Raw genomic sequence first — 133,955 nt, 5'->3', positions numbered from 1 at the left:
CACCCGATACATGCAAAGCACACATGATTATTATTATTATGATTGATTAATATATGTTATTGTTCTTAGTATACTACCTTTCTTTAAAAATCAAAGTGATTTACAGTCTAAAAGACATAAAATCATAAAATTCATTAGACACAAACTAAAAAATACATTCAATAACATCAAATAACTAAAATCATTTAGTATCAATCACAGATATCAATAGTAAATCATATATTAATAAAATTATATTAAAAGAATATATATGTAATCCTAAAAATAAAGTCAATGCATATATTTCATTACTAATCGCTGGTCAGTCAATGTATTTTCCTGCCATGCTCCTGATAAGATCCAGATCTGATCCCTCTTGGTTTCAAGGAAGGAGTAGTATTTCTTGACAGGAATCCATGGGTCCAGCACTGAGGATGACCTTTTCACTAAGATGCTGGGAAATTTCTTTTGACCTGTTTAATCTGGTACATACTGCAGGATCCCACAATCCCTCATTCTATTCAGGGTAAAAAATGTAAAGAAGCATGCTATATTGGTGAGAAAGGTCAGACCTTAAGTGCAAAAATTAGCTCACACAGACACAAAACCAAACACTACAGAGATGACCAAAACAACACGCTGTGGGTGAGCATTTTTTTTTTTTTAAATAAGGCCTCTGCAACAATGAACATAAGATATGCTATACTGAGTCAGACCAAAGATCCATCAAGCTTAATAACCTGTCCCTGACATTGATAATCCAGGTCCCAAGTACCCAGCAAGATCCCAAAGAATAGATCCAATCCTTGCTCATAACCGGGATAAGCAGTGGTTCCCCAAATCTACAAGGTTTATAGTGTGTTATGAACTTTTCCTCCAGGAATTTGTCCAAACCCAGCTATGGTAACTGCTTTCATCACATCCTCTGGCAACAAATTCTACAGTTTAATTGTATGCTGAATGAAAAATATTTTCTCTGATTTGTTTTAACTATGCTACCCATTAGCTTAATCAAGTGTCCCTTAGTCTTAGTGTTACTGGAAAGGGTAAATAATCATTCCCTATTTACCTATTCCACACCACTCATGATTTTTATAGACTTGTACCATATCTCCTCTCAGCCGCCTCTTCTCCAGGCTTAAGAGCACTAACCTTTTTAGCCTTTCCTCATAGGGGAGCTGTTCGATCCCCTTTATCATTTTAGTTACCCTTCTGTGCACTTTTACAAGTTCCACTATATCATTTTTTAGATGACCGGCCAGAACTGCACACAATACTCAAGGTGCTTTCACACCATGGATCAATATAGAGGCATTATGATATCTTCCATTTTGTTTTCCATTCTTTTCCTAATAATGCCTATCATTCTGGCCCTTTGGATGATTTGAAATGTCGGGAAAGGAAAAGGCATGATTCCCGCTGAAACGATGCAGCAGTCATGGGACAGCACAGGGGCATGGCCGATTCACCTCAGGATGCTGTGAAACTTGTAAACAGCAAGGATGCCTCCATTGTGCCAACAACGCATTCCTCCTGCAGGCTTCCCTAGGTGCATGTGTGCACATGACACACTGCCATTTAAAGGCTCCGAGGCAGGAAACAGGCCTGTCCGTGTGCTCTGATGATGTCACGCAGCTGGGTGTATAAGTTCCAGCCGCGCTCCTAAGTCTTACTTCAGTAACAGGTCCTCCTGCTTATCTACAGTGTGTGTTGCTCCAGCATGCTTGATCTTGCCTCGCCTCCTGACTCTTGGTCCTGCCTCATCCAGCCTTCCCTGCCTCTCCCAGCCTGCCCTGCCTCATTCAGCCTTCCCTGCTTGGTCCTGTCCGACCTGCCCTGACTTACTTTCAGACTTGCCTTGTCCAGGTCCCTCACCTGTCTGCCTGTCCTTGACCTCTGCTGTGGGCCTCGTCTACTCTTTGCTTGCTGCCTATCCTGACTGTAGGCTTGTTCCTGGTAATTGTCTGCTGCCAACCCTGACCTTAGCCCAGCTGCTGGACTCTCTTCCCTTGTACGCCCTATGGAACTTGCGCCTAAGTCTTCCAGCCCCTGGAACCCAATGGCTCAACCCATGGGGAACAAAGCTGGTATAGGTGGAGCTCCATCAAGGGTGTGTTCACAGTCAAAGGTGCATTCGCCAGCTGTCGGGGTGGGCCTAGTGGGTTCACCTACTGGGCTGTGTCAACCTCACCACAGCACAAGGGTCCACTTTTCTTACAAGTTGCTGAGCCCATGGACCCGGAGGACCTGACCACACTCTAGGCCATACCTGGTCTAGCCCAGCATATCCAGCAACAACAGGACATGTTGAATCAGGTAACGGGGACTACTTGAAGGACTGGCAGTATAGATGGACATGATGCAGGTCCAGCTACCAATGCTGGCTCTGGTGCCAGCTCCCATGGTCACCAACCAGGCCTGTTCAACTCCCAGGATCCCTGCCACAGCTTCCACCATCTCCCAGATACCTTGGAGACCCCAAGGAGTGTAGGGGCTTTATAAATCAAAGTAAAATGCATTTTGAACTCCAGTTAGGTCTCTTTCATTCATGCTGTTCTCATTGGGTGGCTCTGCTCTGGCTTGGGCCTCTCTAGAGTGAGAAATACCAGAGTGAGAAATATCAGAGAGGAGAAGAAAGGGCTATGGCCTTTGGCAAGAGCCCCAGCCTTGTGGTAAAGATAAAAGTGTGGTGACTAAATGCTATTTGCACACAGGTTCTCATGTCACAACAATCTCTGCAAGTCACCATTACAGGGATTTTGGAGAAGCTAGAATGGAAGATGCTCACTGGACTAGGATAACTACAGTCAATGGCATGGAATTGACCATAATAGGCTGTATAGAAGCTGAAATGTAATGTTCTGAGTGGAGATTGAAGTTGAGAAGCATTTTCATTGGGAGAGATAACATTCAAGCTGACCCAAAGGGCAAGAGAGAGGTTCAAGGCACTTTGAGCATGAATGTCTTCCAGGGTTTAGAGGTACTATATTAAAATTGGTCCTCTTAATTTAATTATTGTTTTCAATGGTTAATAAGCTTCTAGGACTCCTGAAATTACCTTTGTCAAATCAAGAGCTTAACTCTCAGGGATTTGCTACGTTTTGTGTAATGAAGATAAACAGTCTTTTACAGACTGTAGAACAAGGATGTGCATTTGTTTCTTCTGTTTCGGTGGGTACATGCTTACCTAGCCAACTTTATAGTACATGCGTGTATTTTTTATAATGAGTTATGTGCATTCCTACGTAGAATAACAATGGGCGAAGTTACTTCCATGGTTGCAGTTGTTTGGGACAAGTTTCAGTTTGGGTCAAACTTGATAGAGTTGAAGACATTCTTTGTCCTTCAGATCCTTGCCCTATCTGGGTTGCATATGCATTAAAAGATGTGTTTCTTGTTCCACTGAAAAAAATTGATTTGACCTGTCTTTGTCAGAAAGTCTTGTCCCTGTTGCCCTGATAAGGGCCATTGTAAAGCCCATCATCAGACCGATTCTGTAAAGTGTGCTCGGCTGATCGTACTGTTTAACATGCAGTTGGTCGTGTGTTTTCAACGCACGTCTATTACCCCTTATACTGTAAGGGATTTAGCGCATCAAAAACAAGTGGCCAAAGCCCCTGGAAACTAATAACACTCATCACATGCAAATGCATGTTGTTGAGGCTATTAGTCACTCGGGATACCGAAAGCAAAATGTGTGGCCAATCCGCACATTTTATGATCAGAAATTAACACCTGCCCTAGAGCAGGTGTTAATTTATAAGCAACCCAAAAAGTGTACAAAAAAGCAGAAACCCTCCAACTTAATATCCTAGTGATTGTAAGTCAGAGGAACTAAAAATGATTTAAAAAAAAAAATTTGTAAATGTGCCAGCCAGTCCAGTTAGGACAACGGACAAGCTCAATTTTAACAGCATCCATTTTCCTAACTGATGGCTGTCAGAAAGTTCGGAAAACTGACGCTCGTAAAATTGAGCGTCGGTTTCCTGAACCCTCTTACAGAGCCACTTCTCCTGGGCCAAGGAGGTGCTAGGGGCGTGTAATCAGCTCTAGTGCTTCCTTTTAGTGAGACCCCTCATTTAAATACAGGATCACGCGCCCAAGAGAGGTGGCTGGGTGCGCGTTGGGATAGCGGCGCTCAACACAGAGCGCCGCTTCTCCCGGGCTTCTTACTGAATCGGCCTGCATGAAAAGAGATAATTTGCCTGCTGACTCCTCCTTTGGCTATAGACCAGTCTCCAATCTTTCCTCATTAGGGAAACTATTGGACAAAGCAGTATTTGTTCAGCTCAATTAATTTCTTTTGAATCATTGTGTGTTAAATCCACATTAGACTTTGTCTTTTGGTTTCTGTTCTGTTGCATAATTTTGTTTTGAATGCTTTTTACTGTAAGTTGCTTAGGAACTTGGATAGCACAGCCTATAAATTAAAAAAATAAATATAATAAATCATTGTGGTTTCGCACTGGACATAACACTGAGATACTATTAGTCTGATCTCTGTCACTGATTTCTTCTTGAGGGAGTTAGACAAGGGAGGAGTTGTAATATCGGTTTTCCTTGATATATCTGTAACTTTTGATACGGTCACTCAATCTATATTGCTTGAAAGGCTGCAGGGGTTGGAAATGGGAGGAGATATCATTTGATGATTTACTTAACATAATATAAGAACATAAGGTATGCCATACTGGGTCAGACCAAGGATACATCAAGCCTAGTATCGTGTCTCCAACAGTGGCCAATCCAAGTCTCAAGTATCTGGCAAGAACCCAAACAAATAGATCCCATGCTACTAATGCTGGCAACAAGCAGTGGCTATTCCCTATTGATTAATTGCAGTTTATGGACTTCTCCTCCAGGAACTTATCCAAACCTTTTTAAAACCTAGCTATACTAGTTGCCTTAACCACATCCTCTAACAATGAATTCCAGAGTTTGATTGTACATTGAGTGAATCATACCTAGCTTGTTGGAAACAGCAGATTAGAATAAGAGAGCAATATTCTGCTTGGTTTACCCCTGAGTCAGGTTTGCCTCAAGGCTTGGTGCTTTTACTTTAACATTTATCTGTATCCATTATGTTCTTTTCTGGCTTCATCTGATATCTGCTTTAAAATTTATGCAGATGATATCCAGTTGTTTTTTTAAAAAGGGCTCTAGGGGTGATCCAGAAAACTATAGACCAGTGAGCCTGCCTTCAGTGCCAGGAAAAATAGAGGAAACTATTCTAAAGATCAAAATCTCAGAACATATAGAAAGACATGGTTTAATGGAACACAGACAACATGGATTTACCCAAGGGAAATCTTGCCTCACAAATCTGCTTCATATTTTGAAGGGATTATTAAACAGTTGGATAAAAGTGAACTGGTAGATGTAGTGTATGTGGATTTTCAGAAGGCATTTGACAATAGGGATGTGAATCGTTTTTCAACGATTAAAATTATCGTCCGATAATGTTTATATCGTCTTAAATCGTTATAGAATACGATACAATAGAAATTCTAACGATTTATCGTTAAAAATCGTTAAATCGTGTTAGTGCGCACTAACTCGAGTTAGTGCGCACTAACTCCCCGTTAGTGCGCACTAACTCGATTTAGTGCGCACTAACTGAAAATGATACAAATAAACACTTTCCAGGTCACTGAAGGTCAGTTAGGAATGAATATGTGTTCCTATTGGCTGGCTGCCCTCTTATCTATTGATGTTACCAAGGTTACCACTGAGGTGATGGTTGGGGGGATGGGAAATGGAACTGGAAACTAACGAACACCAACAGAAAATGTAACAAAGTGTTCACACTTCCCAGGTCAGTAAAGGTCACTTAGGAATGAATATGTATGTATGTATTCCTATTGGCTGGCTGTGCTCTTATCTATTGATGTTACCAATATGGTTGGGGGGATGTGAAATGGAAACAGTTGGAAGCTTGACAAAAAAAGTAATGTAATGATCAGCACTCACGTGACTAGAACTTGTTTGTTTATTATTTTTGTTAGCAGGCACCTGAAATGCTAGTGCATGTTGAATTTGCTAATCACTGTGCATTTTAGAAAGGTGGTCCTGGCTGGAACTGTACACAGTTCAAATATATGTAATTGATTGTTGGTAAGTGTATTTTTTAAGTAGCCACACTGGCACCAGTATGTTTACTTTTCCTCCTACTTAACTCACTAGCTCAGCTTTGTAAGAAGGGCTTCTCTGCTTGTGTGTTGTTTTTGTTTGGTGTGAGGAGAGCAGAAACATCAGATCTTTATTCAATCTACTACAGTCATCTCTTACAGTGCCCTATCCCTATTAATACCAGGAGTGTTGTGATCTTCCTGCACACAGTGCCCTAACCCTGATACCAGTCTGAGACAGCTCCCTCCCTGCATTACTAGTGAGAGCCTGGCTTCACAGACAGGGGGGAGCTGCCTGACCCTCACTCCTGACTTCCCCCATGTCCCAGCTAGTGAATGGTGTGTGGGTGAGGGGGGGGGGGGGAGGATGGTGAAGTCTGAGACAGCTCCCTCCCTGCATTACTAGTGAGAGGCTGGCTTCACAGACAGGGGGGAGCTGCCTGACCCTCACTCCTGACTTCCCCCATGTCCCAGCTAGTGAATGGTGTGTGGGTGAGGGGGGGGGGGGGGGGAGGATGGTGAAGTCTGAGACAGCTCCCTCCCTGCATTACTAGTGAGAGGCTGGCTTCACAGACAGGGGGGAGCTGCCTGACCCTCACTCCTGACTTCCCCCATGTCCCAGCTGGTGAATGGTGTGTGGGTGAGGGGGGGGGGGTGGATGGTGAAGTCTGAGACAGCTCCCTCCCTGCATTACTAGTGAGAGGCTGGCTTCACAGACAGGGGGGAGCTGTATGACCCTCACTCCTGACTTCCCCCATGTCCCAGCTAGTGAATGGTGTGTGGGTGAGGGGGGGGGGGGAGGATGGTGAAGTCTGAGACAGCTCCCTCCCTGCATTACTAGTGAGAGGCTGGCTTCACAGACAGGGGGGAGCTGCCTGACCCTCACTCCTGACTTCCCCCATGTCCCAGCTAGTGAATGGTGTGTGGGTGAGGGGGGAGGAGGATGGTGAAGTCTGAGACAGCTCCCTCCCTGCATTACTAGTGAGAGGCTGGCTTCACAGACAGGGGGGAGCTGCCTGACCCTCACTCCTGACTTCCCCCATGTCCCAGCTAGTGAATGGTGTGTGGGTGAGGGGGGGGGGGAGGATGGTGAAGTCTGAGACAGCTCCCTCCCTGCATTACTAGTGAGAGGCTGGCTTCGCAGACAGGGGGGAGCTGCCTGACCCTCACTCCTGACTTCCCCCATGTCCCAGCTAGTGAATGGTGTGTGGGTGAGGGGGGGGGGGGGGAGGATGGTGAAGTCTGAGACAGCTCCCTCCCTGCATTACTAGTGAGAGGCTGGCTTCACAGACAGGGGGGAGCTGCCTGACCCTCACTCCTGACTTCCCCCATGTCCCAGCTAGTGAATGGTGTGTGGGTGAGGGGGGGGGGGGTGGATGGTGAAGTCTGAGACAGCTCCCTCCCTGCATTACTAGTGAGAGGCTGGCTTCACAGACAGGGGGGGGGCTGCCGGACCCTCACCCCTGACTTCCCCCATGTCCCAGCTAGTGAATGGTGTGTGGGTGAGGGGGGGGGGGGGAGGATGGTGAAGTCTGAGACAGCTCCCTCCCTGCATTACTAGTGAGAGGCTGGCTTCACAGACAGGGGGGAGCTGCCTGACCCTCACTCCTGACTTCCCCCATGTCCCAGCTAGTGAATGGTGTGTGGGTGAGGGGGGGGGGGGGGGGGATGGTGAAGTCTGAGACAGCTCCCTCCCTGCATTACTAGTGAGAGGCTGGCTTCACAGACAGGGGGGAGCTGCCTGACCCTCACTCCTGATTTCCCCCATGTCCCAGCTAGTGAATGGTGTGTGGGTGAGGGGGGGGGGAGGATGGTGAAGTCTGAGACAGCTCCCTCCCTGCATTACTAGTGAGAGGCTGGCTTCGCAGACAGGGGGGAGCTGCCTGACCCTCACTCCTGACTTCCCCCATGTCCCAGCTAGTGAATGGTGTGAGGGTGAGGGGGGGGAGGAGGATGGTGAAGTCTGAGACAGCTCCCTCCCTGCATTACTAGTGAGAGGCTGGCTTCACAGACAGGGGGGAGCTGCCTGACCCTCACTCCTGACTTCCCCCATGTCCCAGCTAGTGAATGGTGTGTGGGTGAGGGGGGGGGGGGGAGGATGGTGAAGTCTGAGACAGCTCCCTCCCTGCATTACTAGTAAGAGGCTGGCTTCACAGACAGGGGGGAGCTGCCTGTCCCTCACTCCTGACTTCCCCCATGTCCCAGCTAGTGAATGGTGTGTGGGTGAGGGGGGGGTGGATGGTGAAGTCAGAGACAGCTCCCTCCCTGCATTACTAGTGAGAGGCTGGCTTCACAGACAGGGGGGAGCTGCCTGACCCTCACTCCTGACTTCCCCCATGTCCCAGCTAGTGAATGGTGTGTGGGTGAGGGGGGGGGGGGGAGGATGGTGAAGTCTGAGACAGCTCCCTCCCTGCATTACTAGTGAGAGGCTGGCTTCACAGACAGGGGGGAGCTGCCTGACCCTCACTCCTGACTTCCCCCATGTCCCAGCTAGTGAATGGTGTGTGGGTGAGGGGGGGGGGGGAGGATGGTGAAGTCTGAGACAGCTCCCTCCCTGCATTACTAGTGAGAGGCTGGCTTCACAGACAGGGGGGAGCTGCCTGACCCTCACTCCTGACTTCCCCCATGTCCCAGCTAGTGAATGGTGTGTGGGTGAGGGGGGGGGGGGTGGATGGTGAAGTCTGAGACAGCTCCCTCCCTGCATTACTAGTGAGAGGCTGGCTTCACAGACAGGGGGGAGCTGCCTGACCCTCACTCCTGACTTCCCCCATGTCCCAGCTAGTGAATGGTGTGTGGGTGAGGGGGGGGGGGAGGATGGTGAAGTCTGAGACAGCTCCCTCCCTGCATTACTAGTGAGAGGCTGGCTTCACAGACAGGGGGGAGCTGCCTGACCCTCACTCCTGACTTCCCCCATGTCCCAGCTAGTGAATGGTGTGTGGGTGAGGGGGGGGGGGAGGATGGTGAAGTCTGAGACAGCTCCCTCCCTGCATTACTAGTGAGAGGCTGGCTTCACAGACAGGGGGGAGCTGCCTGACCCTCACTCCTGACTTCCCCCATGTCCCAGCTAGTGAATGGTGTGTGGGTGAGGGGGGGGGGAGGATGGTGAAGTCTGAGACAGCTCCCTCCCTGCATTACTAGTGAGAGGCTGGCTTCACAGACAGGGGGGAGCTGCCTGACCCTCACTCCTGACTTCCCCCATGTCCCAGCTAGTGAATGGTGTGTGGGTGAGGGGGGGGGGGAGGATGGTGAAGTCTGAGACAGCTCCCTCCCTGCATTACTAGTGAGAGGCTGGCTTCACAGACAGGGGGGAGCTGCCTGTCCCTCACTCCTGACTTCCCCCATGTCCCAGCTAGTGAATGGTGTGTGGGTGAGGGGGGGGGGGGGTGGATGGTGAAGTCTGAGACAGCTCCCTCCCTGCATTACTAGTGAGAGGCTGGCTTCACAGACAGGGGGGAGCTGCCTGACCCTCACTCCTGACTTCCCCCATGTCCCAGCTAGTGAATGGTGTGTGGGTGAGGGGGGGGGGGGGTGGATGGTGAAGTCTGAGACAGCTCCCTCCCTGCATTACTAGTGAGAGGCTGGCTTCACAGACAGGGGGGAGCTGCCTGACCCTCACTCCTGACTTCCCCCATGTCCCAGCTAGTGAATGGTGTGTGGGTGAGGGGGGGGGGGTGGATGGTGAAGTCTGAGACAGCTCCCTCCCTGCATTACTAGTGAGAGGCTGGCTTCACAGACAGGGGGGAGCTGCCTGACCCTCACTCCTGACTTCCCCCATGTCCCAGCTAGTGAATGGTGTGTGGGTGAGGGGGGGGGAGGATGGTGAAGTCTGAGACAGCTCCCTCCCTGCATTACTAGTGAGAGGCTGGCTTCACAGACAGGGGGGAGCTGCCTGACCCTCACTCCTGACTTCCCCCATGTCCCAGCTAGTGAATGGTGTGTGGGTGAGGGGGGGGGGGGGGGGGATGGTGAAGTCTGAGACAGCTCCCTCCCTGCATTACTAGTGAGAGGCTGGCTTCACAGACAGGGGGGAGCTGCCTGACCCTCACTCCTGACTTCCCCCATGTCCCAGCTAGTGAATGGTGTGTGGGTGAGGGGGGTGGGGGAGGATGGTGAAGTCTGAGACAGCTCCCTCCCTGCATTACTAGTGAGAGGCTGGCTTCACAGACAGGGGGGAGCTGCCTGACCCTCACTCCTGACTTCCCCCATGTCCCAGCTAGTGAATGGTGTGTGGGTGAGGGGGGGGGAGGATGGTGAAGTCTGAGACAGCTCCCTCCCTGCATTACTAGTGAGAGGCTGGCTTCACAGACAGGGGGGAGCTGCCTGTCCCTCACTCCTGACTTCCCCCATGTCCCAGCTAGTGAATGGTGTGTGGGTGAGGGGGGGGGGGGTGGATGGTGAAGTCTGAGACAGCTCCCTCCCTGCATTACTAGTGAGAGGCTGGCTTCTCAGACAGGGGGGAGCTGCCTGACCCTCACTCCTGACTTCCCCCATGTCCCAGCTAGTGAATGGTGTGTGGGTAAGGGGGGGGGGGGGGGGATGGTGAAGTCTGAGACAGCTCCCTCCCTGCATTACTAGTGAGAGGCTGGCTTCACAGACAGGGGGGAGCTGCCTGACCCTCACTCCTCCGGGGTATTGTGATCTTCCTGCACACAGTGCCCTATCCCTGATACCATGGGTGTTGTGATCTTCCTGCATGCAGTGCCCTATCCCTATTAATACCAGGAGTGTTGTGATCTTCCTGCATGCAGTGCCCTATCCCTATTAATACCAGGAGTGTTGTGATCTTCCTGCATGCAGTGCCCTATCCCTGATATCGGGATGTGTGCAAGAAGATCACAACACCCCCGGTATCAGGAATAGGGCACTGTGTGCAGGAAGATCACAACACCCCCAGTATCAGGAATAGGGCACTGTGCAGGAAGATCACAACACCCCTGGTATTAGGGATAGGGCACTGTGTGCAGGAAGATCACAACACTCCTGGTATTAATAGGGATAGGGCACTGTGTGCAGGAAGATCACAATACCCCTGGTATCAGGGTTAGGGCACAAGTTCTAGTCACATTGACTGATCACATTACTTGTTTTGTCAAGCTACCAACTGTTTCCATTTCCCATCCCCCATATACTGTCAGTAGGAAACTTGGTAACATGAATAAATAAGAGGGCAGCCAATAGGAATACATATTCATTCCTAAACTGACCTTAACTGACCTGAAAAGTGTCAAATTGTATCATTTTCAGTTAGTGCGCACTAACTCCCGTTAGTGCGCACTAACTCGAGTTAGTGCGCACTAATCGGAAAAAACGATTTTTAACGATTTTTTAACTAAAAAATCGTGCCTAAGACGATTTTCTTGCCCTGCCACACGATTTCTATCGTTAAGACGATATGGAAAACGATTCACATCCCTATTTGACAAAGCCTCATGAGAGGCTTCTAAGAAAACTAAAAAGTCATGGGATAGGAGGCGATGTCCTTTCATGGATTACAAACTGGTTAAAAGACAGGAAACAGAGAGTAGGATTAAATGGTCAATTTTCTCAGTGGAAAAGGGTAAACAATGGAGTGCCTCAGGGATCTGTACTTGGACCGGTGCTTTTCAATATATTTATAAATGATCTGGAAAGGAATAAGATGAGTGAGGTTATCAAATTTGAGGATGATACAAAATTATTCAGAGTAGTTAAATCACCAGTGGATTGTGATAAATTGCAGGAGGACCTTGCAAGACTGGAAGACTGGGCATCCAAATGGCAGATGAAATTTAATGTGGACAAGTGTAAGGTGTTGCATATAGGGAAAAATAATCCATGCTGTAGTTACACAATGTTAGGTTCCATATTAGGAGCTACCACCCAAGAAAAAGATCTGGGCATTATAGTGGATAATACATTGAAATTGTTGGCTCCGTGTGCTGTTGCAGTCAATAAAGCAAACAGAATGTTGGAAATCATGATTTATTATTATTTATTTAACGTTTTTTATATACCAGTATTCATTTGGGACATCATATCGGTTTACAATTAACTCATTAACAAGAGAGAAATTACATTGAACAAAGGGCAGGTAACAGGGGAAGGACTGAGCAGAGATTATAATAATTATATAGATCAGTCAAACATTGACAAAGCGATTAATTGGTTAAGAATAGATACTTTATTATATACAATGTGTAATATTATTTACATATGGACAGTTTTAGGACTGTTCGTTGCAATTATTATTTACATGAGAAGAATGCCAAGGGTGGGAGATGAGCGGGGGTAAGAGGAGGGGAGGGGGTGGGAGAGGGAGGGGGGATTCTAGGGGTGAGGCGCAGGGGGGGAGGTGGGGGGGGGCAGGGATATTATTCAGGGAACGCTTGCTTGAACAGCCAGGTTTTTAGCTTTTTCTTGAATTTTTGGGTGGATGTTTCAAGACGAAGGTCTGGCGGCATGGAGTTCTATTGGGTGGGACCAGCTATGGAGAAGATGCTTTCTTTAGTAGATTGGAGGCGATGTGAGATGTGTGGTGGGATGTGGAGGGTGCCTTTGTATGCTGCTCTGGTGGGTCGCTTTGGGGAGTATAGACGGATGGCATTATCGAGCCATTCCAGGTTACTGTTGTGTAGAGTTTTGTGAATAATAGAGAGGCTCTTATATAGGGTGCGGGCGGGGATGGGGAGCCAGTGTAACTCCTTGAGTATGGGGGTGATGTGGTCTGTTTTTCGTGTGTTGGTTAGTATTCTGGCTGCAGCATTTTGGAGGATTTGTAAGGGTTTGATGTAAGAAGCGGGTAGGCCTAAGAGGAGAGAATTACAGTAGTTGATTTTGGAGAGTATCGTGGCTTGTAGGACTGTACGGAAGTCATTAAGGTGAAGTAACGGTTTCAGTTTTTTGAGGACCTGGAGTTTGTAGAAAGATTCTTTTATGGTTGCATTGATAAATTTTTTATAGTTTAGATGACTATAAATGATAACTCCTAGGCTACGCGCGTGTTGCTGATACGTGGTGGTAGGAACAGTGTGGTTATTGGCTAAGCAGAGCTTGGTCGTGTTGGATTGGGAGATGATGATGAGTTCTGTTTTTGCTGTGTTGAGGGCCAGGTGTAGGTTGTTGAGAAGGAGGTTTATGGCATTGAGGCAGTTCTCCCAGATTTGGATGGACTTGGATAGGGATTCTTGGATGGGAATGAGTATTTGGACATTGTCCACGTAAATAAAATGGAGGATGCCAAAGACAGTGAGGAGATGGCAAAGGGGAAGGAGGTAAATGTTAAAGAGGGTAGAAGAAAAGGAGGAACCTTGGGGGACGCCTTGGGTACGTTGTGTAGGAGAGGGCTCGGAGTTTCCAATTTTGACTATGTATTTCCTGTTTACCAGATATGAGGTGAACCAGAGGAGGGCTGACCCCTTGATCCCAATTTCTGCAAGGCATCTTATGAGGATGTCATGGTTTACAGTATCGAAGGCGGCAGAAATGTCTAATAGTGCAAGAATGTATGCGTGGCCCTGATCTAACCCTTTTAGGATGGGTCTGTAAGTGTGAGCTGCAGGGTTTCAGTGCCAAAGAATTTTCGGAATCCGAATTGGCTAGGAGCAAGGATTTGGCGTGTTTCGATATAGGTTGAGAGTTGGGTATTGACGACTTTTTCCATGATTTTGGCGAGGAGAGGGAGGTTGGAGATGGGTCTGTAGTTAGCAGGATCTGAGGGTTCGAGATTGTGTTTCTTTAGGATGGGTTTGATCACTGCCAATTTTAATTGTGTTTAATTGGTAGCGAAGTCGCTTAAGGAATAGGGGGGGGAACGAAGCATTAGTCTTGCAATTTTATTGTGGAAGAAGAGGGCATGTTCTTCGCATTTAACTTTAGCTTTCTCATCGGGGATGGGGGGAGGTGCTATTTTGGTGAGCTCTGTTACATAGGCGAAGAGGGCCTTGGGGTTGTAGTGGTACTAGTGGATTTTCGCTGAGAAGTAGTCACGTTTAGTCTTGAGTGTGGTGATTCTGTATGAGTGTAATGTGGATTTGTAAAGGGCAAGGAGGGTGGGAGATTTGTAGGGGTGTGCATTCGTATTGAACATAAATGTAAAACGCTACTTATTTTTTTTTTTAACTTAAAAAAGTGATAGGACATAAACGATCGGATTTCCAACTTATTCAACATAGCTATGTTGAATAAGTTGGAAATCGCGATTGTTGATCCAAAATAAAAATTTAAACCCCTCACCTTCCTTAATCCCCCCCAAAAAACTTACCACAACTCCCTGGTGATCCAGCGAGGAGTGAGGAAGCCATTTCTGAAAGCCTTTCCGAGGAGCACGTGACGTCGGCGCCACGTCGGAGTGACACGGCGTCACGTGATTCCCCGCGGGTTCGCGCCGGAACGCTCGTTCGGCCCAAAAGGAACTTTTGGCCAGCTTGGGGGGGTCAGGAGGCCCCCCCAAGCTGGAGGGTGAGGGGTTTAAATTTTTATTTGCACATATGGACATATACTCAACTCATTGAATTCTGTTTATGTCCATATTGACCGCAAATGGGACCCCCTTTGGACATATGGACATATGAACTTAAACTTTTGCTCTGCACATCCCTAGAGATTTGTTCTTGCGCCATTTTCTTTCCATTATTCTGAGGTTGCGCTTAAGTTTTCTTAGGGCTGGGATGTGCCAAGGCTTTTTTGTGTGTTGTGTGTAATTTATTTCTTTGGAAGTGAGGGGGCAGAGGTTATTGGCTATGCTTGCAGTAATGTTGTTCCAGGAAGAGAAGGCTTGGTCAGGGTTGGAGAGGTCTAATTTACAGAGAGCGTTACTGAGGGCAGCGATGAGGTCATCTTTGCTGCAGGGTTTTCTGAATTGAAAGGTGTTGTTACGACTGGGGGGTGTAGTGGGAGATTTATTTATAGATAGTTGAGCTTTTATAATTGCATGGTTTGACCAAGGGACGGGTGTGCAGGTAGAAGGCTGGTGGGTGAGAATAGGGGCGTTGATGAACATGAGGTTCAGGGTGTGTCCTGCCCTATGTGTAGGGATGTTGATGAGTTGTTGGAAGCCTATTGTGTTTAGGGCGCTGAGAAATGCTTCGCAGGATGAGGTGGGTTGTGTGTCATCGACGTGAAGGTTGAAGTCTCCTAGGATGATGGTAGGAGTGTCAGAGCAGAGGTTGACAGTTAAATATTCAATGAGGGGTGAGGGATTCTTCTCAAGTTGGTCTGGGGGGGGGGGGGGCGTATACTAGGCATATTTGCAGATTTCGTGACTTAAAGAGTCCGATTTCTAGCTTGGGTGGGGTGTTAGTAAACAAATAGAGAATAAAATGGAAAAGGCTAACTTTGGAGGTATATTTAGTAATGTAGCTGCACAATTAAATATAGCGAGATATCTTAAGTAGTTAGTCGGCTAACTTTAGGACAGTTTTTCACCTGACCAGACTTAGCTGGCTATGTTAACCGGCTAACTCAATTTTTCACAGTTATGCCCCCTAGAATGCCCCCAACTTGTCTGGCTAAAATCTAGCCTCCTAACTTATTAGCAGCTAGAATTTAGCAGGATAAAGGCTGAATATAGCCAGGTAAGACATTTAGATGGATAACCTTTCAGTTATCCATCTAAATTGCTTTGAATATTGACTTCATTATGTTTTACTGTCTTGGAACAGGTGACTCTGCCTTTATAAACTGCTTTGAATGCTCTTTTGATCAGGAAGGTGGTATTTAAATTGTTTTAAATAAATAAATAAATTGCTGAGCCACAACAGGACATTAGTCAGCACCATCCAAAACCTGCCATTCTTCAGCTCTGATGCAAAATGATGACCTCTAAGAGGCCTAGTTACTAACCCATATTAAAATAATAATTTATGCATCATCTTAATGCGAATTAGTTCCTATAAAATGTATTAAACTGCAGAATGTGTTGTGGTGGCTAGGAAGGTATGAGTATTCCTAGAAGCAGCAACACATGATCACTGCCAGCAGCAACATGAGCTTCAGGATGCAGGCAGCAACTCCACGACCAAATTCATGCTGCTCCCATAGAAACATAGAAATGATGGCAGAAGAAGACCAAACGGCCCATCCAGTCTGCCCAGCAAGCTTTCACACTTATTTTCTCATAGTTATCTGTTACTCCGACTGCTGAGTTCAGGGCCCTTATTGGTAGCTTTTTGATTCTGATTTCCTTCCACCCCCACCATTGATGCAGAGAGCAGTGTTGGAGCTGTATCAAAGTGAAGTATAAGGCTTAATGTTTGAGGGTAATAACCGTCGCATCGAGCAAGTTACCCCGATGTTTGTACACTCATAGTACTCAGATCAATGCCTTGTTAGTTGTTGGCTGGATGTAAATCCTATTTCTTCATTCCCTCTGCCGTTGAAGCAGTGAGCTGAGCTGGATATGCATTCAAAGTGAAGTATCAGGCTTAATTTGTTAGGGGTAGTAACCACCGCAATAAGCAAGCTACTTCCACTCTTATTTGTTTACCCAGTCTGTGCAATTCAGTTCTTTGTTGTTGTCTGAATATAAATCCTCTTTTCTTCATTCCCCTGTCGTTGAAGCAGTGAGCTGCACTGGATATGCATTCAAAGTGAAGTATCAGGCTTAAATTGGTTCAGGGTAGTAAACGCCGCAACAAGCAAGCTACTCCCATGCTTATTTGTTTACCCAGACTGTGCTACCTTGTTGGTTGTTGCCTGAATGAAATCCTCTTTTCCACATTTCCTCTTGCCATTGAAGCATAGCGCAATGTTGGAGTCTCATTAACTGTGTGAACCTTTTGCTGCCCTTCTTGCTCTAGTGTGACTCCCACTCCCTGAGTCTCCTCAACAAAGAGCAGGCACCCCTGCCTCCCATCATAAAATTCCACCCCCAGAAAACTTTGTGCTCCTCAGGCCTCCCAGCCTTCGTGGCACCCTTTGAATCCTCTTCATCCAGTACAAGCTGTGGTCTTCAAAGCAGAAGCAATGCCCAATCCCTTCTGACCAACCGGTGACACAATTCAAACTAGTGCCAGCTGACCCATGGCCCCCCTTTGCCATGCCCATTGCACACTTTGTCAGAAGAAAGTGGCATAAAGCATGCAAAGTGGTTCATATGGCAAAAAAATGTGCTTTCAGAAAGCTGAACATGCACACAACAACTACTCTAGTAGGCAAGGGGTACTTAGCCTTCAGATAAGTGTAGAAATGGAGTTAGAGGTCAGGGCAAGAGAGAACAACCATTATCACAAAGAAACACAGAAGGGCACAGCTCCACTTATAATATTTACTTCACATTTCCCTGACAGCACTGTATGAAAGGACTCATTTACTCCCACACCTACCCATTGGAACTCAGTTGTGAGGCTTATTCAGGGGGGATCTATGTTAATATCTGGGTTTCATGGTAGGATCCTGGTAACCATGTCCATCACATCTGTTTCATTAAAATCCCAAAACAAAAAAAAGAAAGAATGAAAACGGGCCTCCCAAGGCCTTCTAACCCCATCCTGCCCCCAAGAAAGCCAGCTGGGACCTCTACGTGTCTCTTCAACTCCCCTCCCAACATCCCTCCTGTCCCACAAAAAAAGATGTGGGACCTGAGCCTAACTGACTGGGCTTAGCTATGCCCAACTAGGGCCCCCTTGGGCCTCTCCAACCCTTCACTTCTTCCCTCCAAAAAAAAAGTGCTAGGGCAAAGAGGTCCCCAACCGCCCCTTACCCCTTATGTGGGGTTCCCTTAGTCCAAAGGGCAGGAGTGGTGCCCACTCCTCCTGCCCTGCTTTGTGCATTGAAGCCAGTGCCTCATATACAGCCAGCACCATTACTGCAGATACTCTTAGCTGCATTGAGAAGGGGCATTCCTGGGGAATCAGTGTGTTTAGATCTGGGGAGGAATGTATAGATGGAGACTGCATTTTCAAATGTTTCTATATACTTTTCCATTCTTATTTATGTATTTATTTAATTGTTTATTTCCAGATTTATAGCCCGCCTATAATGAGGTCATGCTAAGTAGGGAACAAAAAATGTAAATCAACATAACATAATCTTCACATACAAACACATTTAAAATATTGTAATACTAACATGTACGTATACTAAAACATTATTGTAAAAATATTAAAGCAAATCAAATCAAATTAAAGCAGGATAAAACAGTAGGGTATCCTCAAAAATCGCCAAAAGCTTCAGTAAACAATAACGCCTTAATTTTCTTTTGAAAAATTTTAAAATCAGTTAGTATTTTCAAATCTTCTGGCAACAAATTCCAAAAGAGAGGACCAATTACAGAGAAGTTCTGGTTATGTGTGGAGATGGACTTCCTTATTGCTCAGAATATGGAGTAGGTGGAGCTATCTGTTCCCCGCTAGGACCTGGACCCAAGGAGGAGCGCTGGTGCATTGAGGCCACCTGAGCCGATGTCACCGGAGAGCTGGGGGCCTTAAAAGGAGGTGCCCTGGGGTGTGAACTGAGCTGCCTGCTCCCCACCAGGACCCAGACATGAGGAGGAGTGCCAGAGCATCGAGGCCACCCAAAGTAGACATCACCGGAGCATCGGGAGCCTTAAAAGGAGGTGCCCTGTGGGGCACCGCCGCCGCCGTTATGCTGAAGCCATTCATCGAAAGGGCACGCCCCTTATGAAAATTTTCTTTTTCAAGATCTTTATTTGAAATGGGAAGAAAAAGAAAGGAGAAGCCTCTAGCTCAACTCCTGTAAGTGGCTCATGGATCATCACATGGTTTCTAGCTCAACGCTGCACAGCACTGTGAGTACAACTGGAAAGAGTCTCCTTAAGTCCCGATGAGAGAGCTCCCTCTCCAATTCCATCAGGTTCAACCTTTCAAGAAAAGGTTACTACAGAACAATCTTGTGGTCTTATTTCTCAGTTATTGGACACTGATGTGTCTTTAAGCTTACATTTGGGTCAGACAGACACGGGGAAGTTAATTGTTCCAATTCCGACTCCTGACCAACTTTCATGTGGAACTGGAATGGCGGAGTCAGTTCCTTGCTGTTCCAGGAGAAATAGCTCTTAAAAATATCTGGAAGGTGGTTGTGGGAATAGACTCTAAACTTTCAAACACTGTCAATAAGTTGTCGGTTTTCTAAAGATACAGTTAGTAAATTAAAGGAAGCTGATAGTAGGCTTTCAACCATAGAATCAGCAATGTCTGCCTAAGTTTCTTCTATCTCTAAATTGCAGTCAGTGTCCACAGTAGGAATTAAAGATAGAATTCTTCTTTATTCTAAATGTGAATTATTAGAAAACAAACCTAGGTCTAATAACCTTTGTTTGTTGAATTTTCCTATTTCCCGCCTGAATTCAGGTGAGGAATACTTTAAGGAATATGTGGAAGTATTTCAATTCCTCCCTGAGAAGAAATTCTTGATTAACAATTCCTATTATATACCTGATAAAAAAAGGGCTTCGAGCAGTGGGACTGAGGAAGTAGATGGTCCGCTCCCTTTAACCGGCCCGAATCTTTCTACTTTTTTGCTGATCTCTGATGACAGCGCCTCCACTAGAGCTACTTTTGTAGTTTCTTTTGCATTGACCACTGATAGAGAAATATTTTTTAAACAATTTTTGAAATATGAGGAGTCTCTATTATGTGATCATAAGATACTGCTTTCTTCCTGATGTCTCTAGGAGACGCAGATCAGAAGGAAGCAGTTTCTTCAGTTAAAACCACATGTCCTCTCTATTGGTACCCTGTTTTATTTACGATTTCCATTCACATGTATCATTACATATCCAAAGAATAAGTTTGTTTTTGTGGATAAATAATGGTTGTTGGATATTGGTAGAGAGATTGCCTACAGGCAGCTCCAATTATGTGGACTATATGTGATTAATGTGGTTCAAGATTATTTATTTTATGTTTATACCAGTAGATAGATATGTATTTGTATTTATTTTCTCATGTCTGATTATTTCAAGATTCTTATAAATATGAGTTAAATTAATAAAGGCAATTATAAAAAATAAAAAAAAGAACATGGAATAAGTGTAGTGGTGAGGATCTTAAGGATGGGTGGCAACATATTTTTTGAGCATCCTGGAAAGATATTCTGGTACACTTCCATGTAGAGCTTTAAATATCAAGGGTATTATTTTAAAACTTTATTCATTCAAAGAGTACCTGCAGAAAAAGCACTTTGTACCTGCAGCAATCTTCAAAGTGAAGACCCTCATGTATTTTCAATTTGAAAATTAGTGCAAATTTCAGGGCTAGAAAGTACTCATGGACTTTGTTCCAATGTGGACAGTTTAAAAGTTGCTCCTTTAGTTATTCACATTAAGAGGAATGCACATCAGTGTAAAGTCATTGGATGTGTAGTCTATTTATACAATGAAGGAATGCAAAATCATAGCTATGAACAATGGAGAGCCAATATATGCTTACAGATCAAAGTGCATGTTTGTCAGGAAAAGGCAAATATTCCAATTTAACCTCTTCTCTTCTCAAACTGGCTGTCCTTGAATTACAGGAAGTGCAGTTTGTTCCAGAATTGACAAAAACACAACCCATTTAAAAACATCCAGATTCATGGCAGAATGTTCACCTTCACAGATGATAAGAATTTACTTCCAGTACTGAGCTAAACCATCCAAATAGCTATTCTGAGTTACCTGAGCACAGAAAGAAAACACCATTTTCAGCAACACCCAAAGCAAAACATGATAGTGAATTAAGGGGGCAACATTTAGACTGGTCATGGAGGCTTGCAATCTAATTTTCAAAGGGAAACTCCCCAAAGAGTTTCTATGGAAAATTCAGGCTGGTAGAGGGAATGAGAGTACTTTGATGCAGGTGAAAAATACATGTGAGAATGTAGGCACAGGAATTTCAAAATGAAACCTGGGCGAGTATGTTCCCTACTCCGACCTAACCCTGCCACTTTTTGCATGTTTTCCCATGCATAGGGCCGGATTTTAAAAGTCCTATGCACGTAAATCCAGAGGATTTACATGCGTTGGGGGGTTACACATGCCGGGCCTATTTTAAAACGGCCCGGCAATGCGCTTAAAGCCCCGGGACGCGTGTAAGTCCCGGGGCTTGCAAAAAGGGGTGGTCCGGGGCGGGGTGGTCCGGGGCGGGGCAGGGCCAGAGGCCTCCGACACAGTGGCCATTACCGCTGTGTCGGAAGATCGCGTGCCGGCAGGCTGCCGGCGCACGCAACTTGCGCCTGCCCAGAGGCAGGCACAAAAAGTAAGATAAAAGTCAGGGGAGTAGAGTAGGGCTGGGGGGGGGAAAGGTTCGGGGAAGGGGTGGGAAGGTCAGGCTAGGGGGAAGGGAACGGGGGAAGGCAGCACAGCTTGTCGCGCAATTGTGCACCCCTTTGCGCGTGCCGACCCCTGATTTTATAACATGCGCGCAGATGTTATTAAATTGCGTGTCCATGTGCGCGTGCCGGGGTAGCGAGTGCACATGGACGCGCTCGTGCAGCTTTTAAAATCTACCCCATAATATTTTGAAAATTACCTTCCGAGTGGGTCTAAAGACTGACAATGATCTTACTTTACACCTGACAGAGAGCCCAAGAACTGTTTATGTATGCATGACTGAAAATCAAACATAGTTTTCTCAGCAATACCTTTTAGTTTCTGTTAGATCCCTTAATTATATGGTAAAGAGAAATATCACTGATATTCTTAGGTGTAGCTAACTTTTGTATTGTTAGGTTATATCAATCCTCTTAGGTATTAATAAGGGATAGTACATCCAGCGTTCATACCTAATGATATTATTTAAATGGGTCACTTGCATGCGAACTGCTGGGATTTCTTTAACCTCAAAGATTTCAATTCTGAACAAAATTTCTCAAATTACATTTGAAATCCAATATTTGTGAAGTGAAAGACTTCACTGAAAATTGATTCTTCTTCAAATCCAACTGACCAGCAGCCTGTCTTGAAGAGCAGATAATATTTGCTTAGTAGTTACCACAATGAGAATCATTAGTTCTAAAGAACATTTACAAGTAGATTTTAAAAGGAACGCGCGTGCGCCCATAAACTCACGTATCTTGCTGCGTGAAAAGATATGCTCTACTTTATAAACTATATGTGTAGGTTATAAAATATTCTTCATGCATGAAGCTCTGCACACATCTTATGAGTGCTGGGGGGGTGTAATGACCGTCTGTAGCAGACGGCTGCAACCGCATCTACTCACATCTTGTGTTGCTCTGCTCCCCTCTCTAGGCCTGCTCGCGGCGGGGGCTAGCCTCTACCACCGCTCATCGCAAGATTCCTCGTGGCAGCTGGGATGTCGCCACCTCCCACGCCAACTCTGGGCCTTCCTAGGTGCGCGTGCATGCCACTAGGCCCTCTTTTGAAGATGCTTTGGTGGGAACCTCAGGGGCGTCCCTGCCTGATGACATCACTTGGTCAGGGTTCTTAAGCTCTGCCTTCGCCCCTTGCTAGCTGACTTGTCAACGAGTTCCATTGCTACTCTACTAGCTCCTGTCTCCTCGGGCCTGTGGTGACTGTCTCGGACCCTCCTTGGACTCTGGACCCTTGCTCAGGTACCCGCTCCTCAGGGACCTGCGTGCGCTCTCTCCGGAGACCTGGTCCCCTGGCTTCCCCCACTCCTCGGGATAGCCCTGCGCCTTCCAGGAGCCCTACACAGCGGCTTCCCTGCTCCTCGGGGCTGTGCCTACGTTCTACACCAGAGACTGTCTGTGCTTCCCCGCTCCTCAGGGCAGTGCCTACGTTCTACACCAGAGACTGTCCGCGCTTCCCTGCTCCTCGGGGTTGTCGCTGGGAACGCTCTCACCAATTGGGAGACCTATCTCCGTGCTTCCCTGCTCCCCGGGGTTGTCTCTGGGAACGCTCTCACCAATTGGGAGACCTATCTCCGTGCTTCCCTGCTCCTCGGGGCTGTGCCTACGTTCTACACCAGAGACTGTCCACGCTTCCCTGCTCCTTGGGGCTGTGCCTTCATTTACTTCAGTGACGGTACCCACACCGTACCCGCTTCTTGGGGTTGCTTATGTCATTATCTGGAGACCTGACTCGAGCTTCCCCGCTCCGCGGGTTAGCCTACATCATCGCATCAGTACCTTCCTCTCTACGCAGCTCCGCTCCTCGGGGTTGCCTCTGCAGTATACCTGCTGCACTTCCTGCCTCGTGCTCCCGCTCCTCGGGCCTGCCTAGCGCCACCCTCTCGGAGGTCTCTGCCCAGGTACTGCTCTCCAGTCCAACCTGTATATTGTGAGGTTCCTCAGTGCTGTGTCTCTCACCTTGCTCCTTGGGACCTCCTCACAGACTCTCTCCCTGACCTCACCCCCCGACGGTGTGGACCTGTGGGGCTCCTCCCCACAGGTGGTAACAACTCTCACTTCAGGCCAAGGGTCCACGAAACCCACAAACCATAACAGGGGGAAAGAGGGAGAGAAAGAGAGAGCGAGAAATAATCTCTTTATAAGGCTCAGTCTGATATTCTACATATGAACCATTGTAAGGGGACACTTTGATTCAGGGTGAGTTTTCGGGAGGTAGGTTGGGGTTAGGGAGGTGGGTTGGGGTTAGTAGGGATGGTGTTATATACACATTCAGAGGATTCAATTGTAAATTTGGCATCATTAAAGAATTTTAGATGAAAAGGAGTTGATTTGTACCCTGCAGCTAGCAGTACGTGCGCTTTTATTGGCTATTTAAAATTCGCATAGCTCCTGTGCGGCCCACTTACGTGCATATGTGGCCATTTTTGCGCAAACAAGGCTTTTAAAATCTACTTCTTATTGAGCTTCTGATTCCAATGCGCAATAAAATCTGGATTTATCTATATGCAACTTTGGTTCTTTCACAATGCGATGTCCCTGGATGATCCATTGACAATACTCGATCAAAGTTGCAGCATAAAGTTCAGCATAGGCCATCTATGTCTTTATCTATTATTGAATTTGTGCACCCTATGTCCCAGAGGAAATGTTTTAAAGTTTACATATAATTGCTCTTCTGATGCTGTGTCCTTTGATTGTTTATATACACTAATTTGATGTTTATCATGTTCCCATTGGTCATTTGGGTGGATATCTTTTGATTGGTCAAATTTAGTCATGTGACCTTTTGGAGCCTATTTTGAAGGATTTCTGAGTTTTATAATTGTGAATGTCTTCAGTGTGGTTTAAATAGCTCTATGAAGTTTATGCTCTCTTTAAATTTATATGTTGACTTTTTTTTTTCCAGGTAAGCTTTGTTATAAGTATAACTCCTTTCATCCAGCCTGTTTTCACCCATTTCTGGATTTGTGCTTTCTTTTTTCTACTGTATATATTTTGTTTCTTAGGCTGATGTCCCTCCCGACACAGCCTTGGTAAAACATGGTCCATGTCAGGGGTTCCTAGACCGAGGGCCGGATTTTAAAAGCCCTACGCGTGTAAATCCAGAGGATTTACACGCGTAGGAAGGGGTTACTCCCGTGGCCCTATCTAAAAAAGGCCCGGCGATGTGCGTAAAGCCCCGGGACGTGTGTAAGTCCCGGGGCTTGCAAAAAGGGGCAGTCCAGGGGCAGGGCGGGGGGCGGGGCCAGAGGCTTCCGACACAGTGGCCATTACCGCTGTGTCGGAGGATCGCGTGGCGGCAGGCTGCCGGCGCACGCAACTTGCTCCTGCCTGGAGGCAGGCGCAAAAGGTAAGATAAAAGTCGAGAGGGGGGGGGGTTATAAAATCTCATGTCATGTGCGCGTGCTGGGTAGCGCACGCACATGGACGCGCATGTCTTAAAATCTACCCCCGAGTCTGTTATAAAGTCTTTTGAACTGTTGTTTGTTGGCTACAATAAATCTCTTTAGTTTATATAAAAAAAATGGACAATCCTCAGATCAAACACTTATACACATTCATTACCAGGCTCCTTTAAAATGTGGTCATTTTTTTCTTTTTCTCTTTGCAGATGAAGTTCAAAAAGCTAGAAATCTTCCAACTTTCATAAAGTGATTATAAATCTCATTGGTGTATTTTTTATTGTGCTAATTTAGTGGTCAACACATTCCACTTATTTTTACTCTGAGATAAATGAAATATTAAGACAAATGGAAATGAATTGATCACTATATGTACACGTTAAAAATTACACTGATAAGAATTACAATTATTTTATGAACTTTGAGAGATTTATTGTTTTTTGGGGGGTTTATTTTAATTTTGTTTGTACTGAATGCCAGCATCAACCATCCAGTAATTATCAAGCACATGGGTATTAATAAATGGAAGAGAAAGAAAACCTGTTGATGCATTAAAGCTTTAGCAGATTCAAGTGTTCATCTCCATATGTCATCTGCTTTCTGGGATATCGGATTTAGAAAGGGTCCCATAATTCAGATTTTAAGACTATGGTAATGATCTGATAATGGTTGATGTTTGCATTTTGCTCTCATTGGGTCAGTATTTTCAGTGCTTTAGAACACTTTATGCTCATTACAGAGACCAAAACTATATTTGAATGATTTCTGTGAACATTTACTACAGGTTGTTTTGGAATAAGTGAAATGGCAGCATTTCTCGTAACCACTGACTTATTTGCAAGTAGATTTATTGCATTGCCTCAATATGGCTAAAATAAGTCACATTTATTACTTCTAAAATTCTGAGGAAAGGAGGTTAAAAGGGTCATTTACAAGTTTATAAAAAAGTGAAAGGCATGTGGCTTAAAATCCCACCCAAGAGATTCTGCTTAAAAGACAAAAAAGATTTATGGACACTGGGCCTTTGGAAGCTTTTGATAGGCTTCCAAGTAATCAGCTCAGTAGGAATGAAGAGCTCATGTTCAAGATACTTTAGGATCCTCCAACATTGCCAAAAGTGCACAAGAAAAAAAAAAAGAAAGACATGCAAACAAAATATTAATGGAAGGTAACATTTTTTAATTTGGGGGGAGGGGGGTACATACAGTACAATTGCAAAGCAAAATTTACTAGAAGCTGAAAGTTGTCTCAGTTTGATTCATCTTGGTATCAGTTTCCCAGCCACATCTGATCTTCCGTATCCTCTTGCTCAGACACGGCAGGAGAAACAGAATTTTACAAAGTAGCACCAGCACAGGGAGAAGAACAGCGACCATAAATGTTGGGGGCATATACCAGACAAATTGATTTATGTCTACCCATTTAGTCCAGGCAAATACCAGTGCATGGAGTGTGCCCAACAGCAGTGCTAAATATCCCATTTTGCTCTGAAATGTAAAAAAAAAATAAAAAAGATAAAATTAGAATTCTACAATAATATTCCTTTTCTTTTGTTCATACTTTGTGTATTCCTCCCCTAATTTTCTAAAAGTAAAGTGAGATGCCTTTAAAAACATAAAATAAAATTCAGGGGCAATTTTTCAAAGGCACGCGTCGACGCATGCATGTTATGAAATCAGGGCGTCCATGTGCGCGTGCCAGGAACGGCATGCACATAGACGCCCATACATGAGTTTAAAAATGTACCTTTAAGTGTATAACTTGCTTATTTAGGTAAATAAAAACCAGATGGATGGAGCAGATAAAATCAGAACAAAAACTAAATGCAAAAATCGGGCAAGTCAGTTTGCTTACAGTATTGTGAACTTGCATATCTTTTGCCGAAAGCTTTAATTTCCTGCAATTTCTGGTATGGATTAAATGTTACAGAAAAAGTCTTGCAAGCAAAATGTATGCAAAAAACCCCAATTCTATCATTACGTGCAAAGTGTAAGAACAGGGCAAAAGTGCCTTTTGCTCGCATAGAAGGTAATTTTCAAAGGAGTTACACGCATAGATGTAACATACTATTGCAGCAATTTTCAAAAGCCCACTTATTCTAGTAAAGTGCATTTACATGGGTAAAAGCCAATTTTAAGCAAGCAAATGTTTTTTACAATCAAGCCCTTAATTTTTTTTTTTGTGTATGTTCTATTTTAAACCCACTTGCAGGCTTTTTTGTGTTTTGGTTTTTTTTTGCTATACTTTGTTGTTTAATCCTAAGTCTTTGGATTGTAGTTGAAATAAGGAATGTGTATTATTTGGCACATTAGCTTCTGGAATGAGCTGTTAATATCAATTTCAAACTGCCAGCACCGTGGTACCTGATCAGAAATAGCATTACTTCAAGGATGTGACATAATCATTATGATTAACCCGGGCTGTTTGAGCAAGTTTGGACACCTTTTTGAACTTTACAGACAGTTTAGTCGAAACAGACAATAATAGGACTGTTCAATAAATCAAACAGTAAACTGGGAACATGAGGAAGAAGTGCTTGTTTAATGATGAAACTGATTTGCTTGAGTGGAGTGAAAAGTTGTCGTTTTTCTTCTTTTTTTTTTTAATGGATTTGTCCAAAATGTGAAAGTAAGTTAAGGACAGAGGATGCAGCCACCTGTCCAAGTCACAGTCAAGGAGTTAGAAAGAGGGAGCAAACTCCTGGGACAGCCAGCTGCCATGCAAGAACACCAGTGAAAGGGAAGACAGACCAGGCAGCGCTGGTGCCAGCTGGGTTTGATTTGTAAAGCTGGCTTTATTGTGCTGCCAGGGAGCGGGGCTGCATGGGTGGCAGTGTTCATCATAGTCCCTGGGAAAAAGCAAAGGGAGAAGCAGGTTGTGGGCCCCTTTAATGAGGACCTGCACTGCAAAGGCAGGATTATAGGGAAGTGGCTGGGGAAAACACTCTGCTGCCATGAAGTAAGGTCCCTGATACCTCAACCTTTGACTTCCTGCCTGGCCCCCCTCCCCCTCGCAAAAACAAAGGCAGGGATAGGGCAAGTTCTTATTGGGCTGTTTGCTCAAATTTGGCAGATGGGGAGGAAGCCTTCCTGCACACATGAAATTAAAAAAACAAACAAACAAACAAAGCAGAAACAGTAGGGGCTACTTTCACTGCTAGCAGTACGAGGAGGCACATTTAAGACCAGGATGCATTTTGATCTCTAGATCACCACAGCATTTTTTGTTTGTTAGACTTCTTAGCAGCAAGGTCCTTCACTTGAAAGACAAATGAGGAAATAAAGAGTAATGTATTGTACAACTCAGGCAGCCTGCACGATCTCTCTGAATGTATAAGAGTGTGCACCATCTTTTCATCTGCTAAAGTGTGCTGGAAGATTTTAGCCTTCATCCATCAGTATATGTCTGTTGAATAATTAAATTTAGCTGCACCTGTTATCCTGGTGCACAGAAAGTTAATGCACACCCCTACAGAGATACCTATCAGACCTCAGAAATGTGCTTGTTAGTGAAAATAAGCATTAATGCGCATGTTTGCTAAGTCACTGTGTTGGCTTAAAAAAAGAAACAAAAACAAACACCGTCGAACTGCTAATAATGCCAACTTAGATATATATTTTCAGTGTGGAGCATGAGATGATAGGCTTAATGTGTTTGTCAAGGTGAACTTTGTGAGACTAAATTATGGAGTTATCACATATTTATAGTAAAAGATATGTATTTTGGACTAGCGGGCTCCTTCTGGTTCTTTTGGCTCCCTGCTTAATCGGAACTATCCTTTCTTGGAGTATTGCTGGCTGGCCTTGAACTAGTGGACTACGGGAGTGGGAGAGGTGTCTCTAGTGGAAGCTGAGCAAGCAGCAAGAGCTTCTTACAACCCAAAAGTTATATCTGCGATCCCACCCCCGAGGACTGGATTGGTCCTCAGCGCTTCTAAAGGGGTGCTAGGATGCCAGGAAGGTGTGCCCCACAATTTGAGGGTTACAAGCAGGGATGAATTTAGGAGTTTGCTGCCCCTGTGTACTTTTGGGGCTGTCACCCTCTCACCTCCCCACCTTCTGCAAGGGCCTGTATTCTTTATCATCTTGAACCTACCTCTCTCTATTGAGACTTTTTCTTCCATCATTAAAACAATTGTCATTTAAAACTCTTCTTAAACCCACGTCTGTATAACTGACTACTCTAAAGGGGCTTTCAAAACTGTACATTTGGTGCAAAGTCTCCGGGTACTTTTACCCCCCCCCCCCCCCCCGGGCTTTCCACCAACTCTCAGTGGAAGAGTACGAGCATATTTTCCCTTTGACAATTGCTCTAGGAAAAAGTATGCACAGAGATTTGTACCTTTTTTTTCCTGTGGGTACTTTTCCCCATCAAGGTAACACATGTAGTTTTGACAATGCATAAATATGTACATTATTGCCTCTCCCCTGACCTGCTCCCACCCCTGGTAACACCTTTTCTATATGCATCTAAAAGAGGACACACTGTACAGCAATGCACATATTTTTAGCTGCCTTTAGGGATGGTCATTTGCAAAGAAACCTTTTTACCTAGGCGAATCCATGCTTATGCGGGCAAATGGGTTTTGAAAATTGTCGTCCTCCCTATGAGCCTACTCAGTGAGGATGAAAGTTTCACTTTAATGAAGTAAGAACCAGCACAAAGCAACCCAATACTAAATATCTGCTTTAAAGTACTGGGCAAGAAAAAACGAAAGTGAGAACCAACAGTTACTCTCCATGAACAAGTCCTGAGAAAGAGGCTTCTTCAGGAAAGGAAAAGCAGTAAAATGGAGTGTAAATTAGCAAGTGCTCTTCTTTTACTAACTGGTTACAAAGCATTTTTTTTTAAAGGAAAGTTAGAACAGTTTTTGCTTGTAGCATGTTTGTTTATTTAAAACAGTGCTGGAGGAATCATCAAATAGACTACAAGGATGGGAATGCTGCGTGATGTCTGGTAGCATGGCCTATGCAAACCAAATACTGATTTCTCAATAGCCCATTCATACCCTCAGACGTCAGGAAACCTATGAAACCTTCTGCAAACAAACTGGCAATTCCCTTGCTTGAAAGCTGCAATTGCAGAAAGTAGGTTGTGTAAGGCCATTATGCAGAGTACATTCATTATGTACTCTGCACGGCAGGAAGTATGTGTAGCATGGATTATATTAATTGCCAACATTTCAGAAGTGAGAAAGGGCAAACATTTACTACTACTATTTCCTCTCATTTCTGTAGCATGACTAGATTCACGCATTTCATTTCCCAGGATAAAAGCATGTATGTGTACAGAGGAGCATTTATTTGTACTGAAGGTCTGGTGCTTGGGAATTCCCATAATTATTCAGATGCATTTATTTCAAATGTTTGCAGGCTAGAGTTTTCTGAATGGGGATGATTCAGCCTTGCTGTGCATGGAAGCAAATTTTTACTTTTATGGTAAATTTAGGCAATCTACCTGAAACAAACTGTACCATTCTGTGACTACTCTGTCACGTGATATGAGAAAGGTGACAAAGCCTACTCTCTAAAAGCCATTGGCCGCACCTTTTTATGGCAAAAGCTACTTTTAAAAAGACATCACCGTGTCTGTAGCAAATTGTAACACTCATTTTTAAGAACATAAGAAATTGCCGTTCTGGGTCAGACCAAAGGCCCATCCAGCCCAGCATCCTGTTTCCAACAGAGGCCAAAACCAGGCCACACGAACCTGGCAATTACCCAAACACTAAGTAGTTCCCATGCTTCTAATGCCAGTAAAGCAGTGGCTATTTCTTAAGTCAACTTGATTAATAGCAGTTAATGGACGTCTCCTCCAGGAAATTATCCAAACCTTTTTTAAACCCAGCTACATTAACTGCCCTAACCACATCCTCTGGCAACAAATTCCAGATCTTAATTGTGCATTGAGTGAAAGAATTATCTCTGATTAGTTTTAAATGTGCTACTTGCTGACTTCATGGAGTGCCCCCTAGTCCTTCTATTTTCCGAAAGTGTAAATAGCAGATTCACATCTACTCGTTCAAGACCTCTCATGATTTTAAAGACCTCTATCATATCCCCCCTCAGCCGTCTCTTCTCCAAGTTGAACAGCCCTAACCTCTTTAGCCTTTTCTCATAGAGGAGCTGTTCTATCCCCTTTATCATTTTGGTCGCCCTTCTCTGTACCTTCTCCAGCGCAAATATATTTTTTTGAGATGCGGTGACCAGAAGTGTACACAGTACTCAAGGTGCAGTCTCACCATGGAGTGATACAGAGGAATTATGACATTTTCCATTTTATTCACCATTCCCTTCCTAATAATTCCTAACATTCTGTTTGCTTTTTTGACTGCCGGAGCAAACTGATCTGACAATTTCAATGTATTATCCACTATGATATCCAACCGTATATTCCCCTCTCTTCAAATTTTACATCATCCTCACATCCTTTTACATTCCCAAATGACTCCATACTTTACATATGCAAACATGTCCTAATGCCCATACACATCATATTTATTCTTATACAACTATATCAATAGGAAATGACACTACACAAAATTTGTATTGAAAACAAATATTTAAAAGAAAATATTCAGTCTGAAAAATAAAAATTTGATTTTCTTTTCCTTTTGTTGTCCTGGGCTATGGTTCCCAGGTGGGATCTGTTAAAAATCTTTGGTGTATTCTAGCACAGAAGGAAGAGGACGTGAGCTTCCTTTTTCCTCTTCTTCCCTGACCATTGGGGTGTTTGAAAGAGGGGCTGCTTGAACATTGGGATCAGATGGAGAAGGGACTTGAGGACTGGATAAGGGATTGGCTGTGGAGGGTGAGAGAGAGGGAATGACAGAAGGTCAACTTGGGGATGTTAGAGAAGAGCTGGAGGTGAGAGGGAATCAGCTACGGGTATATGAGAGAAGGTTGGGGAAGGAGGTGAGATAGAGGGTATGGGGATGACAAAGGATAAATAGGGGTTATAAGAAAGGTTTTGGGATGAGGGAGGGTCAGCTAGGGGGAGGCAAAAAGAGACTGGAAGGCATGAGAGAGAGGGGGATGGGTTGGGGAGATGAGAGTTGTTGGAGAATGCAAGAGGGAATAAGCAAGTGGGGTGAAGGTTGAGAGAGGGGATCCTTTGGAGGGATAAGCTAAGAGAAGGTCCTCTGAAGGGGGTGAAGGTTGAGAAAAAGCATTGACTGGAGATGGTGGAGGTTGAAAGAGAGAGAGAGAACAGCTGGAGTGTGGGGTGGATGAGATTGGAGTGAATGTTAGAGAGGGACTGCATCCTGGATAATTTGTTGTGGTTGTCCTCTGGCAGTCATGTGAATTTTCAAGTGCTAAAATGGTGTCATATTGGTTAAACATATGGGAAGCTCTGACATGAATCCTTACCAGAAATGGCAAAAGGATCCTCCAAAGCTGTTCTAGTACTGGTGTAGTACAACCCAGATGGAGTAAGGTGGGAGGTATGGTAGTGTTTGCTGGTGCTGACAGTGTCTATCAGTCAGGCAGTCAGACAATGAGCAGGATCACATGATTCCTACAGTTTTATAACATGCATGACAATTGCAGGGCATTAGAGCTATTTAAAGTGGCCTTGTCTATGCTCAATCTTCTTACAAAAGATAATTGTACTACAGCCTGCATAGAGCTGAAGTTCTCATATAGAAAGTATACATGGACTTCAGCCCTAATTTTCTTTATTTTTTCCTTTATTGCATTTTAAATTACATTCAAGCTTATTTGAAGACATAATCGGTATTGCTATGCAGAAACATAAAATAATAATAATAATTACAAACTAAAAAACTATATTTAGCAAAAACCATATTGATATCATATGGGGGAGAGTTTATATAAGGAAAAATAATTTTAAAAAAATCTACAGTCATACTTCTAAATAAGGCCACTTATCTAGAACCAACATTATACTGGACGCAAAGATTTATTAACAAAAAAGCCTTCCATCATGAAAGATATAACTTGATCCTTGCCACCTCACAAAACATTTGCAGGGGAGCCTCAACTGTAACGTTGCCCCTAAGGCTATAGTCCTTTCAAAGTAGAAGCTGTTTTCTTCATACCTTGGTTTCCTTAACAGCATCAGGAAATATATAAATCTTTTGCCCATAAAAGAGAGACTCTAATACAAAAAAAAAAAAAAGGCATAAAGTCAATTGTATGTCAGTCTCATGAGCAAAGACTACCAGTAGAGTAGCCCTATTTTGAATCAATGAGTCTGAACGCGCCAAAAATCTGGTTAAATCTAATGGGTCTTGTACATTTATATTATCAGACTAATTTGCAGATAACATCTGAAGTTTTAAACTTCAGATAACATCTGAAGTTTTTGCAGATAACTTCAGATAACATCTCAAGTTTTTGCAGATAACATCTGAAGTTTTAGGGCCATGCCCAAAATTATTGAGTTGTATGTAAACCGATACGATGTGCAAACGGCTATCGGTATATAAGGGACTATAAATAAAATAAATAAATAAATAAATTAGAAACATAAAATGCTTTTAAATATCAGGCATAGTCTCCTTGGAGAGCCTGAGAAAGTCCAAAAAAGAACTTTCTCAGCATCTCCATGGGTGGCATCAAGGAACAATATGGAAAATTCAAGAAACACAGATTAAAATGTTTAAAACTGGTTCCCTGCATTGTCAATTTTCCTAGTAAGTAGTTTATTCTTTTGAATGAAGGAAACATTTATATTGGAAATAGCCGCACATTGTGATTTTAAGGTAATCTAACTGGGCCTAATGCTCTGAGATTTGAAGAGGTTGTTCGTGAACCTGAGATGAAATACTACTTAGACACCCCCCTCCCAAAACAGCATCTATTTTTTCAGACCTTGATGACTCCAGTCTAGTAATTGTGGTCCACAGCAAATCCACGGTAATAACAGCTGGTTTAGTTGACAAAGTTACTCTTGGGGTAGAGGTTGTTAACCCCCTACCGAGGGCCTGTCATCCAGAGAAGAATGTAATGAGCCAATCCAGACTCAACATCCTGGTTCCCAAGTCCGGATGCAATAACGCCTCGACTAGAAGGTGATAATGAGCCTTCAGGGCTCAGAGAGACTGAAGCCTCATCAGGAACAGAGCTAAAAGCCCCAAATTCATCCGAGCCCCCAACTTGACTTGAGAACCAAAAAACATCCAAAGTCAATTGCATAGTAGAAGATGGAGTCACCTGTGGCATGGATGGCTGTGACTTCAGGGATACCTTTCTCTTCTTACCCATTGATAGGAAGCTTATTCAAAACCGGTGCAAAGAGAGATGAAAAAAATGGACAGAGTGGTGCTGCTGCAGGCTGCTGATATACCCTCCCTGATACTGAGATCTGAGTCAGGGGGAGAAGCTTGGAAGGACAAGTCCCCAATGGCAGTGGGCCGGTGTCCAGGCTCCCGCTCTCCCATGAGGCAAATGCTGCACGCTGCTGATGTCCCCTACTTGATACTGAAATCACAGTCAGGAGGCAGAGCTTGGAAAGACGAGTCTTAGTGGCAGTAGACTGATGTCCAGGCTCTTCACAAAGGCTCTCCCATGATGCAAAGGCTGCACACCGCTGATGTACCTTTCGTGACACCGAGATCGCAGTCAAGGGGCGAAGCTTGGAAAGGCACAGTTGCCCATAACAGTATGAATGGCATACTTGCACATAATAGCATGGGCAATCTGGCATTTTCACGTTTATTTCTAGAATGAGATTCGTCCGCATTTTTTTAAACCCCGCCACCAGCTAACTTCTTGACAACATCTTCGTCGTCCACGCTGTTATATGCTGTTCACGCTGCTATGTGCAAGTAAGCTGTTTAAATCAGTGGTACTATTGAAGAATTCCCCTGAGGCAGGAAGATTCCAAAATGCGGCTCATGTTGGGGGTCATCAAGGAACGTGAATACACACTTTAATTAAGATAAATGACTTCTGATTAATTTCATCATATGCCGGTTTCAGTATCCTCACTGTGGTTTTATATTATGGATACTCTTTAGCGCACAATTGTTACATTTTCCAGGCACATACAAACTTTCAGCATTAGAGTTTTAAGCAATATGTGGAATTTATTTTTAATTGCATAGTTCAAAAATATATAAAAAAGATAAAAAATGGGACAGTTAAAGAATGTCTTATATTATGGGACTGATGATTACATTTGAGGACTAGTAATTGTTGGTTACATTCAGAGCTTGCAGCAATGCGATCAGCCCATTTCTTTGAAGGTCCTTATCAAATTTTCAATTTAGGATTATGGTGTGTGATTAATAATTTTCCAAGTTGTCACATTTATTGTGGACATTAGGGGTGTGCATTCATTTCCTATGTATTGGTAATCCGCAACATATAGGGCCATATTCGTTGTATTCGTGGGGAAGCGAAACGTATCGCGATTCCCCACGAATACAACCAATTTTCGCCGAATTATTCAGCCGTCTAAAGGAGCAAATTTAAACAAACCCCCCACCCTCCTGACCCCCCCAAGACTTACCAAAACTCCCTGGAGGTCCAGCGGGGGGTCCAGGAGCCATCTCCTGCACTCACGCCCTCGGCTGCCGGTATTCAAAATGGTGCCGATAGCCTTTGACCTAACTATGTCACAGGGGCTACCGGTGCCATTGGTCGGCCCCTGTGACATAGTGAGGGCAAAGGCTATCGGTGCCATTTTGAATACTGGCAGCTGACAGCCCGAGTGCAGGAGGTCGCTCCCGGACCATCGCTGGACCACCAGGGACTTTTGGCAAGTCTTGAGGGGGTCAGGAGGGTCCCCCAAGACTTGCCAAAATTTTGAAAGTGTGTTCAGTGTATTTAGCTGGGTAAGCAGGACTTATGCACCTAAGTAGCGGCCACTGAATATGCGTGTATGTTCAGTGGTCACCTCTTAGCCATATAAGTCCTCTTCTAACCCCCATGACCCCTTTTTAGCTCCTCAGGGCCTCGGCTTATATAGGCTAGTTGGTTGACGTCATCTAGAGGTGCCATTCTGGGTTTCCCACCACTGCACGAATATTATGCACGCACATGCATGCACCTATGGGATGGCCACAGCCTGGCAGCATCAGCAGCAGTTGGCGGCATGGTGTTCCACTGCAACAGGAGGTCCTTGGCAGTGTGGGTTAGCGATAGGGTGAGTGTGGCAGCTCACAGGATCCTCCTTTGGGCCACCAAAGGAAAGACATGTTGTCAAAGTAGTATACATAACTATTATAATAACAGAGGAAGAAAGGAAAAAAGTAACAAAATAATAGTGGATAGGCCTAATACTAAAAAAAAATAAATAAAAAAATAGAGGTGCATAAGGAAAGCTGATCATGTTTAGGAAGAGAAGAAGAAAAACTGCAGCTGTAGTCAGTGCACATTTTTAGAATGGAGAAGTGAAAGAATAACCTCCACCCACATTCCAGTAACTGGACCTTCAGAAAAAACTATGCAAAAACTTCTACTCAGAAATATGATAGGACAGAAATTCAGGATATTGTGGTTATGAGTAAGTGAACAATGAATGCATAAAAAAGCTCAGGAGTCATAGTAAAATACTAACATTGTAAATGATGGCAGAATAAGACTGAAATAGCTCATCTAGTCTGCCCAGCAAGGTTTTTAGGGTTGTAAATGTCACTCCATGCAGGTTGTCCCATGCCTTTTGGTTAAGGTTGTAACTACTGCTCTGTGCAGATTATCCTTGTGTCTTGCATTGGGTTGTAATTAGGGATGTGAATCGTTTTTTGACGATTTAAAAAAATCGTCAGATATTTTTTAAATCAAAAATCGTTAGAGTCGAGATACAATAGAAATTCCCCCGATTTATCGTGAAAAATCGTAAATCGGGGGGGGGGGGGGGGGGGAGGGGAACCGGCACACCAAAACAACCCCTAAACCCACCCCGACCCTTTAAAACAAATCCCCCACCCTCCTGAAACCCACAAAATGTTTTAAATTACCTGGTGGTCCAGTGGGGGGGTCCCGGCGCGATCTCCCGCTCTCGGGCCATCGGCGCCATTTTGGCTGCCAGTAATATAAATGGCGCCGATGGCTCGATAAAAAAACACCCACCCGACCCTTTAAAATTACCCCCTTAGCCTCCCCCACATAAGAACATAAGAACATAAGAAAATGCCATACTGGGTCAGACCAAGGGTTCATCAAGCCCAGCATCTGTTTCCAACAGTGGCCAATCCAGGCCATAAGAACCTGGCAAGTACCCAAAAACTAAGTCTATTCCATGTAACCATTACTAATGGCAGTAGCTATTCTCTAAGTGAACTTAATAGCAGGTAATGGACTTCTCCTCCAAGAACTTATCCAATCCTTTTTTAAACACAGCTATACTAACTGCACGAACCACATTCTCTGGCAACAAATTCCAGAGTTTAATTGTGCGTTGAGTAAAAAAGAACTTTCTCCGATTAGTTTTAAATGTGCCCCATGCTAACTTCATGGAGTGTCCCCTAGTCTTTCTATTATCCGAAAGAGTAAATAACCGATTCACATCTACCCGTTCTAGACCTCTCATGATTTTAAACACCTCTATCATATCCCCCCTCAGTCGTCTCTTCTCCAAGCTGAAAAGTCCTAACCTCTTAGTCTTTCCTCATAGGGGAGTTGTTCCATTCCCCTTATCATTTTGGTAGCCCTTCTCTGTACCTTCTCCATGTGACAGGGCAAAGGTAGCACCGGCACCATTTTGAATATTGGCAATACGGCCGGAGTGCAGGAGGTCGCTGCCGGACCCCCGCTGGACTTTTGGTAAGTCTTGTGGGGGTCAGGAGGCCCCCCCAAGCTGGCCAAAAGTCCCTGGGGTCCAGCGGGGGTCCGGAAGCGATCCCCTCACTCGGGCCGTATTGCCAATATTCAAAATGGCGCCGGCGCTACCTTTGCCCTGTCACATGGTAAGGGCAAAGGGCCATCGGCGCCATTTTTTTAGCGCAGCTGATAGCGAGGGAACGGGCGATCTGTCTCCGCGGCCCTCCTGAACCACCAGGTATGTGTAAAAAGTTTTTTGGGGGGGGGGGGTCAGGAGAGTCCCATGTGACAGGGACTGACCAATGAATACCGGCAGCCGACGGCCTGAGTGCAGGAGAATGCTCCAGGACCCCCGCTGGACCACCAGGGATTTTTGGCAAGTCTTGGGGGGATCAGAAGGGTGGGGGTTGTACTTAATTAAATTTAAAGGGTGGGATGTTTTTTTTTTGGTTTTTTTTTAACTTTAATGGGAAACGAATACCATACATAACTAATGGACGAATCGGGGTCCCCCGAAAACGGATGTAACGGATTTGGGTCCCGACGAATACGAATACCAAATCGAACGTATCTGTCCCTGCTGCATATCCCTACAGGTTACCCCAGTATTTTGCTTCTGTCTTCTTACCAGTGTCTATCCCACACTTTTATTGAATTCTGTTGCTGTCTTTATCTTCACCACCTCCTCTGGGAGGGCATTCCATTCATCTATCATTTTTTCCATGAAAAAATATTTCTGATGTTGACTGATTCCACCTGATTGTAGCTTTAAGCCTTAACTCCTAAGATCAATTCACCATTGGTGGTTATAGCCTCCAGGAGGCAAATAGCAACTGAATTTCAAATTTTGCAGGTCATAAAAAGGGGATATTTGGCTGCTATTTGGTGTATTTTCAAGCATTTAAAAAGATATTTGCAAGAGCCCACAAAGATATTTGGAATATGCAGGAGGCAGAACCTGCCTAAAATCTCCATTACTGGACTTCAGTCCCATCTACAAATAATAATTTATCTCCCCTGAAAATACAGGTTTAATTTGCCTTCTGGGATTATCTACCCCAGATTTCTGCTCAGAGCAAGTGTAAGTCCAACTCATCCTTTTCCCACCTACCTTTCATTATTTCTTAGAGGAAAAATGTATTTTATATTTTTTTTTATTCCCATGGAAAACTATGGGAGTGGGGCCTGAGCCACACTTTTCTCATTTCATTCTATCTGATTTTAAAGAAATGGGTTCAGAAAAATATCTCAGGAGGAATTTGCTAAGGTATCCTGTTTGAAGTCATTTTTTAGTATTACTGCTTTGAAATAGACAGTACTGCGATAGCCATGGCCCACTGCGGCACTGTACCTTGAAAAGCAACCTTGACTATCCCTACCTTCTGTTGCGAGAGTGCTAGCGAGCGGTCCCAATTCCGGCGAGATTAGTGTGCCCTTGGACCACGGCGCAACTGCAGAGGGGCTGCGAGAAAGCGCAGAGGCAGGTAAGACGTGTCCAAGCTCAGGCGGACAGGCTGAAGACAAACTCTGACCTCTGCTGAACCTAAACACATTGAAAGAGACCCAGCAACGCAATGCTTGTCTCTGGGTTAGCCCTCCGGCCACTTGATAGCCCTTTGGGACCTGCCGCCTTGAAACGGCAGATGTGGCAGGATAGACTGAGGTCAAGGGCAGACGATGGTACTGGAACAAGATGAAGACACTTGAAGACATGGTTGAGATGAAGGAACTTGGAGACATGGTCGGGCAAAAACATTAGGCAAGAAGGCGAAGCTAAGGCAAGGCTGAGGCTTTAGGATGAAGAGAGGGTCCGGGCGGCTCAAGACTGGTCCATCCAGAAGAGGCTTTAGTGACCGGGCGTGACCGGCACCCTGGTAGGTCCACTGACAGCAGGGTCCGCTGGATGAGCAGAGGTTGGCCCCCAGAACCTGGAACATCCGCACCAGGACAGGCTTAAGGGGATTAAGACTCTTAGAGAATGGATAGATGACAGCAAAGTTAAAACTCAGGATGAGGTGGAATCCAGGCCACACTCCTAACAGGTTCCAGCCGGAGTAGAGGCTTCAGTGACCCGGTGAGGCGGCGCCCTGGCAGGTCCACTGACAGCATGATCCGCTGGCAGGACGCTAGGGGGGACCCTGAACCAAGGACATCTGAGGACAAGGCTTCAAAGAGAGGAGCCAGAAGGAATGGACGCCTGGAGGTGGAACATCTGACAACGAAGACATCAGGATCATCTGAAGACAAATACATCTGGAACATCTGAAGACAAGAACATCAGGAACATCTGAAGGTAAAGACATCAGGGACATCTAAGATGAGGACATGGGCTCTGACGAGAAACCAGGAGCACAGAAGAAGACAGGACGAAGGACCAGGAACCATGGATGAAGACGACAAGGGAATTCCCATGACGAATGGCATGCCTTGAAGAAGCTGGAGACAAAGAGAAGTGCAGGAACGGACTGGCTCCTTGTGAAGGCAAAGATGGACTGGCGAAGGGTCCTTTTATAGAGATGAAGAGGAATACCCTAGATGACATCATCAGGAGGAGCCGCGGGGCTACTCCCTCCGCGGGCCCTTTAAGAGGCTGAAAGAGGCAGAAGACCACCTAGGAGACTCGATGTTCGGCTACAGACACATTGGTAGCTATTTTGCTGAGGGTATGATGATAAAATTAGATTAGCAGCTGGGACTGTTTGAAAGGCTGCAAGTAAAATAACAGGGTAAACTCTTCATATAGTTATGCATTGTTAATCTGTGTACAATTGGCCTTTGTAAATTGCTCCCCCCCCTCCCCCCCCACCTCTGGATAAAAGTATGTGCACCGTGAACAGCACACATACTTTTACTGAAGGAAAAAGGGGGTGGTGTCAGATCATAAGAACATAAGACTTGCCATGCTGGATCAGACCAAGAATCCATCAAGCCCAGTATCCTGTTTCCAACAGTGGCCAATCCAGGTCACAAGTACCTGGCAGGATCCCAAATAGTAGACAGATTCCTTACTGCTTACACCCAGGGATAAGCAGTGCTAACTTTTATGCAAGTGCAAAGTACCGCACTCCCTTGCTAGACCAAACATTTTAAAGGAAAATGAACTCTGTGACAAATATATTTCCACTAAAGAAATTCATTATTAAGTAAAGTATTTTGTTGGAATATGACTTGAAAATCCAGTGGAATTTATGTATCTAAAAAGAAAAACCCTGAGGGTCAAGAAGTTTATCTTCCCGCTGCTTGGGAATGGACCCTGGGGCAAAGAAATGCAGTGAGAAGAGGTGTGTCAGGTTGTCAGCCCCCCCCCCCCCCCCCCCAGCTAGTTCTCTTTCCCTGGTGAGGACACAGGAAGGGACTACATAGTTATTCACCTCAGTTTCCTTTCTGGCCTTCGAATGACAGAATCAACCTCTTTGTGAATTATACTCCAGAATTATATTTGGCATCTCCACAGCATATCGTGACAATATCACCACGTTATTCTTTATCAAGGAAAAAAATCAGCAATGAACAATAACACAGCTGAGGCCCCCAGAATGCGCAATGGTCGCCTGCTTCTTACAGGGCTACCATGGTTTGAAAGGGCCATGCGGCCCTGAGCCCACCCACCCCAAAATTGTCAAAATGCACCCTGGATGCCTTTTGAAACCACCACCCGCCCCCCCACCCCCTGTAGAGGCAGCCCGGACCCTAGAAGGGTTAAAAAAATAGAATTTAAAACACAAAGTGACCCCCTTACCCCCTTCCTAAACCCCTCCTCTTTATATCAGAATCCCCATGCAGTCCAAGCAAAGACCCCCCCATATGGAAATCTCAATCTCCCCTCCATCTACCAATCATCCTCAAGTCACCCACCCAGCAGACACCAATAATCCCTGGAGTCTAGGGTTCCCCTAACCCCTTCTATCCAAAATAGACACTGGTGGTATGGGAGGGCACCCAGACCCCACCCCTGTACCTTAAAAAGATCCCTGGTGGGTTACTGGTGGGCTGGAGAACCCCCTAGTTCCAGGCCCAGTTGATGCCATCTTTCAAAATGGTGGCTACCGGCCTTTTCCCCTATCCCAGGGCTTCCCAAACCTGTCCTGGGGACTCCACAGCCAGTCGGGTTTTCAGGATATCCACAATGAATATGCATTTGCATAGCATGGAGACTCAGTATATACAAATTTATCTCATGCATATTCATTGTGGATATCCTGAAAACCCGACTGGCTGTGGGGTCCCCAGGACAGGATTGGGAAGCCCTGCCCTATCCTATGGTAAAATATTTACACCTCCCTCAAGCAATAGAAAAAGAGGCTGAATTTTTTTCTAAATCACACATAGTTGTATGGAACTGATTATTGATGAGCTGCTTTGCATGCATTAGGTAATTTTAAGCATGCAAATGCTTGCAAAGCAGCTCATTTCAACAGGGGAAGAAAATCTTTGTAAATATAGCATGATATTGCTGCAATGTGGAGGTATCACACTATAAACAGTATTTAACATGTGATAAGTACTGTTTTATCGTGCATTATCACCTTATGGCTTAGTAAATCTAGGTAAAGTTTGGTGCAGCTAGTTCCAGTCGCTGTAAAGTTCTAAAGAGGGGATACACACAAAACACAACATATCGATATTAGGTGCAATCTGAATAGCTAATGCTCACAGTGAATTAAAACTAATCATTAGAAGCTTGGAGCTTCAGGTGGCTTTGTCTTGTTGTAAACAATCTGCTTGGTGTCAATAATGAATTTGTAAATCACAAAAGAAACCTTGAGTCGGTCCTCTCATTATTCCTAACGGTTATTTTTTTAATAAAACCTATTGCCTAACACAGGGGTGGGCAATTCCAGTCCTCGAGGGCCACAAACCTGTCGAGGTTTTAGGATATCCTAATGAATATGCATGACATAGATTTGCATACAACTGAGGCAGAGTGCATGCAAATCTCTCTCATGCATATTCATTAGGGATATCCTGAAAACCAGACTGGTTTGTGGCCCTTGAGGACCGGAACTGCCCACCCCTGGCCTAATAAGTAATTTTAGAAAATGAGACAAATCTAATAATTCCTACAATTAATTTGTTAGCATAAGATTCACTTCCCACAAGGCTGAAACTCTGTCTTAACAATGTATAATGTGCATGTCTTATAGTACTCTGGTTATATTTGAATATATAACAATATATAACATTGAATTCATGTAGCTAGTTTTGCTGGAAAATAAATTCTCATTTACATATCCATCTGTCTTTCTGTCATGCATAGTAACATGAGGTTTTGCCAACTTGGCTTGGATTGGCTTCCGACGAGAATCTTCCCATCATGGGAGAGATTCACAGCAGTTGTGATAATATTCAGTTCCCAGTATTTCAGGACTCCAATTTGTAAAATTTTTCGTACGGTTTTCAGATTAGATCATGAACAATCTATTTGTGATCAAAGTGTTATCAACTAACCTCAGAGTTGTGGATCAGGCTCTGGCACTCCTGTTATCACAAGGCAGCATGCGGTGAGTGGCTAAGCCCATGATCCTGCACTCCCAGACTCGGCCTCTTACACAGAAGACTGGAGAGGGAGGGGCCACTTTAGTGACTGAGCCCATTTTTACAGGACTATTTAGTACAAGCATGCTGCCTTGTGAGGGGGCAGTGTGGGGGCATAAAAACATACGAATTGGCGTACAGAGTCAGACCATGGGTCTATCAAGTCTAGTATCCTCTTTCCAACAGTGGTCAATCCAGGTTACAAGTACCTGGCAAGTACCCAAACACTAAGTAGATCCCATGCTGCTATCGTACAGTGATAAGAAGTGGCTATTCCCTAAGTCTACTTGGTTAATAACAGTTTATAGATTTCTCCAGGAATTTGTCCAAATCTTTTTTAAACTCAGCTCAGTTAGCTACACTAACTGTCTTAACCACATCCTCCAGCAATGAATTCCAGAGCTTAACTGTATGTTAATTAAAAAATAATTTTCTCCTGTTTGTTTTGAATGTGCTACTTATTAACTTTATGGAGTGTCCCCTAGTATTTGTATTTTTTGAAAGAGTAAATAACCAATTAACATTTACCCGTTCTATTCCACTCATGATTTTATAGACCTTTATTTATTTATTTATTTAACATTTTTATATACCGGCATTCGTAGGACACATCATGTCGTCTCTTTTCCAAGCTGAACAGTCCTAACCTCTTTAGTCTTTCATCATAGGGGAGCTGTTCCATTCCCTTTATCATTTTGGTTGTCCTTCTCTGTACCTTTTCCAATGCAAGTATATCTTTTTTGAGATGCGGCGACCAGAATTGTACACACTACTCAAGGTGTGGTCTCACCATGGAGCGATAGGGAGGAATTATGACATTCGCCGTTTTATTCTCCATTTCTTTTGATAATAATTCTTAAAATCCTGTTTGATTTTATGGCTGCTGTTGCACACTGAGCCAAGGATTTCAAAGTATCTTTAAACCAGTTTGCAATCCACAATAGGATATTGCTTCCTATCCCATGACCTCTTAATTTTTCTCAGAAGTCTTTCGTGGGGCAGTGCCATAGAGAGAGCAGGGGCGCAGCATATTAGGAATGAAGGCCTACAGTGTGGTGGTGCAGATGCTCTGCATCTGTCTAAGAGGAATACCTTTATCTTAAGTGAAGCACTCAAATCATATATTGATAGAAATGTAAATTAGATGGAGGAGGTGGTAGATGGCATTTGTCAGAATCCGGCTCTCGCTTTCAATAAATAAGTAGAAACGCACAGAAAGGGAGGAATCACACAAAGGCACTTGTAAGGAACAGGAAGGACAAGGAGGTGTAAGAATACACAGACAGGAGATAAGGGAGGGAACAATATTATGAAAGATATGCGTGCAAATGTTTATTGTCTGGCAAATAAAATCCTGGACTTAGAGTCCTTTAAAACAGAGGCAGATTTGGATATTGTTGATGTCACAGCGACATAATGAATCTCATGACTGGGATACAGCTATAGCAGGTTATGGTCTGGTCAGTATGGACCGAGCAGGCAGAAGAGTGAGTGAGGTGTCTAAAGCATCCCATTAAGCAACTGAATTGCAAGGATATGGGTAAATGAGGAGGCCCTGTGAGTTGTCATAGAAAGGGGAAGAGCCACTTTTATTATACCAATGTGGTCTACAGATCTCCTGCACAGAAAGAAGAGGTAGTTAAAGATTTAATCAAAGATATCCATAAGATAATATGGAAAGGGAATTGGATTTAGTCAGCAACCAATGAGGGCCTGGACTTTTACTGTCTGATGAGCATGGGGGTAACCAGCACAGAGCAGCAGTTACTACTCATAACAGAAGGCATGGGATTACTGCCCTTAACCAATAAACCTTGATGCTTTTGATGCAACTACAACATCACTCTCTGTTTCTAAGGGGGGGGGGGGGGGGGGGGAGAGGTGAAAGGAAAGAGAAATTTGGATTCAGAGACAACCAACACGAGCCATGACTTGTTTACAGTCTGGGGTACTGATCCACAGACATTAAGGAAACAACACAGGACTGCTTTTATGGCCAAGTCCATAAGCAAAGCACATCAAGCAAAACTGACTGATACATGGGGGTAACCTGCACGGCATGGCAGATACTACCATGGGAAGCTTGCTGAGCAGACTGGATGGACCGTTGGTCCTTTTCTGCCATCATTTCTATGTTTCTACGTTAGGAGATTTTTATTTGCCAGATGTTGAATGGAGTGTCCCCGCAAAAAAGACAGAAGTAGGGAGATCCCAGACTCCTTTCAAAAGACACTTCTCAAGACAACTGGAAATTGAACCTGCAAGAGAGGGGGCAATAGTGGATCTGCTGTTTTCAAATGGGAAAAATATTTTTAATGCCACAATGGGTGATGAACTAGGTTCCAGTCATCATAAGAGCACTGTCCATTGCCGGTCCACAACTCTGGAAGTCCCTACCTCAAAACTTATGAGTGGAACCAGAAATCAGAATCTTCAAAAAAGGACTTAAAACCTGGTTATTTAAAGAAGCGTTTCCAGAGCCATAAGCCCCCAGAAGAAATCCTACTATTTTTAAGTACAGTTTTAGATGCTTTTCTAAGTCTTAAATTCATTTTGATAGATGCTCTTAGATGTTTTACTCTTTTAAGAAACCTTTTATCTTCTTATTGTTTTGACATGATAGCATTTTTATTTTAAATGTTTTATTAAGTATCTTATGTAATTTATTTTTCTTAACTTTTTGGAAGTCAAACGATTTTAATTACATTTGGCGATACTTTGTAAACCGATGTGATGTCTGTTTCGAACGTCAGTATAGAAAAATGATTAAATAAATAAATAAGTAAGACAGTGTGATTTATCATAACAACAAAAGCAGGGAGGGTCACACAAAAGTCACAGCCCTAGACTTTAGGAGTATCAGGTTGTTAAGATGGCAGTGTGTGTGGTGATGTTGGAGATGGGGGAGGGGAAGGACAGGCTCAGTGGTTCTGTGGCAACTGTGGTGCACTGCCGTGTAGAATATCAGAGTTCAGTTGTCAGGACAAGTCTCTGCAGCTGAGACCAGCTGGGTCTGAGGACACCATGGAGGCCATGAGCCTCAACTATTGCTCAATAGTGACATCTAGTGCTTAGACTCAGGATCCATATCACCTGGACTCGATACATCCATAGTCTGGGATCCCTGAGTGAGGACTGTTGTTATGATGGCTGGGATGAATTGAAGGAGGATATAAAAATAGGGGAAGAACACTAGATAGTTGCAAATTAAGGTTCATAGTACAAATTAAAGTTCTTGGTGCAATAATTCAATACAGGCTAGCTCTGACTAAGCTCAAAGGAACAGGAGGAAACTTCCAACCCAAAAAATAAATAAATAAAATATGGCAGGGTGAGAAGTTCTAAGTGAAGTAGAACAGTGGGATAATTTAAAATGGAACATTGTAATGGAAGTAAACAAAGAGTAAGTGAAAAAGAGACCAGTATGGTTTTCAAAAGAGAAGGCTGAAAAAGAGTAAAATATTAGTCTTCTAAAGATCATAGAGCAAAGAATACAGGGAAGAATATCTGGAAAGGCTGAGGGAAGCATGGAAGGTAGGCAGGACCACAAAGGCATTAGCAGAGGGCAAGAAAGGTAAGGCAGTAAAGTGACAAACTGTTTTGGGTGCCCAAAATTCAAAGACATCCAGTTATCTAAGCAGGGCCGGTGCAAGGGGATTTGGCGCCCTAGGCGAGCCTTCTTCCTTGCGCCCCCCCCCCCCCCCAGTCTCGGCCCCGACTCCTACCTCATTCTCAATCACGCCCGCTGACTGGGGTTTTCTGGGTCGCGAGCAGATTGGGCACTGCTTGCGGCCCGCCAAATCTCCACTCCTCTTTGCCACCACTTGCGGCCCCATATGGCTCGCACCCAGTGGCGCACCAAGGGTCTCCGGCGCCCAGGGGCCAATGCATTTGTGTGCCACAGAAAATCAGTGGCATCTCTAGACAGAAGAATTTGTTTTGGGTGGGGGGGGGAGCCAAAATGACATTTCTTCATCACACCCACCTCTATAGCATGGATCCTGCTTTAAAATTGGTTATAAAAAAAAGTGTTGTTAAAAAAAGTCCAAAGGGTCCTCTGCATTATTTTAAAAAGCTGGCCAGTTTCACACTTCTAGTAAAACTACTATAAAATTATTTGATAGCCTCATTCAACTAATTCTATATGGCTATGAGAGTGAAGACTGGAATATATAGGAAGGGACAGAATGTCAATACAAATCCTGCACCTCCAGTTCTGTAACTCTGTGCATCCACTGAAATTCCCCCAAACAATGGAGCTTGGATGTTTCCCTTACAGTTCATCATACTAAAAGATATTTTCAAATTCTGGTGTCACCTCACAGTAACAGCAGCACAAACACCTTCCACTGCCAGACACATTGTGAACTAACATAAAGCACCGCAAAAGAGACACCCAAAATCTATACTGCAATCCCATCATAACATAACAGTAATAACACCAAGGACTCAAACAACAATAACCCTACCTGTGAATAAGCAAGGATAAATATTACACTGGGTCCTAGAATACCAATACACCACCTACTGAGGAAACAAAACAAACCCAATTGCTATAGATCCCTATGCTAGCAGAATCTCTCATCATGGTCACACACACAGAGCAGAGACAGACCCTCACCAAATACAGAATACAAAATAAAGGAGCACAAATTAGAAAAAACTGAAATGGAAACCCCAAGAAGCCAGACTCTGTGTATTAGCAATGGAAAAACAGAACAACCATTCCTCATAAAACAAATAAAATCAAGAAACAAAGCATCAGTTATAATAGTAAAACCATACTAATAAAATATTTTAAAACTACTGATAAATAGAATTTCTATTAATTAAAATCATATACATTTTTTACAATTTCCCAAACACCAATAAAATATTTCAAAACAGTACATATATCAAATAACACACAATAATTAAAACTAATAAGGATTTTAAAAAGCCCCTGCTGTCCATACATGGGAGCTCTTGATTTCCAGTCACCCTGATATTATCGAGGATTAGGAGGTTATCCTCTCTCTCTCACACATACTCACATGTCCATTCTCTCTCACACATACACTGTCACATACATACACATTCATGCTCTTATACCCAACCATAACCTCTCGCTCTCACAGACACTGACACACTCTCAGGGTGTAAGACACTCTCTTCCTCCCCCCCCCCCCCCCACTCACACACACTCTTACTCCCCTGGATTTTCTCATACACACTCATGCTCTCACTGGCTCCCTCACATACACACAAACACACACTCCCAGGCAAGCTCCCACTCGTTCTCACACAAACACACACACACAGGCAAGCTCCTAGTCATTCTCACACTGAACCCCAGGCAGGCTCCCATTCATTTTCACACCACTCCCTCTCCATCCCCCAGGCATGCACACATTCATTCTCACACACACAGACCCCCAGGCAGGCACCAATTTATTCTCACACACACACATACACCACAAACAGGCAGGCACATATTCTCACACATACAAACCCCAGGAAGACACCCATACATTCTCATACACAGACACACCCTCAGGCAGGCACCCATGCATTCACACACATACACAGCCAGGCAGACTCCCATTCATACACATGCACACACTAAAGGCAGAGACCCCCTCTCTTTCTTTTGCCAGCAACCTCAGAGCCTCTCTCATCCCTCTGCTGCCACTGTCACTGCTGCTGTATGGCTATTGCGGAGGTGCTGATTGCTGCTATTGGCACTGAAGCCCATTCTGCTGCCTCCTCTGTGCAGGCCCCATGGGCTTCCAGTTCCTCTATGCTGATCTCATACATTGTGAGATCCGCATAGAGAAAGTGCTACTCTTGCACATTCCCAAAGATTACATGTTCCAATCAGTAAAAAGTAATTTATTTCTTTTTACATTTGCTGTCTGATCTTAGTTTTCTAATTGGTTGGTCACAGGCTTTTTTTTTCCACCTTCCCTTTCTTATTTTTTTGCCAATTCCTTTTATAACATATTTCTTTTCTCTCCATCTGTCTGCTTCCCTCAAACACACAGTCAGGTTCTCATTCTCACATGCTTTCTCTCTCTCACATACACAGGCATTCTTACATGCTGTCCCTCATACAATTATTTATACACAGTCTCTCTCTTGCACATCCTGTCTAACTCTCACTCCCACATGCTGTCTTGCTCAAGCACAGGTTCTCACTGTCACATGCTCTCTCTCATACAATCATTCCTACACACAGGCTCTCACTGTCACATGCTGACTCACACACACACACAGGCTCTCTCTCACTCCCACATGCTGTCTTGCTCAAGCACAGGCTCTCACTATCACATGCTGTCTCTCACACACACAGAGGCTCTCCCATGCTGTCTCTGCAAACATTCAGGTCTTCACTCACACCCACACACACAGTCTCTCAACTCATCTCATACACGCACACATACACACTGTACAAACCCTCAGTCTCTCTCTCACCTCTGGGCCTCCTCTTCACGGGCCACTGCAGGATGGGCTCTGCAGCGGCCCCGGTCTTCTCGAGCCGCGCTGATCCTCTTCTGCACGCGGCTGATGCTCCTCCTCTTTCCTGCCCGCGCGGCTCCGGCAACATTTTTCTTCCGGGGTCGCGCGGGCAGGAAGGAGGAGAAGTTCCTGCATTGGCTGTTGCTCCTCCTCTTTCCTGCCCGCGCGGCTCCGGCAACATTTTTCTTCCGGGGCCGCGCGGGCAGGAAGGAGGAGAAGTTCCTGCATTGGCTGATGCTCCTCCTCTTTCCTGCCCGCGCGGCCCCGGCAACATTTTTCTTCCGGGGCCGCGCGGGCAGGAAGGAGGAGAAGTTCCTGCATTGGCTGATGCTCCTCCTCTTTCCTGCCCGCGCGGCCCCGGCAACATTTTTCTTCCGGGGCCGCGCGGGCAGGAAGGAGGAGGAGGAGCACCAGCATGTTTAGACGCGACTGTACCACGGTCCTGCCGATCTTCTTGCTGTGTGTATCCGGCACACAGCATAGCAGTAGTTCACCGCTCAGCCGCCATTGGGATGACGTCCACCGGCGGCCATTGGCCATCAGCGGCTCGGCGCCCCCTAATGCTCAGCGCCCTAGGCGATCGCCTAGTTCGCCTAGTGCTTCCGCCGGCCCTGTATCTAAGTTATCTGGATATAACTTAGAAGGGATATTTAGCAGCATGGCTATGCTACTGAATATAACCGGATAAGTTCTAATTAGCTGGATAAGTTATATCCAGATAACTTTAGACCTGCTATTGAGCTGAATATAGGCACTTATCTGGTTAAGGTGCCCCACTTTGGTCTGCCCGTCCCCAAGATATCTAGCTATCTAGTTACCCCGTCTGCGTCTGGCCTGCGCACGAGCCTGCTCACCTCTCTGGTTCCACGGCGGGTCCTGGGTTGGCCTCCCTAGTGGCAGCTGCGAGCTCTTCCAGGCCTCGGTGTTCTGCGGCGGCGGTCGCCAGACCTTCCACTGCGCACCAGACCTCACATCTGAGTTTGGCGCCTTCCATGGCATTGGCCACGCCCCTACGTGTGCGTGCGGACCGCCCGGCCTCTTGTAGGGCCAGGGGCGGGTCTTAGCTCTGCGGTGCGCCCTGATTGATTGCCTGATATAAGGAAGTCCCTGCCTTCACTTCCTTGCCTTGGCATTTGGGTTTGTACTGTGCTAGATTGTCACTGTGTTTGAGCCTTGCTCCAGTCTTGTTCCAGGATCCTTCTGTTCCAGCCTTGTTTCTGCATCCTTCCGTTCCAGTGTCCTCTTGTTCCTGTGTTCGTCTGTCGTCTCCCCAGGTAGTACCTCTGGACAGCCTTACTGGTACTGACCTCGGCTTGCTCCTTGACCCTCCTGCCTGCTGCTTGCCTTCTGACTTCAGCTTGCTCCTTGACTACTCTGCCTGCTACCTGCCTTCTGACCTCGGCCTGCCTGTGATCTCATCTGCCCTCCAGAACCTGACCTCTGCTTTGTTGACCACTCCTCGGCCTGACTCCCAGATTCTGACCTCTGCCTGATTGACTACGTCTCCTGGTTCTGACTCTGTCCCTAGCCTTGTCATCGCCTACATTGTTCTGGTCCTCCTTGCTCCAACTGACCTCCAGTCTCGAACCTGATCGCGCTCCTCTCCTGTCCGTGGGCACACCTGTCTATCATCTCTCCAGGAGACCCTGCGAGGCCCACCTAAGTCCAAGCTGCCCGGGTCCCTACGGGCTCCTCACGGGGGGGACCTCGGGCTTCCAGTGGTGAAGCTCATCCTAGCCTCTGTCTCCTCCAGTGCTCCGCCCCCTGGGGGCAGGTGCTTCCTGGTCCCTACCAGGGAGCCGTTCTCCACTGCTCCAGGACAAGGGTCCACCCCTGAGCGCAACAACTAAGTGGTGGCCGCTTAACATAGAAGGATAGTCAGCAGCTGCCACTTAGTTGGATAAGTCCCTATTTATCTGGCTATGTAGCGCTAAATATCGAACTTCACGTTAATAGGTTAATAAGAAAAAGGTGCAGAGGTAAGGAGGAACTGAATTACATATGCTTTTTCAAATGCTAGAAAACATGGCTTTATAAGAGGTCAGGATTTCTGATGTATATATCTTGTTTTTATGATGTTGTGCACCACTTTGACTATTTAAATAAATAAACAAACTTTTGGCACTGTCTCACATTGAAGACTCATATAAAAGGTTAACAGTGTAGGGATAGGGTATAATGTTATAAACTGTGTTAGAAACTGGGTGAGAAATAGCCCACAGTGGGTAATGGTTAATAGGATTTACTCCAAGTAAAAGAGGGTTACCAGGTAAATGCATCAGTGATCAATCTGGGGACTGAGCATGTACAGTACTTTCATAAGTGATAATTTCAGAGTTCCTAGAAATAAAGGTCTGGTCTTTTTGTAAATGATACTAAAATCTCTTCTCTCTCTCTCTCTAAGCCTGCAGCATACTGAAACAGGCCTGTCCAGAAACATCGTGAACTGCGATATATACTGGCAATGTAGCCCAAATTGGGCTAATAGTGCAACTTGCGATAAGAGCTTTTCGCATAGCTGATATCACAATTTATGATACACATGCTTATTAGCATAAGGTACACCCCTTTTTGGTATCGCATGCGATACCAATGCGATATTGGAAAATGAGGCCCATAATGATTTATTCCTATGCCTAATTTTTGCATAGCTCCAAGCTTTGTACAATGGAGGGCTGTTATAAGCCTTTGATTTAAAAAAACAAAGAAAAAATAAAGCAGCTCTCTTCAGCTAGGCTTAGAAGAGTATTTCTTTTCATAGATTTAAGACAGTTCTTTATCTTAAGTTTTCCCTTGCCACTTCTGTAAAGAAACCTCAGAATCAATACTGGGCTATTACTTTTAAAATGTATCCACTAAAACATCAAAAATATCTTTTTGAAATGCAGGTAATACAAAAGCTGAAGCAACCAAAAAAAGTACATTTTTAAATGTTTTCTCTGGAGTGTGACTCTGGATTCAATAAGCAGTATATAAGTGTGAATATATCTTTAAATAGGCCTTATTTTAACGCTTGTTAATTTTAATAAATTTAAGATCAGTACTCTTAGAGCTCCTATCAGCCAGAGATTTCTTCAAATATGTGCCTATGATGCAATAAATAAAATCCTTCCAAAGAAAGGCAGAATTTCCCTCCTGTGCGTATGGGTAATAAATATACCTGAATACAGAGGAACTCTCTCCAGGACAAGGAGCTGCTGACAGATGGAATTGATGTCACAGCCAGTATGGCCAGAACAGCAAGTCCTAAAATCCCCAGACAAATGTAAATTTCCATCCTCCAGACATCGTCTTCAATCCAGGCATTTTCTTTTCCCTGCTTCACCTATGAAAGGAACAGATGTTACCTTGATACTTTCCAGTGTATTCATAAATCAAAATATATACACAAAGAAGAGACCTTGGTTAAAAAAAATATACTTGTTTTTGTTAGCAGTACCAAATTATGTTAACTGCCAGTATATATTTGTTTTAAAAAATCTATGTTACTTCTAATCCTGAGCAATTATAAAATGTTGAAAAAAAACCAAAAAACCGGCAACTTACAAATAAACATCATTCTCTAATTGGGACTTTTGTATTGGTAAATCAGGACAAAAAGGTCTTCATTCTTCAAACTATCCTAAAAACTGATAAGCCGGTTAGAAAAGGGCTTGTTTTAAAGCAGTAATATTTATGAATGTTGTTGACTCTCTTCATATCGTTATTCATTTCATCCCTAGGCCTCAATTATTATTTTGGTCCAAATCTAATTATCGTGTCTCAGTGGAACAAAACGTGCGTCATGTTCTGTTATGCTGCTTCCTAACAGGTCTGAATGTGTGAGGCACAGACCCTACTCAGCAGGAGGGACTGATTTTAATTTGGCACGGAACCATCCATACTCCAGGCTCAGCACACGGCGGGATTAACTCATAGTAACAGACTAGGGGAAGCTGGTGGAGGCCATGATTTTCATCAGGCTGTATCCAGCCACAGAGCAGGCAGCATCCTCTGTGTGGCACTTCATATTGCCAAATTATTTATATCCTCTAGCAATCTGCAGCACAAACAGCAACTGTTCCCAACTTTGTAAACGTATTACAAACCCCTCTTCTTAGGAGTAGCAGCAGCTACATTTACTTTACCTTGTTTTAGCCGTTTGAGATTTTGACCATGAAGGCTCCAGAAACATTTTCTACTTTAATTTTCATCCGGGTTTCCAAGTTTAAAATGAGAAATATACTCCATGGAAAGGTAACAGAAAATTAAAATTGAAAGTGAAGTACCTTGGAAAGTACAATCACTAATGTTATTGTTTAAAAATTACATTTTAATGTTGTTCTAATGATCCAACTGCTAAAAGAGTCACAGCCTTTTCAAGTAAAAAGTGACAATGGCTGAAACAAATTAATTAATTAACCTGGAATACATTTCATAGAACCCAATTATGAATAAATGATAAATCTTGCAAGTAGCAGATCAATACGCGGGAACTTTAACTGGATATTGTTATGGCCTTCGGCCACGGGCGGCCGCGGCCGACCCAACTCACTTCCTGCCATGCCTGGCCTTCCTCTCCAGGGGAGCTCGCGGCTCCTGCCAGCCATTGTCGCTGCGCTGTTCCTGGCCCTCCTTGCTCCACATGGCGGCTGGGACGTCGCCAGCCCACACTCCGACTCCAGGCCTTCCTAGTTATGCGCACGTACCACCTGTTCTCTATTTAAAGGGCCAATGGTGGGAATCCCTGGCCCGTCCCTGACTGATGACATCATTACTTTGGGACATTTAAGCACCTCCTTTGGCCTATGCAAACTGACTTGGCAACGAATTCCTTCGCCTCACTGGTGCTTGTTCCTGTCTCTCCGGACCTATGGTTCCTGCCTTGGATCTCCACCTGCTGTTCTGGACTCTGGCTTGGGTACCCACTCCTCGGGGGCCTGCTTGCGCTTCCTTTGGGAGACCTGGTCTCCAGGCTTCCCCGCTCCTCGGGGTAGCTCCTGCGCTCCTCACCAGAGGTCCTGCTGACTCGCTCCTCCGCTCCTCGGGGTAGCCTCAGCACTTCCTATCAGAGATCCCATCTCTATGCTTCCCCGCTCCTTGGGGCAGTCTCTAACTTACAACACCAGAGACTTTGATTCTCCGCTTCCCCGCTCCTCGGGGCAGCCTCTAAGTCACCATATCAGAGACTTTGACTCTACATTTCCCCGCTCCTCAGGGCAGCCTCTATGTCACTTTATCAGAGACTTTGACATTACACTTCCCTGCTCCTCGGGGCAGTCTCAACATCTTTACAACAGTGACTTTACTGTACGCTTCCCCGCTCCTCAGGGCAGCCTACGTCACTCCATCAGACTCTGTGCTTCCCCGCTCCTCGGGGCAGCCCCTACGTCATCACACCAGAGACTCTGTTGCTACGCTGTCCTGCCCCTCGGGGCAGTCCCTGCATCACTCCTTCAGAGATCCTGTCTCTGTACTCCTTGCTCCTCGGGGCCTGCCTAGCGCACCTCTGCCTTGGAGGTTCCTTCTCTGGTACATCGTATCTTCAGTCCTGCCTAAGTACTGTGACCCCTCTGAACTGTGCCTCTTCGTCCCGCTCCTCAGGGCACCTCACAGTATATCTCAGTGCAGGTACCTGCGATCATGTGGCAGTGACGCAGGACGTTCTCACGCTACTGAACTACAGTCATGTCCCCTGTTGCAGCTGACCTTGCCTTCCGATGGTGAGGACCTGTGGGGCCCCACCTCTCAGGTAGCATCAACCTCCACCTCGGGCCAAGGGTCCACGAAACCCACAAATCCTAACAGATATTCAGTGGAATTTATCCGGTTAAATGTTCCGCTAAATATACCTGGATAAAGGTAATACAGATAAAGTTATCTGGATAATTGTTATTTTTGGCAACTTGTGGGATGCTCCCGCAAGCCGATGCACTCACCCCAACACTACCAGTCATCGGGGCCTCCGTCCTGTGGCAGAGGCTGCCAACATTCATCTGCACAGCAGGTCACCACCTCAGCTGCCACCATCTAGGTGCATCCTTAGGCATGTACAGCTGGCATCGCCTGATTTAAAGGGCCTGTGGCGGGAACAGGCTGTGGAACCCCATGATGACTTCACTTCCAGAGCCCTATTAAAGGGCTTTCCTGCTGCCTCCCATTTGCCTCAGCAATGGGTCACCTAAATTCTTCTGAGTGTGAGTTGTAGCATCTTCCTGTGTTCCAGTCCAGCCTGCCTCATCCAGCCTGCCACAACTATGCCAAGCTTGCCTCCACAGTATGCCGCCTATGCTGATGTATTCTCTAAGCAACGGCCGAAATCCTGCCTCCGTATCACTCCTATGACTGTGGCAGAGATCTCCTCCCTGACAAAGTGCTGCCATGAGGAAGGATCTATTCACTATCTCCTCCTAACACAGAGGCCATAAGGGAGTATATTAAGGAGAACCTGGTGTAAGTTAAGGGCCAGCATAAATTTCCTTTTAGCCTAATTTTTATATATTCCTTTTTTATATAGATACTAATAGTTAATGTTTTTAGGTAGATCATGTAATCTTGTTTTTCTCATATTTCTCTCTTTGAATTTCTGCTGACTTCTAGCAGAAGTCTTGATTTCCTCTGTCCAGCTGACCTTTCACTTTATTGTCTATTATCTCAAATTTCCTGCTACTTTTCTGTTACAGCTAAAATTTAACCATGCTCCCCAGAACGCCTCTATCACTACTTCTTTTTCTCCAGCTAAATTTTATGCATGTAGGGACTTACCCAGACACAATTTAGCTGGTCAAGGTGGGATTTTTTAGAATTTTGCATTTTATCTGGCTAACTAAAAATTAGCCAGACAAAACCTTTGAATATTGACCTATCTACATAAAACAGTATACCTAATAAACTCACCTATAAAGTACATAGATTTTCTTTTTGAGGATAATTTTTGTAAGGTATTTACCCTGATAAAATCACCTGAATGAAAATTGCCTTCCTTAAATGTGACTAAAATTACATGTGGGTTCCATCAACACATACCTAAAAGATCCCTTCCCATCCCCCAATTGTGATAATTAGAAAATCCAACGATCAAGATCAGCAGCTTCCCTTCCCCTCCACCAAGAACAATCTGTAAAAACACATAATTGGACATCACACTTTTAATTGATCTCTATTCTATGTTCCCATGCAGCTGTCATTAGGGAGCTATCCTACATGATCTGTGATTGGGGAATCGTTAGTTCAGTCCTAGAAGGGATCCAACGGCTCCTTCCACATCCACCTCTTACAAAGCTTCCTTACTACTCACCACACAAAAATAATATTCAAATTCTGGTATTACCTCAGTAACAGCAACACAAACTTTATTACCAGTAACATCGTGAAATAATACAAAACTCAGCTAAAAATATATTCAGAACATACAGAGCAAACTTTCAGTATCATGACATTCTAACTGCCAGACTCAAACAGTAATAACTCTACCCATGAAAGGGCAACATAGTGGTCATTATAACAGGCCCTAGAACACAAAACCAAGCAGGACTGCTATAGTCACCCACAAAGAGCCTTCACATTAGCAGAATACCTTGCTTGCATCATACAGACAGATCATCACCAAATACTAATTAAATGATCACAAATTACAAATGTACAGACAAAATCTGTAATAGAAACCCCAAGAAGCCAGAATCTGCTCTAGTACAAGGACTAGGGGGGCATTCCATGAAGTTAGTGAGTAGTACATTTAAAACAAATTGTAGAAAATTCTTTTTCACTCAACACACAATTAAGCTCTGGAATTCATTGGCAGAGGATATGGTTAAGGCAGCTAGTGTAGCTTGGTTTAAAAAAAGGTTGGATAAGTTCCTGGAGGAGAAGTCCATAAACTGCTATTAATCAATAGGGAATAGCCACTGATTGTTGCTGACATTAGTAGCATGGGATCTATTTAATGTTTAGGCACTTGCCAGGTACTTGTGACTTGAATTGTTCAGTTGGACCCTTGGGCATTACAGACCCTTGGTCTGACCCAGTATGGCATATCTTATGCATCAGTAAATCCCTCTAAAGCAACCCACACCGGTGCATGGTCTGAGATAGCCAAAGGACCAATATCTGCCGTCTGCACATGTGGGAAGGAAATCCCAGATATTAATATATAATTGAGTCAGAACTTCAGGTCATGTGGCCTGGAAGAGTGGGTAAAATCCATCTCGAGAAGATGGAGACATCTCCAAACATCTATAAAACATAAATGTTCACTTAGATATGGGATACCTCTCCTCTGAGAACTCTTATTGGGGGACCTAGCCGGGCAGCGATCTATTTGGGGGTCAGAAACCACATTGAAATCACCACCAAGAAAGATAGGTATATGAGAATAGGGGGCCAAAAGGTTAACAATCTGAGTGAAAAAGGCATGAGAGTCTATATTAGGTGCATAAATACTCCCTAGAATTATCCAACGACCAAATAATTGGCCTTCCACAAAAATGTAGTGATCCTCGGAATCCTGCATTACTTTTAGCGTTTGAAAAGATAGGGATTTATGTAGTAATATAGCCACGCCTGCTTTATGAGCAGTAGAGGAGGCATGAAATACTTGCCTAACCCATTGCTTCTGCAATTTAGTGTGTTCAATGGTCGTTAAGTGTGTTTCTTGGAGTAGAGCTATGTCAGTTTGGAAATGCCACATAGCCTGTAGAAGCTTGTAGCGTTTCTCCACAGTACCAATACCACTCACATTTCATGAGATACACTTAAGAGATTTGGCCATTATCCTCTTCCAAAGAAAGAAAGTGAGAAAAAAACGACTATGCATTATCACTGAGTAGAGGAGAGAGACCCCCCGGCCTAGGTCACCCCCGAAAAAAAAAATCCACATAAAACCAGACCTGTGAAAGAGACTCAGATAAGGAAAACACACAACTGTGGTCAAACCCATAAACCTCCCCCCACCCAACTCCCCAGTCTCCCATAATCTAACAAGAACACCACATGGCTGTGAAAAGAAGCAGAAAAATAAAGATAGTACATATAAAGAACCATCTGGAATCCACATCAGGGGACACATGTTACATGCCATGGGGCTCCTCCCCCCAAAAAGAAGAATCGCAGAAAAATTAGCCATGAAAATGGCTAATTTTTCTGCGATTTTTCTTTTCTTTATCTTTTCAATTCAAGTACTGCTGTTCTTTTTCACAACTAAAAACAAAAAAGAACAGCAGTAACCCAGCCAAATGTTGGTCCACTAAATATTGAAAGTATAAATGATAGCAATGGTAACAGCTAGCCCACTATTAAAAAAAAAAAAAAAAAAAAAAAAAGAGAAAAGTCAAGTATTGTCCATATTTTGAAGGAAAAATAAGCTTCCTGTGGGGTAGCAAACAGATGTGCTTTGCCCTGATGCATGACACAAAGTTTAGCAGGAAATACCAGCGTAGTGTGCACATTTTTCTTGATCAATTGGTTACAAACCGGTGCAAAGGATCGTCTCTTCTCTGTAACACTAGCAGAATAATCCTGGAAAAGTAGAATCTTTTTCCCCTCATATTGTAGATCCTTCAGTTTCCGATATGCCTGTCCACCTTATAGGTAAAGTTGAGAACATGAAAAATGACCACTCATGCCTTAAGGTTCCTTCCAACTGATTAGGAACATGATTGTTGTGGTGGGACCATCCCTAGGCAGAAGGAGAGCCAGTGCTTGCGGCAGCCATGTTTCCAAGGTTTCTACCAGATGGGAATCAGGAACAGATTCGGGGAAACCCACCAACCTGAGGTTGCTTCGTCAGGAACGATTCTCCAAATCATCCACTTTTGCCAGGAGAAGCTCCTTAGAAGTTGTGAGATCTGAAATAGTGCCTTCCAGGGCTTGCACGCAGTCCTCTAACCCAGATATTCTGTGCTCGGCTTCTATCAAGCTTTGTTTAACCACAGTGATATGAGATCCAAATCCTGCAATTTGCTCAGAGAGCTTATTTAATTGACCTTCCAGGGCAGCTATTATTGTGGCAGCCAGTTCAGAGGAGGCAGGCTCTGCCATTGGCGCCACTGCCTCCAGCGGTCTGCCTGTGGTGTCGGCCATTTTGAGCTCTCCCGGCCATGCTTTCTCCTGATCTCTTTGCGTCGCTCGTGTCGACATTTGGGGGTCAAGCTCGGAACAGGCACCGTCTCTTAAAAGCAGGAGGAAAGAGAAGTTGGTTGCTGCGAAACACACTGATCGTGCTGCTTGAAAAAGGGTTATTTTTGACCAAAAGGGGGAGGGAGTCCCCAGAGAGCTGGCAATGTGCGACCGGACTCTCTCATGGCATCACATGACCCTCAAATCATTTATGTTTAATTGATAAAAGCCCTTACTAAATTACTCTAATCTTGACAAGCAGCAGAGATTACTGATCCAAGTATGACATGGTGAATAAATTATACTCTAAGAAATAAATAATTAGAGATTGTAATAAAAAACTTGAAGTCCAGGAATCTGGTTTTTAAATATTATAAATAAATACAAATAACCAAACTACCTCATGAACTATTGCAGTATCAAAGGAAAACCCTAACCCATCTTCATGTTCTAGCATCTTGACTACTTCAACTCTCTTCTATGGCTTCTCCAAGTTCTAACATTCTCAATTCGGTAAAACTAAATGCCCTCTTCCTAGTTACTTATGTCAAAACACAGGACCATATTTCTCCTTTCATCAGAAAACTTCATTGGCTGTATGTCTTTGTTAGGATCCAGCATAAAAATGATCCTGCAGGACAGGATCTGTGAGGAGGAAGGGAGACCTGCCTGAATCTGCTGAGCCCTGGCTAGACTGGGTAACATCAAGCTAGGTTGAGAGAACATTGCACAAATCTCATCTTAGGGTGAGTTTCCTCACGCCGAAGGTCATCAAATCTTCACAAGAGAGCACTGTTCTGTTCGTACGACTCACTTTGATTGTCAAAGTGGCCCCTAACCCCTACACTAATACCTAAACCTCACCTCCAGTTACTAGGTGGGTCTGCCATAGATATATAAATACCTATCTAGCATGAGGGGATTATGGCTAGTCTCTCTCTCTGTCTCTCTCTCTCCCTCTCTCCCTCCCCCCCCCCAGTGGCCCTGATAGCTGGGCTGACCCTTCAGGAGCTTAAAAACATTGTAACATGCAATAAAGCCCTATCACATGGTTTTACGCAAATGAAAAAGGTGTAGTCAAAACTATAAGCCCAACCCACTTGGCCAAAAGTCCCACCCAATATCCTGTCATTTGCATCGCACCATGCGTTATGGTGCTTTCACATGCATTAAAGGCATTTTTTGCATGCGAAAACACCATTTAGCACTTTGATAAATGACCCCCTGGGACATGATCATGTTATCAAGAGGAATGCAGAACAAATTTTAATCTAGAAAAACAGCAAGAATCTTGGGGAAATGCAATTTGTCTTTGATTAAAGGCCAAGATTTTTTTTGCAATGTATATTATAAGCTCTTGAGAATAATTCTTGTAGGTTAAATTTACGTATACTAAATTTCCTAAAGCTATTAGCATTTTCCCAATTGAGCTGTTACGAAAATTCTATGTTGAGGTGCTAAAGAATCCTTATGATTTGGTTCCTAAGGCATACTATTTACTTTATAGATATATTGGGAATTCTTTTTTTTGAAGGTGTTAATAAACATGTGGATAAAGGTGATCCGGTAGATGTAGTGTATTTGGATTTTCAGAAGGCGTTTGACAAAGTCCCTCATGAGAGGCTTCTACGAAAACTAAAAAGTCATGGGATAGGAGGCGATGTCCTTTCGTGGATTACAAACTGGTTAAAAGACAGGAAACAGAGAGTAGGATTAAATGATCAATTTTCTCAGTGGAAAAGGGTAAACAGTGGAGTGCCTCAGGGATCTGTACTTGGACCAGTGCTTTTCAATATATATATAAATGATCTGGAAAGGAATACGACAAGTGAGGTTATCAAATTTGCGGATGATACAAAATTATTCAGAGTAGTTAAATCACAAGCGGATTGTGATACATTACAGGAGGACCTTGCAAGACTGGAAGATTGGGCATCCAAATGGCAGATGAAATTTAATGTGGACAAGTGCAAGGTGTTGCATATAGGGAAAAATAACCCTTGCTGTAGTTACACGATGTTAGGTTCCATGTTGGGAGCTACCACCCAGGAAAGGGATCTAGGCATCATAGTGGATAATACTTTAAAATCGTCGGCTCAATGTGCTGCAGCAGTCAAAAAAGCAAATAGAATGTTAGGAATTATTAGGAAGGGATTGGTTAATAGAACGGAAAATGTCATAATGCCTCTATATCGCTCCATGGTGAGACCACACCTTGAATACTGTGTACAATTCTGGTGGCCGCATCTCAAAAAAGATATGGTTGCGATGGAGAAGGTACAGAGAAGGGCAACCAAAATGATAAAGGGGATGGAACAGCTCCCCTATGAGGAAAGGCTGAAGAGGTTATGGCTGTTCAACTTGGAGAAGAGACAGCTGAAGGGGGATATGATAGAGGTCTTTAAGATCATGAGAGGTCTTGAACGAGTAGATGTGACTCGGTTATTTACACTTTCGAATAATAGAAGGACTAGGGGGCATTCCATGAAGTTAACAAGTAACACATTTAAGACTAATCGGAGAAAATTATTTTTCACTCAATGCACAATAAAGCTCTGGAATTTGTTGCCAGAGGAGGTGATTAGTGCAGTTAGTGTAGCTGGGTTCAAAAAAGGTTTGGATAAGTTCTTGGAGGAGAAGTCCATTAATGGCTATTAATCAATTATACAGGGAATAGCCACTGCTATTAATTGCATCAGTAGCATGGGTTCTTCTTAGTGTTTGGGTAATTGCCAGGTTCTTGTAGCCTGGTTTTGGCCTCTGTTGGAAACAGGATGCTTGGCTTGATGGACCCTTGGTCTGACCCAGCATGGCAATTTCTTATGTTCTTATGTCCAATGGTCAGTTCCCTTTATGGACTGATGCATTGGAAAACTTGACAGCTTTATTGCAGGAATCTTAGATAGAGATTCAAGATGATGCTTGTTGTTTTTGCTTTGGAACATGACCGTATATGGACCATGAAAATTTTTTTCATTCCTGTAATAAGTCTTTTTTGAGGCAACATTTGGCGATATTTCCTAATATTGCCAAGGCAACCCAACTTAGAGGTTATTTCTGACTAAAAAGCAATGGGGCAGATCTTCAAACCTGCACGCGGGCATAGATTTGTTTGCGCAACCCGGCGTGAACAAATCTACGCCCAATTTTATAACATGCGCGTGCTGCCTCACGCATGTTATAAAATCCAGGGTTGGCGCGCGCAAGGGGTGCACAATTGTGCAACTTGCATGCGCTGAGCTAGGCAGGCTTCCTTCATTCCCTCCCACCTTCCCCTCCCTTCTGCTATCTAACCTGCCCCCAACCCTATCTAAACCCCCCCCCCCCTACCATTATCGTTAAGTTACACCTGCCTCTTGGCAGGTGTAACTTGCGCGCGCCGGCCAGCTGCCGGCGCGCCATCCCCCAACCTGGCAGCTGTTCCGGAGGCCTCGGTCCCGCCCCCAGAACGCCCCAAGGCTGGCGTCCCACCCACGGCCCTGCCCCCGGAACGCCCCTTTTTCGGAGCCCTGGGACATATGCGTGTCCCGGGACTTGCACGCGCCGCCGAGCCTATGCAAAATAGGCTCAGTGTGCGCAGGGGCAGATTTTCAAAGGCTACGTGCATAATATACGCGGGTAATCTGAGAAAATCTGCCCCAATGTGTATTAAATATTGGTGCATCTTTTCTTCTACAATTTCCATGTAAGTGTATTGTTAAAATGCTTTGACTCATTTTGAACCGAGAAGGACCATCTCCTGTTCTTTCTTAGTGATTTTGTTTCATTATTAATGGCGAGTTATATTATAGATTTATGGTGCATTTCTTATTATAATTTATATCCTATAATTTAGGTTCCCATTATTGTGGACTTATTGGATTTTAATTCTTCTGTTTTTATTTTTCAAACTACTGGAATTTCTTTGATTTATATATCCATATTTTGATTGTCCTTGTTTGACTTGTTAATTTTTGAAAAATTCTGAAAATTAAAAAAAAAAAGATTCTGCAGGTTTTCAACATAACACTTCCTACCTCATGAATGGTTGCTCATGCTCCATCTCCTTCACCTCCATATGTGCCTGAATCCTCACTACTCTGATTCCAGTTGGAAGAAAATATTTTCCCTGCATGTGCCTCTATAATTCTTAACTCCTACATTCTTCATGTGAATGATTCATTGTATTGACATATGTTTTTAAATGAAATTTATCTCCTTTGCTTTTGATTCTTTTCCATTACTCTAATCAAAATCTGCACAGTCCTTCCATATAAGTTCTTGTTCAACTCATTGGGTCTACATGCTTACATTTACCCCTGCTTGACTCTTATTGTAATGCATTTTCCACAGTTCCTGGACAGCAACTTTCCCTAAGTTATGATACCTTTTGTTGAACCAACAGAACACTTGTCTAAAGATGTAGCACATGAGCTTTCAAGTCTACATATATGTCCCTTCTTCTCATCAAACCTTTTCATGAAAGATGCTATACAAACCAGGGGCTTATACTATAGAACATTGCCATTCTCACCTACAAAATCTTTGCTAGGTTGCAGTGGTTAGCATTACGAGGATTTATATATAAGATGCAATTAGAATTTTGAAAATGTACCACAATATGATAATAATTATGCACAATAAAACATCGAAACTACTGCTCAGAGAATACAATTTTCATATTACAAGATATTATTTATACCAAACTTTTTAACAAGAAATAGGCTCATACCTGTTGATATGCCCAGGACAGCAGCTTGTATCTGTAAGACCTTCTCATTGGATAACTCAAACTATAGAGTGCATGTAGGAGAGCCATGTAAAAGCTGAGAAGTCCAAATTGTTTTCTTGATAACATCCATCTGTGCAACCACTGTGGAAACCTCTTGTGCTTTGTACCATAGTGCAGCTGAAAACCTGCTGCTAATATTCCTGGTAAATAAACCAAAGTCAAAAGGGAGATTGAAACCACGGGCAAAACTTTGTTTATGACCAGGATTGGAATTTTATAGAACACATTCTTGTTAGCTGTAACAAAAGGGTGAAGTACTTCCCTTAGAAAAGTGTAAATAAAAGTAATCACTGACAAGGTAGTCGCTACCTTCACTGGCAAGCACCATTTTGGAAAGAGGTCAGGTTTACTGTATAAATCAGAAGGGTCTTCAGACACCTTCAAACTGAATTCTTGCTGAGAATGGAAATGCTCTGCCTCTGGAGTACTGGTGACTTGAAAATCCATGTTCTGAAAAAAAAATAAAATAAAAAAAAGGCAAAATAAATCTGAACATTTAAACATTTAAATAAAGAGAATTAAATCGAAGAGATTATTTGGCAACACTGACTTCATCCCCTGCATGAAAAACAGGAGGCAGAATATACAGATCACAAAAAATATGATATAAATCACTTCCCAGTGAAAGGCAGTTTGGTTTCTTTGTAAAATCCTCATTAGAGATTAACCAGGTGAAGGTTTCTCAAAAACACTGAAATGGTGCATTGTGGATGTAGTAAAACTTGTTTTTTTTTTAAATAAATCTTATTGGATGTGCCTCTATTATTTTTCCTTTCTGCGAGGTGACTTTCACCTAAACTGTGGACACAATGGGGTACATTTTCAAAAACAGCACACGCGCGAACAAAAGTACGCTGGATTTTATAAGATATGCGTGAAGCCGTGCGTATCTTATAAAATCCGGGGTCGGCACCAGAGGCAGGTGTAAATCTGCAGCGCCAGCGGGCTGCTGGCGTGCCATCACCCGACCTGGGGGCTGGTCCGGAGGCCTCGGCCACGCCACCGGGCCAGCGCCACGCCCCCGGACCCGCCCCTGACCCCGGACATGCCCCGGACACGCCCCAGACACGCCCCCCACCCCAGACACGCCCCCCCGCCCCTTTTACGAAGCCCTGGGTCTTGCACGCGCCGGCGGCCTATGCAAAATAGGCCGCCGGCACGCGAGTACCCTGAGCACGTAAATCCGGCCGGATTTACGCGCACAGGGCTTTTAAAACACGGCCCAATGTTTTTGAGGAGTGTAATCCTATATATTTGTTCATTATAAAGAAGTTGCCTACAAACCACTTATTGGATGCAGTATTTGTGCTTAAAATATTGATACTAAGGTCAAATATAACATATTATTAAACATTAAAAGCTGTGAATGATTTTCGATTAGTTCAATTTATATTAGAAACAGGTAAGCCCTTGCAAATTAAGGCCTGGATTTTCTAAAATCACAGGCCTTTGAGAATCGTGTGGTACTAGGGGGCAGGGGGGGGGGGGCGGGCCTGCGAAAGCCGGCAGCGATCGCACCACCGCGGTGTTATCGCTGCCGGCTTTCGCAAACCAATAGCGCCACCGTGAAAGGTGGTGCTATTGGGCGCGTTACTGGCAGCAATAAGGGTTCTTACCTTTTCGCCGCCAGCGATGTCTCTGCCGCCTCTGCCCAGGTGCCGCCCCGACTCCTCCCCTTCCGGTGCTTACGCCGCCCTGATCTAGGTATCGCACGCGAAGGCCCCCTGAATTACCAACTAAAATGTGTTTTTAAAAGATATTGTAGTACAGTACAATTAATTCTTGGAAATGTAGAATGATAGGAAAATAGGGAAATAAGCCATCTTATTTCATTCCCTGGATCCAAGCAGGATTGAAAGTACCTGTGTAATCTCAGACAAATTTCTATCTAACCTTATCTTAAAAACCCCCAATAACAAAGATTCCACAGTCTCCTAAGTGAAACTTTTTCCAATACTTGTCTACCTTTTCAACTGAAAGTGAAAGACTTTGGGGCTGATGCAATACAGTGCGCTCTGCCGAGCGCACTCTTTAACCCGCTGTTGGACACCACCCCACCCCACCTTCCCTTCCCTTACCTCCCCTGCCCTTTCCACCCCCGCCCTTCCCCCCCTCCACCTTTTTTTTCTATCTGTAAACTTACTTCAGCCCTGGGGCTGAAGTAAGTTATGTGCGCTGCCAACTGCTGGCGCGCGATCCCCAGCACAGCAGCAAATAAGGCTGCTGTGCCGGGAGCCTGCCCCTGCCCCGCCCTTTTTTGCAAGCCCCGGGACTTACACACGTAAGGCAGTCGTAAATAAGAAAACAAAGGTGTGTGTGTGTGTGGGGGGGATTTAAGTAATGCTGGTGAGCGGGTTATATAGGGGGAAGGGAGGGGAAGGTGCGGGGGGGGGGGGCGGAAGGAAAGTTCCCTGTGAGGCCGCTCCGAGTGCCGGTGCGCAGTCTCTTGGCCTAGCGGCCCCACGCCCCTGCCCTGCCCCAGACTGCCCCCACACTGCCCCTTTTTTCAAGCCCTGGGACATACGCACGTCCCGGAGCTTGCATGCGTCGCTGGGCCTATGCAAAATAGGCTCGGCGCGAGTAACCCCCTGCACGTGTAAATCCAGCTGGATTTACGTGTGTAGGGCTTTTAAAATTTGCCCCTAAGTGTATGTTGCTCCAGGCTAATATATCAAAACATAGAGAAAATGATATAACTATTCAGGTAGCACTGAATTTTTAATTCATCAGCATACCACCAAACGTATACTGTATTATCAATTCAAGCTTTATCAATATAGCAACAAATCAGGTAAATTCATGGCTAATTTGATTACAACCAACAGAGGGTCTAAATACATCTCTGCTTTGAGAACAAAAAAAGCCCATTTAACTAACTCCATTTAAGATATCCTTCAAAGTTTTAAAACTTTTTATGCTCATTTATATTCTAATTTAGGTTATATATAACCTAAATGATTGTTCTGTTTTTAAAAGCCTCTACTTGTTTTATGTTCAAATACTTATATACTTACCTTTGTTAAATGTATAACGCTTGTATAACCTTTGTTAAATGTATAACGCTCCGGCGTAAGTTCCTGTTCACTGTACACCGACGTGATATCTTTGATGAGCGGCGGTATATAAAAAATTATAAATACATAAATAAATAAATAATAAATTCTTCCGAAGGCTGGGAAACAGAAAAATGTAAACTATTTCGTGAGAAGGCAAAGATTCCTACTTTTACGGATGACCAATTGTTGTGGTTGAAAAGATCTATTTCCACTGATGAGATTCTAGCGGGTATTCACCAAGCTAAGCGTTTCAAGACCCCAGGTCCTGATGGTTACAGTTCAGAATTCTTTAAGATCCTCATAGATCAGTTTTCATGACCTTTGAGATCTGCTTTCAATGCTTTGATTAAAGGGGGATGGTTTCCTGATCATTCCAATTTAGTGCATATCATAGTGTTACCAAAGCCGGGGAAGGATCCACTCAACCAGTTCTCTTATAGGCCAATCTTCTTGTTAAACTTTGACCAAAAGCTTTTTTCAAAAATGTTGGCAGATTGCCTGTCTGTGCTTCTTCCCAAAATTATATGTCCTGGTCAAGTTGGGTTCATTTGCAGGTGTTCTGCTTTAGTGAACATGCATTCTCTACTAACAGCTATAGATCTCTGTCAAAGAGCCTAAGAACCCTTTTTGGTGGTCAGCTTTGCCGCTGAAAAGGCATTTGACTTCCACATGTAAAAATGTTATTACTAATGTAAATACCTATACCTAATGTTATTCTCTTTCTTTTCTTCTCTCCTCCCAGTTCTATTACCTTGTTATTTGTAACTGCTTCCTTCTACACAAATAGGTTATTGAATTGTTTACTGTACACCCCTGTTATATGTAAACCGGCATGATGTGTTTGCAACATGAATGCCGGTATATAAAAATTTTAAATAAATAAATAAAATAAAATTATTTATTTTTCATTCTGGACAGATGGGGGTTGAATGGTCTTTTTTTTTTTTTTAAAGCTGTCTGAGGGAGATCACGTGAAGTAGTGAGCTGGGAGGACGCGTTTCTCACCAGCTCCAGGGCCCACTTCACCCATTGCGAGCCATCACAACCTAGCAAGCACTGGGCCGAGTCCACAGAGACATAAACAGAAAGAGCCTATGTCCATAATCAACTATATGAACAGATTGACTCCGCCGATGACATCTAGGGCTGGCAGGCGAGAGAAAGAGAAGCCGAAGACGACTACCCCCAAAATGGTGGCGGTTGGAGAGGGGGAGTCCTCTGCCACACCGGCAGCTATAACGATAGCTGATATAAAAGAGGCTATACGGGAAGCGTTGGAAGACAAGCTGAATTACATAACTACCCAAATAGGAGAAGTTAAAGAGACTTTAAACGAGCTAACGACACGCTCAGAGCAAGCGGAGAATAGGATTTCCAGCGTACAGGATGATACTCTGCAGATGGAAAGAAAATTGGCAGACACAGAAAAAAGAATGCAATCCCTACAAAGCAAACTGGAGGATCTTGAAAATAGATCCCGGCGGGATAACCTACATTTCCTTGGTTTCCCGGAAAGTCTGGATGAAAAATCTTTATGCTCGATCTTGGAAACATGGCTGCCGGATACCCTAGCGCTCCCGCACTTACAAGGAAAGCTTGTCGTGGAACGAGCTCATAGGATCGGAGCCAAGAGGGATGACTGCTCTTATCCGCGGTTAATAATAGCAAAAATATTAAACTCTGCCCACAAATCTGAAATCTGGAGGGCATCGCGAGGACAGAAAGATTTAACTTACCAGGGGCAAAGCATTCGTATCTTTCAAGACTTCTCTGCGGGGGTCTCTGAAGCCAGACGAGGCTTTTCGCCTTTATGCATCACGCTACATAATCGGGGAGTGAAATTTTCTCTGCTCTTTCCTGCTCGTCTGAGAATATGGCACGCAGGCAAGGTGCATACCTTTGAGGCCTTGGCCCTGGCGAAAAATTTTGTGGACAAAATGGCCGACAAGTAAGAAAGCACGGGCGGCCGACGCTGGCGGGTTATATATAAAAAAAGAAAAAAAAGCCAACATCAAGCGGGAGTTTAGCTTATTTTCATTTGAAAAAACAAAAAAAAACCAAAACAAAAAACAAAAGAAGCACTACCACCAAATCGGAACTACCATAGGAAGTTTTCCCAGAATCCTCTAGGGTGGTGGATAGTAAATGTGCCGGCAACGCAGGTAGAAGCCATCAGACAGCTAACGGACTAAGAGACAAAAAACAAACAAACAAAGACTTGCACAACAGGAAGCTAAATTGCAAAGCGGACAGAATGTGTCCCCGGTAATAAATAAAATTCGTGAGGATCTACCTGGTGGACTCGGATGGAAAAAAACAAAAACAAAAAAACCCACACTTTGTGAGATCGCCGAGTTTCTACGATGGTTCTACAAAGGAGAGTCGAGGACGGGGAGGCGGCATCACGAGGTACCGCATAGAGAACCGGAACGACTGTATAGGAGGATGCACAAACGGCGCGGAACAGAGCAGATCTCCAGACAGCGGGAAGAATCCTCGGGGGAGCTAGGGATGATCGGCAGAGCATCATGAAGGCCACCCTCCAGACGGAGTATGAACTCTTGGAAGCCACAACGCTGTGAAGGGAGGACTCACCCTCGGGGTAGGACCACTATTGCCAGGTCTTCCCTTTAAGGACAGCAGTGGGACGGCATTTTCACCTGCTTGGGGTTCAGAACATTGCATAAGGTGCCCCGTGCATTTTCAGGTCTGAAGATTAACTGCTGGGACCAGCAGTGACTATGGGGGCAGCGGACAGTGGGACTCCTAGTTACCTCTTTCTATGCATCCTTCAAACCGTAATTTTTCCATTGAGGTTGTAAGGGTGTTATGGTTGTGTTGTGTATTATAATAAGTTAATTCCAGGTACTGGTGAAGTGGGTACCCTGGACACATTAACAGGATCTCCATGCCTCCAGTAGGTTTAGGAGGTGTTAAGGTTTTATTTAGCATTGGGAATGGGAGGGGGGGGGGGAAGGAGAGGGGGAGGGTTTATGATTTATTGCCTGGTTACACATTGTTTCAGAATATCCTGCAGAGAGGTGCTGTGGAGACCATCCTAATGTGTCAGGTTCAGATGTGGTATGGGGGGGATTGAGTTAATGTTTTTTTGTAACCTGTTATATTTAGATAAAAGTTGATGTCTTTTGTATTGCTTGGAATGCCTAAGAGTCCAGGTATACCGAGTGATATGTTATGTACTAGTTGTTTTTTTTTTTATCAATAAAAGTGTTGAACATTAAACCATGTCTTTCTATATGCTCTGTGATTTTGAATTTTAGAATAGTTTCCACTATTTTTCCTGGCACTGAAATCAGGCTCACTGGTCTATAGTTTCCCGAATCACCCCTGGAGCCCATTTTAAATATCGGAGTTACATTGGCCACCCTCCAGTCTTCAGGTACAATGGATGATTTTAATGATAGGTTACACATTTTAACTAATAGATATGAAATTTCATTTTTTAGTTCCTTCAGAACCCTGGAGTGCATACTATCTGGTCTAGGTAATTTGCCAGTCTGGTCTACTACATCTTCTAGGTTCACAGTGATTTGGTTCAGTTCATCTGACTCATCACCCTTTCCAACATCCTCATTAATAAACACAGAAGCAAAGAATTCATTTAATCTTTCTGCAATGGCCTTATCTTCCCTAAGTACCCCTTTAACCCCTAGGTCATCTAATGGTCCAACCGACTCCTTCACAGGTTTCCTGCTTCAGATATATTTTTTAAAAGTTTTTATTATGAGTTTTTGCCTCTAAGGCCAAATTCATTTCAAATTCTTTCTTAGCCTGTTTTATCAATATTATTCACTTCCCTATTTTCTTCAGATGGATCCTTCTTCCAATTTTTGAAGGAGGTTTTTTTTGGCTAAAATAGCCTCTTTCACCTCACCTTTTAACCATGCCGGTAATGGTTTTGCCTTCCTACCACCTTTCTTAATGCATGGAATACATCTGGTCTGTGCATCTAGGATTGTATTTTTAAACAATGTCCATGCCTGTTGTATACTTTTAACCTTTGCAGCTGCACCTTTCAATTTTTTTCCCAACTATTTTCTTCATTTTATCAAAGTTTCCCCTTTGAAAATTTAGTGTTAGAGCTGTAGATTTACTTATTGCCCCACTTCCAGTCATTAGTTCAAATTTGATCATGTCATGATCACTATTGCCAGGTTGCTCCACCACCGTTACCGCTCTCATCAAATCCTACATTCCACTAAGAATTAGATCTAAAATAGCTCCCTCTCTCATCGATTCCTGAACCAGTTGCTTCATGAAGCAGTTGTTTATTCCATCCAGGAACTTTATATCTCTTGCATGTCCTGATGTTACATTTATTCAGTAAATATTGGAGTAATTGAAATCTCCCATTATTGCTGCACTGCCAAATTGGTTAGCTTCCCTGATTTCACTTAGCATTTCATCATCTGACTCATCATTTTGGCCAACACATATGGATTTTATACCCACACAAGGAATTTATACCCACATAGATTCTACTGTGTATTTACGGCCCAATTTTAAAAGGTCCACGTGTGTAAAAACCAGGGTTTATGGACGAGGCCGGGCCTTGCACGCACTACACGCATTTTACAACAGGCCCGGCCACGTGTGTAACCCCCGTTATGCGCTGAAATGCCGGGCATGCTGAAAGGGGTGGGCCCCTCTCTTAATTGTGCATACATTCTAGTGAAAATGCACAAAAGAGGCATTTGACTGAAAGTAGACCTCCCTTCAGATCTGACGCGTATAGTACATCTTTCATGAGAACTTTGTGCCTGTGTCCAGCATTGGAAGTACGTCTTAGCCACCCCTCACCCTTTCTCATTGCCAGAATACATTTTTCATCTGATAGGAAAAGTTCATTATTCAAACTGCAATCAATGACTGTGAAAAAATCTTTATAACTTGTCATGTAATTTGTTGCTCCTGAATCAATATATCAGTCTACCAGCATTTTTCTTTGAGCAAGTAGGAAAATGCAGCTCCAAAGCTATTCGATGTTTCTTTGGCTGATTGCACATTTATTAGTTTCTATTGTCTCTTGGGATTACCCATCACAGCACAAGCTCAGATTGTGCCAGTTAAAGCTTCAGGTCGGCCCAAGGGGAAAGAGAAACCCTCAGAGCAAACTGGTGGAGGAGAAAGGAACCACACACTCCAGCAGGCTTTGGAGTTGGGACCTAAGGAGCTCGGAGGATGGCCTTGGAGAGATGGGCGGGCCAGAAGGGGCATTAAGAGGCCAGAAGGAAGTGTGGTTTCCTCCCTTAGAGCAATCACAAAACAGACTGGAGAGGAGTGCATTAGCAATCCAGGCCAGGAAAACTTCTGAAGGCAGGGCTACCAGGAGGCATGCCCTGAAAAGATGTTGCTAAGGGGAGATAACCAAAAGCTTGCCCAGAATGTTTGCCAAAACAGTTAAAGTGTGATAGTGTGACATTGCAAACTTGTCTAAAGAGAGAGAGACTTTGTAGTCTAGGTGTTTGGTTAAAAAGAGTTTTTTTTTTTCCATGTTGTGGCATGAGAGGTAGGGCAGCATAGCCCAGTGTGATAGAGAACTAGAAAGGGGTTTATTTTCCTTTTTCCCTATGTATGGGAAGCCCTGAGAGATATTTTGATCTGCAACAGGATGAATTAACTCTGGAAAAGAGCATTAGAGCAAAGTTACAGTGAAGCAGAGTCGATACAGCTTCAAAGATTGTAAAGTAACCCAGATACCCTGGCTGGAAGGGACAAAGACTTGAGCAGTGTGAGGTAACTAGTGGATGTTGCAGTGGGAGATTAATATAATGTCTTCAACTGCCTAAATATTATTTGGGGATTAACCAGTAAGCTGTGAAGTTTTTCCTTGAATTTCTCAGAACTTGGACCTCAGAGTCCTGCAGAGAGGAATAGCGAGTGGAAGCCTCATCTGTGTTCTGATGGAAAGGGTTCACCGGGCGGCTGAGGACTTCACACTCTACTAATGTCTAGTAGTTCAAGTTTCTAATCTAGCCAATTTCTTTTAAAATGTCCAACCTTCCTGTACTAGTAACATAGCTTGGGGTCCAAGTGCCCATTAGTTACACTCCTGCTGTGAAGGCAATTTTGCTTTTTTTGAGCTGTGCCTGCCCACAAACCTCATACCCTATGGGCTATGTTTATTCACCATCCCCCTCTCCTGGTAGTGAAGGCAGTTGGAAAGTCTTTATTTCTTTGGTCTCTCCCTTGGGTTGAGCTGCATCATGATGCCTGCCAGTAATTTTGCTTCAGCTTTGTGATGAAACTCATTCATGAGTTTGTGTCTTACATACTCCAATGTTAATTCAGACTCAGGCCTTATTTCTAATACATTTATTAGAGGGCCATATGAAACAGGTAAATCAAACAGTAATATTGCTGATACATGGTTCTTTCATATCCTCTCCCATGCCTTTTACTGGAAAGCCACTCAGGACATTAGTCCCTATTCATCTGACTGGTACATCTCCTCATCCGGTGTTCCTTAAGGTTCATCTCTTTCCGCTATTTTATTCAACATTTACCTAATATCGCTATGCCATCTCCTCAACAGTCTCAACATTCAATTTAAGATCTATGCAGATGACATCCAGTTCTTTATACCTTACTCCTCATCCTGGTCTACCACACTCTGCACCGTATGTCTGCATATTAAAACCATTAACACATGGCTATCCCGTAACTGCCTCAAATTAGACACTTCTAAAACAGAAATCCTTCACTTCTCAACCATCCCTCATTCTGCCTGGAGACCCCTATCTAGATGATTTGCCTATTCCAATAGTCTCAAAAGCACAAAACCTTGGGGTAACCTTTAACTCAAGTTTAACCATGTCTTACCACATCTCAACCACTGTTATAAATTCTTTTTTCAAACTCCACATTTTAAAACATCTCCGCCCTTATTATTTTCCAAAGAATTTTGCACTGTCCTACAATCTCTTATTCTTACAGGTATAGACTATTATAATGCCCTCTATCTTGGTTGCACAACAATGCACTTCGCCCTTTGCAACTAATCCAGAATATGGCTGCACGCATTCTAACTGGTACCTCTCGGAAAGCTCACACAACTCCAAATCTATACTTGCTACATTGGCTTCAGGTTCAATACAGAATGCAATATAAAAAGTCTTATCTATCATACTCAACCTAATTTACAATGATTTCTCTACCTGGGTCTGTTCACGTCTCCGCATCTACCAACCTAGCAGGCAGTTACGTTCCCTACATAGAAACCTTCTAGAAATACTATCAGTCCGTTTGGCCAGGCTCGATATCACCAGAAGGCTCACCTTCTCAATTGCCGGCCCCTCGCTTTGGAACTCTTCCCAGATCATGTAAGGCAAAAAAATATTGCACAAGGAATTAAAAAACACATTTCTTCTCAGTGGCCTTTAGATCGCTCTCTATTGCTTGGTAGGCATTTCACAACATCTGTTACACCTCTATAACTTTTCTTTGACTTTGCCAGGCCTCAGACCATGATTATGCTCCTTTTTATCCCCCATTTTATTTTCAGTGTTTCATGGTATTCTTTTTATGTTATTTTAATCATGTATATTAATAGAATTAAACCGTTTTGACCAACATTTGTTGTAAAAGCAGTATGTAAACCCTTTTTAAATAAATAAATAAATAAATAAATGATGCGGCTGACAATTTTTTAAATAAATAAATGCCTCACAGTCTTTCTGTGATTTCTACACAGCATTTCGTGAACCTCTGCCTTAGACTGTATAATTTGTGAAGGATAAATAGTTCACTGTTGAAATTACTTTTTTTCATGAATTTTTTTCACTGATTCCCACATTTACTCACTTGGATATGTATTAATTTACTATCTTTCACATTTAAAAAAAATCATAACCTTAGCCTGTGTATTTTTCTCATCCCAGTCCTCTGAAATTATGGTAGGTCTATCCTTCTACATCACATTCCATGGTATTTTTATTCAGCAATATCTCTTTTAAACTTCCATGTTTGATAATTGCTTGCATTGAATTTAGTCAAATCTGCTCTGAGGTCAATACTGGAAGCTGTGCTCTGAGTTAGTTAACTTTCTTTTGTTCTACTCACGTTTTTTTTGTGGTCAAACCAGTATGATGCTTGCTTCAGGTCTTTTGATTCCTGAGAGTTCTGCCCTGTAGCTTGCTTCAGACTTGTATCAGCTCTCTGAGCTTGTAGCTTTTAGCATCTCCCTGGATTCAGAATCTTTTTCTCTGGGTCTGCAACCTTCTCTAGGCCTATAACCTCTCTGGTCCAATCTTGTTGTTCCAGGTCAGAACTGGATGCATGCAGAGGGGACCCCACACCACCAGAACACTTACTGTGAGGTAGAAAATTACTTGGCACTCTTCAGTGGTTTCATGAAAGGATACTTGGAAATCTGGGATGGAAAATAATAAACATTATTTACATAGTTACATAGATTTATTCATAGGGAATATGCTGGTGTGAACAAACACAAAGGCAGGGAGGAAAGGTAGTAGACTCAAACTGATTAATACAGATTACTTGTTACCTCAGTAACCCTCCCTTCTCAAGCAGGGTCAGGTCACATAGTCAGGAAATGTTAACCCCTTGCTATTAGATTTAGAGGATGACCTCCAACACTAGTCTGCCCAACTACTTTTACCAATGCCATATAATCACAGTTATTCTCTGGAGTTTTCTTCACTCTTTCACAACAAAGAATTAATTGTGCTAATTCCATGCCTGCTTATGTTCGTGTTTTTGACTCCATGCATTTATCACCCTATCCGTGAAGAAAAATTCTCATATTACGCCTTAGTGTTCAGGCACAGACAAACAGGAATACACCCAAGTTTTATTAGCAGAGTTTTTCTGACAACATACAGAATATAAAGCATTTTAAAATCATTTTCCTGTGTAATTATTACAGCACAAGCAGATTGAGTTAGTAACTTCATGCTACTCTTCCTGTTCCTAACTGAACAAAAGGCAAACAGTATAAACATTATTCTGTGAGTTTTATATATTCTCTCTCTTACATTATAGGTATAAAACTTGCACCTTCTTCCTCAATTGTTTGTTGGAAGGGGCTTATTAGTCTCTCCAGTTGTTGCCCATTCATTTTTATTTCTTTCCTAGACAACATTTGAAAACATGCCATTCTAAGCTTAAGGTGAATAAATATAGGGAAAACAAATCAGAAGTTTAATCTCAAAATCTTAGATTCATATTTCCACAAATTAATCTCCAACCTAATTATAATGTATGAATAGGCCAACCTCCCAGGCTCTGTAACCATGTACAGACCAATTATAGACTATGTAAACCGATCTGATATGGTATTCAACCATGAAGCTCGGTATAGAAAAATGTGAAATAAATAAATAAATAAATGTGACCCCCACCCTTTCTGATAATGGTACTAGCTCTAGGCTATCATTTAAAAATAGGAATTCACCCAAAATTTATTAACAAACCTTACTACTTAAAGTTGTTACCTTGAAGTTGCTATTCCTAAGATATATATCACCTAAAGTTTAGCTGCATCAGAAGTCTGGCCAAATCAAAGTCTTTAGCAGGACATAATACTATATTGCCAGGTTCTCTGTGATGTCTTGTGTTCCCAGCACTTTCTGTTGTCTGTTGCAATCTTCTTGGTTTAGCCTTCTATGCTGATGGTTTTACATGTAGTCATCACTGGCAAAGCGTATCTTGTCATCATCAATGTCTGACTCATAAGTAGATGAAATCTGGTACTAGTCCTCTTTCAATGGTTAGCCAGTTTATAGACATCTGATTAATTGGCTTTCTAGATATCTCATTAGGTATGACAGTCTCATGACAATAAGGGAGACCCTGTGCAATGTCAGCAAGTTGTTATCAATTGGCTGGAGTTCATTTAAAATCTGATCAGATGGGCTGTCAGTGTCAGTCCTTAATTATAATCATGGCATATTTAAAAAATGCTGTGTGGCAGTAAAGAAGAAGTGGAGATCAGTGTTTATAAAAGAGACCTTTATTGAACCTTGCCTGACTCTGGCCAAGTTTTGCTCTTGTGAAGAGCTGCCTCAGGGGCTATGCATGTCAGCAGGGTGGATAATGCAAAGTTTTACTCCCACTCTGTCTATTGAGCTGTGTGATTATAGCGTTTATGCTCAATATTGCTCCTTAGTAATGCAGTTGCTTGTGTAATCTGGACCGTGTCATTGAATTATCCAGCTTGAAACATTGTGATCACAATTATTTATTTGTATCTCCTGGTTTTAAGTGAATTTGAATTCAATCAGACTGCTTAGAAAAAAGCTTCAGTGTGTGTCCAAGGAGTACTGCCGCCATTTAAAAAAAGTCCACAATACTTTCTTCAGTTTTATATCTGTAATTACTTCTTTGGACATTGTTCTGTGCTGTACTGAATTCTTATACAGCTCTCAGGTTTTCCTCTGCTCCACACTGACAAATCAGTCTGCTATAATATATATTTTGTGTGATATCTAATGCAGTTAAACTCAGATTCATTTTACTGACCCATTCCACTTCTCCCCTTCAGTTTCCTGCCTTTCTTCTAACTCCTGAGCTAGGAAATGGGGTTGTGTACTCCTTATCTCACAGGATACATCTATAATACAGAAGTTAATTTCCTGTCTCTATGAAATGGATTCAGTCTTTAAAGTTTAGAAAGGCTAATTAAAATATAAAGAAAAAAAATATATCTTGAATGGGGCCCTTAGGTATACCTTTACAAGTTTACTGCCTGTGATCCTCATATCATGAGCTCTTGTTCCAGAACTTCCTTTTTCTTTGAAAATATTATTGTCTTAGTGTACTTTTTATGACTTTAGGTATCTGAATATCTCCATTTTATAAATATATATATCTATCTATCTATATCTATATATTTACGAGCTTAAGTTTGTTTAAAACATTTCCAGAAAAGTGGCTTGGAATACACACAAACTAATCCGTAGAGAGTTAGCCTTCTTTATCAAGAGTATAGCTTGTGCAGGTTAGAACATAAGAAATTGCCATACTGGGTCAGACCAAGGGTTCATCAAGCCCAGCAGCCTGTTTCAAACAGTGGCCAAACCAGGCTATAAATTCCTGGCAAGTACCCAAACACAAAGTAGATCTCATGCTACTGATGCCAGTAATAGCAGTGGCTATTCCCTAAGTCAACTTGATTAATAGCAGTTAATGGACTTCCCATCCAAGAACTTATCCAAACCTTTTTTAAATCCAGCTACACTAACTGCACTAACCTCATCATCTGGCAACAAATTCCAGAGCTTAATTGAGCGTTGAGTGAAAAAGAATTTTCTCTGGTTTTAAATGTTCTACTTGCTAACTTCATGGAGTGCCTCCTAGCCCTTGTATTATCCGAAAGAGTAAATAACCAGTTCATATCTACCCATTCTACACCTCTCATGATTTTAAATTCCTCTATCATATGCCCCCTCAGCCTTCTCTTCTCCAAGCTGAACAGCCCTAACCTCTTTCGCCTTTCCTCATAGGGGAGCTGTTCAATTCCATTTATCATTTTGGTTGCCCTCCTCTGTACCTTCTCCAGTTCAACTATATCTTTTTTGAGATGCGGCAACCAGAACTGTACACAGTACTCAAGGTGCGGTGTCACCATGGAGTGATACAGGGGCATTATGACATTTTTCGTTTTATTCACCATTCCCTTCCTAATAATTCCTAAAATTCTATTTCCTTTTTTGACTGCCATAGCACACTGAGCTGACTATTTCAATGTATTATCCATTATGATGCCTAGATCTTTTTCCTGGGTGGTAACTCCTAATATAGAACCTAACCGTGTAACTACAGCATGGGTTATTTTTCCCTATAATCAACACCTTGCACTTGTCCACATTAAATTTCATCTGCCATTTGGATGCCCAATCTTCCAATCTCACAAGGTTCCTCCTACAATTTATCACAATCCACTTGTGATTTAACTACTCCGAAAATTTTTTTATCATCTGCAAATCTGATAACCTCACTCATCTTATTCCTTTCCAGATCATTTATAAATATACTGAAAAGCACCGGTCCAAGTACAGATCCCTGAGGCACTCCACTCTTTACCCTTTTCCACTGAGAAACTTGACCATTTAATCCTATTCTCTGTTTCCTGTCTTTTAACCAGTTTGTAATCCATGAAAAGACATCGCCTCCTATCCCATGACTTTTTAGTTTTCTTAGAAGCCTCTCATGAGGGACTTTGTCAAACGCCTTTTTTAAAATCCAAATACACTACATCTACCTGTTCACCTTTATTCACATTTATTAACCCCTTCAAAAAAAATGAAACAGATTTATGAAGTTAACTTTTGCATATACTTTGAAAAATACAATCATATGCATGTAAGTCCCAATTCTGCCCCAACTTTGCCCCTGCAATGCCTATCCCAGTTCACATAAAAGTATGTATGAAATTGAGTCATGCACATACTTCTATGTAAAATGAGCCCTGGGCTATTTTATAACAGCCATTTATATTTATTTATTTATTTATTTATAGTTTTTATATACCGGGAGTTCCTGTATACAATACATATCACTCCGGTTCACAATTAACAGAAGAACTACTGCCGGGGGGCAGTTTACATGGAACAAATCTTGGAACAAGTATATACATATACATATATATATTGTATATACATATACAATACATATATATACAATACATATATATACAATACATATATATATACATATACAATACATATATATACAATACATATATATATACATATATATATTGTATATACATATACAAACAATGTTTTATGAACATATATGGCTTTGGAAATGAGGCCCGTAGAGCACAGATGACTGGGCACAGCCCGAGTTATATGTTAAATGTTTATGAGGGGCTGAGAAAGTCTGCACAGCGGGATCAGTCCATTTCATGGGGACCAGCAATTGGAGGACTGCATGACTACTTGGATAATAAACTTAAGCTCACGTGCTGCATGCACATTTGCATAACAGAGTTGCATAATTATTCTGATCTGATTTTGTGTAGAGAAACAGAGCTCGGTTATAATTTCAATTATAAAACTTTAGAGAAATATGAGGAAGAGCATTAAACCATTCTTGCCTTGCCTGGCAATGGAAGGAGGGGGGAAATCAGAAGACCTGGAGCACAAAGTGAAAGATGTTTCAGGAAAGAAATCTTGTACCACAACCAGTCAACCCAGTTTGTATGAAAAGCAGCTGCGAGTTTTAAATATTTTTTTCTGGCAAACGTACAATACAAAGAACAGGACTTAAAGTTAGAAAGTGTAATAGAGCACCATAAAAAAATGTGGCATTTACCTCTGAAAGGGTTTAAACCTCTAAGAAAGAAATACAAGAAAGATAGCCTATAAAGCTAATGGAGACAAAACAGAACAAAAAATATGAAAGGAATATGGTGAAACATTTCCCTGAGAAGAATTATTTTTTTTTCTGCTGAACAAGGTGAATTTGTGCAAAGAGAAAGAAAGGTGAAAAGTATTAGGATATATTTCTATATCAATGCTGGATTATATATAGCAATTTGTCCTGATTTACCTGTTTCCTGAATGAGTCCATTTTCTGCATTGAACATAATTTACCATTCAGCAGAAGAGTTAAATACAATTTTTTGATTTATTGAAATTATCTGGTCTTTTAGACAGATATTAAGTCCCACCACGTAGCTTCTAAACTACCTGGAACAGCACCTTTTTTATTTTTTTGCATCTCAGCTTCTTTTCCCATCATCCAGGATCATCTTAGAGTAGACTGTCTGGGTTTAACCATCCTTTAATAGACATGAGGGAGGCTGTGGTAGGGGGTCCCCTCTTTAGGAATACCCCTATGAAAGACATAGAACATTCCACCCAGTAATATCACCAGAAACCCTATTATGCCACCATGATGATGAGGTGAAGTGGAACAGTAGACCAAATTGAATGGAACTATAAAAACACCAACAAATCTTTATGTAAGAAAAGTAAATAAAAGGAAAAGAAAACCAATAATAATATAGGGAGGCAAGACTCGCGCTTGGCTCGCCATCCTCCCCCCCCCCCCCCCCCAGAAAACACATGACACAAATCGTGGCATTACAAACAGGCCACAGTTTATTAACCTTAACCGAGCCCTTACAAACTTAAAACAATTCTAAACAGCATTAACACCCCCCCCCCTTATTCCCCTTACCCCTTTTCCTTAACCACCTCGTCCCAGTGGCCAAGCGTTAACCCTCCCCCCCCCATTCCAGCCTACTCTGCCTCGCCTCTGCGAGAGCAGGCTCCGGCCTCGAACTTTAGCCCCTTAGTTCGCAGGCCGTCCTGTGCAGCAGCCCCCCCCCCCCCCCCCAACTACATGAGATACTCACCTCTCCCAACTCCATTTAACCAGTGCATTACAACATAACTTGGGCTTGGGTTCACGCCACAAACAAGGATGACTTACGTCGTCTTGTTCCCCCACTGTGGCCCTCTATCCCTACAAATCTCAGCTTCCAACCCCTCCTGCAGGGCATTGTTAAACAGGTCTATGGCCACATCTGACAGATGCACACCATCTCCGCAAAACAGTCCGGCTTCCACTCCCCATGCCCATTGATGCCCCCCCCCCCCCAGAATCCCCCTTCCCACCCTATCCACCTGCCCATTTGATGATTTATCTTCTTCACACCCATATTCCACAGTGTTTCCTCCTTATTCTTCAAACAGACGATTATATCCGACCAACCCACCCGTACCTGAGGCCATCTGATCATGACCTGAACTAAATCTTTCTTCATACATGTGATCAACTCTTTGCATTATTTGGAACCCACGCCATTACCCCCTAAGTGGATCAAAAGAATGTTGGGCACCCCCCACATTTCTACCCGCTCCTGCAGGAAGGGTAAGAGTTCGTCCCAACCCATGCCCCGTTTACTAAACCACGCCACCCTCCAACCCCTGCCCTCAAGGTTGAGGTGCTCTCCGTAAGGGCGGCTCCGTGCTCATCTCTGCACCCTGTGAATGGACGAGTGGCCCACGATCCAAGCACACCCGGGGGGGTTGGGGTTACACACAGATGTGCCAGGCCCTGCAAAAGGGGTGGGCCTGGCAGGGGCCGGCCAGGACAGCACCATTAGCCACTATCCTGGGGAATCACACGCCAGCAGACGTGCTGAGTTTATTTCTGTTCCCGAAGAGCAGTACGTATAAAAATAAAAAAATGGGGAAGGTTAGGGTTAGTTTAGGGGTCAGGGAGGAGGTAGGAAGGATAGGGTTAGGGAAGGAAAGCTCCCTCCCAGTCTGCTCCTTAATTGGAGCAGACTGGGAGGGAACTGGGGGAGACCCTATTGCGTCATGGTGCATATTTTTCTAATATCCCCCCCCCCCCCATGCACGGTGCAGACCACCCCACCATGCGCACGCTGATGCACGCATGTTGTAAAATAGCCGTGCCCATGTGTGCACATGGATGCGTGCACATTTTTTTTTTAAATCTACCTTTTTATGGATATATCAGAGAAAGGAGAAGAGTCAGAGGTAGTACTGTAAGATTGAAAGGAGATATGAAGCAATGGGGCGGATTTTAAGAGCCCTGCTCGCCGGTGAGCCTATTTTACATAGGCTCACCGGCCTATGTAAAATAGGCTCACCGACAAAGGTAAGGATGGGGTTTAGACAGGGCCGGGCGGGTGGGTTAGGTAGGGGAAGGGAGGGGAAGGTGAGGGGAGGGAACGGAGGTAGGCTGCGCGGCTTGGCGCGCGCCGGCTATACAGAATCCATAGCCTTGCGCGCGCCGATCCCGGATTTTAGCGGATACGCGCGGCTCCGCGCGTATCTACTAAAATCCAGCGTACTTTTGCTTGCGCCTGATGCGCCAGCAAAAGTAGGCCAAATCGCGCAGTTTGAAAATCTACCCCAATGGGTGGAGAAAGGTGAAGAAAAGCAAAAATATTGAACAAATACTTCAGTTCAGTGTTCACTACAAAACACCTTGGAGAAGGACGTCGCTGGTTGGCAAGAGTACTGATGGAGATTGGGTAGATACCACCTCATTTACAGAGGAGAATATTGATATTCATCCCTAATTGTCCCTTGGGATGTGGTGACATCTGTGCCTACCATAGAATATCATACTCCATTACAAAGAAACAGCATCACCACCCTGGTGGGAAGCATCCAAAATACAGGGAGGGTAAGCTCATGGAACTACCAGCATTATGATACTGAGGCCCTGCCATCCAACCCAGAGCTTTCCACGGAATCCTGAGAGGCAGCCTACAAAGGAGAGGGCTCCACATTAGGACTGGATGAGGCGGACAAGTGCAGTGCTTCGTTTTTGAGGAGAGAGGGGGGCAGGAGGCGCAAGCCCCTCTAAAGCTTATCCTACGCTTTATTTTTCCTCTGTGCCTGTACAAGTAATTCTCTTGCGAGGAACACTGCCTGATTCGCTTATGTTCCTTTAACCTCTGTGTATAATATATAATGGCCTTTGTCTCAGGAATGTCACTAGGAGTGGGTGAGAGGAGTATCTGCCCAGGGGGGGGGGGGGGGGGGAACCCCTTGTGAAGATGGGAAAATTACTGAAATGCAAGCACGGGATGGCAGTGGATGAAAAGTCAAAGTCAGAATGAGTGCAGTTCCCTTCCATCCAGGTTGGAGTGGAAAAGGGAGAGGGAAAGAAGACTGAGGATCAAAGTAGAGGGAGAGAGGAATAGGGGGCAGGGCTGGAATGGGGGAGGGGTTAGAGAAAGAAGGAGAGGGTGCATATACACTCCTACCCCAGGCATTGAAATGTGCAATTACAGCCCTGCCTTGCTGGATATCGTTTTGTTCTGTACTTTTAAGTTGTTCTGCTATAAAAATGTGGTCTTTGACTGTACTGTTCAGTGCTGGAGTGTAAAGCTGACGACTGCCTTTTTACTTTCAATAAAAATACATTCTACTGATTGCAAACTAAGGCCTGGATTTTGCATTCTCGCAGAGAAGGGTGAATCCAGCGGTAACGGGGGGCGGGGGCAGGCCTGCGAAAGTCGGCCGCGATTGCACCACCGCGGTGTTATCGCTGCCGGCTTTCGCACCCAATAGCGCCACTGTGAAAGGTGGTGCTATTGGGCGCACTACTGGTGGCGATAACGGTCCTCACCTTATCGCCGCCAGCAAAGATAATGCTGTCCCGACTCCTCCCCCTCGTCGCCCGACTCCGCCCCCGGCAAGCTATCACACGCGAAAAGGGACTTTTCGCGTGCTATAGGCTTAGAAAATGACCTCCCAAATGTTGTTGATGCGATGCTTTATATGTTGGAAGAAACAAAATGAGAATTTTAACACATTTAACTGCCAGTTGAATTATTTAAAGCACTTTTGCTTCTGCAGCTGCTCCAAGTGCTGTTTATGATTAGAAACGAGTAGTGGCATCGGGATGAGTAAAAGCATTCGTATAGTAGCAGCTGAGCAGGAGTGCGCAAGTATTATCCTAAAGGCCAGGAAACAGGGCTGCTTTTCAGTGTGTTCAAAAGGAATATTTATGGGATATATCTGCATATATTTGCTCTAAGAAACCAATTAATTAGCATACTATAATTATCACTCCTCCATCCATCCATCCAAACACTGGTTTAGTTTGTGGTAGGGTAGGGATGTGCATTTGTTAGAAAATAAAATGAAAAAACCAAAATGCCCTTATTGTTTTGTTTCATTTTCAAACAAAACAAAAAAAAATCCTGCTGAAATTGATTTTTTTTCATTTTTATTTACTTCGACAAATAGTGCACACTACTTCTGAATAGCGTGCACTTTTTGAAATTAGCACATGAAATACAGAAACAGTACGTGTTATTGGCAAAAACTGTTGTGCACTATTTACCAAAATGATAAAAAAATAAATAAAAAACATAGCCCCTATGAAATGAAATTTTGATAAAAACCTACTCTCCCCAAGTGAAACAAAGTGAACCAAAATGATGTTACGTGCCCCACCTGCAGTCGACCCGTGCACGGGACCGCTCACCTTCGGGGTCACACAGAGGGTCTCAGTCCTGTCTCCCTCGCGGCTCTTACAAGTCCAGCTAGGCCCCAGCGTCCCACGGCAGCGGTTGCCGGGCCTTCAGTCACATGCCAAGCCTCACGCCAGGCCTCTGCATCTCAGCAGCTAGCCACGCCCCTATGCGTGCGCAAGCGGACCAGCCGCTCTGATGTAGGTTCCAGGGTGGGGCCTAGTTCCGCCGCGCACCCTGATTGAACTCATGTTAAAAGGAAGTTCCAGGCCTCACTTCCTTGCCTTGGCAATCGGGTCGGTTTGTTCCTGAGACTGCCCTTGCTTGTGTTCCTGCTTGCTTGTTCCTAGTTTCGTTCCAGGATCCTTCTGTTCCAATTCCGTTCCTGCTTGTACTTGCTTCCTTGCCCTGCTTGTTCCAGTGTTCCTTGTTCGTCTCCCTGGTCTTACCCCGGACTGACTTACTGGTAAAGACCTCAGCTTGTTCCTGACCTGCCTGCCTGCCACCTGCCAAATACCTCAGCTTGTTCCTGACCTGCCTGTCTGCCTGCTCAAGACCTCAGCATGCTCTTTGACCTTGCCTGACCTCTGGATCTTGACCCTTGATTCGTTGACCACTCCTTGGACTGATTCCTGGACTTTGACCTTGCTCGCCTAACCTTGCTTGATTCTGGCTATGTCCCTAGCCTTGTCCTCACCATCTCTATTCTGGTTCGCTCTCCTCCAACCTGTTTCCAGCCTTGAACCCGATAGCGCTCCCCTAGTGTCTGTGGGCACGCCGGACTTAGACTCTCCCAGGAGACCCTGCGAGGTCCACCAAAGTCCAAGCAGCCCGGGTCCCTACGAGCTCCTCCCGGGGGGACTTCGCACTTCCAGTGGTGAAGCTCTACACTGCCTCTGTCTCCTTCCGTGCTCCTCCCCCCTGTGGATAGTCCCTGTACTGCCACAGGACAGGGGTCCACCCCGGAGCGCAACAAATGACATTTTTAGCTTGCACACCCCTAGTTTGTGGCTATTGAGGATCAGAGTTATATACCCTTGTGAAGTAACCTCATTGGAGGAATAATTTTTTTAAAATAGGTTTAATCTTCTTTTATTCCCCACAGATTGTGAGCAAGAAAAAAGAAACCTAGAAGAGCTGAATATAGAAATCAGCCAGTTTATACTACAGAGTGGTCTGAGGAAAATAGAACTACTGCTCTAATGGAATAGAGCTCAGATTTTATTGCCCTGCTGTGTGACATGCTTAGGTCAGATCTTACTGACCTGCTGTATAAAAGTTGGCTCATACTCAGTTTACATAAACTGTAGGCAGGAGCATTAGTAAGGAAGGAGAGGAACTTGCCAAGTGGCAGGATCCTTTGCATTTTAGCTGTTTTGCAGAGCTAAACAATGTACTTTTCAAAAAGGATTTTGGAGCAAGTGTGTTCAGTTTAGTACATTTTTCTGAATTGTGAAACATAGTACACATGTGAGGATATCTGCAGCAGTAGTTTCCCAAGGAGAAAATGCCTGTCCTGAAAGTTAGATGTGTCAAGCTGATAGGAAGGATATTCAGTGGTACAGCAAGGGCAACCAAAACGACAATGGTAAGACTAGGTGACTTGGCATCTAATTGGCAGTTGAAATTAAATGTGGACAAGTCCAAAATGATGCAGAGGGGGAAAAACAATCCCATCTATATGTATACAGTGCCGGGTTCTGTACTGGAAATCACCCGCCAGGAGAAAGACCATGGACTCCTTGAGGACAATATTTTGAAATTATCAGCTCGGTGTGCGGCAGTGGTCGAAAAAGCAAATAGATTGTTATGAATTATTTGGAGGGGAATGGAGAATAAAATAGAGACTAGCATAATGTCTCTGTATTGATCTATGGTGGGACTGCTCCTTGAATATTGCAAGCAGTTGTGGTTGCCCCATCTCAAAGAAGACATAGTGGAACTAGAAAAAGTGTAGAGAAGGGTAACAAAAATGATAAAGGGGATGGAACCACTCCCTTATGAAGACAAATTAAACAGGTTAGGGCTCTGCAGTGTGGAGAAAAGATGACGTGAGGGGATATGATAGAAGTTTATAAAATCATGTGTGGAGGGGAACAGATAAATAGGAAATGGGTATTTACCCTTTCAAATAATACTAAAGCATGTAGACATGCCATGAAACTAACAGCCAGTAGATTTAGAATATATTATAGAAAATATTGTTCACTCAGAGCGCAATCAAGCTATGGAATATGTTGCCAGAGGACATTGTCGAGGTGACTAGCATAAGCCAGGTTTAAAAGAAGTTCGGATAAGTTCCTGGAGGAAAAGTCCATAAACAGTTATTAATCAGGTAGACCTGGGAAAGCCATCACTTATCCCTGGAAGTGAGCAACTAGAAATAGATCTAATTTTTGGGATCTACTAGGTATTTGTGAGCTGAACTGGCCACTGTCAGAGACAGGATACTGGGCTAGACAGATCTTGATCTGATTTGGCATAGTTAGGGACCTTCATTTTTGGTTTTTATTTTATTAATTTTTCCTGGGAATTTATCAGGGTTTTTTATGACAAGAACAAAAAACAGGAACATATTAGTGGAAAAAATGTATCTCATTTTTCCAGGGAAATATTGGAGTTTATTTTGGTGGACAGAAGCCCAGGGCAATAAAACAATATTAAACAGATTCTCCCACTCAGCAGCATCCCTCTCTCTACCCCATCCCCCATCCAGCATATCTCCTTCTCGTCCCAAACTTTCAAGAACACCTTCCCTTCCCATTCCTCCTTACTAGTGGTGGCTCTTGGCTTCTCCTTTCTCCTTCGGCTGCAGGATTACTGAGGCTCCTGTGCTCTCCAGCACTGCACTTCTGCTTTTGTGCAGGGGCCAGGGAGTTTGCTGGGAAAGGCTTCTGGGGGTGTGGCCCATTTCAAATGCCACATTAGTGGAATTAAGTCGCGGACACTTTGCCTGCCTGGGGGGAGGAGGAGGTGGGACTAGAAACAGCACATCAGCGGCACTGAAGGCGAGCGCTTTTGCTGGGGGGTCGGGACTTGAAATGCTGCAGGTGCTTTGGCCCGCACTGGCTTCCAGCAGCTACTTGGAGATCTTGAGACACTTTGAGTTGCTCTTTAGTCAGCCTAAAATTAGGGTGAAAATCTGTTTAAACCAATTGTCATTTCTGGAAAAAAATCCTGGAATCTATGGGTGAAAATCGGTTTAAACTGAAAATGAAGGACCCCAAGCATATTGAATATTGAGGCCTTTGTTTCTAAACTTTTCACGTGTCTTTAGAAATGTAAAAACATAGGAAATATATGGTTTGCAAGTATTCACATTGTTACCGATATGCTCATCTGCTTCCTTTCACAGGACCCAGCACCAGAGAACTCTCACTTCATCCCCTGCAGAACCAGCCTGAGGCAGAGAAGCAGCAGGAGGTAGTGGAGGAAGAGAATTCACCAGAGGATGAAGACATTTGGCAATGGCAATTTTCCATGCTGCTCAGTGACATCTCCTGGGAGGCTCGGAACTCAACCATGCCAACAGATACTAGCATGCCCCACCATCTGGAGGTTGCTATGCTCCTGCCTGTGCCAGGGCCACAACTTTACAGCACCACAAATCTTATCCCAGCCAGTACCATTTCTAGCAGCACAGCAAGCAAAGGTCAATGTGGCCAACTTACATGAGATGCATCATCTACAGGGCAGCACACAGCACAGACATCTGCTCAATATACCCAATAAGATGGATTAGTTGCATCATTGCTAGGGATCTGCAGGGTAAAACAAAAATTTGGTTCTGGTTTGTTTGAGAGATTTTTTTCACATGAATTTCAGTTCATGGATTGTTTGATTCATTTCATTCGTAAGAAAAAAAAGAACCAAACAATACCACCCCCCCCCCCCTCAAAATGGCCAAAAAACAAAAACAAAGCCTTCCAGGGTCTCCCGCCCTTCTGCCCGCCTGAAAAATGTGACCACAGCCTACTCAAGGCCAATGCCTCAGCTGGACCCAGGCCTGAAGCCCTGTCTTTGGCCGGAGCCCGGACCCAAGCCTGACACCATGACCTGACCAGGAAACTGGGTTCAGATGCCTGGGCCTCTGTCTAGGTTGGAGCCCAGACCTAGGCCTGCTGTCGCAAACCGACCTGGAGGCTGGGTCCCGATGCCTGGGCCTTGGCCTGGACCCAGGCTCGATGCCATGACCCAGACTGAAGGCCAGTTCCTGATGCTTGGGCCTCAGCCTAGGCTGGAGCCCAGACCCAGTCCCGATGCCTGGGCCTCAGCCTAGGCCCAGGTCCAGGCTAGGAGCCCAGGCCTTGCAGCTGCTCCTGCATTGCCCTCTGGGCCAGTTTGCGGAGTCGGGCCTTGGTCTGGGCCAAGGCCATGGTGTTGGGAGCAGGCATCTGGGTCACATTGTGGCATCGGACCTGGATCTGGGCCGAGGCCTGGCCATCGGATACACAACAGATCAGGTAAGACCTTTTCCAGGTCTCTGCTGAGGCCCTGCATTCCGCTCAGGTCTAAGCCTCAGTCCCTACTTTGGGCCTCTGCTTTAAACAAGGCCCCAGCTTCGGGTCTAGGCTTAGGTCTGAAGCATTCTTTTCAAACAAATACAATGAATAAGGTTTGTTTCATTCAGGGGAGCCCCCAGTTCATTTTGGGTCCCTTTAAATTGAAATGAATTGCACTTATTAATCATATTGTTTAAATTAATTTGAAATGAATGCACTTCCTTAATCACTGCCAGAAGATAACCAGGAGATACAGCAGAAGACACTGACCCTTTCTCAAGGCCTGAACAACCTCACTGCTGCTGTTAACACTGCTCTACTATAGGCAATACAGGCATTCTAGCAGGCGGCCCCCAGCTCAATCTCTTCATAAGCAGAGGGGAAAAAGATCCCTTCAGTCAAGAAGCCCAGAGGTGGTGGTGGCTAAGCTAAGAAAGCAAATATCATTCTATCTTGATGCCTAGGAGAAGCAATGCTAGCAGCTGGCCAGCCCTGGCTGAAGATTTCACGGGCTAGAATGTTTGGCTAACCAGACCAAAGAAAACACAATAATCTCTATGAGAATGCTCCCGTTTGTACCCTCAAACCTTTTCCAGACCACTCCTGCCACATTATCAGAGGTTTCACAGGATGAGAAGCAGGCTGTACCATGATAGAAGGCCTCAGGTGCTTGGTGTGTTCTGGATAAGAGATGGCACATTGTGACATTCTTTTGAGTATGCAGCCCTCCTTGAAACTGGCAATAGTGGAAGTGCTCTGTAAAAGGCTCCCATCCTGTATAGCTCTGGCCTCCAGTCTTCTGCCTCCATTGGGGTATGTTTCCTTCAGATGCCTTGCCATCTATGTCTGCCTCCACTGCCATTTTCCCTTGGCTGTTGCCCCTGCAAGTAAAGTATCCCAGGAATAACTGCACAGGTGTCCTCTTCTATACAAGCTTTTGTTAGTGCTCTGCATCTAGCCTCCCTCTTGTGTCAAATGAACAAGAGGTCATGGCCTGAGAAGCACCTTACAGCCAATCAACGTGTGCTGGGTCTCCCAACAAGGAGCACTTTCGTTACAGGAGAGAGTCAGAGTTAATGGGGAATGTGCCTGGCTATCCGCTAAGATAGGAGCTGTGGAGAAATGGATTCTGAAATGGAATGTAACAGCGAGTCATGCATCAGTTACCCGTATGCTCAAGGAAGCATTAGCTAGAATAGGTTAGTGGATGGGAGAAGGACCCATTCAAATTCCAGTCCCTCCCTTTGAGGGTCCTGGGAATGGCCGCCCCCCTAGGAGGCTTTATAACAGCTCTCTCCTGAGAGTCTGGAGGCAGTCCCTTATAGGTTTTGGAGAGTTAGGAGGTAGTGCTTTTCAGGCCCAGTCAGAGGGAACAGGCTAACCCATCCTGGGATTCCTGTCCAGGGTCGGGACTGTGGTCCTGCCAGTCTACTCCATAGCTGGTTATGATATTTCTCCGGGTGTTTTTCGTGATTTTGAGATTTTTCATGGCAGAAGCCTCACTGGACTTTCTTGGGTCTTTCTTGGACTCAGGGCGCGGGGAACCCTGTGTCTGGTGTGCGCAGGGATAGGGAAGACCTGCCCCGGAAGTGGTGGTGGTGACCTGTTAAAGAACTGCTAACCGTGAGTACAAAAACTGTAAAGATCCTAGAGAACATCAATCTGGAATTTTCAGCCCCCTGGGGAGAAAAGAGAGATTATTCTTTGTGCAAGGACAGGAGGTTTGGCCATCTGTGGAAGGGGCTTTACTGCCCATCTTAAAGGTTGCCCTGCCCACCAGGACTTCTATCTCACCTAAACCAGGAGGATGGTAGGATCCCTTGTACATGCAAAGATTCCTGCACAGATAGCAAGACTGTAATTGAGGAGAGGAAAGACTGTGGTGCTGGAAGCATATTTATTGTAATAATATAATATGGAGAGGGAAACTATATTCCCAAATATATTAAAAACAAATTGATCAATATATGCAAATAAAGAGACAGGTATCATAAATAGATACGGTGCCAACTAGTGTCAATCCACCGTCTCACGCCACAAACAGTATCAGCTCTTATGGCACCATTAGTTATAATCAGGTACCCACTCTCTTATACATATATCTTTTGGTTTTTATTGTTGTTTTTATTTTATTTTTTGTCTCGTCTAATTTTATTTATCCATGAAATCTCTAAAATTACTCAAATGCAAAAATTGTGACTTATGATACAGTATTGGATGATGATGATATCGATACGCCAATGATCGAGCTAAGCATCTTGACAAAATAATTTTTGCATTTGAGTAATTTTAGAGATTTCATGGATAAATAAAATTAGACAACGAGACAAAAAATAAAATAAAAACAACAATAAAAACCAAAAGATATATGTATAAGAGAGTGGGTATGTGATTATAACTAATGGTGCCATAAGAGCTGATACCGTTTGTGGCCCTATGTGGGCGTGAGACGGTGGATTGACACTAGTAGGCACCGTATCTATTTATGATACCTGTCTCTTTATTTGCATATATTGATCAATTTGTTTTTAACATATTTGGGAATATAGTTTCCCTCTCCATATTATATTATTTCTATAATGGGAGAGGAAGTTTGACTTCTGTGTTGTGATTAGCCTATTTATTGTGCCATCTGCAACTATCTTATACAGAAAATTTAAGTTTGGACACTAAACCACTGTGTCCAGCATCTTTATTTGGGCACATAGCACACAGAAAGAAAAGTGACCCCTCTCCCAGGGATAACCAAGAGGAAGTTAGCCACCCCTGCACTGGGACCCGAAAGGACACATTTCTTCTCTCAGCTAAAAGGATTCACACCCTGGGGAAGGGGGCATCAGAGAAGAGTGAGTCAGGGTTCCTTCCCCAAAGAACTTACAAATACTTATGGCCCCATCTGTGTAGGACACCACATACCGGACTGGGGTTACAGGGGTTAGCACTGACCCAAGCTCAACCACCCTGTTTGCTGTGATTTTAAAATATTTGGGCCAGCAGCCCTTTAACCTGATGGTGGTCCCATGAGGTTGGGGCTGCCATTGCGTTAAAGGACCGCTCGCTATGTTCTTTTGTCCTGCAGGGTTTGACCGTGAGACAAAAGAATGCTCCAGAGAACCATGTTGTTTTTTGTGGGAGGGGCACCACTATCACAGCGTCAGCTCCCAGATATAGTGGGATCCCTCCTGCAATAAAACATTGTGGCTTGATGCATTTAGGGGATAATTAGTGATCTCATTATATTTGATGTATCTCTTTTCTTACCACAAATCAAAGCAATTTACATTAAAAGTAAAAAGTAACTTAAATCCGACCAGCTCCAGTCAACTTGCTCTCCCTGGACCAGCCGCCGTGCTACCCACAAGGGCTAGCCCCTCCCCCTGCTGACATCATCATTCAGCACGGGAAAAGCCGTGAGCGAGACGCCGAAGGCACTGTGCACCATTTTGTACATGCCGAAGGGCATGCACCTAAGGGGCCTGCCCCTTAGTGCGCCCCTTTGTGCACCCTTTGGAGCACAAAGCTAGATCTGGGATCGATAACTTTGATGTTTCCTTTCTCTACTCTGACTGTAAGTTTTAAAGTGACTGAAAATAACATTGAGATCATTTTAAATCAGGGACGATATGGAAATTGCTGAGCGAAAAGAAAAATGAAAAGACATAGGACTTTATATAGCATACCTTCACAGACGAGTTCTCATTTTATCATATCAGCCTTTTTATCTCTGCTGTTGATTAATGCTCAATCTCTTTCCAAGAAGATTCCTATAATTAATGATTTATTGGAAGAATCTTATCCAGATGTCTGTTATACAATGGAAACTTGGTTAAAAAGCTCTGACTTAGTTTTAATTAATCAACTACCTGAAAGGTTATATGACGTTTTCTCTATTCCAAGAACTAAGCGGAAAGGGGGGTGACATTTTGCTTATAGCAAAAAAGGAACTAACATTAATAAATCACCACGTGGATATTGCCCCTCCATTTGAAGTGGATTTTTTTAAAAGTAGTTCCCTTCAGGTATGTTTAGAGTATTCCACCCCTGTTCTACTTGAACACAACAGTTCTCTATTAGTTGAATTTTTAGCCGATATCTTTAGACATCCCTGCAGTAGTATTGGGTGATTTTAATTTACATGTAGATAGTAATCCACTTTCTACTGCTTGTGAGATCTTTGACACTCTGGCAGCTCTTGGTTTATGGCAAATTATTAATAAACCAACACATAAAGCTGGCCATAGGTTAGATCTTATCTTTGTTTGTCAGCTCTTCGTTGAATTTTCACTCCAATCTGTACGTCAATCTGATTCATACTACACTTTCCTTTAAACAAATCAATCATTATCTCACAAAACAGACCACTGTGCTTGAATTTTGTAGACCTCTTAGTACTGAAGATCTAATGGATAAATTACTTGAAGCCTTACAGAATTTAGAATATGAGAATATTGATAGATCAGTTATGTCCTGGTTCACCAGGACAACTACTCTGGCTGATAAATTAAGTCCACTAATTAGAAAGCAGATAAATGCAAAAGGAAAGTTTAATTCCCTTCATTTTGGAATTCCTTACCTCAGAGTTCACCATGAAAATTAATATTTTAAATTTACGAAAATACTGAAGATCATTTTGTCAAGGCTTTTCCCGACTAAAGTTTCTTATGATAGTTTTACTCTAACTTTATTCTGCTCATCATTGTATGTTGGATTCTTTTCTTTATGTTTTCTTGTTTTTATGCTCTATTATTTCATGTTTTGCATTATGATTAGTAGTTTATTTATCTATTTATTTATTTATTTTCTTTTGTATACTGATATTCTATTACAGTCATACCAGTTTACAACAATAATATAATTAAAGTCACATAAAATCTAAAATGCAAAACATATAATTAACAAAGAATAAAAGTAAAATAAAATACAGTTAAAACTAAAACAAATAAAAGTATATAAAGTCATGCTTCATAAAAGATTCAAAGCTAAAAAGATGGCCTCATTTTCACATTCACTGCTTCTCAACTTGCAATTGTTTAAACTGCTTCCTCTCCAAATGCCTGTCTAAATAACCAAGTTTTTAAATCTTTCTTAAAAGTTTGAAAGTTAGACTGTAATCTTAATTCCATTGACAGTTAGTTCCATAATTTCGGTCCAGCCAATGATAACGTTCTTTTCCTCACTTTACTTAAATGGGCTGACCTGGGTGATGAAATAATTAGAAAACCTTTATTTGCTGACTGAAGGTTGCACTGTAGAGTATGGATACATAGAGATGCATTTAACCATTCTATATTATCATTGTATAATGATTTATATAGTAAACAAAGAACATTGTACTGTATTCTATATGTAATTGCAACCAATGTAAATCCATCAACACTGGAGTAATATGATCATACATTTTTTTTTCCAGTTAGGGCTCTAGCTACTGCATTCTGCAATAGTTGAAGAGGTCTAAGACTACTGAAAGAAAGGCCCAACAATAGGGCATTACAATAATCTTAGAAAAAGATCAGAGTCTGCAGCACTGTCCTAAAATCATTAAAATGTAAAAGAGGTTTTAATTTCTTTAAAATGTGTAACTTGTTAAAACCATCTGTAATCATATTACCAATAGCTTTCTTCATATTTAAATCACTATCTAAAACCACCCCATGATCCCGATTCTATATATCATAGTCATATTACAGTCTAATTTATTACATAGAAACACTATTTCAGTCTTTTGGTGGTTTAGTGCTAGTTTCATGTGTGCAAGCAAGTGTTGAACAGAGGACATATACCGTATATCTCTAAAAGTCTCAAAGTATTTTCTTTTGAATCCTTTACTGGTATAAGCATCTACACATCATCAGCTTAAATATAGTGTATAATGCCTAGTCCAGCTAACAATTTACAGAGAGGCAACATATAAAAATTGAAAAGGGTTGCTGACAAAGTCAAACCTTGAGGTACTCCTGAATTAAGAGATATCCTATTCGATTTCTAGGTCCCAATCTTAACCACATATGACCGATCTTTTAGAAAGGAATTAAACCAACTGAGTGTTTTACTAGATAAACCAACTTCAGAAAGCCTTCTGAATCAAAATACTATAATCTACAGTATCAAATGCCACTGAGATAGCCAACATGACCAATAGGTAAGATTGCCTAGCATCCATACCTCTAAGAATCATGTCAGTTAGATATATTAATAGTGTCTCAGTCATTTTAAAACTTACAGTCAGCATAGAGAAAGGAAACATCTTATGAAAAAAGGGGCAGTCATATATATGTGACAATATTAATGACTATCATGGTTATAATCATAGCCCCTTGTTGAGATGTCACACACATGTCAGGCTGCCATTCCATCACTGTGATGCAAAACACAAATGACTAAATCATTGCATTAGCAAGTGCGCCTTAAGGAGATCAAATCACAAAAATACTAACAGAACACCTTATTATAGATCTTTAGAAGAGAGCTTTTTTTCAGACATGGACTAAATGAGGGTGGGTTTAGGGAAACATATATGCAGAATGGGCTAACGTTCTAAGAAAAGACACACCAAATGGAGCTGCTTCCACAGATAAGAGGCAGCAAACCAGCAACATGGCCCATAGGTAGCTATCTGCTTCTACTACCAAGATATCTCTGCCACTAACCGGCTATTTCTAGATGCATTGCAGGGCTATTGTGGGTAGAGGAAAACATATGCATGGTGCCCACAATTCTCCCAGCTGTCCTCTCGGTGCCTCCTGTTAGAGCTACTTCAATTAAGAGTTAAAGTGGCAGCTGCATTGTACATGCACGCAGTGATTATTGTCTTTCCTGACAAAGTGTAATATATCCATCAGGTAAACGATTACCAGCATGAATCAGATAAATAGTCATCAGCATGCATTACGGCATGCAAAGTGCCCAAGCTCCATCTTCCCTCCCTCCTCTTTGCCTATCCTTTTGGATTACCTTGTGCAATTAGGCAATCATTCCATTGCCAAGCAGAAGCCAATGTGGTCCAAGATAACAAACAAACAAAAAGGCCAGAGAGAGGGTTGCACTGGAATACTTCCTCTGCATACATCAGAAACACTGTATTAACAGCCTTACAAGCAAAGCAGCACTCAGATTCTGCTGTGAACCTGGATCCCACTCTTTATCGTCTCCTGATGATGTGCATGGGGAACATAAGACCCTACTGTAGATCCTGGTTAATCTCAGCTGGGATCCATATGTGACTGCTATACTGGAAAGCATACAGCAAGTGAGCACAATCTTGGCTATTGTGTGTGTATTATACTCTAAGGCACACCTTGTTTTATTCAGAAACCTGAAGTGACTTTTCAACATGCCAAGGATGCTCTCGATGACAGATTCTCATTGCACCTCCATGCTGCAGGTGTCCTGGAGTGAGTTACATGGGTGAGAAGCCATAGCTAGCTGGCAGCCATATCCTGTATCACCTGTGCAACAGAGAGACTGCATGAGGCACAAGGCAGCTGACCTTATCAAGTGTTGTAATGGTCATTGCATCCTAGTTTGCCTTTAGTGCTGCTACACCTTTATTCATTTTTTACTGTTATAGTTACATTTCATTACACATCCTACCCACCAAGCTCAGAGGCTATTATAAATAACACCATTAACTATACAGCTAAGATCACAAATAATCTATGGACGTCAAACACCAGCACATGTAACGACAATTTAGCAATGTTGTAGAGCCAAATATCCAAACACACAAAGGAAACTGTTACTATACTTTTCAATCCTTTATTCATATTTTACTTATACAAAACAATATAATACTCCCCCATATCTTCTAAAACACCCACATTCCCAAAACTCACATGCACACTATTCCATTCATACTAATCTGAATGGAATAGTGTGCATGTGGGTGTATTATGTTGTTTTGTATAAACACATTTTGTATAAGTAAAATATGAATAAAGGATTGAAAAGTATAGTAACAGTTTCCTTTGTGTGTTAGGATGTAATATTGCATTAGGAAATGTGATTCCTTCAGTGTTAAAATACCGTAGAGCCAAATATACCCAACACGAAGCTATTTATCCATTACTATAGAAATGCAGCACTATTTTTATGCAGGTATCTTTCAGAAATGTTAATGGGCCATATGATTAGACAAAGAACAGATTATGCAACACATGCAAAGACTAAGGAGGACATTTTCAAAAGGATTTGCATGTGTAAATGTAACTACTATTGTAGCAATTTTCAAAAGCCATTTACCCTTGAAGAATGCACTTATGGGTAAATCCTATAAACAATTCAATGGCACATTTTATTGTTGCAATTTCAACAGCCCACTTATTCAGGTAAAGTGCAATTTACAAGTGTAAAATGTATTTGTGTGTAAATACTTTTGAAAATCACTCCCTAAGGGGTAGATTTTTTAAAAAAGCGTGATCGCGTACTAGGCACAAACAAAAGTACGCAGGATTTTATAAGATACGCGCATAGCCGCGCGTATCTTATAAAATCCTGGATCGGCGCGCGCAAAGCTGCCGATTTTGGGCAGCCTGCGCGCGCCGAGCCACGCAGCCTGCCTCCATTCCCTCCGAGGCCGCTCCGAAATCGGAGCGGCTTCGGAGGGAACTTTCTTTCGCCCTCCCCTCACCTTCCCCTACCTAACCCACCCCCCAGGCCCTATCTAACCCCCCCCTTACCTTTGTCCCTAGATTTACGCCTGCGAGAAGCAGACGTAAATCTACGCGCGCCAGCGGACTGCTGGCGTGCCGTCATCCGACCCGGGGGCTGGTCCGGAGGCCTCGACCACGCCCCCGAGCCGGCGCCACGCCCCCAGTCCCGTCCCCGAAACGCCGTGTCCCGCCCCCGAAACACCGCGTCGTTCGACCTTGCCCCCGACACGCCCCCTTCAAAAAACCCCGGGACTTACACGTGTCCCGGGGCTCTGCGCGCGCCGGTGGCCTCTGCAAAATAGGCGCGCCGGCGTGCGAGGGCCCTGCTCGCGTAAATCCAGGCGGATTTACGCGAGCAGGGCTTTTAAAATCCTCCCGTAAGTGAATATCATCTTGCACAGTTTATATTGGGAGGATAAGAAATTTGTGTGGGGGCTTGAATTATCTATATTTTGTTATATTTTTTTTTTTGGTGTAAATGTCTTTATTGGCACAAGGATCATAACAGATCAATGATACATAACATGCCCAAGTTTTTTTTTCCATTATTTACAATCATCAGACAAGCAAGTCTGTCAAGCTCCTAAACAATATTCCACAGTTTCCTGCCAACTTCGCCCCTCCCCCTCCCTATAGCACCCCAAATAACAATAACAGACTCATCCTGCTAGTATTGACCTGCTCATTGTATTAGTTAGCTTACATACATAACTGTCAGTCATGTGAGTAAAAAAAGGAGAACAATATCTATTCTTCGCATTACATAGAAGACCATGCATTAACGTACTTCCACTAAAACCTTGCTATGAATTTCACTGGGTAACTCTTGTATAAAGGGGGTTCCATTCTTGGAGAAAGGATTTAGTAGATTTCTGAGGGTTTTATTATATTTTTAATGAATTTGTTTTAGATATGTGAATTTTGTATCTTGTTTAAACTGAAATTTTTGTATATCGCTTAGGACAATAGTTTTATCTATAAAGCGATTCAGAAATGCTATTAAATATATATATATATATATATATATATATATATATATATATATATATAAATAATTCTACATAGTGTGCTTAGATTACAGACTATGGGAAATCTAGGGAATGATAAAGATTCACCATCCCTAATAGCCAGGTCTGCATTCACTGACTTTTGGAAATGAAATGCTCTATGTATTGAAGCATTTGGCCTTCGTAAGTGCTACTTCAGCTTTCCTTACCTTAAGCGTGTGTATATATCTACATATATGCAACATGTGAAAAAGCATTGCAGAACATATTTCGTGCTCAGTCTCACGCAGTACAGCTTGTATCCTAACATATATCATGTAGGTATTAATAAGGGTTGTTGAATGGTAAACGATCTTGCATGCACAATATTGCGGGACTGATCAGAGAACATGGGAAATCTGTACATGCAGACAGACACTATGCCTAAATACTACTACTAATGGCTTCTATGGCACTAATCAACATATGCTGCACTGCTGGAAAAAAACATAAATTGTGACTACCTTCACAGTGGAGCTTACTAAGTAATGAAGATGAACATACAGTGCAGAAGAGTGTCAGAAATTTTAATTACTGAAGCAAATGAGGCTTTGAGTGGGATAATCAGGGTTTTGGCTTCTCTTGGCTCCCCTACAATCCCCATCATCAAATTTTTGGGGCATGGTAAGGCAGTGAAGGGTAGGTAGAGAGAATGCTTTTAAAAGGACTAAGCATGGTAGGGGCATGGCTCCTTGGCTGGCACATATCTCCCTGGCATATGCATGAATGGCAGTGAACAGAGCTTTAAATGAAAGAAGCTTGTACTTATCCAGTAGCCTGCCATTGCCGTACATCCCGTGTTCAGAAAAATAAAAAGCCAGTTGCTACAGAATCTAGGTATCGTGGGTGGCTCCCGGATACCTCAGCATCATATCGAGGATGCACATATGTACATCGCACACCATTTGCACATCAAGGGAGTGGAAAGCTTTTGGTTGTGGTAGGAATCTTCCCTCTGATGGGGTGGGTTGAGAACTACATGGGTGCAGTCAAACACTCCGAAGGCAGTGGAGAACTGCATCATGGAAGAGAAATCCCTCTTCAGTACTTGCCATCTTGCCTCTGTGTGGGGACGCTGATATAAGAGTAAACGTGGCTATGCATGGCACGCAGCACCTGGAAAAGGTGGCTTGGGACATTCCCCTTACTAACCTGACCGTAGTTTGAAAGGACCCAGAAGCCATGAAATGGAGGGAATGTAGGAGTTCCACAAGGCCTTGTATGGTGTGGGACCTGTGTGGGACTGGATCAAGCTGTGCTTTGAGCTCTTCATATAAAGCTGTTATGGCCACAGAGCTCATGCAGTATCTCATGATCACCTTCTCCTCTAGAAGACGCAGCAATGTAGTGCGGGGACAAAATATTCCCTCCTGGTAGGGCCTGTGTTTTCTTCCTGCATGGTGACACTGCTGCCCCATCTGCACCTGTGGTTGATCTGCCCTCTGAGCATGTTCCTGCATCAGCGGCTTCATTGCAGCTCTTCCCTCTCACCGCTGCTGGTTAGCAGCCTCAGGCATCCATTGTTCTAAAACTGGACAAACATTTTGCCAAGATGAACCATGGCCAGACAGATACGGATTTTTATAGGGTTAGAGCTAGTAGGCATGTCTGGGGAATCTTGAAAAAATAATGTATGAAACTGACATTTTTCATGCAGTTTCAGCCAAATCCCAAATAACTATAACTCAGAAGTGTAGCTATTTTCTCAACTTTGCACAAAATAGTAGTCATTAAAGCACATTATTTTGTCATGGGAACCTGAAGGCAGCTTTCATTTGCACACCGATTTCCTGATTACCATAAAAATTAGTAAAAAAAAATTATCATGTGAAATATATTTATTTATAAAATCTTGTATTTGACTATTGTCTAATACAAATTCCACATACCGGGTCAGATTCATTAAGGCTATTCTCCCATTTTCAGGCGGATGTAATACAGATGCGCTAAAAATGTGCGACCAAACTGGATGCAATTTTTTTAATGCGTGCACAATCCCCTCTCTTGGGCACTTGATGCTATAGGCAAATGAGCCACTGCATTAAACACTAGGGATAAATTGTGCTTTCCTAGCGCATCCATGGTATTGGATGCCCAGGAGAAGTGGCTGGGCCCAGTTTTAAAAAAGTGTTTCCCGTAACCTGTGCACAGGTTAGGGAAATGGAAGCTTGTAAAATAGAACATCTGTTTTCCTAACCTGATCGCTGGCAAGACATTTAAAAAACATTTTTTTCACATTGCTGCTTTCTGTGGTTCCTCCAACTTAATATCACCACAATCTTAAATCAGAGAAGCCACAGAAAAGCAGTGTTTTCTGCTTTTAGGTAAACTTTTGGGGCTCAAGACTTAACGCCGGCTCCGGGGCTGGCGTTAATTTTTGAGGGTTAAAATGTGTGTGTCGGGCACACATTTATTTTTTATATGGGGGGGGGGGGGGGGGGGGGGGGGGTTGGGGGGGTGGGGGGGGGGGGGGGGGGGGGGGGGGGGGGGGGTGGGGGGGGGAATGAGGACTAGCTAATAGCCTCATCAACATAGCCTTTTCATATCATGAGGGTTGTTATGGATGCGATTCCAAAACACGTGTCCAACTGCGTTTTAATTTGTGCGCTAGCCTGAGCACGTGGTATCTCATCGGTCTGTTTGTATCTATGGGGAAAACCCTTAGTGAATCAGGTACACCGTGTAGGCACAGAAACAATAATTATGGCGGCTTTGTAAATGACCTCATCAGTGTGTGGTAAGGTAAAATAAACCTGATTTAGAATAAACTCCTTCAGTAGGATTTTTACTTTAATGGGATAGAATTCAAATAACCCCTTAACGACGTGAAAAGTAGACTTAAAAATGAAAAATACATGAGATGCAATTTGGCAGCACCAATGGGGGCTGTAAATTTCCGGTACTAGGTAGAAGAACTTCTTTGGAAACTCCAAATAAACTTGTCTACCCACAAAACAGTCCATTCAGTGGAGAGGCAGCACAAAAGCAGCTTTCCAAAGCCTGGACGTCACTTCCAGCGCTGTCGCTGAGTCACGCCCATGCTTGCTGACGTGCACACGTACGCCCACCCACACAGGCACGGCTGCCACTCTGTCAGCTCCTAGCGCCGGAGCCTTTAGTTGAAAAGTCTCCTTTTCAGCGTTCAAAAGGCAGCCCTTTGCGATCCAGGCCAGTCGGCTTTGGCGCTGACTTTTGCAGGTCCTAGGGTCGGCACACAGCACACTAGCATTATACAGATACTTGTTCGTGCTTAGGAGGAGGGAAGCGCTGAAAAGTTATGTGCTAAACTAAAACCTCTGCATTTAGCAGTCATCTAATACAGAAATAGGAAATGACAGTACTTACAAAACGTCTATGTTGAGTTTGCGCTACGGACTCGGAATAAAAGAGGTAATTGTTCCATTCAAAGAGAATGACTCAGTCAGGAATCAGCCAGTTTTAGGAGTCCGGTTTTGTAGTCGGTCTGCACGAGCCCTCCCTTTTACTACACCTCCAGCCCTCCCTTTTATAAACTCCACCCTTCGCCAGTTCGCATCTCCTTCCAGCCCTCTCAAACTTTTCCCTTCTTCAATGCATCTCCCGTTCCAATACCTCTCTTATTTCAGTCTCCAAGTCCTCTCCTTACAGCTCCTTTCTGTTACCTCTAATACCTAATCCCTTCCAATCCCTCTTCTATTAAATACTCCCAGAATAGCCAGGCTTTTAACCTTCTTTCCAAATCCCCCTTCTAGTGGCCCTGCCAGCCTCTCCTGTAATACCCTGTACCTTCCTTCACACGCTGCAAATCTCATCTCCTACCTGAAGTCCATCCATCATAGCAGCCCAGTCCCAGCGAGGTACAGTACTAGTCAATCTGGATATTAATCCTTCCTCTCTCCCTGACCATGATTCATATCCGGCTGTTTCACCATCTGTCACTCTCAAACAGAAAATATTCTTTTTCGCTAAGTAAACAATCTGCCATAAAACTAAAGCAACGCATGAGGAGAGAGGAAAAGTCCTTTTTTTTTTTTTTAAATTTCCTGAACATTTTCACCAGCATTTAGTAGAATTTGCATGTGGACATCCAATGAAAGAGTTGCTGCACAAAAGGGTGAAAGCTGCTCGCTCTGGAGCCTATCACTGTACATTTTTCCTTTAAAAGGGAGGTGTTCTTTTTTTCAATTTAAAAATATTCTGTTGTGTGAGCAAAAGGGGTGGCTTTTGCAAGCTTGGGTGCTTTTCAGTGATCCAAGCGGAAACCTTCTTTCTTCCACAGATATACTTGGACTGTAAAAGATGAAACAAAAGTTTTTCACATTCAGATCGAGGCTAAATAATGAGATTATTGACGAGTTTACAAGAAATCACTCAACAGCTGATTTTGAATCAGGTAGCCCTGGCTTAAAAAATAAAAGCTTTATCAGGTCAGCTAAAGGGGATTATGCCTTTGTTATCAATTAACAGGGACTGAGAACAGCAAGAGCAATGATAGTCTGTTTCCTGTCCTGGAAAAAAAAAAAAAAAAGACTTGAAACAGACTGCAAAATGCAGTTTGGTATCCTTTGCTGGGTGGGAAGTACAAACCCTGTAGGTCTTCAGTATTCTCTAAACATCCTATGCAGTTTATGGAGTGCAATATTTTTTTTATTCCCCTTTTATTTCAAGATATAACTTTACATTTTATCCAGGTCCAGAGCTTTCCAGCTGTGTTCTGCTCTTGAAAACTGGAAATTAAAGTTATAGAATTTAATGCTAAATTTCTTTTTGTCACTTGCTAACAGGCCTTTGGGGCTTCTGGTCACTGTCAGTACAGTGGAGATGCCCGTCCTGAAGCATCTTCCAGCATCTGATGTTAGGATACAAGCGTTACTTCCAACTTGAAGTTAGAACTAAGAATATCTATCTTGAAGGTCGGTATAAAAAAGTGTTAAATAAATAAATAAAATCTATTTATTTATTTAGAAGCTTTTATATCCCGATGAACGTTGGGAACATCTCATTAGTTCACATTAAACGAAAATGTAGCTAACCGAGCTTTACAGAGAATATTGTCAACCTCATTTCTTTATTTCATGCTTTTCCAACTAGATAGTTCAAAGCATGTTACAGCAGGTTAATGTTTACATTCTCACTAAATAAGTTGTAGTGATTGGCATTCTGTCCTTTCCCACTCTTTTATTTTTCTCTTTCATTTGCAAAACGCAACCGTTTGCTTCCCTTCCTCCTATCAGACTATTTCAGTTTCTCGTTTGATCTCTGCTCTCGATTCCTTTTCCCATCTTTTTCAGGTCTGCACATTTTGGTTTTACTTCTTATTTTCTAGCAAACATAACACTGTATTTTGAGCTCTGGATTTCTAAATAGGAAAGGATAAAATTACAGTGTTTAGAGTGATAGACAAAGTATTCCAAGGATGTGGAGGTTGGAAAATTTGATTTTTTTTTTCCTACAAGAAACATTTCTGTAGATAGGATTATCTTACACTGACATCCAGTGGCAGCATTGGGGTATGGCATTGCTGCCAGTGTTATTCCTGCATAAATAGAGACCTTTTTCGGTTTTTATCTTATTTTTTCTAGGATTTATCAGTTTATTATTTTTTTCTCATTTACATTTTTATTAACCATAGGATGCAATACACAAAAAAGAAACTTAGCAGCACAAATAGCCATATATGCATACTTCCATGTAAATTTTTCCATTTTATTCCTCCCCGACCCACTTCAGTGACCGTCCAGAATAGGCTATTACAGTAGGTAATATCTTAAGTAGAATATTCAGCTTTATTGTTTGTACCACCTCAGGAAAGGTTCCCTGACAGTTATATGAAGATGTCCTTATCTTTGCATATCACAGTTAAGTAGCTCATGTAGTGTAAGGACCACATCCTACATCTTAGTGGCCATTGGGTTAGCTCTGTCAGTCTCTTCCAGTGAGCTGCCAATTCCCACTGGGCTGCACACAGCAAATGATTTACCAATAATGTTACATACACAGACCAATTATCCAGGTATATCGATAATAGAAAAGTCTTGGAATGCCAAAGGATCTGTATATTTATTTAATTTATTTATTTAAAATTTTTATATACCGACATTCATCCAGGATATCACATCGGTTCACAATGTAATGCAAACAGACGCCAGGCATGGCGCTTTACATTGAACAAATAGAACAAGTTAACATGGGATTAAAAGAGGGTGTGAGATAACATGGGAAAAATCATCCCAGCTACCTTAATCATCCCAGCTACCTTCTTCCAATATTTGGACAGGTCCATCAGATATGATAATATGTTCCTTCTTGACCACATTGCTGCCAGCAGTCAGCAGAGTATGCTGGATAAATCTTATGTGGAGTAAAATACCATTGTATAAGAATTTTGTTATTATTTGTGATAATTGTGGGTGGATCCTTGGGCCGGTGGCAGATGACCATGCCCCCGGGGGAAGATCCTGAGAGGGGCCACCGGTCAGGCTCAGAGTTTGGAGACAGACACACACTAGATCTTTTATTAAACTGTATAGTGAACTACCAGAGGTGGCAGTAGTGAGCTGGAAGAGCCTGGCTGGGCTGTAGTCCCTCAGGCACTGGAACAGCGATCCCAGGATGGCTGAACTGTAGAGAAACTGAATATAGTGAGTAGGCAGAGTATGCAAAGTTCAGGAACAGAACCTTGATGGTAACACTCACACAATAGTCTCTTGAAGCAGCCCAGAGGCTGGAATGGAGTAGGCCCTCGAGGAGCGAGTACCTGGTTCCAGGGAAAGCTCCGAGAGAGAGATGGTAACTCACAGGTGTTGGTGTTTATTGCTGCCAGCTATCTTGGATCGGCTACCGGTTTGTTTCCTGGGACCATCACCGGTGTTGTAGGCAGCGGTGACTTCCTGGCAGAAGTAATATTCAATAGCAGGTCCATGAACGTGGGCCCTCGAGGAGCGAGTACCGGTTCCAGACTGCGACCTGAAAAGCGCGAGAGAGAGAGCGAGGCCCCCGAGGAGCGGGTACCCCTGGTAAAGTCCGAGGAGGCAGAGTAGCAAGGTATGCAGAGAGCGAATCCCATCCGCAGCGATACCTGGAGGAATCCCCTTGCTAACTCGAATAGCTAGCAAAAACAAAGACCTTACGTATCCGGTGAGGATGACATCATCTCAGGGGGATGCCCCTGAGGTTTGCGCCACAGCTGGTACTTGAGTCGGGGCCGCGCCGTGCGCCCTTAGGCTTCCGGAGATCGTGGCGGAAGGCAGCATCTAGCCGGTCTGGGGACGCCGTAGGAGGTTGGCAAGATGACGCCGCGGCAGCCAAACTTCCATCAACCAAAGAGGGAGTCGCAAAAGAGGTAAGGTGGGCGGAGTGGAGATGTCGGGCAGCGATGGTCACAACAATTTTATAGTTCATTTCTAGTATCGCTGATGATATGGAACTCTTAGCCATTGCCATGAAACATACGTCCTATATAGTATCATCAATTGTTTCTTCCCAGTCTTTTTCCCATTCTCCTCCCTAGTAGGAGACAACATCAAGTACAATTTAAACAGCAAACCTTTTTTTCTCATTTTGCTTGAAGAACATAGCTTCAAAATCAGAGAAGGCACTAGCTACTTGAGTCTTGATTAGGCACGTGATAAGCAATGATTTAATTGTAAATACCTGAAGAACTCATTCTCCAGTATGTTATACAGAACTTTCAACTCCTTAAATCTTTGGAGAATAGATGCCACAATACCGTATTCCCAATTGACTCTACCTTTTAAAATAAGCTGACAATTCTACCATAAATTCCTTTCCTAAAAATATGACCAGTGGCAATAACTGCATGCCATGTTAGAATGCTTCCATATTTGGACTTCCGGTGATGCAGTGAGCTGAGCAGACATGCTATGCTGAGGCTCTGGGTGCCACCCTCCTTATATTTCTTTTTAAATCGTTTTTTTTTTCTCTACACTACCACCGTGAAATTTCATTTTGTAACACAAAAGGAGCTGTACTACTCCATTTTGTGGCTTATTATGTCCATGAGAACGGCAAAGAAGGATAAAGAGAAAATCAAGTTGGTGGGTTCAGATCAAGATATGGCGGTGACTGTGCCCTCTGACCAGGCTGGCTGGGATGTGATGGCTATAATTCACGAGGTTTTGGCAGGGTTATCGCATCTGTGGAGGGCAAGTTGGATAAGCTGAATGCCTCCATTATTGCCATAGATTCCAAATGTCAGACTTTGCTAAGTGCTTTACTGAAATCGAAGTAGGCATGCATGATACTGCGGTTAAGGTGCAAACGTTGGATTGTCAAGTGGAAGGCTTTGAGAGGGCAGTTCATGCGGCTCAAGTTAAAATTGATGATTTAGAAAATCGTAGCTGCCGCAATAACTTGAAGATTATAGGCATTTCAGAAAATACCCCTGACTCGCAACTGATGGACTTTATGTATACTTGGCTTTTGAAAGACTTACAGCTCATGGAGAACTCCCCTGCGATTCGTTTTGAGCAGGCACACAGAATTGGTTCTCGAGTCAAGCCATCTGCTAAACCTCACTCTATAATGGTCAGAGTGCTTGATTATGCTGATAGGCAAAAAATCTTATCTTCTTACCGTGCGATTAAGGATTTGAGGCATGATGGCAGTCAAGTTATGATCTTTAATGACTATTCCACCAGAGTGGCAGTGAAACGGTGCAACATGGCACCATTTTGTGGATATCTCATCAAGAAGAAGGTGCATTTTACTTTATCTTTCCCTGCTCACTGCGCTTTTTATGGGACGGACAGCCTCAGAAGTTTGATTCAGCTGTTGGACGGTTAACAGGGGTGGTATGCTCAGGACAAGCCAGCGATGACCCGGGCTTGGGCCTTGTTTGTTGTTGGCCCTTTCAATATCTCATTGCTCTGCTACCAGATATGGGCTTAGTTTTGCAAGTTCCCATTGCCATTGGGAGGTGGCAACATTTTTTGTTCACTTTTCGAGGATATTTGTCTCTGAATCATGGAGATTGCTGTTTTTTAAGATTTTCAAAATGAGTCCAGCCTGCAAAGTTTAGCAAACTTTTGGTTTGGTCTTCTACTCATCCTTTACAGACAGGGGTGACATGCTTAGGATTCATCACCGATTACTTGGGCTTGGGCCTTGTTTGTTGTTGGCCCTTTCAATATTTTTCTGCTCTTCTAACGGACATGGATTCTATTTTCCAAGTTCCCATCACCATTGGGAGGCAGTGACATCTTTACTTTTCAAGGATATTTATTTCTGATTTCATAGTGTTTGCTGTTTTCAAGCTCTTCAGAATAAGCTCAGCCTGCAAATTTCAACAAACTTTCATTTGATCTTATATTCATCGTTTACAAACTATCGCTTTTGATATGACATGTGTCTGCGGTTGCATCTTATAATTGTTTGACTTTTGGCTATACAATGAGGAGCTGATAATTGGCATTATGATGGAGTGTATGTTATGTGTGTCTGGATGGAATGTTTCTGGGGGGTGGCACCTGAATGCATCGATATGTATGGTGTTAGTGTGGTGATTGTATGGTGACTGTGTGGGATGTGTGGTTGGTGTGAAGATGTTAGCCTCATGAATGAGGCTATGGTTTGTTATTTTACAGTTAGATTTTGCTGGGGGCTTGGGGGAGGGGAAGGAGGTTCAGGATCTTTGGGGGTTTGAGGGGGAGGTATTTGGGGGGTTTCGGCTGACTGGAGAATGCAAATTCTATTGGTTGATAGGAGGGAGTGTTTAAGCTGGGGAAAACTTTTCCTCCAATTACTCTCCATTTGTTGGTACGAGTGACTTTACCATTTTTCTTCTGGCTAATGTAATAATATCCTGAAATGTTGCAGGTATTGGGTTTCCTATTAGGTCAAACGTTCTGTCCATACTGTGTCAAATGCATGCCTCTATAGCTATGCTGCAGGAAACTCATTTATCCCCTGAAGAACATAGTAAATTGAAAAGGGATTGGGTTGGTGCTTGTTTTGCGGCATCTGCCCCCAATACCAGGAAGTACAGTAATTAAAAATTCTGCTATGAAAAAAGGAACTTGTCTCGTATAAAGTTACCGTCATATAGCGCCGCTTGCTGCTTATGGCTTTTGTAGGTGAAGCCCTGTATACGCTAGGGCTTTATAATCATGATATATAATCGCGCTATATGACGGTCACTTTATACGAGACAAGTTCCTTTTTTCACAGCAGAATTTTTAATTACTATACAGTTCATTTTTTTCATGCTATTTTTGGGTATTGATTTATTAGCCCAATACCAGGAAAGCAGGCGTCGCCATACTTATCCATAGATCCTTGGCTTTTATGACACAAAGGGTATTGGTGGTTGAGGATGGCAGGTGTGTTATTTGGGTGGGTCAAATCTTGGGAGAAAACTTAGGTCTATGTTCAGTTTATGCACCAAACATCTATAACCATAAATGTTTTTCTACATTGGCAGGCCTTTTGATGGAAATGGTGATATCCCTCTGATTGAGGGTGGGAATTTTAATTGTGTTGTTGATTCTGTGATGGATAGGGATAACAAGGCTCCGGGTATAATATTGGGTAAACAAAAAGATGTTCCCTTCTTGACTAACATGCTGGAGTTAATAGATATCTGGCGATTTTACATCCTGGGGAGCAGACCTATACCTACGTCTCCAGAGCCCATTTGTGTCAAAGTAGAATTGATTATATTTTAATAAATGAAAGATGTTTTTCTAGGGCTCAGTGGGCAGACATTAGAGGCAAACCTTTTCTGTAGGAAAAAAATCAGCAGAACCAGGGGTCACGATTTGAAGCTCCAGGGAGGAAGATTCAGAACCAATGTCAGGAAGTATTTCTTCACGGAGAGGGTGGTGGATGCCTGGAATGCCCTTCCGGAGGAAGTAGTGAAGACCAGAACTGTGAAGGACCTCAAAGGGGCGTGGGATAAACACTGTGGATCCATATAGTCAAGAGGCCGTCAATGAAGAGTGGGTGGCTCGCCAGAATGACGGCTACTGCCTGGAGATAATACCCTTATTCAATAAACATACACATGGTTACTGTGACTCCAACATCGCTCTAAGCTTCAAAAGCAAGAGGAAATGTGGAAAAAAGGATTTGCACTCACAAAGCGGGGAGTAGCTGGCTTGTTACGGCGGTTACTACCCCAAACCAAATAAGCCTGATACTTCACTTTCAATGCATATCCAGCATAGCTATCTGCTTCAACGGCAGGGGAGAAGAAAAACTGATACTTCACACATATCCAGCATAGCTCTCTGCTTCAACGGCAGGGGAGAAGAAAAACAAACAATAAGGGCTGAATAACATAGTCTGGGTAAAACAAATAAGCATGGGTGTAGCTTGCTTATTGCGGCGATTACTACCCCTAACTAATGAAGCTTGATATTTCACTTGGATGCAGCTCCATCACTGCTCTCTACATCAATGGTGGGGGTGGAAGGGAAATAGAACCAAAGAGCTAAGAGAAACAGATAAGTATGAGAAAAAAAAATGTGTGAAGCTTGCTGGGCAGACTGGATAGGCCGTTTGGTCTTCTTCTGCCATCATTTCTATGTTTACTATCTCAGACCATGCCCCAGTTATTTTGCATTATTTATTTGCTAGGAAAGACTCTACATATATGTGGCATATGCATTGCCTTCCCATCTCGAAGACTCAGAGAACATTAAATGTTATCTATGAGGTAAATGGGAGGGTTTTGCTTGTAACAATGTTCAGCATTTAGCTACCCCACAGTTATACTGGGAGACTGCTAAAGTAGTTATGAGAGGAGAAATTATCTCCTATACTATTCACAAGGAGTGTCAGTTGAACAAAGCTGATCTGCCTGAACAAGCAGTTAGAGGGGGCACGTAAAAAGCTGACTAAGGAACTGACTGAGGCTAATAGATCTGCCTTTTTGGTTTTGCAAAATCAGGTGGCTCCTTTGATCAATCAGAGGACAAAGCACTCTTTATTATATCAGAAACACCAATTTTTTCATTTTGGGAACAAGATTGGGAGGAGTATGGCTAGATTTATTAGAGCCACAGAGGGATCTCACTTTATTCCCAGTTTGAGGGATGAACAGGGGACTCTTTTTCAATCTAATTAGGAAATCTGTAAGATCCTCAGGAAATTTTATGCCAATTTATATGCCAAAAGGTATCATGGTTCAAACTCATGGGATGATTTCTGTGCTGGTGTTGTGTTTCCCCAGTTAGTGAGGATTTTAAGACGCAGTTGTCTCAGCCTATTCGGGGGGAAGAGATCCTTTGGTTTATTAAAGAGCTAAAATGCCATAAGGCTGCTGGGCTTGATGGCTTTACCTCTGAATTTTTTATAATACTTCAATTTCAGCTGATCCAGCCCTTGGGAGACCTATATAGTGATATGTTGTAGACAAAAAGCCTTCCTCACTCTATGTGTGAAGCTGTCATAGTTGTTTTTCCAAAAAAGGGGCAAGACCTTACCAAACTGGCTGCCTACTGACCAATTTCTTTTCTCAACACAGATATTAAAATCTATGCCAAGATCCTGGAAAATCGGTTGTCAGGTGTGCGCCCACAGTTGGTTTCTTCTGAACAAGTGGGCTTTGTGCAGGGGCACACGGCTGCACAGAATGTTTGGCATATGTTGGCCAGCATAGTTAGTAGTGAGCAGAAGGTGAATAAACCTATTATAATTAGCTTTGACATTGAAAAGTATACGATGCAAAGAGCTCATGACTGTCAGAGAACAAGTCTAATCTCTGGAGGCTAGAGTGGCAGACCTGGAGGAGCTGAGGCAGACAGAGAGGTATATAGATGAGACCTTCAGGGACATAGTAGCCAAGTCCCAACGTCAGACTGGCAGCCCTGGTGCTGCTTTGGAGGAAGAAGGTCTCATGATGGGAAAGGATCCTGTAGCAAGGACCTGCTCTCCAGGTGATGCATTGTCCTTTCACACTGAGGATATCTCCCCAAGGCCTACTGCCCAGGAGGGAAGGGTTAGGTCGGCCATCATAGTTGGTGATTCGATTATTAGGAATGTAGATAGCTGGGTGGCTGGTGGGCGTGAGGATCGCCTGGTAACATGCCTCCCTGGTGCGAAGGTGGCGGACCTCACGCGTCACCTAGATAGGATTTTAGACAGTGCTGGGGAGGAGCCGGCTGTCGTGGTACATGTGGGCACCAACGACATAGGAAAATGTGGGAGGGAGGCTCTGGAAGCCAAATTTAGACTCTTAGGTAGAAAGCTTAAATCCAGAACCTCCAGGGTAGCATTCTCTGAAATGCTCCCTGTTCCACGTGCAGGTCCCCAGAGGCAGGCAGAGCTCCGGAGTCTCAATGCGTGGATGAGACGATGGTGCAAGGAAGAGGGATTCAGTTTTGGTAGGAACTGGGGAACCTTTTGGGGAAGGGGGAGTCTCTTCCGAAGGGATGGGCTCCAGCTTAACCAGGATGGAACCAGACTGCTGGCACTAACCTTTAAAAAGGAGATAGAGCAGCTTTTAAACTAGAACAAAGGGGAAAGCTGACAGTCGCTCAGCAGCGCATGGTTCGGAGAGAGGTATCTTCAAAGGATACTAATGATGCATTAGAATTAGGGCATCCTGACAGTGAGGTTCCAATAATAAGAAAAGTAGTCCAAGTGCCTGTAACTAAAAACTTACCTGAGCTAAAAATTTCTAACTTATCCCTATCAGTTAAAAAGCAGAATGAAAATACAAATAAAAAACAAACTTTGAAATGTTTGTATACTAATGCCAGAAGTCTAAGAAGTAAGATGGGAGAATTAGAATGTATAGCAGTGAATGATGACATAGACTTAATTGGCATCTCAGAGACATGGTGGAAGGAGGAAAACCAATGGGACAGTGCTATACCGGGGTACAGATTATATCGCAATGACAGAGAGGAGCACTCGGGAGGAGGTGTGGCGCTTTATGTCCGGGATGGCATAGAGTCCAACAGGATAAACATCCTGCATGAGACTAAATACAAAATTGAATCTTTATGGGTAGAAATCCCTTGTGTGTCGGGGAAGACTATAGTGATAGGAGTATACTACCGTCCATCTGGTCAAGATGGTGAGACGGACAGTGAAATGCTAAGAGAAGTTAGGGAAGCTAACCAAATTGGTAGTGCAGTAATAATGGGAGACTTCAATTACCCCAATATTGACTGGGTAAATGTATCATCGGGACACGCTAGAGAGATAACATTCCTGGATGGAATAAATGATAGCTTTATGGAGCAATTGGTTCAGGAACCAACGAGAGAGGGAGCAATTTTAGATCTAATTCTCAGTGGAACACAGGACTTGGTGAGAGAGGTAACGGTGGTGGGGCCGCTTGGCAATAGTGATCATAATATAATCAAATTTGATTTAATGACTGGAAGAGGAACAGTGTGCAAATCCAAGGCTCTCGTGCTAAACTTTCAAAAGGGAAACTTTGATAAAATGAGAAAAATTGTTAGAAAAAAACTGAAAGGAGCAGCTACAAAAGTAAAAAATGTCCAAGAGGCGTGGTCATTGTTAAAAAATACCATTCTAGAAGCACAGTCTAGATGTATTCCACACATTAAGAAAGGTGGAAAGAAGGCAAAACTATTACTGGCATGGTTAAAAGGGGAGGTGAAAGAAGCTATTTTAGCCAAAAGATCTTCATTCAAAAATTGGAAGAAGGATCCAACAGAAGAAAATAGGATAAAGCACAAACGTTAGCAAGTTAAATGTAAGACATTGATAAGACAGGCTAAGAGAGAATTTGAAAAGAAGTTGGCTGTAGAGGCAAAAACTCACAGTAAAAACGTTTTTAAATATATCCGAAGCAGAAAGCCTGTGAAGGGAGTCAGTTGGACCGTTAGATGATCGAGGGGTTAAAGGGGCACTTAGAGAAGATAAGGCCATTGCGGAAAGATTAAATGATTTCTTTGCTTCGGTGTTTACTGAAGAGGATGTTGGGGAGGTACCCGTAATGGAGAAGGTTTTCATGGATAATGATTCAGATGGACTGAATCAAATCACTGTGAACCAAGAAGATGTTGTAGGGTGCATACCATCCGGTCCAGGTGATTTAGTAAATCACCTGGACCGGATGGTAAACACCCCAGAGTCCTGAAGGAACTAAAAAAATGAAATTTCAGACCTGTTAGTAAAAATTTGTAACCTATCATTAAAATCATCCATTGTACCTGAAGACTGGAGGATAGCAAATGTAACCCCAATATTTAAAAAGGGCTCCAGGGGCGATCTGGAAAACTACAGACCGGTTAGCCTGACTTCAGTGCCAGGAAAAATAGTGGAAAGTGTTCTAAACATCAAAATCACAGAACATATAGAAAGACATGGTTTAATGGAACAAAGTCAGCATGGCTTTACCCAAGGCAAGTCTTGCCTCACAAATCTGCTTCACTTTTTTGAAGGAGTTAATAAACACGTGGATAAAGGTGAACCGGTAAATGTAGTATACTTGGATTTTCAGAAGGCGTTTGACAAAGTTCCTCATGAGAAGCTTCTAGGAAAAGTAAAAAGTCATGGAATAGGTGGCGATGTCCTTTCGTGGATTGCAAACTGGCTAAAAGACAGGAAACCGAGAGTAGGATTAAATGGACAATTTTCTCAGTGGAAGAGAGTGAACAGTGGAGTGCCTAAGGGATCTGTATTGGGACCCTTACTTTTCAATATATTTATAAATGATCTGGAAAGAAATACGACGAGTGAGATAATCAAATTTGCAGATGACACAAAATTGTTCAGAGTAGTTAAATCACAAGCAGATTGTGATAAATTGCAGGAAGACCTTGTGAGACTGGAAAATTGGGCATCCAAATGGCAGATGAAATTTAATGTGGATAAGTGCAAGGTGATGCATATAGGGAAAAATAACCCATGCTATAATTACACAATGTTGGGTTCTATATTAGGTGCTACTACCCAAGAAAGAGATCTAGGCGTCATAGTGGATAACACATTGAAATCGTCGGTTCAGTGTGCTGCGGCAGTCAAAAAAGCAAACAGAATGTTGGGAATTATTAGAAAGGGAATGGTGAATAAAACGGAAAATGTCATAATGCCTCTGTATCGCTCCATGGTGAGACCGCACCTTGAATACTGTGTACAATTCTGGTCGCCGCATCTGAAAAAAGATATAATTGCGATGGAGAAGGTACAGAGAAGGGCTACCAAAATGATAAATGGAATGGAACAGCTCCCCTATGAGGAAAGACTAAAAGGTTAGGACTTTTCAGCTTGGAGAAGAGACGGCTGAGGGGGGACATGATAGAGATGTTTAAAATTATGAGAGGTCTAGAACGGGTAGATGTGAATCGGTTATTTACTCTTTCGGATAGTAGAAAGACTAGGGGGCACTCCATGAAGTTAGCATGGGACACATTTAAAACTAATCAGAGAAAGTTCTTTTTTACTCAACGCACAATTAAACTCTGGAATTTGTTGCCAGAGGATGTGGTTAGTGCAGTTAGTATAGCGGTATTTAAAAAAGGATTGGATAAGTTCTTGGAGGAGAAGTCCATTACCTGCTATTAAGATAACTTAGAGAATAGCCACTGCCATTAGCAATGGTAACATGGAATAGACTTAGTTTTTGGGTACTTGCCAGGTTCTTATGGCCTGGATTGGCCACTGTTGGAAACAGGATGCTGGGCTTGATGGACCCTTGGTCTGACCCAGTATGGCATTTTCTTATGTTCTTATGCATTTGTTACATATTACTAGTAACAGAATTGTAATTTCATATTTAAGTTCTTTCAGTACTCTGAGGTGAATGCCATCCAGTCCTGGTGATTTGTTACTTTATAGTTTCTCAGTTAGCTATGTTATATCTTCCATTTTTAGCAGTGATTTGCTTCAGTTCATGTGAATAATTACCATCAAAGAATGGTTCTGGTGTGGGTATCTCCCCAACATCCTCCTCAGTAAAGACCAAAGCAAAAAATTCATTTAGATTTTCTGCAATGACCTTGTCATTCTTGAGTCCCTCTTTTACCCCAAGGTTATCAGTGGTCCAGTTGACTCTTACAGGGTTCTTTCTTCAAATGTACTTGAAAAAGTTCTTGAGGCTGATATTCAGTGCTACCTTGCGGCAGCTGAATATCTGGTCCAGTTTAGCGGCCCTTGGACCTATGATTACATTTGACCGTTCTTGCTTAAATTTGAATGAATGAGTGCTTTTTTTGTTCCAGTTTAGCAATTGACATTTAACTGGATACCTACAAAAGCGCTAAAATAATAGGACAGATTTTTTTCAAAGTTAGCCAGATAAGTAGTGGGTGGGATATGAGCATTCTATGGATGAGCTAATTATCCTGCTAACATAGCTGGATAAGAAGCAATATTCAAACTTATCTGGCTATGGGAGAGATTTATGAAACTGTGATATTTTATTGCATACAGGACGAAATATCGTGGGGCTATCCCTGCGATTATTTAGCTCCTCTCCTATGAAGTATTGCAGTGGGATCCCGGTGATATTTTAGCTCATGGTAAAACTCCATGAGATAAAATATCGTTGAAGAGGCCCAAAAAATGCACGATGGTGGCCCACTTCACATGGGGCCACCATTGGTTTAAAGGGTCCAGAGGCATGAAAATTGACCACCCCTAAAAATGTTAAATTTCTCCTCAGGGATCTTCCAAGACTTTTGAGGCAGCATGGACCCAAAATAAAAAAAAAGATTTTAGAATTGCATGACAGTGCACTGTCCCCTTTCCCAAACCCCTCGCCTTTTGTTAAAATAGTCCCTTAATCCACATTAAACCTCTTTTCAACCCCCTTAATAGACAACTCCCTTGACCCCCTCCTTCTCAAAAAAGGCCACAATCCCTGGTACCTAGTGGGCTCCTCCCTTAAATCTAAAATGGACCTGGTGGTCTAGGGGGCCTCATGGCTCCTCCCTCACCCCAAGTACCTCATAAAAGCAACATTGGTAGTTCAGAAGCCTTCGGAGTGCACCCTAGCTTGAGACTGGTTGACATCATTTTTGAAAATGGTGTCAACTTGACTTTGCTGTTATCTCATGCTAGGGGTAAAGTCAGGTCAATGCTATTTTGGAAAATGGTGTTGACCAACCCGAAGCTGGGGGGGGGGGGGGGGGGGGAGCTTTGGGCCACTGCTGAACTAACAATGCTGCTTCTATGAGGTACATGGGGAAGGGGTAGGGGCCGGGGGCCCCCTAGACCTCCAGTTCCTTTTTGGATTGAAGGAGGGGTGGGCCCACTAGGCACCAGGGATTGTGTTCCTTTTGGGAAGAGAGGGGCTGGGGGGGTTGCCTGTTGGGGGATAAGGGAGGCTTCAATGAGGATGGATTGGTTATTTTAACAAAAGGGGAGGGGTTTGGGAAAGGGAGCGGGGCATTGTCATGTGATTCTAATATTTTTTGGGGAGGTTCGCTCCACATGGAGAAAAGGCGGGGGTGGGCAGGATCTCAGAAGACGCCTGTGGAGGAAGTAATCTCTTCATGGGGTGGGGGGGGGGGGAGGGTTGTTGCACTGGGCCTCAGGGCCCTTTATATTTTCCTGCAGGAGCTCTGGATCTTGCGTTAGCATCCTGCAGGAAAATAGCTACACCTACTTCAAAAGCGCTAAAATAATGGGACAGATTTCTTTCAAAGTCAGCTGCGTTATTTTATTTGCATTGAATTAGGTATGCATTAACTGCTTTGCATTGATTTGCTAATTTCATACATGCAAATTGCATGCAAAGCAGCTAATTGGAATATGGATATGTTTGGGGCCGCAGTATCCTGTGATATCGCATGATAAAATGTTTATTGCGTGTTAAAACACTATTTAATGCTCGTCATAGTCTTATCATGGCTTAATAAATCTAGGCTTCTGTTAGCTGGGTAAGTTAGATCTGCTCAATAGCAAATCTAAAGTTAGCCGGATAATTCTTATCCGGCTAACTTTCTTAGACATTTATGTTTAAGTATCTACCCCTTTATTATTAGTTTTTGTATCTAGAGCAAGCTTCTCTGCAAATTCTATCTTAGCCTGCCTTATTAATATTTTACATTTAACTTGCCAGGGCTTATGCTATTTGCTATTTTCCTCAATTGGATCTGCTTTATATTTTCTGAAATATGTCCTTTTAGCTTTAACTGCCTTGTTCACCTCACCATTTAACCATGTTGGCAGTCATTTGGTCTTCTTTTGACCTTTTTAATTTGTAGAATACATTTTTTCAGTGCTTTCATTATGATATTTTTAAACAATGCTCATGCCTCATGCATACTTTTAACCTTTGTAACCACTCCATTTTGTTCTTTTCTAATTTCTTCATTTTATTATAGTCTCTTTTTTTAAAGTTAAATGCTTTTGTAATAGTTTTACCATTTAGTCAGCTAACATAATAGTTATCTGTCTAAATGGCTTACCTGGGTATATTGAGTGCTTATTTGGCTACATTCTAGCCAGATAAGTTGGGGGCATTCTAGGGGCGTGCAGAAAGTGTTCCAGGGAGGAGCAGATTTAGCCAGATAAGTTAACCAGCTTCCAATATTTGGTGTTAGCCAGTTAACTTATGCGGCTAACTCTGATCAATCTGTAGGGCAGTCCTAAAGTTAGCCGGTTAACTTTAAGATAGCTGGCTATACTCAGCGTTGCAACCTGAATATAACCTGTTAGCTGGATATGGTTATCTGGCTACCTAGCTGAGCTGCTCAGTGGCTGAATATTGCCCCCACAATGTCCTCCCTCTAGTGATTATAGCAGATTTTAATGCATTGTAGTTTGTCCATCCTATCTTGCAGCATGTTATTTTCATCATCTCTAAACTCTTTTCTGTGCATAATAGTGGTGAGAGAGGGGAAGCAGGATGGCCTGTAGCCTGGTGTGGTATTTACTATTTGTGGCCTTTGAGTTAGTTGAGAGGATCCCCTTCCTCACTGCTTTCTCCTTCTACTTTTTTCTCCTCTCCCCTCTTGTCCTTTGCTAATGCTCCTCCTGCACCACTTGCTTCCTCTCCTAGTTGCCACCTCTGTGTCATTCACCTCTTCACTACTCTCCTTCTCCTCCAGCCACCCCTTTCCACTGCACTTTTCTAAGGGCATCTGCATTCCCCTCTACCCTAACCCCTTCTGCTCTCCGTGACTCATCCCCCCAGCCCTCTGAATCTTATTCTCACTACTCATTATCCTAGTGCTAACAATAGGCCTTTTTACCCTCCTCTTCCCTTACTGTTTCTGATTTGTTCACCCACTATTCTTGCCCTCTGGCAACCATTCTCACCTCTCTTGCATGCCTTGCATTTCCATTCATCTCTATATACATTCAGAACTCACATAATGCATTTCTGCCACACTCACGCACCCTCTCTTCTGCTGTTTACACTCTAGGACAATTACCAGTAAATTTTAAAAGGAGCGTGTGTGCACGAAGAAATGCATGTACGTGGGCACACATGCCAAAGTGAAAGTATTTTATATCGTTTGTGCACATTTGCGCATATGATGTAAAATACACATATATTTGTGGCACAGTGTACGCGCGTATATTGGCATAGATCTGCATTCCACACAGGCACCACGTTTATTGGTGCAGGGAACTGAGATGACACACAGGCTGGGCCACGTGGCCTTCAAAGACTAAGGTGCTGCATATGGCAGCTGTCCGAGACCTCGTCATCTTCGGAAGCACTGGTACATCATGGGCCATCCATGAGGGAGGAGCAGCCATCACCCTGTGCTGACCCACCTGAGGAGCTGCAGGATGTGATGGGGAGGAGCTCGTGGCAGAAGAGCAGCAAGCTGGCCCTGATACCTCTGAAGAGGAGGAGGAGGAGGATGCAGAATACACAGGTGGAGGCCAGGCCTGTAGAGTGCCTCCTCATCAAGCTTAATGCTTGAGTGCTCGAGGAGGTGGCTGCACTGTGGCCCCAACTCTCTCAACCTGTAGGAGGCCATTGAACATCAGGGAGATGGGCTAAGAGAGGAACTGAGGGGCTTGCACCAAGAAATAACAGAGCAGACCGCTGTTTGGAGGGAACTGCTAACACGCTTCCTGCCTTAGCAGCCCCAGCCAACACCTGCACTACCAACAGTCCCTCCACAACCAGCCATAGCCTCCTGCAGCCACCTGCCTGAGGAGTCTTTTCCTGAGCCATCTGAAGGGCCTTCACTGAGATGGAATGCCAGACACACCATGCCCAGTACCTTCCCCAAAGCCCAAGAACTGGAAAGAGGCAACACAAGACCCATTAAGTGTATATTGTACAGCACATTTATTTTTGTGCACATATCTCACCAATTAAATAATTTTCACCTACGAAAATATCTTAGTATCAGAGTGTTCCATTCCTCCATAGCCTGTCTTTGACTGTGGCGATATATCAGTTGCAATTCTTCTTGACTGAAATTTTTTTTCCTTCTCCTCTTCCTCTTCATCTGTATTCTCATCTAGTCCCTCTGGAGGAGGAATGAGTCTGGTTTTGTCCAAGTTATGTAATATACAGAAGTCTAGGAATATCTGACAAACTTTAGGTGGGTTGTAGAGAAGGCATCTCCCCTGATCTGTCTAGACAGCTGAAGCATGTTTTAAGTAAGCCAAAGATTCTCTCGATGACTGCTCTGCTCATCCATTGGGCCCAGTTGTATTGCACCTCTGCTGCACTCTGTGGGGTGACCACAGGGATCATGAACCAGGTTTTGAGGGTTTAGGCTCTTTCAACTGCCAGAGAGAAAGCACAGCAAAGCTGTTAACTAGAAATTCTGGTTGGATTGCATATTAGAGGATTAGGTTAAGTCTGAGCTCTCCTCCAGGACAGGCAGGCCACATAGAGATGTGAGAAACCCACAGAGGAGACTGATTGTGATATGGTGATATAAATAGATTGTTTCTTACCTAGTAGCCAGCCCCCCCCCCCCCCCCGTGATGTCATCTTCCTGGAAGCGCTTATTAATTTCTGACTGTGAGAGGATGTAAGCATCATGAGTAGATCCAGGAAACTTGGGGATGATGTCCAGGATGAGTCCCTTAGCATCACAGACCACCTGCATATTGAGGGAGTGGAATCCCTTGCGGTTGCAGAAGGCGGCCTCATCGCCCCCTTTTAGGGATGTGTGTGCAATCGATTGCCCTCAGGACAAGAGAAAGCATGCTACCTGATAGAAATCCTGCTTGATTTGTTCTTGATGCCTTCTGCTCTGAGGGAAGGAAATATACTGGCGTGTTCTCCTAAGGAAGGCAGCAAGCACCTGACCAATGCACATGGAGGTGAAGAACTGGCTTATGCAGCCGTGACTCCCAGAGAAGTTTGGAAGGTGCCAATAGCAAAAAAGGCTAGGGCAGTGTAATCTTGAGAGATGCTGGCAGGGCATGGGCTCTCTGGGTGGTGGGTTCTAGGTCTTCCTGTAACTGCTAGCATACGAAATGTATGGTTTCCTTATTAAATCTGAACCTACACATGACTTCCTCCTCTGACAGATCTAAAAACTGAGTCCGTGTCCTGTAAACTCTGTGTGTGGGATATCTTCTCCTCTTCCTTCTCCTCCTTTCTTCTCTCCCTTTCTTGCGCCTTAAAGCCATGAATACCTATATAGTAATGATAGTCATTGGACTAGGAAAGTATGTCTTCCTGTCTCAAACTTTTCAGAAGATGTGAATGCTACTCCACTTCTAATCTGCCCCCAGTGGGTCATATTCAACAATTGAAGTCTGATTCTCCCTCCCCACTGCCAGTTCCTGCTTCCATTTGGTGAGAGAAGTGCCTGACAAATGTCAAGAGATTAACTGAAGGTCTCTCAGGTGCTGTGTATGTAAACCCCCAGTAGCATGTTTGTGTGCTTTAAGTGCATGCATGTCAGCGCGTATGTCTGATTTAAAATATATCATTACATACGTACATATGGTCATACCCAGACCACGCCCCTTTTACACCCCCTTTGTGCACGCATTATGTTACGTGAGTGCGTGTCTATACACGTGTAGTTTGCTCTTTTGAAAATTGCACACCTCACGCACGGCACATATATACGCGTATGTAGCCATTTTTGCGTGAGTAACGCTTTTAAAATTGACCTGTTAGTGACTAGACAGGGACAAACAACATAGACCCTCAGAGGATACTCACTTACATGCATGCACCCATTCAAAAGATGCAACAGATGACACCAGGAAAGTTATGATTATGAAAAGACATAGACAAGACAAACACACTCGAACAATAGTGAAGATGCCAAACACCTACCTTTTCATTCCACTGTCTTTTTAAACAAGTCCTACACTCCTTAGTCCAGTGACTGTCCTCCTACTCTGTCCTATCAGCATTGACTGTGTGGGTGCAAGCAAAAAGCTTAGGGACAGCAGGAAGAGTTGTTTGTATGCTATGAGTGCAAAGCTGTTCACACAGGTTACGCTCCTGCAATGACAGCATTCCACAAGTGCTTGAACGCTTGCAGCATTGATCCGATAGCAACACTGGACGCACCGGGCTTAGGTCAAGATAGCAATGTGCTAAGATCTAGGCTGAAGATCTTTGACTTTTAATTTTTATTTAAATTAATACCTGGAGGGGTTGGGTGGACCTGCAGGCATCTTTTTATAAAAATGCATGGATTTGAGCCTACGCATCACCTTCTTTTTTTTATAGGTCATCTCTACTTCACCAACTGTATTCCTTTTGAATATATCTGGTTAAGGCTAAAGTTATCTGACCACATGTGGCTGGATAACTTTACAACTAAGCAGCGGTATTAAAAGATAACTGTAGGTGTAGAGTTATCTGGATAATTTTATCATTTTAAATTTAGCTGGATGAGTTATCCATTCTACATTATGGCTTCATAATTTCATAATTAATCACTCAAGATGCACAGAAACCCAAAGACTAAAAGGCACTCTTTACGTCAGTCCAAGGTATTGCTCGAAACCAACTCCTCCAATCCAGTGATTGATTCTGTAAAGCAGCACATTAAATATAATAATAAAATAAATATTTCCAAGCCTTTGAATTCCCTGCTCTTTAATTCTCCACCTTTTCTAATGACATTTTATTCATTACGCTCCATTTTGATTCATTTCTCGTAGTCATTCTTCTTCCTTCTTTTCCTTTTCTTTATGCTTTTCTTTTACATTTTGTATTTCATTCATTTTCTTAATTTTATTTCTTTTTTTATCCACAATCTGGTCTTTCATTTCTCTTATATATTTAACCTCTTCTTCTACATTTTGCAGCATTTCTTTCTTGCTCATGTCATTTCCTTGCCCCCTTCTATTTTCATATATTTTGCTCCTGTTGCACTTTTATCTTGCCTCGCCTTACTAGTTTATTTCCCATCTTCCTTTCACCATTATTATCTCTTTCCCCTTTCTCTCTCTCCCTTTCTCACTGTCTTCTTCTCTTTCTCCTATTTGCTTTTTGCCTCTTTCCCCACTCCCACTCTTACTGTTTTTCCTCCCTCTCTCCTCTTTCCTAAATATCTCTCTCTGCACCTCTCTCTAGATCTTCCAACTGATATTATAGTACTACTCTGACTCAACCATGAACTTGATCTTCTGGTGGCTCTGGCTACTATGACGGCCTTGCCTCCACTGATGGCTCCTGCTCACACTCTGGTTCTACATCTGTCGCTGCTCTCCTACTTCTCTGGTTCATGCCATGGCCCGGTTCATTGGCTGGCTGCAGCTCGTGCCACGTCCCCATTTCTCTTGCTCATATCACTCTGACAAATCTGTCATCTGTTCTACTCCTCTGGCACGTGCTGTGTGACCTCTCTCCTCTGGTGACTTCAGCTGCTGTCCTATTTTTATATGGCCCTGCAACTCTGGCGTTCCCCAGCCCCATTTCTCACCTCACGCCTGCTTCTGGAGCAGCACTCACACAAAAGACAGCCTACAAGGCGTAAGCTACTGTATCACTCAGGTTTGCAGCTTAAATTCTTCCTGCCTAGTCTTCTTCCTAGAGGAGGAGTGATATAGAAACCGGAACCCTCTGCCCATACACAGCTATTGCGAGTGCTTGTGATTTTGTCCCAGACAAGCAGCAATCACCTACTGTACCAGAGGTCCTCTGTTTGATGTAGCTTAGAATATCACACCTTTCTGAAATCTTTGTGACATTTTATTTATTTAATTCTTTTTGATAAGACACATGTCTTATCGTACTGGTTTACAGCGAAACAAAGGGATAACCAGCGATATAGGCGAAAGTTGCAAAAAACAGGGTGATGAATTCAGGACAACTAAGATAGGTAGAATTAGCTTAACATAGCGCTAAGATAGAGTAAGCAACAAGCAATTTAAAATTTTAAAAATTAAAAAAAAAATGTTAAACAACAAGCAATTTAAAATAGTAACTTGGCATGAGACCTGGATGGCACTCAAACGGTTCTTGAAGGGGTGATTAAATCTATACAGAGCGATGAAAAAACGGAATTTGTGTTGAGTCTTAGGGGAGGAGGGGTAAGGAGGGAATGGGCTAGAAGACTGATGAGGTGGGTGAAGGGGGAACAGAGGGCTGAACATCTGCAAAATCACATTTACATGCTTCCTTAGCTTCTGAACTATGGTATGCTTTGCTGGGTTGTGAAAAAAACAAACAAACCCTACTGTAACCTTTATAATCTTCTGGAAGGTACAATGTAATATTTTAAAATAATTGGAGAAAACAAAACTGCTGATCTTTAAAAATGTCAAGATCTGTGTGTATGGCCAATTAATACTAATATTTTTTGTTTAGCTTCATTGGTAGGAAGTTGTTTAGCCAAAGTTTCAGGATATATTGAATCAACTAATGACTTCAAGTACCCTCAGCTAATTGCACCGTATACTAGCAGAAAGGAAGAACTCCATGGTGACAGAACAAACAGGTAGGCAGAATTTCTTACAGAAAAAACACAAGAGGAAGAAAATGGTAGATATAATTAATAAAGATTTTACTCTAGATGGAATTAAAAGCGAAGCCAATATTCAGAAAAGCAACAAGCACACAGGTCATACGGATAATGTTAGCCAGGAAACTTGTCATGGATATTCAGCAGAACATGTCTTCCATTGAGCATACTCGCTTAAAGTTATCCAGGTATACGTATCTGGATAACTTTCAAACCTAAACTGGCTGTTTTAATATAGCTGATTGGGGGTTTAAAGTTATCCGGGTACGTATACCTGGATAACTTCAGCCACAAAAGTGAAGCAAGAAAAATTGTTGTGGGCCTGTAGGACTCATCCCCCACCTCCCTACCCTGCTGAAAACCTCAAATTTAAATCAGGCATAGTGACAGAACCTGCTCCCCCAGCCAAGGCCCCAAAAGATTTTTAAAATGTTGTGCGCCTTTTGGCCTGAGGAGCCTTATGCTCCATCCCTCCCCTGGATTCTGAAATGTTATTTGGCCTCCACGACTGCTCATGTATTTTAGTTATGGAATACAGAAAAGTGTGGAGGATCTGAATAGGAAGGAATGGAGCAGGTCCCTGAAAACTACCTTGCATCTCTAGATTGATGCAGAGCCTTCTGTGCCTAGAGTGTCTGTGGTCTGAAGGAGTAGAGGTTGCTATAGAATCCAAGATCAGGATGGAGCTACATCCTGCCTGTGCTAGTGCTGAAACCTCTATTCTTAGATCGTCTTTGTTCTTAAGGAGTGGAAGCTGCTGCAGCAGAAAGGTCATGATGGGGCCACCTCCTATCTACGCCAGTGCTGAGCCTTCTGTGCCCAGAATATTTGCCATCTGAAGGAGTGGAGGACCTGAGGAAACCATTTGTTCAAGGGGCTCCATTCACCACAATATTTTTGGCTTTCAGCAGTCCAGAATGCTATCTTAGGGCTAAATGTGGCCAGATTCCTACTATTGCAGTATCACCTTAAAAATATAAAATGTAGAGCTGGTCTGCTCAGTGGCAGTGCTGTGCAGTACAGTACCATACTGATGTTCACAGCCATCACACTGCAGTAACAGAGTGTTGATGGGCTGAGGGTATTGGGATACAGTTGAGTGGCTTTTCTAGTATTAAATGCCTGAAAAGAGTAATATAAAATCAAGTCAAACAAATAAATGGATATTTTATTAGCTAGTTTTTGACTTAGCCTCCCTAATAACAGTAGATTTGATTTAAATTTTTTCCAGTTTGATATATTGATGTATTAACTGTTTTATATTTATTTATTTAAAGGTTTTTCTATACCGATAACTGTTATTTGTTTGTTTGTTTATTTACTTATTTATTTATTTAGACATTTTATATACTGTCATTCCATGTTAAGATCACAACAGTTTACAAAAAATCAGCAAATAATGATGGGTTACATAGGAAGTATTCATAAGTAGGCATTAACATCTATCAATTGAATTGTTCAAATACATCCTTGATCTTTAATTAATATGTATTAGATTAATATGTATTGATGCATGTTTATTGTAATGTTTTTTTCTTTGTAAAATACTTTGGGTTGTAATTTAGTAAAATGCAGACCTGGATTTGTCAATAGGCACACTAGGCCTGTGCCTATTGACAAAAAGCAAAAAGTCTGTGGGTAGCAGCTGGCTGAAGATGTTTTGTTCTCCAGCTGTGCAGAATCTCATTCAACACAGAATAGCCCTCTGCTTCCTGATCCAGCCCTTCTTCTTCCTTGGCAGTATGCAGGGAGGAGGTGCTATGTCTGCAGCAGACATAGCAGAGCAAAGATGAGCTACTCTGTTTCCTAATCCAGCCCTTCAGGGACAGGAAATGGGATGGAAAGCCTGGAGTAGACAAAGCAAAACAAGATCATTTTGGGGAGAAAAAGCGGAGATGAGTTGGGATGAGGAGAGGAACTAGGGGATGTGAGAGGATTGGCTGAGTGCCATGTGTCTGTGTGTGAGAGAGAAGACAATTGGGGAGGGGGCAGTGTTTGTGTGGGCGAAAGAAAGGAGATTGGTTTAGTGTGTGCATGTATGCAGATTGGGTAGGAGGTTAGAGAGGAAATGCAAAGAGGAGCAGGACTGGGATATGGTAGGGATATCTCCCCTGATGTCTTACTTCTTTTCCCAACTGCAATTCACATCCTCTCTCCCTTGATCTCAGATTCTTCCTCCCTTCCTTCCTACTGCTCCCTTCATTCCAGATCTTGGAGCCCTTCCTAACCCCTAATCTCAGAACCCCCTCATAATACCTCCTTCCCTCTACATTTCCTCCATCCTAGAATCTCCATCTCTCTCACTCCTCTTCCTGATCCCAGATTCTTGATCCTTTTTCTCCCCTTTCATAGCAATTGTGTGAATATCCTCCATTAAATCGCTATCCATCTCCTCCGTCTGTGATGGAGGCCTGTATATTACACCAATATAGATAGATGTTCCATTCCCTCTTTCCAAATTAGCACACAGTGCCTCCTCCTTACCTTATAAGCCCTGCAATTAATTATGTTGCTTTAATATTAATTTTTAAATATATAATGCCATGCATCCTCCCTTCCTGGTCCTTCCTGAATAGATTGTAGCCCGGTATAACTATATCCCAGTCATGGTTTTCTGCGTATCAAGTCTCTGTGACATTTTACCTTCTTTTTTCTCCTGCTATACCAGTCCTTACATGTGGGAGTTATAAAAGCTACCCCTAGGCTGGGTGGGAGGAAGACAGGGCTGCCCTAAGGGCCCCTGACTTCAAAAGCTGCATCTACCCTAACTTGTATGCTCAACCTACACTATTTGGAAAATGTGTGCAGGGATGACCATCAGGCAGCCCTGCAGATTTCATCTGGGGAGATCAACTACGATTCTGTCTAGAATGATGCCTGCACCCTTGTAGAGTGTGCGCAGAAACCACTGGTGCTTGCCTACCATTGAGCATGTAGGCTGAGGTGACTCTAAAATGGCCTTGATGGCTGCCTCTCCCCTATGTGGTCCTCTGAACAGAATGAATAATCTATCTGACCTCCTGAAAGGGTTCATCAGGAGGTGCAGTATTTCACTTTTACCCCTATAATCTCTTCTTCTAAAGGTTGGCAGTGACACAGTCTGATTCAATTGGCAGGGAGACACTACCTTCAGAAGGAATGAGGGTACTGGCTGGAAGGTGACCGACTAAGGTGAAATTGCTAAGTAGGGTTCTCTGTATGAGTGAGCCTGCAACTCCGAAATGTGCTTGGTGGAGCAGATTGCTACAAAAAAAAGTCGTTTTTAATGATATGTCCTTAATGGATGCCTGCTTTAGTGGTTTAAAAGGTGCTCCTGCTAGTGATTCAATTGAGGAAAAATCAGTCTTCAAGGTGGTCATATATATATTCTTCACCCCTTTTAAAAAGTGCACTGTGTCCAAGTGTGCTGCTACCTGGACACCTTTAATGCAGCCCCTATAGCATGATATGGCTGCAACTTGCACCTTCAGCAAGTTGAGTACTAAGCCTTTGTCCAAGCCCTTCTGCAGGAAGTCTAGGATTTGTGGGATATCTGACTTCCATGTGAAAGCTTTATGCTCCCTGCAGTAAGCTTTAAAAGCCTCCAAACTTGAATATAGGCTAATGAAGTTGAACTTTTATGAGCTTTCAGCATAGTTATCACTTCTGCCTGGGAATAACCTCTGCCTCTCAGTCATGTCCTTTCAAGGGCCAGGCCATAAGACAAAATGGAAACGGATTTTCCACTGGTATTGGACCTTGCGACAGTAATTCTTGTTTTCTGGGGAGTTGCAGGGGGTCCTCCTAGGAGCCTTATCATTAGTTCTGCATACTTACACTTCCTCGGCTAATCCAGGGCTACCAGTATCATTTTGGAGGGGTGATCCTCTATCCTATTTATCATTTTGCCTATCAGGGACCAAGGCGAAAATATATACAGATGCCTGCCCTTTGGTCAGGGTCAGATTAAAGCAACTATCTCATTGGATCTTGTCTCTTTTCACTGATTGAAGAACTTTCAGGCTTTGGCATTCACTCTGGTTGCCACTGATTCCACAGCTGGCAGTCCCTATTGTTTCACTATCATCTGAAAGGTCTCTTGGCTGAGCTCCCATTCTCTTAGGTCCAGCCTGTTTCTGCTGAGAAAGTATGCTTGAACATTTTTCTTTCCAGCAATGTGAGATACAAGTTCCTCTCTGTCCAACTGAGTATTCCCTTCTCTTCTTCTGTAATCCTGGGGCTGCGAGTGCTCCCTTGCTTATTCATATATACTACTAGCAAAGCACTGTTTGAGAGGACTCTGACTGTCTTCCCTTTTATCCTCATTGGAAATTCTTGAAGTGCTAATCCGATGGCCCTTATCTCTATTTTGTTTAATCACCATAAGGCTTCTTCCTTCAACCAACTCGCTTGGGCTAAATCGTCCTGGTCCTGCTTTTCAATATATATTTAAATGATCTGGAAAGGAATACGATGAGTGAGGTTATAAAATTTTTGGATGATACAAAATTATTCAGAGTAGTTAAATCACAAGCAGATTGTGATATATTACAGGAAGACCTTGCAAGACTGGAAGATTGGGCATCCAAATGGCAGATGAAATTTAATGTGGACGTGAAGGTGTATATAGGGAAAAATAACCTTTGCTGTAGTTACACGATGTTAGGTTCCATATTAGGAGCTACCACCCAGGAAAAAGATCTAGGCATCATAGTGGATAATACTTTAAAATCGTCGGCTCAGTGTGCTGCAGCAGTCAAAAAAGCAAACAGAATGTTAGGAATTATTAGGAAGGGAATGGTTAATAAAACGGAAAATGTCATAATGCCTCTATATCGCTCCATGGTGAGACCACACCTTGAATACTGTGTACAATTCTGGTCACCGCATCTCTTAAAAGATATAGTTGTGATGGAGAAGGTACAGAGAAGGGCAATCAAAATGATAAAGGGGATGGAACAGCTCCCCTATGAGGAAAGGCTGAAGAGGTTAGGGCTGTTCAGCTTGGAGAAGAGATGGCTGAGGGGGGATATGATAGAGGTCTTTAAGATCATGAGAGGTCTTGAACGAGTAGATGTGAATCGGTTATTTACACTTTCGAATAATAGAAGGACTAGGGGGCATTCCATGAAGTTAGCAAGTAGCACATTTAAAACTAATCAGAGAAAATTCTTTTTCACCCAACGCACAATAAAGCTCTGGAATTTATTGCCAGAGGATGTGGTTAGTGCAGTTAGTGTATTTGGGTTCAAAAAAGGTTTGGATAAATTCTTGGAGGAGAAGACCATTAACGGCTATTAATCAAATTTACTTAGGGAATAGCCACTGCTATTAATTGAATCAGTGGCATGGGATCTTCTTAGTGTTTGGGTAATTGCCAGGTATTTGCAGCCTGGATTGGCCTCTGTTGGAAACAGGATGCTGGGCTTGATGGACCCTGGGTCTGACCCATCATGGCAATTTCTTATGTTCTTATGTGCTCTCTACCTGGAGCCGCTGGCATCTGCCATTAGAAGGTCCCAGTCGGGTGGCTCTAGGCCTACCCCTTTTAAAAGTTGGAGGGATTCAGCCACTAGTCCAGACTCTTCTCAGGCACCTGGGAGAACCAGAAGCAATGGTTGTAGTTTTGAGAGGCTGCAAAACAGCGAATGCCCTGGTCTACAGGACTGTCTATGGTGTCTGTCATTAGCCCTGTGAGGCAGCACCCCTAGTGTCCCTTTGTGAGCATGTGCAGGACCAGGCTGGGTACCTGGTCCCCTTTGGATGCCCTGGAGGGAGAATGTCTATGGCTGGGACCCTGCTGGGAGGGAGGTGCTTGGAGGGCATGCCTAGTACAGTGGGGGATAAGTTGCTGAGCCAGTGGGAAGAGGATGGGCCCTATAGATCTGGACCAGGAGCTTCAGGTCCTGTCTGAGAGTGGGAGCTCCAGACCTTTCTCTGGGAGAGGGTAGGCAGATTTCTGGGAAGTGCCAAAGGATCTGTGAAGATAGGCAGACTTCTGAGAAGTGCCTAAGAGTTACTGTGGGGAACAGGCAGACTTGTGAGAAGTGCCTGGTTAGTTGAGATTAGAGAGTAGTCTTTGTGTTTGCAATTATATTTGCCAATCCTGATTGTGTTGAGTGCGGCACTGTAAATAAATGCATTGAAGTTACAGTAGAGTCTGAGTGTGATTCTTCTGGCCATGTCCAAGTCCTTGACTGCTCAAGTGCCACAAGCTCGAATAGGTGGAAATAATCTAATCCCCAGGACAACTCTAGGGTGCAAAATGCCCTTATTTGATCTATTATTTTAGAGATCACCAAAATAAGAGCGTCAACCCAATAAGGGCATTCACAACATATTTATATGCTAAACATGGCAACAAAACTGGTATATGCTTCAGAGGACCATCATAACATCCATGTGTGCTTAATAATTGCCTAATTTTAGCACAACATCATTGGGTCATCTATAATCATTGGTCCTATTCAAAGTCTCTTTTTTTTCAAACTTTTTTTATGCGACTAAAATGATTACTTTCCTTTCATACGCTGAATCCTTCATCCAGAAGCAGAGGCACTGAGTTCACCCGACACAACGTTATGTTTCATGCTGGGCTTTGCATCAGAGATTAGTATACCAGCGGTGTCACCATCTCTTTATGTAAAGGAGAATGCAAAGATAATTAATAAAAATAGCAATATGTTGGTTTGACCTGCAAATGTCCATTCTTATAAATACATATTCATCTGCTTCTTATTACTTCTAGAGTAATGCGCCATAAGTCCTCTTCAGATTAAACTAATGCTGTATCATTTTGGTGGCAGTCTGACATTTTAAGTCAGGTTTAGTGTGTGATTACATCATTAATGTGGTGTACCTGACAGCTGTCAAGGGAACTGTCTTTAATTAAAACAATTGGATCCATTCATTCTCAGTGTTCATACCATCAAGATATACTGTCTTCATAAAAAAATATGCACTGTTGTTCATGTCTTACTAAAATCCATATCCTGATGGTATGAATGCTGAGATTGAATCAAGCTATTGGATATCACTGTAGAGAGTGACCACTTCCTGCTATTATAAGTAGGTCTTCCTTATTTATTTATTTATTTATTTATTTATTTATTTAATTAAGGGTTTCTTATATACCGAGGCACGTTTGCAAAACATCACCTCGGTTCACAATGTAACATAACTTAGCAACAAGCTTTACAATAATAACATTAACAGGTAGGGGTTATCCTTAGATCTCTTGGCTCCTCAAAAGGGATGTGCTTTACCCCATACATTTTGTGGGGACACTAGACTAGAAGATTTGCCCTTGTGTTGATACTTGATATGTTGACATCTAAGCCCTTGCATGCCTATTTGGCCTCTATCCTCCCAGTCTTTGGGGCTTGGATGCACCCAGATTGCTAACATTTCTAGATCCTCTCTGAACAGGGGCAGCTCTATATTGAGTTAGGGTGAGGCAATCATTTTAAGTGGCAAAATTTTGAGGTGGCAACAAATGTCCCCAAAATACTCCTGCAGCAACCACTTCATTTCCCTGCCCAACAAGAGTCCCCAGGCAGGAAGTGAGATGCGATTTATGGGTATGCCAGTGGAATTCCCATCTCCCTACAGCAGAAAGAGTGCATCCTACACCAGTGGTGCTAGGCACTGGCAGGGAGGCCAGGCCTCGCCAGCGAAAGAAGACCCAGTAAAGGAGGAAGGAAGAGTAGTGGATGAGAGAGAAAGAAAGGGAGGTGAAGGGAGTGAATGAGAGGGGTGAAAAAATATTGAAGAATGGAGTGAATGAAGGGAGGGAAAAGAAGGCAGAAGGGATAGAATATGAGGCCTAAATGAAGGAAGGGGACAGAATGAGAGGGAAAGGTAGGGAATAGGGTGAGAGGGAAGGGGTGAATATGAGGGGAGAAGGTGAGTGAGAGATAAGGGAGGGAATATGAGGGGTGAATGAAGGGAGAGAACCTAAAGAAGATCCATGGGCCAGTGGGGTTATGTGGCAGGATCCTAGTTTGCCAGTAGGAGGAGGAAGAATATTGGATGTGAAGGAGATTGAGAGTGGGAGTGACAGGGAAAGGAAAGGAAAATCAGGCCTGGCATTATCAGAGGTACAACACAGCAGTGGTGGAAGAGGGGGCGAGGCCCAGTGGGGCTATCACAGCCAAAGAAAAGAAGGAGGGGGAAAGAGAGGGCTGGCAGCCAAAGAAATAAAGCCCATCTAGCTAGCAGTGGAAGAAACGAAAGTTGGAGAGAGACACTGGTGTGAGTGTGTCTATGAGTGAGGCATCATGTGTATGTGTGTAAGAGAGAGAGAGAGGGAGTGTGTGAGAGAATGGGCATGCATTGAATAGGAGAGAGAGAGGGTGAGAGTGCATGAGAGAGAGCATGTGTGTGAGCAGGAGAGGGTGGGAGTGCTTGAAAGAGGGAGCATGTGTGTGAGTAGAGGGAGATAGAATGATGGAGAGCATGTATGCAGTAGGAGGTAGTGAATAAGAGAGAGAGTATGTGTGTGAGTAGGAGAGATAGGGAGTATATAACAGAGAGCAAGCATGTGAGTGGGAGAGTGAGGAAGCATGTGAGAAAGGGAGCCTGCATGAGCA

The 133,955-nt window shown here is 43.4% G+C and overlaps 1 protein-coding gene across 6 annotated transcripts; it reads right to left on the bottom strand.

Moving 5' to 3' along the window:
* Positions 1–25,924: 25,924 nt before the first annotated feature.
* Positions 25,925–103,071, bottom strand: STEAP1 (STEAP family member 1). Of its 6 annotated transcripts, none has more exons than XM_029588780.1 (7): positions 102,944–103,071; positions 93,585–93,668; positions 89,074–89,163; positions 75,526–75,835; positions 64,328–64,837; positions 52,685–52,849; positions 25,925–26,247 (listed from the first exon to the last, which is right to left on the bottom strand). In XM_029588780.1, exons 5-7 carry the CDS (start codon positions 64,832–64,834, stop codon positions 25,990–25,992), a joined length of 930 nt encoding a protein of 309 aa, XP_029444640.1. In that variant the 5' UTR covers positions 64,835–64,837; positions 75,526–75,835; positions 89,074–89,163; positions 93,585–93,668; positions 102,944–103,071; the 3' UTR covers positions 25,925–25,989. The 6 variants fall into 6 exon arrangements, with proteins under 6 accessions (XP_029444640.1, XP_029444639.1, XP_029444638.1 ...); XM_029588779.1 differs by lacking the exon at positions 93,585–93,668 and adding an exon at positions 97,199–97,349 and having other exon boundaries at positions 102,944–103,070; XM_029588778.1 differs by lacking the exon at positions 93,585–93,668.
* Positions 103,072–133,955: the final 30,884 nt, after the last annotated feature.

The sequence above is a fragment of the Rhinatrema bivittatum genome, chromosome 2 (assembly GCF_901001135.1).
Source record: "Rhinatrema bivittatum chromosome 2, aRhiBiv1.1, whole genome shotgun sequence".
In the NCBI taxonomy this organism is placed as follows: Eukaryota; Metazoa; Chordata; class Amphibia; order Gymnophiona; family Rhinatrematidae; genus Rhinatrema; species Rhinatrema bivittatum.
Note: the sequence above shows the minus strand (reverse complement) of the source record. Positions and strands in the feature narration are given on the sequence as shown.

Coding starts and splice junctions, on each gene's coding strand:
- STEAP1 (XM_029588780.1), bottom strand. CDS start 64,834: ATGGATTTTCAAGTCACCAGTACTCCAGAGGCAGAGCATTTCCATTCT. Junction 52,850..64,327: donor TGTCCTGGGCATATCAACAG/GTATGAGCCTAT, acceptor TTCCTTTCATAG/GTGAAGCAGGGAAAAGAAAA. Junction 26,248..52,684: donor GAGAGTTCCTCTGTATTCAG/GTATATTTATTA, acceptor TTTACATTTCAG/AGCAAAATGGGATATTTAGC.